At 49.0% G+C, this 144179-nt stretch overlaps 1 protein-coding gene across 1 annotated transcript; it reads left to right on the top strand.

Annotated features, from left to right (window-relative positions):
* Positions 1–22733: 22733 nt before the first annotated feature.
* Positions 22734–126007, top strand: WDR48 (WD repeat domain 48). The gene is made up of 19 exons (XM_075316734.1): positions 22734–22829; positions 29495–29635; positions 29931–30009; positions 64927–65009; positions 65238–65367; positions 66857–66945; positions 67228–67329; positions 69450–69674; positions 86870–86944; positions 87023–87125; positions 98803–98900; positions 106923–107030; positions 107540–107636; positions 107729–107824; positions 107924–108032; positions 109299–109386; positions 111625–111701; positions 122585–122777; positions 124122–126007. The coding sequence occupies exons 1-19, from the start codon at positions 22782–22784 to the stop codon at positions 124215–124217; spliced, it is 2037 nt and encodes a 678-aa protein (XP_075172849.1). The 5' UTR covers positions 22734–22781; the 3' UTR covers positions 124218–126007.
* The last annotated feature ends 18172 nt before the right edge of the window (positions 126008–144179 follow it).

The following is a 144179-nucleotide window of genomic DNA, read 5'->3' as shown; positions in this document are numbered from 1 at the left end:
CGGTATTGTTAAAAAATATACTCTTAAATATATTTTTCTTCAAATACGTAAAGCCGCATGAAAGAAAAGACCTCAAAAATGTAAAAAATAAATGTATTTTATCTATTTAAAAATGGTTGCCAAGGTTCAGTTACAGAAAGGAAAAAAATAATATACTTTGATAGCTTATGTAAAAAGAGTTCATTTAGTCCATATTGAACAATGGGAAGTCTTTACCCATCTCTCTTTGGCTCCTGAACGGCAATGCTGGGGATGTCATCTCTTAGCCTGGACAACGTGTCATATCTTGCAGCACTGGAGTCTTCTCACCGCAGGCAGTGTGGAGAGCGCGCCCAGTAGCCCCCTCCATCGTGTATTATATACCAGCTGTTCAAACCATATAGGGCATTCTAGTGTAACACAGTTGAATATAGTTCCATATTACGTAAGCTTCTAGAAGCTTCGAGAAGCTTCGGGAAGGATTTAAATATATCCCTCCATGCTCAGCACTCAAGTATTCTATATGGGCATATTTACCCTTATAAACTTTATTAATAACCTATGCCCTACAACATAAACAGAACTATGAACGTATATGTCTTACTATGAAATATTTGATAACTAGATGTATTAATTTTAATCATTTTACAATTCCCCCTTGAAGTGGGTGGAGCAACCCCGAAAATTAATTAATACATCATTAAAACAACAAATCTTCTTTCCTTATTTGGCGATAATGGATTAATATCAATAATAATGATGAAGAATAATTAATTTGTAAATTCAATAATATAATAATGTGGATTTATGTTATGACAGGCTGTGACTGATCAATCATATAAAAATGTATATAACTATACTTCGCTAGACCTAAAAAGAAATGCAAAAACCAAATCCGGTCACCATATGATGTCCTCTGAGTTGATGTCTTCTTATCTCCGTTGTAATCCGGCATAAACACAGTCTCTTAGAAATAAATCCTTTGATAAAAATGAATGGTTACCGATTTAGTACAGTCCCGTATTGCGTTTATCATTGTTAGATCAAAGTCCATAAACTTTATTCTTTATTACAAAGTCCATAGCCAATGTTGATAAACCACAGTTCATGAGTGTAGAAGAAGAATAGCAAAAGTCTTTGATGTCTGTGCAGTGCAATTTACATTAGTCACCTTTTATCCTCCATGCTGCCTGTTGTCGAATAACAGATGTTAAGACGTTCTTGGTCAGCACGACAGGGGTTAACTTTAACACGTCATTGCTCTTCTTAGTAACTTTAGGGAGGTCTTAATGCACAGACCATGTGTCATTGTCCATCCTGAAATCATAGGACTATTGTGTTTCTGAGATGCAAGCACAGTAAGTGTATTTTGTATGTTACACAGTCTTATTTGAGACGTTACCTTTTGGACCTTTTTGCAAAATCCCTTTTAACTTTAGGAAAAATATAAAGTCTTTTTATCTTCTCTAATCTTGATTGAAGACTGATTCATTCCCTAATCTAGATACCAAATATGGCAATAACTATCACTAATAAATGTCACAGCGTACCATAACTCTAATACTATAATACCATGTCATTATTATTATTATCGTAAAAGTATTAATATAATTGATACTCAGAATGATAAAATATTGCATAATGGTATAGACAATAGTATTTTCTTGTAATGACCTTTTTTGTCATTGGTGCATTACCCTTCCAAACCCATAGGTGGCAATGTGTTGAATGTAACCAAAATATAATATAAAGTATGAAACAATATAATGTGTACCTATAACATGTATCATATTATAAATATGAAAGCAACAATGTGGCTTTTAGTTAGATCATTTGTAAATTATAAATCAAGCAAATAACCTTTTAGAAAAGACTGGATGATACCATCAAAACACAATAATACCTATTATAAATTATTATTGATTAAAAATATAATATATATTATTTGTAAATATAGGAAGGTAAACCTAGATGTACCTTAATCTTCCATCTTTATTACTCTAATTTAATTTATTTAATTTGTCTATTATTTATTAAATAACCTACTATAAGAAAATGTGTAACTATAAGTAATATTTCACCCTTAATGTGTTAACATACTAATATAAAAATAATGTATTACCAGAAAGTAAACAATTGTATGTATTGATGAAGGAAGTATCTTTTCTTCCAAAAAAAAAAATGGAACTTTTCCCCTTTTCATACGATTCATATTTAATAAAGTAATATTCTTATATTAGATATTACTGAACTAAATATTGAAGTGTTTTCTCAATTGAGATATTTAAAATCTGAAGAAAAAAATAAAATTGTAGAATTAAGATTTTAATTTAAAAATGTGAATATTAAAATAATTAATATAAAAAATAGGAATAAAAAGAAAAATGAAAATCGGAATAAAAATAAAACTTGAAATAAAAATAAGGCTTTCTATGTATATAACACCTATGTCTTTAATAATACATAACCTTAATGTTACCAGTATCTTATAAAATTACCAAGCCTATCAATAACCAATAAAAATAATAAAGTCATGTAACCTTGCAAATAATACACTTCTCTTAGTATATAAATGCATTATGATATACTTCAAATATATATATTTTTTTTTCCAATTCTTCCTTTGTACTTGAAATATTAATTATTAAAGTATCCTGTAAACACATATATTTATCAAATATAAATGTGTGTGATTGAGACCAAACCTCCCCCTTTCAATATCATGAAATATGATATTATAAAAATTAATATGTTTAGATTAAATTAAATTAAAATTTGTGTGGTATATCTTCAAGACCATATTATCAATATCACTTCCATATTTGAAAAGAAAAAATGATTACCAATCTGTGTATCAGTAAAAGAAGTGACTAACACAAAAAGATATAAAAAAATCAAAACGTTATAACCTTATTCTAGAATGTAACTATTCAGAATAAACCCTTAATAAAAAATCCTAATATCTCTATACTAAAGAACTATGTCTAAGAATTAAAATATATATCTTGTATAAATTCCTTATGTACTATAACTTATTTATTCTATATAGTATACATACATATCTTATAACTTCTAAGTTAAAACAAAAATTCTCTTTTTTTTTTTTCTCTCTGGATCCAAATACTTTGACTTTAGCAGCTGCTCAAACAATCAATCATTCATTGACACATCTATGCACACAAGACTGTAACATACTTTCACATAAAAACATTGACGGACTCAAATCCCTGTATTCCCAATTATTCTATGCGCATTTCAAAGATTATGTTACTAATTTGAAGTACTTCTCGAAAAAAACAAATTCCAATGTATTACACACTGTACATATGACCATGGAACAAACATTTATTTTTAGCTTTTAGTATCAAGTCATGCTCTGGTCACGTGCAAGGAACACCATTCCAAGACAGCAAGCAGTTTTACTACATTCCAAAGCTCAGATTACATTTCTAATAACTCTAAAGGAGATATATATATTCATAAAAAAAAACGTTCAAGTATACTTCTCTGACCATTGGTACCTGAGAAAATAATAATTATTATTCAATCATGCTTTCGCGAATTAACCTTACACAAGAAAATATATGTTACCTGATTGAAGACAAGAACATATGTAAAAATAAAAAGTTAATACTTCATCAATCTGTTTTACTGATAAATTCTGAGGGAAATAAAAGAATAAAATTATTATCATATTTATGATAAAAATGAAACACTTAAAATCCGTTACTTTCTCTTATTATTTTATTTTAAATATTATTATTCATATACAGAGATCAAATTATTAAATTTATAACATTAAACTATCATTTGACTAAATGAAAATATGACCTTGATTTACTATCACTACTTCTAATATATAAATATATTCACTGTATATGAAAAATTATGATTATCAAATAGCAAAATTAATTTATCCAGAAATCCCCTTTTATCCAGCTAAAAACCAAACCTCAATTTTTGCAAGATTCGATTTATTACAGTAATTTCCAGAAAATTGGAATTGAAGTTATTTTGTAACTCAATTTTTTTCCTTAAATGAGGAAAAATATCTTTCTCTGGAAAACCACCCAGCTGTCGCTGCCTATCAAATTCTCTGGACGACTTTTTTTCTTTCGCTAGTGACCAGGGGAGAGAATCCGCACAAGACACCTGTTTCTGTCTTTCAGGGCTTTTAAAAATCGCTTGTCTGAGATAATCGGTATCAGATTTTGTGACAATTTTCTCTTTCATTGAAGGTGACAAGGAAAGAGGGGGGGTGTATGACTTATAATTCACATGAAATTTCCTGCGAATTTCATAAATTTTGTCACAAAAATATTTGGATCTGGGAGACACTGTTGGTTTTTCACAAAAACTCACCCTTTTTTGTGTTGGTTTTTCAGAATTAATTAATTTCTGTTTTGATTGACTTTGGCGATTTCTAACAAAATCGATAAATGTCGTACATTCGAATAGGGACTTTTTATTTAATGCCACCGCACAGGCTGCATTGTCAAGGAAATTAAATTTCTTGATGAATAAACGTATCATTCCATCCAATCTGACATTTGGAATAACCGCCCTATATAAACGTTCAAAAACGGACATAAATGAGAACGTACTCTCATTCTGTTCAATTTGTAATTCCTTCAACATCTCATAGTTTGGATCAGATTCATTCCTTGTACAGAATATGAGATTTTTCAGCCTTATGATGTCGTTATCATTTGAACAATCAAATGTCTCATTGTCAGAAGACTTTTTTAATGCCAATTGTCTAAAAAAATGCTGAGGTAACCACATACAGAATAACTGATTCGTCTCACTATTGGTTAAATTTAACTTCTCGATGGAACCTTCAAAAACCTCTGAATTTCTGCAAACATGTATTTTAGGATTATATGCGGGAATTAATTTGCATATGTCCAATAAATTTTTTCTAAGTGTAATCCCTAACTTAGCCTGTTCTATTTTTAGAAACTGATCGTCGCCATTTTCTCTCTCCACGTGTCTTTTCTGCACGTGTCCCATTCTGGCTCCTCCCCCTTCTGGCTTCACTACGTCATTTCCTGCTTCTTTCTCAGTATCTTGAAAGGCACCTTGATTACGTAGCACATGTCTGCCGCCATTATCAAAATTCTGATTTACAAAATTACAGCCAACATTACAGTCAGAATTCACCATATCACTGACTGACATTCCAGGTTCTAAGCAGTCTTTGGATTTCTCTGTCACTGACTCTCCTGACAATTCAGGTTGTCTATTTCCACCATTTTTACACTTTTCTACGATTAACTTGTGAAAATCATAGACTAAATGACAGACATTTCTGATTTTCTGTTTCTCTCTATTAAAAGACCTTGCACATTCTATACGTGAATTCTCAAGTTCACACTCCTCATAAAAGCGTAACCAAATCTCTTCTACATTAGAAATATCTGGATAAGTGAACTGAAGTTTACTTTGCTTCACATATGAAGAGATAAAATCCATTTTCTTACCTGAAATGATCAGATGATCTGATGGATGATCCTGTAAGACTTGATCCACCTTATTCAACACGTCCAATACTTCTTATGGACTGACTTTATCTTTCTTGCTCAAAAATACGTCGAAAGTTAACTCCTGTAACTTTGTAAAGACTTTAAAGTTCATTTAAAAAAAAAAAAAAACATTCATGCAACTTGACTTATACGTATTTCCTAGGTTCTACGTGATTTTTATAAATTGTTGATTCCTGATCCTTTGCAGGAGATACTTAAAATACTTATGACTTTGATAACTTCGACCCCCCTTATGCAAAGTGAAGGAACAACAAAAAAATATATATATAAAAAATCACGAATAGCTGACTCGCCAAATGTTAAAAAATATACTCTTAAATATATTTTTCTTCAAATACGTAAAGCCGCATGAAAGAAAAGACCTCAAAAATGTAAAAAATAAATGTATTTTATCTATTTAAAAATGGTTGCCAAGGTTCAGTTACAGAAAGGAAAAAAATAATATACTTTGATAGCTTATGTAAAAAGAGTTCATTTAGTCCATATTGAACAATGGGAAGTCTTTACCCATCTCTCTTTGGCTCCTGAACGGCAATGCTGGGGATGTCATCTCTTAGCCTGGACAACGTGTCATATCTTGCAGCACTGGAGTCTTCTCACCGCAGGCAGTGTGGAGAGCGCGCCCAGTAGCCCCCTCCATCGTGTATTATATACCAGCTGTTCAAACCATATAGGGCATTCTAGTGTAACACAGTTGAATATAGTTCCATATTACGTAAGCTTCTAGAAGCTTCGAGAAGCTTCGGGAAGGATTTAAATATATCCCTCCATGCTCAGCACTCAAGTATTCTATATGGGCATATTTACCCTTATAAACTTTATTAATAACCTATGCCCTACAACATAAACAGAACTATGAACGTATATGTCTTACTATGAAATATTTGATAACTAGATGTATTAATTTTAATCATTTTACAGGTATATATACTTCCATGTATTGTATCATATTGAACATACCTGTTATTTATTTGTGCCATGTTTATTAACCAGCAATGGTGCTGTCCGGCATTGTATTCACTCACTATTATGTGTGTAAATAATAAATCCACTTTGTTTATTTGCAACCTATTTCCCACAACTTCTCCTTCGCACACAAGACGTTACAGTACAGTTACGGATAGTGACTTACAGCTGACGTTCTTTCTCATGGAGCTGGTCACTTTTCCCATCATTCCATCTAGCCCAGACCAACATGACAACTTCTTCCAACCACAACTTGTCATCAGAGTTTACAAAAAAAGACATATTTGACATCTCACATTTCTTGCACCGTCCCCATCTAATACCAATCTGTAAAACTCCTCATCCTTCTGATACTCCAATACTGAGCTGTTCCTGCCGTGTGTCCATATTACTGCCCTGTTGTATGGCACAAAAAACGTGCTTCTCTTACTGACCCACATAGTAATGCCACCACTGTGCCCCTTACATGCCTCCTTTGTGCCCTCTAGATGGTAAAAATATTAATGGTAGAAAATATTAATGCACTATATAAGTGCCCTAGAAAAGGCTCCATATTTTGATCCTAGAAAGTATTAATGCCCCGTGTGTGCTCTATTACAATAATAGTTAAGTGCCTTGTTAACATCTAGTAATGTCTCCTAAGTCCCCCATGTCCCACCAAGTATTAAGTCTTGTTTGCCAGAGGGATCAAATACTTATTTCTCTCTGCAAAATGCAAATTACTTTATATAATTTATACAATGTGATTTTATTTTGGATATTCTATCTCTCACTGTTAAAATTACCCTACAATAAAAATTATAGACTGTTCATGTCTTTGTCAGTGGGCAAACATACAAAATCAGCAAGGGATCAAATAATTATTTCCTCCACTGTATATGATCCCCAGCATGGGCCCCATCCTGATATATATATATATATATATATATATATATATATATATATTTCACAGCCTGGTCCACCTCGTGGTATGCTGTATATGTCCCCCATCCTGGTATATGTCCCCCATGCTGGTATATGTCCGCCACACTGCATTAAGAAAGAAAAAAAAAATTGGTCATCAAACATACAAGACATCACAGTCCCAGCTCTTTGCGATGATGTCACCATGCAGGGACTCTAATGTCTTGCGCATGCACTGTCATCAGCAGCAGTACCGGGAGATTGGGTCTCCCAGCACTACCACAGAGGTTAACTATATCGGCACACTACGCACGTCGATATAGTTAACAGTATCGTAGCCCCTGCTAGGCCCCTGATCAGCACCAGGCCCAAGGAGACCACACTCTCTGCCCCCCCCCCCCAGTAGCTTCACTACTACTCACAGATCAAAATTACCTATACAAGGTTCATGAAAATCACCGACAACATATGGATGACTTCAGCAGGTGTGGAGTAAACTCAAACATGTCCAAAAATTAGAGTGTGATTAAGTTTATTACATTGTATGACGTAGGGCTCATTCATACATTGGCTGTCTATTGTATCATTAGAATATAATTACAAATTGCTTATTGTTAATGCCCATACAGTTTTGCAGAAAACACATGGCCATTAACAATAAGTAATCCATTTGTAATGAATTTTTAATTTTACAGTAGAAAGAGACTCCCCTGCATTTAAAATTTTTCAACATCAAAGAACAGCGTGGGAACCGCTGCACTATGTTGGAGCTGGGACCTTTGCTTTCCAATAAATTGGTGAACGAGGGACAGACTCTTGCTTTAATTGATCTATTTTTATGTCTTTCAGGTTTCTATTTGTGGACTACGTTGGAATTCCTGGACTACGGCAGAGCGGCATGGGTTTTTTTTTTAAATTGGTGAATCAGTGAAAGTGTGGGGGAGTGTTTTTTTTAAATAAAGTATTTTTTGTGTTTTCTTCTTTTTACTTACTGGGTCAGTAATGGGGGTGTTGGACAGACACCTCTCCATTACTAACACCATGGCTTGATACCAGCTGACACTACACAGCTGACATCCATCCCAACTACTATTACCCCAATTGCCACTCTACCAGGGCAATCGGGAAGAGCCGAGGCGAAGTGCCAGAATTGAAGCATCCTATGTAATGTGCCACTTCTGGGGAAGCTGAGGGCTGGCATTTTTAGGCTGGGAAGAGCCCAATAACAATGGACCTTCCCAGGCTGGTAATTTCAGCTCACAGATGTCTGCATTATCTCTGCTGGTTATCAAAAATAAGGGGTCTCAGCATAGTTTTTTTTTTTAATTTATTTAATTTATCTGTTAGATTACACCAGGCTAAACACTCTTTAGTGCCAAATGAAAGACACTAAAGGGTGCAAGTGTATAATACGGAAGGGGTAGTTGTGATATTATATATGTGCAGAATATCGCTCTATCTATTGAAACCAGAAGTTTACATACACTAAAGGCCGCTTTACACACAATGATATCGCTAGCGATCTCGTTAGCGATGTGACACGCCCAGATCGTTGCTACGATTTGCCGAGATCGCTCATAGGTCGTTTTGTAGTGGTCACATGTACCCATCTCACAAACGACGCAACATCATTCAGCGATATATTGTTTGACCAAGGCGGTCGTGTGGACAGCGTCACACAGCATTCCTCCCAACGATTCCGGCAACGACAGAGGCGTATAATTGTCCATAGCATACACCCTGGTGTGACACCAATCAGAGCGGAGGAGGCGTGGAGCATTGCTCGTAACAACACGCCCGCGTCGCTGATGACGGAAGCACTAACGATGTTCGTCGTTGGCAGAGTGTCAAACATAGCAATATGTCTGCTGCGTTCGAAACGACGAACAATATTTTGAAAATGAACGACGTGTCAACGTTCTTCGCTATTTTTACGATCGTTAGGAGTCGATTGTAGGTGTCACACGCAACGACGACGCTTTCGACGACGGAAGTGCGTCACAAAAAAACGTGACCCCGACGACATATCGTCAGATAAATCGTAGTGTGTAACGGGGTCTTTACTAAAAAGACACATCTGCAGGCTTTTCTCACTATCTGACAAGAAATCAAAATAAACCTTACTTGTTTTATGTCATTTAGGAACCAAAATTATTTATATCTGTCAAATGCCAGAGTAATGAGAGAGAGAATGTCTTAAGATATTTTTATTACATTTTATTTATTTTAAAACAGAATATACAAATATACAGTGTGTATATATATATATATATATATATATATATATATATATATATATATATATATATATATACATAATAGATAGATAGATAGATAGATAGATAGATAGATAGATAGATAGATAGATAGATAGATAGATAGATACATAGACAGATATATGTATTTATTTTTAAGAAAAAGCCCTTTTAAAAAAGGATCTTTAGTTTCCATTTTCCATTTGTTTTTGCTCACTTTGGAAAGGATCTGTCTTTTTAAATACTGGATCTATTACAAACAGATGAAGAGTGGTCATATCAACAGAGCCTAAGCATATAGAGTGTCCTGGGTTCAAATCCCACCAAGGACACCATCTTCAAGGAGTTTGTATGTTCTGCGTGGGTTTCCTCCGGGTTCTCCAGTTTCTTCCCACACTCCAAAGACATACTGATAGGGACTTTAGATTGTGAGCCCCAATGGGGACAGTGTTCCTGATGTACAGTATGTAAAGCACTGCGGAATATGTTAGCACTATATAAAAATAAAGATTTGATTTTTTTTTTTTTATTTCTACCTGTCGATCGACCTTTCATATATGGCTGACAGCTAAAAGAAGTGTTTAAGAACCCAATGACTGGGGAATCTGAAATCTAACTGCTTTATACTACTTTCCACTGTCATCTGCTGTTGGGGGAGAGACAGGAGACCCCCATACAAATACAACCCACTAGTGTCTATTTCACTGAAAGTTTGTTGAGCCATAGGCATGTTTTAGTAGTGTGGAAGTTACCATGTGTACCAATACTGGATCCTGTGCCATACATAGAGCAATAAGGCCCTCTGCTGGTAGCTTTGTGGTATAACATCCTATCATGCTAGAATGGAGCCCGCTGTCCCTCTATCTCCACTCCATCCATTGTTTGGAATTACAATCGACTCCACATACTGTATTTTCTTTTTTTATTATTTCTGCAATTGTTGAGATCAGGCCACAGGAATACTGTTCAGGTATGTGCACACAATGATTCATTTCTTGAAGCTTTTTTGTTCTTTATATTTTGGCTTGTTTCTGCAGCAGCTGCACATCTCGAGTATTTTATCTCTAAGGGTGGCTTTACATGATGCGATATCCAGCCCGATATCGCTAGCATGCGACCCACCCCCATCGTTTGTGCGAAACGGGCATATCGCTGCCCGTCGCGCACAAAATCTGGCACCCCCGTCACACATACTTACCTGCATAGAGACGTCGCTGTGACTGGCGTACCGCCTCCTTTCTAAGGGGGCGGTCCGTTCGGCGTCACAGCGACGTCACTAAGCGGCCGCCCAATGAAAGCGGAGGGGCGGAGATGAGCGGGACGTAATATCCCGCCCACCTCCTTCCTTCCACATTGTGGCCGGAGGCAGGTAAGGAGATGTTCCTCGTTCCTGCGGCGTCACATGTAGCGATGTGCACTGCCGCAGGAACGAGGAACAACTTGCGACAGCAGCGATAACTGGCAGCGGACCCCCATGTCAACGAAGAGCGATTTTGGACGTTTTTGCAACGATCCAAAATCGCTCCTAGGAGTCACACGCTACGACATCGCTACAGCGGCCGGATGTGCGTCACAAAATCCGTGACCCCAACGAGATCGCTGTAGCGAAATCATAGCGTGTAAAGCCTGCTTAAGGCTACGCTCACATGAGTGTATGACTCACACAAGTGCAAGGCAAGAAAATCTTGCATTGCACTCGGCTCCATTTAAGACAATGCTGCAGCTCACATCTGCAAGTTTTTCCTCAATCCAATTAGGGCTAAGTAAAAAATTGCAGCATGCTGTGATTGTCTGCGAATCTCGCATCAGTCACACTCATACAAGTCTATGGGTGCAAGTGAAACATCAGACTGCACTCAGATGTCATCCGAGTGCAGAGTGATATACGCACAGGCTGACAATCACACTCTCCCTCTCCTCTGCAGCTGTGATCCGATCGCAATTTTTATTTTAAAATTGATTTTAATAAATAGACCTTGGAATAATAATAATTTCCACAATTGGATGAGTTTAAAAAACTGTTCCTGTGCTGAGATAATCTTATATATGTGTCCCTGCTCTGTACTGTGTAATGCCCGTGTCTGACCGTACAGGGACATGGTCTGATCATACCACATCTCCTGGTCTGGGAAAAAAATAAAAAAGTATGCAGGCAACTTGGGATCACAAATTCTGCTTTCTATGAGGTAAAATGATTTTAAAAAACAGGCAGGGAGATGCTTTACCTCAAAAAAAGAATACCATTCCGATTATCTCAGCACAGGAACATTTTTTAAACACATCCAATGGTAGAAATTATTACTATTCCAAGATCTATTGATTAAAATCAACTTTGAAATTAACTTTGTTAGTGGGAAAACACCTTTAACTTACCTAGTACTTTTTGTCCTTCCACAAAGAAATATTGAAGTCCCTTAGTTTCCCCACACACTGTGATACCTCTTTCATAGCCCCCAAACAGTATGATGACTCCACTAGTCTCCTCCACACAGTATTATGCTCCCACAGTAAACTCCCACACATTACAATGCTCCTACAGTGATCCACCACATAGTATGATTCCATCACTGAGCCCCCACATTCTCATTAGGCCCAAAGTGAGTGTAATACCTCACAGTATAATACCCCCTCAGTACCCACCACACACTGTATGATTACTTCATAGTGCCCCCACATAGTATGATGCTCCCACAATGCCCTGTCACACAGTATGGTGCCTTCTTATTGCACCCCATACATACAGTATGCTGCTCCCTCAGAGAATGATGTCCCTACAGCACTCTTCCATCCTAAACAAGAAGTGCACTAGTTATATTTATAATTTTAAAAAATGTTCATATCTCTATCCCCACAATGAGGTGCTTCAGTTTGTGTTTTATGTAACTTTCCTTAGGTGGAGTAATCTAGTGCCCTCCCTGCCTGCTATGCTGAGGCTCAGATGACTCGGGAACTGATTGCTCCCTGCACCATCATTGTATTCGACTCCATCATCGTTCTCAAAACACAAATACCGAAGTAGCCCACGTTATCAGGAATCACACTGCACCATCTAGATAACTTGACATAGATACTTATCACTCTTAAAGGAGTTTTATATATAAAACAAATAACTTACTGATTAATGGAGCTAATACCAATGGGACCTGCACCATTAAGCAGAAACTTTTACCCCATTTCACAATGGATGCCCTAAAGACACTCCATTCATTCCCTATTCGACTGCTGGAAAAGCTGAGCACAGCGTTCAACAGCCCCATAGGGTATCTTTACAGCAGCGGTGGAGAATGCACACTGTCACTACATGCCAAGGGGAAGAAAAGTTCTGCCAATTGGTGCAAGTAATTAGCAGTCTGAACACCACTGATTAATAAGTTATCACTTATTCCATGGATAGGTGATAACTTGCTTTCACTGGACAGACCATTTAAGATTAAGATAACTTAACATTGCAGAAGTCATTGACCAATGTCAGGTTGGGTATGAAATTGTACATTGTATTGCCCTATGCTGTGTTATCTGAGGAAAGGTAACCTTTGCTAGATCTACGATATAGTTGAAACTGGGACATGCTGAAAACCTTGCAGTACAAAAAGACAGCTGGCACACGGTGTTTTACGCTAAACTTGCCGCGTGTCTTGGCAGCATCAGACGCTCAAGAAGCTGTGAAGAAGCTTACAGCAACATTTAGGCCCTGTGCGCACTGGAAAAAGGAATTTTCTTAAGAAAATTCCGCAGGCACTGAAAGATTACTGCACCCGCGGAAAAAAAACGCAAAAAAACGCATCGAAATCCGCATGCGTTTTATTGCATTTTGGTGCGAATTCTGGGCGGTTTCGGTGCGGTTTCTCCGCGGGTTGGTACATGTGTTTTAATGCAATAAAGCATTTTGAAAAAAAAGAAAAAAAAAAAAGGTAATTTCCTTCTGATATAGAGAAATAGATAGATAATGGATAGATAGATAGATAGATAGATAGATAGATAGATAGATAGATAGAGGGATAGATAGATAGATAGTTAGATAGATTGATCTGTCCTCTATCAATCAATCAATAGAGTCCCTGTGAGGACACTGCAGTTCTCATGGTCAGTAGTGTGTTCACATTACCGACCTGTGGTTACCTCCTGCAATCTCGTTCCAAGGCTGCATTCTGTACAGTGTGTCAGTTGCGGCTGGATGCAAGCGTCGTGGGACCTGCGTGGATTACGCCGGAGCTGTGTGTTGGGGGGTGTGATAAAGGGGTGAAAGAGGGGGCATTTTTGTCTTTTATTTAAAATAAAGGATTTTTCGATGTGTGTGTTTATTCACTTTACTTACGGGTTAATCATGTAAGCTGTCTCATAGACGCTGCCATGATTAAGCCTGGACTTAAATGGCAGCGATCCGCCACCATTTAACTCGTTATTACCTGGATTGCCACTGTATCACGGCAATCTGGAAGAGCCAGGGACACTCCGGTACTGTCGCATAATGGATGCGACAGTCCCGGGGCAGCTGTGGGCTGATATTCTCGGCTGCGGGGGTGGGGGGGCAAACAAATGTGGGAAAACATGTAATGATCTGCCATGATCAAAGTTTAACTTTTTGGCCATAATTCTAAAAGGTATGTTTGGTGCAAAGTCAAAAATGCACATCACCTAAAGATCACCATCCCCACTGTAAGGCATAGTGGAGGCAGCATTATATTTGGGTGCTGTTTTTCAGCAGCAGAAGCTGGGGCTATAGTCAAGGTGGACTGAATTATAAACAGTTCCAAATATCAGTCAATTTTGCAACAAAACGTTCAGGTCTCTGCTAAAAAGCAAAAGATAAATAGGAGTTTCACTTTTAAGCAAGTCAATGACCCTAAGCAACCTCCAATGCAACTGGCAACAAGAGTAGGTACACTAGTGAAAATGGCCGAACTATGTCCAATTAGGCACTTTTACACCCTGGTGTCATGTGACTCACTAGTGTTAGAAGGTCTCAGGTGTGAACAGGGAGAAGGTATATTAGTATATTATATTTGGTGTTATCACTCATACACTCTCTCATACTGGTCACTGGAAGTTCAACATGGCTTCTCATGGCAAAGAATTATCTGAGGATCTGAAAAAAATTATTGCTGCTGTACAGAAAAATGGCCGAGGCTATAAGATTGCCAACACCATGACACTGAGCTGCAGCACTGTGGCCAAGACCATACAGCAGTTTAGCAAGGGAGGTTCCACATAGACAAGGCATTTCCATGGCCGAACAAAGGAGTTGAGTGCACAAGCTCAGCGTCATATCCAGAGGTCATCTTTTCAAAATAGACCTAAGAGTGCAGCCAGCAATTGCTGGACAGGTTACCAGGATGGGGGGTCTGCCTGCAAGTGGCCAAACCATACACTGCACACTGCATCACATTGGTCTGCACGGCTGTTGTCCCAGAAGGAAGCCTCTTCTACTAATGATGTACAAGAAAGCTGTAAACAGTTTGCTGTAGACAAGTATATTAAGGACATGGATTATTGGAGCCATGTCCTGTGGTCTGATGAGACCAAGAAAAACTTATCTGGTTCAGATGGTGTCAAGCACGTGTAGCAGCAACCAGTAGAGATGTACAAAGCCAAGTGTATCCGTGTGTCCTGCCTACAAACAGGAAGGTTGGTTTGGGGCTGCATAAGTGCTGCCACCTGTGGGGGGCTACAGGTCACTGACGGAAAAATGAATGCCAACATGGTCCCCTCCCTTCAGAAACTGGGCTGCAGGGCAGTATTCCAACATGGTAATGACCCCCAAAACACCTCCAAAATGACCTCTGCCTTGCTATAGAAACTGAGGATAAAGGTGCTGGACTGGCCAAGTGTCTCTAGACCTAAACCCTATGGAGCATGTCTGGGGTCTCCTCAAATGGAAATTGGAGGAGCACAAGGTCTATAACATCCACCAGCTCCATGATGTCGTCATGACCTGCTGGGTCCCCCATGCTCTTCCACCAACCAGCATTTATACAGTACAGACCAAAGGTTTGGACACACCTTCTCATCTCTAGAACAACAATTAAGAGGAGACTTTGTGCAGCAGGCCTTCATGGTAAAATAGCTGCTAGGAAACCACTGCTAAGGACAGGAAACAAGCAGAAGAGACTTGTTTGGGCTAAAGAACACAAGGAATGGACATTAGACAAGTGGAAATCTGTGCTTTGGTCTGATGAGTCAAAATTTGAGATCTTTGGATCCAACCACTGTGTCCTTGTAGAAAAGGTGCACGGATGGACTCTACATGCCTGGTTCCCACCATGAAGCATGGAGGAGGAGGTGTGATGGTGTAGGGGTGCTTTGCTGGTGACACTGTTGGGGATTTATTCAAAATTGAAGGCATACAGAACCATCATGGCTACCACAGCATCTTGCAGCGGTGTGCTATTCCATCCGGTTTGCATTTAGTTGGACCATCATTTATTTTTCAACAGGACAATCACCCCGAACACACCTCCAGGCTGTGTAAGGGCTATTTGACTAAGAAGGAGAGTGATGGGATGCTACGCCAGATGACCTGGTCTCCACAGTCACCAGACCTGAACCCAGTCGAGATGGTTTGGGGTGAGCTGGACCGCAGAGTGAAGGCAAAAGGGCCAACAAGTGCTAAGCATCTCTGGGAACTCCTTCAAGACTGTTGGAAGACCATTGCCGGTGACTACCTCTTGAAGCTCATCAAGAGAATGCCAAGAGTGTGCAAAGTAGTAATCAAAGCAAAAGGTGGCTACTTTGAAGAACCTAGAATATAAGACATATTGTCAGTTGTTTCACACTTTTTTAAGTTTTTCATTCCACATGTTTTAATTCATAGTTTTGATGCCTTCAATGTGAATCTACAATTTTTAGAGTCATGAAAATAAAGAAAACTCTTTATTGCTGAGTGTGGCTAAGTACTGGCCATTTGGCCCTATTTATTATTCACTAGATATATCTGAATATGTTTGCTTGCATACTAATGAGGACTATGCTGTTCTGACCCTATAAAGTGACTATTATGTCAATACAGTGCTTACTCTGGATCTAACCATATTTTGGAAGATTGATATATAAAAAAACATCTTAAAAAATATCATCCTTTGAATAATATCCAGGAAGGATGTCTCTGGGAATCCATCTGTGTTTTTGATACTTTCACTTTGTATTTTTAAGGCCTTCATATAGAGTAGCAGCACTGAGAAGCATTCAGTGTAGGGTCAGAAGGGCCAGTCCTCGTTGAGCGTGGGCGCCACTACGTTATTTGAATTAGGGTGCCAACCTTCCGCGGCCAGGAAGTGAGACAATAGGGAATTTGCCCAGGGCCCTTCCTGTGACCTACTATATGCATCGAGCAACCTGGTTTTAATTTGCACTTTGTATTGGTTTATTAATAAAGTTTATTATTTTATGGGGGTTTTTCCCTTTGGTGTAATAACATGATTTGCAGATAGCCAGCGTCATCACCAGCGCCCTGCAAATTTGGCGCATGCGCGCAACTTTCTTTACAAACATCATAGTGTCTCTGAAGCCGGTTGTACGCTCCTGGGTTCAGACAGGCACTGCACATGTCCAGAAGTGTCTTTAATGCTGGTGGGTGGGAGGGTATGGGGGACACAACAAAGTTCCCTTTAATATTTCCAGTACTTCTCTGCTGTGTAATATCTCTTCCATACATATTTAGGCTTCACACTCCAGGTTGTGATAAAAGACTTGGATACACACCATTATAATGCCAATTAAAAACTATAACTCAATATACAAAAAAAAGCAAGCCCCCATACAGGTCAATAGATGGAAAAATAAAAAAAAGTTATGTGTCTTTGAAAACAGTGACACACAAATCTTTTTTAAAAAAAATTAAAAAAAATGTAATAAACAAACTAAACATTTCCTTTTCTATTTATCGCCATAATCATAATGATCAGGAGTCATATTATCATATCACAATAAACACTGAAAAAAACAGAACCCAAAAAACTCTGGCGGGATTGCAGATTTTTTTCTTTTACACCTCACTTGGAAATTGTTTCCCTGTTTTTTTAATCCATCATATGGTAAAATGAACAATGGTGCAAAAATTACTTGTCCAGTGGAAAAATAAAGCTTTACATGGGTATGTCAGAGGAACAATACAAAGTTCTGACTCTTGGAACGAGAGGAGGAAAAATACAAAGTGCAAAAATGAAAATTGTCCGCGACGAGAAAAGGTTAAATGTGTAATTTATCTTCACATAGAGTCATTTTGATAACATTATGTGTTTCAGAGTATAAGGGATACTTTGCACGCTACGACATCGCTAGCCGATGATAGCGTTGCCGAGCGCGATAGTACCCGCCCCCGTCGCACATGCGATATCTTGTGATAGCTGCCGTAGCGAACATTATCTATACGGCAGCTTCACACGCAAATACCAGCCCTGCGACGTCACCCGGCAGGCGGCCAATAGAAGCGGAGGGGCGGAGATGAGCGGGACGTAAACATGTCGCCCACCTTCTCCCTTCCACATAGCTGGTGGAGGCAGGTAGGAGATGTTACTCGCTCCTGCGGCTTCACATACAGCGATGTGTGCTGCCACAGGAACGAGGAACAACATCGTATCTCCTATTGGTGCGACATTATGGAAATGTCCGACACTACACAGATCACCGATTTACGACACTTTGGCGATCGTTTATCGGCGCATCTAGGCTTTACATATTGCAACGTCGTTACCGGCGCCGAATGTGCGTCACTTTCGATTTGACCCCGACGATATCGCAGTAGCGATGTCGCAACATGCAAAGTACCCCTAAGAGAAAAGCTTTACACCTTATCCAGTCACTGAAACTTACCTGTAGTTGTTTGTGCAGTCAAAGTCCTGTTTGTTGTGTGTGGGCTTTAGATAGTTACTGTACATTCAATAACACCGACCACACCAACGCCCATGTTATTAGTCTAGAGAAAAATGAACACAGATCAGTCCAATTCGTTCCCTCCTACAACATAATCCATACATCCAGCACACATACAGCTCACCTTTAGCTGGCAGATATTCATGTAGGCCTTTATCAGACGGTTCTTGTAGTACATCTTCATGCCATAGTGCTCCTTAGGGTACGGTTCCACTTGTGTATAACTCGTGCGAGTCTCGCATCGGTATCACCCAGCATGGCCTGACGCTCTCCGGACAGGAGCGCCTCAGCTGCATAGAAATATTTGCAGCCGACCCGCTCCTGTCGGAGAGTGTGCGGCTGTGCCGGGTGATACCGATGCGACTCTCACACGAGTCATATGCAAGTGGAACCGTACCCTTATTCAGACAATTATATAAAAGTTTTTTTAACAGGTTTACGCTGAGAAAATTAAGGAAAATGTTATTTTAAAGGGAATCTTTCACCAGGCTTTTGCTATGTACTCTCAGAGTCTGGGTTGATACTGAGTCTGGGTCATGATCGCCCCATGACTCAGTATCAACATGGGTTTATGATGGATCGGTCCTGTCAAACTAATCTGATCAGCTTCTATGAGGAGGTAAATTCCAGACTGGACCAGGGAAATGCAGTGGATGTTGTTTATATGGACATTTCAAAGGCGTTTGTACATAAAATGAGAATAATGGGAATAGGAAAAAAAATTGTGTAACTACGTTAAGAATTTGTTCAGTGATAGGAAACAAAGGCTTGTTATTAATGGAACACACTCAGACTAGATTAGAGTTAACAGCAAAGCACCAAAGGGGTCAGTATTGGGTTCTTTTCTTTTTAACATGTATTAATTACCTTGTAGAGGGCATACAGAGTAGAATTTCAATATTTGCAGATACTAAACTCTAACTGCAATATATTTTTTCTTTATTCTGCAGATACTGTAATATTACTACAGAAACTCAGTAAAAGCAAAGAACTGGAATAGACTCCAATTAAGAATGAGGAAGAAACTGAGCTGAATGAGGAAAACTATGGACAGTATTTAAGTCTCTCAGGTATCTGTTTTGTTGGTTTTTTTGCTTTAGGGCAGCATCCAGCTATCAATGTCCTTGAAGAAGGTTAACAAAATTATTTGTATGACCCTGGTCTGGTGGGATTCTGTGGCAGACGGACTTGAACTGTGCGAACCTCCTCAGCCATCACTCAAATGCTATGATCCTAGGAGTCTTGTGTGATTTCTAGCAATCACATTGTTGTGGTAGTTTATCTATTGCAACATCATGGCCTTGGGAGGTGCCCAGGTTACGTCGGCCGAACTGTGAACTTTTTTGCTCCTCTCTATACTTTGCTGTTCTTCTTTTGTGCAACTGTATGCAGTAGTATCTCCCCTCTGTGCCTCCTTGTCACATCAGAGCTAGTTTGGGCCCATAAATATACAGCAGGTGACATAAGTATTGAACACGTCACCAATTTCCTAAGTAAATATATTTGTAAAGTTGCTATGGACATGAATTTCTCACGAAATGTCTGTAACAACCCATCCAATCCACACAGGCAAATAAATCAAATCATAGATGTCTATAAATTAAGTGATGTGTAACAATGAGAAATTACACAGGGAAAGTATAGAACACACTTACTGAAATGTATTTAATACTTTGTACAAAAGCCTTTGTTTTTCATGAAGCTTCAGGATGTATGGAGAAACATGTCACCTGCATTGCTCAGTTGTGATTTTGGCCTATTCTTCCACAGAAACACTCTTCACATCCTGCAGGCCCCGGTTCCATCTATGAACTCTAAGCTTTAGTTCCTTCCATACATTTTCTATTGGATTCAGGTCTGGTGATCAGCTGGGCCATTCTAGCAGCTTTATTTTCTTTTCTGAAACCAAATGAGGGTTTCCTTGGCTATGTGTTAGGGATTATTGTCTTGCTGAAATGTCCATTATCCTGGTAGATGACAACAGATAATTTATCAAGAATGTCTTGGTACATTTGCCCATTCATCTGTCCTTCATTTATATGAAGTTTGATAGTTCTAAATTCTGAAAAACAGAAAGAAGCAGCCCCACACCATGATGTTCTCACCTCCCTATTTCACTGTTGTTGGTCTTTTTGGAGTGATGTGCAGTGCTGCCTTTAGGCCTCTAAACATGGTGTGTATTATGGCATCTAAAGAGTTCCGTTTTGGTCTTATCTGATCAGACTATATTCTCCCAGTATTTCACAGGCTTATCTAAGTGTTGCTGAGCAAACTTTAAACTGCTTGAACCTTCTATTTTTGCAGCAATGGAGTCTTGTATGGTGAGCGTGCAAACAGGTCATGGAGTACATTACTTATTGTTTCTGTGAAGCAATTGTACCTGCTGATTCCAGATCTTTCTGTAGCTTTCCACAGGTGGTCCATGGCTCTTGGACAAATCTTGTGTGGAGCACCTGGTTGTGGCTGGTTTGTGGTGAAATTATGTTCTTACCACTTCCGAATTATGACCCCAACAGTGCTCTCGGGAATGTTCAGTAGTTTAGAAATTATTCTGTAAGCAATGCCACCAGTATGTTTTGCAACAAGGTTGCAAATGTCTGAAGAAAGCTTACTGGTTTTACCCATCATAAGATGTTTCTTGTGTGGCACCTTGGTAATGAGACACCTTGAGCCATCAGTTGATATTATTTTTCAATAAGTGGCAGAATTGATTTCCAATTACTGATAGATTTCGGCCCGTGTCATGACTTTCCATGGCTTTTTGCACCTCTATTTCTTCATGTGTGCAATAGTTGTTCTTGGTCTGATTTGTATTTTAATCTCTGTTGATGACCATGGTTTTGCCTTTGTCTGGAGGGAAAACCGTGATTTAAGTGGTGGTTGACAGATTCAGTAAACTGGCTCATTTTATTCCTTTACTGAATACTGAAATACTTCCCACATTGTTTAGCAATCATGGTGAGATTGCATGGAATCCCTTTGAACATTGAATCTGATAGAGGGTGCAATTTGTCTTCAAATTCTGGAGAGAATTTTGTTAGAAATATGATTTGTAATTTTCCTCTGCCTATGACCCGGAAACCAATGGTCAGACTGAAAGGACAAACGAATTGTTGCAACAAATTTTAAGGTGTTTCATTGCAGCTCAGCAGGAGGTCAATTGGTTGGTCGGGGCATTCCATCTTAGGGTTCCTGGAAAGCCTGGGGTCCGGTTGCCCACATAGAAGAAGAGGTACTATCACGATTCCGCCATTCAGTGTTCAATTAATGCTGAGAAAGACAACTCTGCCGCCCTATGGGATCGAGGGCTTGCAGAGCTGTCAGGAGTGTGAGTGACAGATCTATTGTCCAAACTGAGGCAGAGGTATGAGTATTATGAATGACAGTTCTGTTGTCCCATCGAGCTGGGTCTGTGGGATCTCTTCCAATTGTTATTTGTTCTGGGTGATTACATGGCTAATTAGCACCCTGACAATGGTTAGGCTCTAACTTAACCCCTGCTCTGCTGCCCTCATCCTGCCCCTGCTCTGCTGACCCTGCTCTGCTGCTCCCCCATACTGCCCCTGCTTTGCTGCCCTCCATCCTGCCCCTGCTCCACTGGCCCCTCCACCCTGCCCCTGTTCTGCTGCACCCCCATACTGCCCATGCTTTGCTGCCCTCCATCCTGACCCTGCCCTGCTGCCCCCCATTCTGCTTCTGTTCTGCTGCCCTCCCATACTGCCCCTGCTTTGCCCCCCCAATCCTGCCCCTGCTCTGCTGCCCCCCCCCATCCTGCCCCTGCTGTACTGCCTTCCCCATCCTGCTCTTGCCCCCCCCACTGCCCCTGCTCCCCCCCATTTTGCCCCTGCTCTGCTACTCCCCCCCATCCTGCCCCTGCTCTGCTGCCCCTGCTGTACTGCCTCCCCCATCCTGCTCTTGCCCCCCGCCACTGCCCCTGCTCCCCCCCATTTTGCCCCTGCTCTGCTACTCCCCCCCCCCCCCCCCATCCTGCCCCTGCTCTGCTGATCCATCATTCTGCCCCTGTTCTGCTGCCTCAATTCCAATCTGGACCGTTCACCTCCAGAATATTGACATGTCCGGCACTGTAACAGTTAATCATCCGCGCGCACAGATGACGTCTGACAAGTATTGGCGGAAGTGGCCATTCTGACCTCAGTTTGGGCGGAAGTTGTAGTGTCCTATGATTAGGGCGGAGGTACATGTCCTTCGGTTAAGGGCGGAAGTGGTAGATTTCGGAAGTGACGACAAAGTGTCAACATGCAAGATGGCAGCTCATCACAGGCAGAACACTGCGGGGCGGAGGAAAGTTCAGGTATGTCAGGTAACCGGGACGTGACCCCGGTGCTGGTGGCGGGTGACGCGGATGCGCTCTCATTGGGGAGACTACTTGCTGTGCGGCGGATGCTCAGTGTCCGGGGAGGAGGGGCGGGGCTGTGAGCACCCCCCGGAGAGCACGGGACGCGCTGCCGGTCCCAGTGCGGGGGGTTCTGCTCGTCACTGAGCGGCCGCGGCGCCTCCAGCACAGGACCGTGTACGTGATGTGCGCCCAGTGCCACCTGTAACTCTCCCACAGTGAGGCACACACCCCCATGTTACCCAATGGGTCCTCCTCCCCCAGGCTTACCTTATGGGATTTTGTCGTGTAAGACTGTTACATTGATGGGATCCGGGGGTGCTGTCACCAGTGTCCGCCCTGTCAGGCACATGAGTGGGGTCTGTACAGGACATGGACCCCGCTCTTTAGGATGGTGTCTCTGCAATCTGCCCTCCAACCCCCAGATACAGACCCCACTGCCTTATGTGCTGTAAAGTAGAGGTTCTGCTCTTATGATGCTTTTTGGAAATAATGAGGTAAGAAATAGATATCCCCTATTATGGCTGATGACCCTCCGGAGCCAGGAAATGGCTTGGTGTCTGACATTTTCCACTGTCTTCTGCTAAATTACGCCTCAAGCTGCATAAGCCATCACTAATCAGTAGTGATGAGCGGGCACTACCATGCTCGGGGGCTCTGTACTTGTAACTAATGATGAGCGGGCACTACCATGCTCGGGGGCTCTGTACTTGTAACTAGTGATAAGCGGGCACTACCATGCTCGGGGTCTTGTAACTAGTGATGAGCGGGCACTACCATGCTCGGGGGCTTGTAACTAGTGATGAGCGGGCACTACCATGCTCGGGGGCTTGTAACTAGTGATGAGCGAGCACTACCATGCTCCGGGGCTTGTAACTAGTGATGAGCGAGCACTACCGTGCTTGGGGGCTTGTAACTAGTGATGAGCGGGCACTACCATGCTCCGGGGCTTGTAACTAGTGATGAGTGGGCACTACCATGCTCGGGGGCTTGTAACTAGTGATGAGCGGGCACTACCATGCTCGGGGGCTTGTAACTAGTGATGAGCGGGCACTACCATGCTCGGGGGCTTGTAACTAGTGATGAGCGGGCACTACCATGCTCGGGGGCTCGTAACTAGTGATGAGCGGGCACTACCATGCTCGGGGGCTTGTAACTAGTGATGAGCGGGCACTACCATGCTCAGGGGCTCGTAACTAGTGATGAGCGGGCACTACCATGCTCGGGGGTTTGTAACTAGTGATGAGCGGGCACTACCATGCTCGGGGGTTTGTAACTAGTGATGAGCGGGCACTACCATGCTCGGGGGCTTGTAACTAGTGATGAGCGGGCACTACCATGCTCGGGGGCTTGTAACTAGTGATGAGCGAGCACTACCATGCTCCGGGGCTTGTAACTAGTGATGAGCGAGCACTACCATGCTCGGGGGCTTGTAACTAGTGATGAGCGGGCACTACCATGCTCCGGGGCTTGTAACTAGTGATGAGCGGGCACTACCATGCTCGGGGGCTCGTAACTAGTGATGAGCGGGCACTACCATGCTCGGGGGCTTGTAACTAGTGATGAGCGGGCACTACCATGCTCGGGGGCTTGTAACTAGTGATGAGCGGGCACTACCATGCTCGGGGGCTCGTAACTAGTGATGAGCGGGCACTACCATGCTCGGGGGTTTGTAACTAGTGATGAGCGGGCACTACCATGCTCGGGGGCTCGTAACTAGTGATGAGCGGGCACTACCATGCTCGGGGGCTTGTAACTAGTGATGAGCGGGCACTACCATGCTCCAGGGCTCGGTACTCGTATTGAGCAAGTCGGATGCTCGGATGGGTGCGACTTGTGTACTGGGTATAATGGAAGTCAGTGGGGTAAATCTGGAAAAATGCTCAACTTCCCCATTGATTTGTATTATACTTGGTACTCGAGTCGTGCCCATCCGAGCGTCCTCTGACTGTACGTTACGTTACGAGTACTGAGCACCCGACCAATTGTCTGACATGGCTGAAAATAATTCCAGGGGATGTCTTGTGGTATAACAGCCTTGATCCTGCTCCGTTGAGAGAGGCCTATAGCCAAATGTGGAGTAATAAAGTGCGGCTTGTTATTCGTAGTCCGCAGGAGCCGCTATGGGCTCACATCACAGCTCCGACTTCTGTTGCAGTGTGGAAACAATGATCGTGGTGGAGCTGTCAAATGACAACCACAGTGACCGATGGGCACCATAACAGTCACAGGGGACTATCACGTCTGTCATTTTACTGGGAAAGAATATCACTTATACATTTAGGCAACTCCTTTAGTGAAGTGATCACTTTTGTCCCATTCACATTATTTTGGGACAAAATCTCCTGTGCTGATACTAAATGGATCCTGTCACTTCTCCTTTCGCCGGATCAGTACACGGCTCATAGATGCGCTCAGATCTCATGTCCAAATTGCTTGTTTTATAGGGGGCATAAAAGACACTCTGGTATTATAAGTATCCGATCACTGCCACTACGGATCCTACAACTAAAGAGGTTTTACAGGACAGGAAAATATTCAGTGTGGACGGCGTCTGATGGGTACAAATCTCAGCCATGTGTAATATTCCCACTGTCAGGATTCTGCTCTGTTACTTGGAGCTGTCATCACGTGATTGTTCATAAGACGTTTGCTTTTTTTTACCCAGTTGTCGTCCTGCTTCTCTCGGTATTAATTCCCTCTGGGTTTTGTATTATGGGCCCATATTTTCGTTGTGTAGATCAGAGTGACAGTGGGTTAAATTGCTTGAGTTTCACAAAGTGGTCAGCACACAAGCACTGCACAGAGGGACCGCTTACTGCCAAGCAGGTAATACATTTCTGATAATACTAAAAGGAAATAAAAGTTTATGAAGGATAATAGGTAAAAAGTGCTTGTTGTTTTTGGTCCATTATAATAAATCTGGGTTTTGATATAAAGCTGCATGAACCAATCATCAGCCGGTATCTAAGTGCAATTACCACATGCTATTGTGTGCATGGAGGATGTGGAGGCCGAAGAATAGGAGGAAGCAGATCTGATTGACATTTAGAAAAAGGAACTGAGGAGTGTGAGGGTAGGCTGCTTTCACACTACGTTTTTTTTTAACATTCGTTATTAACGTTTTTTTGCTCTAAAAGTGGATCCTGTTTTTACAAAGAAAAACGCATGCAAACGCAAGTGTTATTTTGCAGGATCCTATCACTTGAAGTCTATGGGCAGGCATTGAAGTCATGTGATCAGGAGTGAGGGGAACTGAACGTGATAGACTGGGAGCCGGCATCTGACAGCTGCGGATGCTGGTAACCAAGGTAAACATTGGGTAACTAAGCGATATTTACCTTGGTTACGAGCGTCCGCAGCTGCTAGAAGTCGGGCTGCCTGCTCCCTGCACACGTAACCAAGGTAAACATCGGGTAACTAGGCGAAGCGCTTTGCTTGGTTACCCGATATTTACCTTGGTTATGAGCGGGGGGAGAGGGAGGGGGAGAGAGGGAGGGAGGGGAGAGACTGATCACGCCAGGCTGGTTTCTGGGCATGCTCAGTAGAGAAAGCAGGATCCTGTCTATCAGCAAGCCAGCGTTCACATGCGTTTGCGTGCTGTTTAGTCAGGATCCAGCAATTTGCAGTATTTGGACGCAGCTCAAAAACGCTACAAGTAGCGTTTTTGAAAAAAGTTAAAAAACTGCAAGTCGCTGGATCCTCACTATATCGCACGCAAACGCATGTGAACGCATGTTGACGCGAGTCCATTGCAAATGCATTGAAATGAAAACGCATTTGCACTGGATCCGTTTTTGCGTTAAAAAAAGTTCATGACGCATGTTAAAAAAAAACGTGTGAAAGCAGCCTTAGGCTACTTTCACATATCAGTTTTTTTCCATCAGGTACAATCCGGAAAAAAACGGGTAAAACGGATCCGGTACCGCATCAGTTTTATCCCCATAGATTTGCATTGTTACAGGATTGTACCTGATGGCTTTGCGTTGCATCCATTTTTTTCCGGATGCGGCAAAATTAATTAATTAGCGCCGGCCGGAGGCAACGTGTCTTGCAACGTTTTTTTGTCCGACAAAAAAACGCATTGCGCCGGATCCGGCGCAATACGACGTGTTTTACAATGAAAGCCTATGGACGCCGGATCCGGCGCAATGCGGTAAAAAATGGATGCGGCTGCCGGATCTGTTTTTGTAAACTGTGCATGCACCAAATTAATTAAAAAAACTGATCCATCAAAAAACTGACAAAACGGATGCAAAAACAGATGCAAAACGGATCCACCGGATCCGGTTTTTTACGCATCCGGCATAACGGATCCGTTAAAAACCGGATCCAGTGGATCCGTTTTTCAGTAATTTTTCAGGATCCGTTGGAGACAGAAAAAAAAGGACTGTGCCTGAATACAGAAAACTGATGTGTGAAAGTTGCCTTAGTGAGATGAGGTGATGGCATGTCTAAAGAGATGTGTTTTTAAAGCGCGCTTAAAAACGTGGGGGCCAGGTATTTGATCTTCTAGGGTTGTGCATACCAAAAAACTGGTGTAGCACGAGAGAAGTCTGGGATATGGAGTTGCGATGTTTGGATTTTAAAGGGTGTTTGTCTTAGATCACTTGCAAAAACGGAGGGTATAGGGTGAGAGATAGAGATAAGGGAGTAAATATATGATCAGTGCAGAACCGTCAAGGCTTTGTGGGTGAGAGTGATACGCTTCTGTTGTACAGTGTCGTGAATGAGTAACAAGTGCAATGACTGGCAGAAGGTGGAGGCATCAGTGCAGCTGCTGGACAGACATAAGACACTGGCTGCCACACAGGACGTATTGGTGAGGAGAAAGTTTGGTTAGAGGGAGACCGATTAGTAGAGAGTTGCAGTAGTCCAGGCAAGAATGAAAAAGGGCCACAGTAAGAGTTTGTGTTTTCAAAGGTGAGAAAACATCAGGGTCTGGAGATATTATTGAGATACAGGTGAGAAGAGCGAGTGGTAGGATATAGGGAATAAAGGAAAGCTTTGTGTCAAATAAGACCCAAGACAATGGGCATGCCACTTGGAGTTATGGTTCCACCACCCAAGGAAAATGCAATATTGGGTATAGGTACATTAGTGTGGGGGGGGGGGGGGGGGCACAAGAAGTTCAGCTTTGGCGAGATTCATGTAGAGGGAGGACAGATTAGAGACAGCAGACAGACAAGGCCCGGTATTTTGTGCTGAGGTGTAGGTGATGTCAGGAGGAGAGGTGTGCTATTGGGGGTCATAAGCATAGATAGTGTTGACTTTAATGGCATTTATCTTGTGTATCCTCAGTGACATAGGCCAGGAATACTCCTGTAATGTGCCATAAAGATACCAGCGATTTATATTTTAAATGGCCAAATCAAAGATCAAAAATAATGGTGTGGAGACAGGCGGCACTTATATTTGTGTCTAAATTGTTGTTGTGCAACCACAGCTGCCGTGTGTCCGTAGCTGGCATCTTCAGACCACGCGGTGAGAGGTGCATCACACAAAATGCCCACGTTGTTGCAGCAGCTTTTGATGTGGCCATGTAGACAGGGCAGGACATTCTACTCTTTTGTTGTAACTGACCGGTCTGATCTCCAGTAGACTCGGTGACTCTGATAAAGCATTGTGCACAAGCTGCCCTAATGATGCAGAGCTCACTCACACGTCCATCTTTTCTGTGTGAGAGACAGACTGACTCTTTTTCTGGGATCAATTTTTCTAGTATATATGAATGGCTCCATGGACGAGCACGGGTACATATATTATCTGTGAACACCATGGATGGCTTTTGTATGAGAATATCAGATGTCTGAATGAGGCCTGAGTCTTTAAAGGGAACCTGTCACCAGATTTGGCGACTGTAAACTGGCCACCACCAGTGGGCATATACAACATTCAGGAATACGGTATATAAGAGCCCAGGCCGATTTGTATAACATAAAAAAAGCCTTTTATTATACTCACCTGCGGTCTGGTCTGATGGGTGTCGCTACTCTCCAGTCCAGCGCCTCCTCTGGTGCGATCTCCGTCCTCCTTCCTAGCCTAGTGTGGATGATGCGTCTACATAATCCACTCTGGCCGGCATTGCGGTCCTGCGCAGGCGCAATGTGATGTACAATACTGAGGGTAGATCAAAATATTGTAGTGCACATGCGTGGGCGGTTTTAAACCTTTCCTTGCACCTGCGCATTACAGTACTTTGATCTGCCTTCAGCAGGGCAGATTATAGTGCGCCTGCACAGGACCACAATGCCGACTTGTGTGGATGATGTAGGCGTGTTATCCACACTGGTGTGGGTAGAAGGACACAGATCGTAGCAGAGAGGAAGTGCCGTACCAGAGAGCAGCGACACCTATCGGACCGGATCACCCCCTAGGTGAGAATAATAAAGATGTTTTTTATGTTATACAGATCGGCCTGGGCTCTTATATACAGTATTCTGGAATGCTGTATATAAGATCTCACTGATGGTGGCCGCAGCTTATAAGAGACAAATCTGGTGACCGGTTCCCTTTTAATGCAGCTCATAGTGATTTTTCTGTACTAAGTTATACAAAGTCATTGCTGTGGGTTAATTTGCTAAAGTAACGAAACTATGCCCCCCCACCCTCTCGTTTCACAGGTCTCTTATGTAATTAGGGATGAAGTAGAGAAATACAATCGCAATGGGGTGAACGCCCTGCAGCTCGATCCTGCACTAAACAGACTCTTCACAGCCGGCCGAGACTCCATTATCAGAATATGGAGCGTCAATCAGCACAAGGTAATTCAGAAATCTGGAAACCCAAACCAGCACAGTGCCCGCTGTATTAGAGGTAGGCTGTTACATTACAGCTGATTGCTGACAGCCCTGGCACTAAGATATTGGGCACATCTCTCCATCCAGACTGTGGCCAAATGGGCACATTAGCCCGGCAGTATCTGACACGTGTCCTGAGCCTACAAAACATGAATTGTCCAATTGGGACAACTTCCGATACTGATGTACTTATCCCCACAGCAGGTATGATTCCAGAGTCATCAGATCAATAATCTTATTGTTTCTTTGATTATTCCAGCAAGACCCCTACATAGCATCCATGGAGCACCACACAGACTGGGTGAACGACATTGTACTGTGCTGTAATGGAAAGACATGTAAGTATGTCATGGTGGCGAGCATTGTGTGAAAGCAGGTTACATAGTAATGGTTTTAGGAAAAAATAAAAATGCTCTTCCCCCCCCCCCCCTCTATAAAATAGAAATATCCATGTGTATAGCATCGGCCTGCCCCGGACATAGCCATGTGTATAGCATCGGCCTGCCCCGGACATAGCCATGTGTATAGCATCGGCCTGCCCCGGACATAGCCATGTGTATAGCATCGGCCTGCCCCGGACATAGCCATGTGTATAGCATCGGCCTGCCCCGGACATAGCCATGTGTATAGCATCGGCCTGCCCCGGACATAGCCATGTGTATAGCATCGGCCTGCCCCGGACATAGCCATGTGTATAGCATCGGCCTGCCCCGGACATAGCCATGTGTATAGCATCGGCCTGCCCCGGACATAGCCATGTTTCATAGTTTCATAGTTTTTAAGGTTGAAGGGAGACTCTCAGTCCATCTAGTTCAACCCGTAGCCTAACATGTTGATCCAGAGGAAGGCAAAAAAAAAACCCCAATGTGTCAAATAAGCTCCAATGGGGAAAAAAATTCCTTCTGACTCCACATACGGCAATCAGACTAGTTCCCTGGATCAACACCCTGTCATAAAATCTAATATACATAACTGGTAATATTAAATTTTTCAAGAAAGGCATCCAGGCTCTGCTTAAATGTGAATCACTCATTACAACACCATGCGGCAGAGAGTTCCATAGTCTCACTGCTCGTACAGTAAAGAATCCTCGTCTGTGGTTATGATTAAACCTTCTTTCTTTGTCGCTCCATTGGGAGACCCAGACAATTGGGTGTATAGCTTCTGCCTCCGGAGGCCACACAAAGTATTACACTGAAAAGCGTAACCCCTCCCCTCTGCCTATACACCCTCCCGTGGATCACGGGCTCCTCAGTTTTATGCTTTGTGTTGAAGGAGGCACACATTCACTCGAGCTCCATTTTAGTCAGCAGCAGCTGCTGATTGTATCGGATGGAAGAAAAGAGGGCCCCCACAGGGCCCCCGGCATGCTCCCTTCTCACCCCACTAAGTCGGCGCTGCTGTTAAGGTTGAGGTACCCATTGCGGGTACAAAGGCTGGAGCCACATGCCGTTTTCCTTCCCCATCCCTTAGAGGCTCTGGGAGAAGTGGGATCGTAACCGGTCATCCATTCACTGGGACCGGGCTCCCTCCGCAGCCCCTGAGGGAATCTGACGGACAGGAGACTTGGTATCATCAGGGACAGGGCCCTGCATCTAAAGGTACTCTGTGTCCCCTTGGGGACGGTGCATGGAGCGCTTGGTCTCAGACGCTGCAGCGGCTGCTGTATTTTTATGACGACCGGGACTACCGCGCCGACCGCGCCTGTTTGCCGGCCGCGGTATTAAATTTAGTCCCCGGCTTCATGCGGCCTAGTGCCATAACTCCCGCCCCCGGGCCTGCCAGTCAGGGGTCAGGGTGGGACGGTCGGCCTGACGTCGACAGTGAGGGCTGGAGCACACTTTAGGTGTCCTCCTCCCCCCTAACTAATCACTGTGGGGCACCAGATTCCCGCACTTTATTAGTCGCCGCCCACGGCTCCCTCCTCTCCTGAGAACGCCGGCAGCCATGTTTTAAACACATTCTGCCGGTGGAGGACTTCTGGCTGCAGCTCTGGGAGACCCAAGGCAGGGAATCTGGTGGACACACACCGCTTTGGGCGGTCGGTAAGCCACACCGGTCACCCGGTGCTGGTCCCCCTAGGGTGCCGAAGTGTATGTATATATATATATATATATATATATATATATATAATATATAAATAATATAATATATAAATAATATAATATATAATTATATATATTATATATATTATTATTATTATATTATATATATATATATATATATATTATTATATATATATATATTATTATATATATATAAATTTGTATACATTTTCTCTGTTCGGCCGCATTGTTTTGCTTTTGGCTATATACCCTCAGTGATCACTCTCCTAGGAGACAACAGCATGTCGTTCACAAGGAGCAAGGGTGCCAAGACACAGGGTTATTTTGCAACCTGTACCTCTTGTGCGGCTATGTTACCTGCAGGTTCCACCTACCCTCACTGTGAGCAATGCTCGGGCCCTGTGGCACTCGCTCAGCCGGAGCCTCGGGCACTGGTGGGCCCCTCGGCTCAGGTAGAACCGCCGGCTTCCCCTGTCCAGGTGGCAGGGACAGAGTTTGCAGTTTTAGCTGAGAAACTCTCTGAGTCACTTTCACAATCCATGGCTCAGTCTATAGACAAATGGTCTGCTAAGATACTAGAAGCCTTGCAGTCCAGACCGGCCCTTACACAGGCCCCGGGCACTGCGGGATCATCGCCCCCAGGCCCCTCTCGGTCTGCGCCGCAGCGTGCTCCCGGGGTGGCCCCTAGTTATCACGTGGAGGACTCCGGCACGGACCGCAGTCCCAGACCGGCTAAGCGGGCTCGCTGGGAATCTTCCCCGACTTCATCACGCTGTTCGGGGTCTCAGCTTGAGGACTCTCTGGAGGATGAAGCGGAGGTCACAGCCCAGGGCTCTGACCCTGACGTTGCTCTCAATTTTCATACACCTGAAGGGGACGCCATAGTAAATGACCTTATAGCGTCCATCAACCAGGTGCTAGATCTTTCTCCCCCAACTCCACTTATAGAGGAGTCGGATTCGCAGCAGGAAAAGCACCAGTTTAGGTTTCCCAAACGTACACGGAGTGCTTTTTCTTTATCGTTCCTATGGGAGACCCAGACCATGGGTGTATAGCTACTGCCCCCGGAGGACACACAAAGTTACTACACTCAAAACGTGTAGCTCCTCCCTCCTAGCATATACACCCCCTGCTAGCCAGTTCTAGCCAGTTTCTTGCTTTGTGTCAGGAGGATCCACACACACACATGCATCCCTTTTTGATTTTTCATTTTTTAAAAGATTTGGAAGAAAAGCGGGTCCACTGGACCCCCGGCATGTCCCTTCACACTCCCCTGGCGGCAGTGCTGTTAAGGTTGACTTCAGGGCAGGAGCCCTTCATGCCGCGCTCCTTCAACATCCCTTAGGGGCTCTGATTTGAAGTGGGAGCCAACACGGTTCTCACTGCCTTGCAGGAGACCGGCCTCCATCCGCAGCCCTTGTGCAGGACCCTGCTGGACGGAGCACTGACCCCCACCCCACAGGGACTGGACCCTGCGTCTCAAAGCTAAGTATAGAGACGTTTATTCAGAGGGTCTTTCTGCATGTGGGGCACTTTTATTGGGGGGGACAGTGATTGCTGAATAATGCTGCTTTGTTTACTGTGTTTCCGGCCGGTTCCACAGTTTTTACTGAGAACCGCGCCGATGAGGCCTGATTTTCGGCCGCATGCATAACTTTAGGCCCCGGCTTCAGCCGCGGCCTAGTTTCGTTTCGTTCCCCTGCATGTCAGGCATGCAGGGGGACGCTGCAGAGCCGCCCGCCGGCCGCTCTGCACAGGGGAGGACGCTCCGTTTTGAGGTGATGATTCCCTCCCCTGTACATCTCCTTCGCCCTCCGATTCCCGCTCCTGGGTTAACCCCCGCCTCCCCCCCTCACTCTGGCGCCATTTTCCAGCGTCTTAGTACACTGGTCGGCGCTGGCTGCCCTGCAGCACAGGGAGGGAATACTGGCTGAGGGTCCAGGCTTGGAATCCAGAGGGCACTCATAATATGGCCTGATAAGTCACAACCCCTGGTTGTGCACTTTTTATACACTCTCAGGCATTCTGAAGGAGTTAATTCTTTATCATAGAATCTCCCCCTCAGCAGCATGTCTCACTCTAGCAGCTAAGCTACAAGGTTCTACATGTGCTGCATGTAACCTCATATTGCCTGCACCGGGAACCCCTGTCTTGGGTATTCTACCCATGCTGGACAGAGCCCCCACCTCTGCAGCATGTCTCACAGAGCGAGGCTGCAGGCTGTTTCTTTATTATCCACTGCAGGTAGTCTCGTACGGCTATACCGAGCTCCTAACCACTGTGGCCCCTCAGCATGGGGGCTCATTAATGGTCCCTCCAGCTGCTCCGGTTTTGGTGGCTGACCCCCATAGGATTCCTATTTCCAGGGGTCGGCTGTCCCGGCATCTGCTGAGCATGCAGTTCCCCTCTCAGGGCGTTTTCTGCTCGCTCGGCCAAGCTCACAAGGGACTCTCCTTCTGGGCTCAGACCCCGTTCTCCTGACAGGGAGACGCAGGGTCCCCTGTCCTCCCCGTCCCGCAGCTCCGATTACGAGCTGATTCACCGGACGAGGAAGATGTCTCTACCGCGGACACGGACGCTACTTTATGTACATTGATCCGTCCGTAGGTGACGCAGATGCGAATGATTGGCTTGCGTCCATTATTCTTGTGTCCGCCTGATCAGGGGAGTATTCCCCGCTGGCAGAAAGGCACAGTTTACCTTTAGCAGGTCAAGGAGTGTGTTACTTAACCACTCCAGTTTTCAGGCCGCTGCGTCCAAGCCCACAGCCTATCCTGCAGACCCCACAGCGGGGTTCTGCTGCCTGTCTCCCCCTCCCTTCAGAGAGGGTAGCCACTCCGGTCTAGACTGCCCGGTTAGTTGTATCAGTGGCTGACGGCACCTCTATAGGATTCTACCGTACATTAATTTTGTACTGGACCTCACTCCGCTCTGAGATGAAGCGTGTTTCTGAGGACTGTGTTTCCCCTGTCCACCCATGGTGGTCAAGAAGTGGGCTCATTCACTTCAGGTGGCTCAGCCCGGACCGTTATGTCAGTGGCTGATGGCTCCTCACTTAAGGTTCTGCGGTCCGCCCGGTTGTCCTTTGGGCCAAGTCGGTATGGGAACGGCAGGAGCTTGTTCTCCTCAGCTTACAGCAGTGCGGTTTTTTGTAACTTCTCTGCTTCTCTGGAGGAGATGCATTCTCTCACAGGGACTCTATGCCCAAAACGGTTGCCTGAACTCCAGACTTCAGTCTTTTCATCCTCTGCCAGGTCTGCCATGCTAGACGCCGCACGGCGGTGGTCTGGGCTACCTTCCTCGCTATCCGCAGGCTCCTGTGGCTTCGAAATTGGAAGGCAGATGCCTCTATGGAGGTTCCTGACTGGGCTCCCCCTTGGTGGGCCCAGTTTCCCCGGAACCAAGCTGGGTGAAATTAAGGAAGCTCTTGGCGGGGAGTGTGCTTCCTCGCCACAATCCTAAACCAGGGAACCTGTCCAGGGCAGGAATCAGTTGAGGTTTCGGTGGTTTCCGTTCCTCCATCTGATCGTCCTCTAGCTCGGCCTAGGTTCATAGAACCAAATGGCTCGAAGCTGCGCCTTCAGAAGACCGCAGGAGATGCTGCCACTGAGCCAGCTTCCTCCGAGCTATCTAGCCACGCCAACAACCTCCTTGGTCGGTGGCAGGCTCTCTCCACTTGGCGACGTATGGTTCTAACACGTCTCCGTTCAGTGGGGGCGGGATTATATCTCCCATGGCTACAGGATGGAATTCTGTCCACCCGCCAAACAGATTTTTTCTGTCAACTCCTCCCGGCTCCAAGGCCGCCGCCTTCTCACAGGCCGTGGCATTTCTTGCAGACCAATGGAGTAATTGTACCGGTTCCCGACTGGGAACGGTTCTGAGATTTTTGCTTAAATCTATTCCTAGTCCCCGAAGAGGGCGGTGCCTTCCGACCTGGATCTTTAGCTTTTCAAGCATAGTCAGGTGTGGCGTTTTCACATGGAGTCTCGGTCTTGTTCCGTGTGTTTTTCACCGGATCAATCAAGAACCCAAGGAGATTCCCTAGCAGCCATCGGCATCAGAGATGCCTATCTGCAGGGGTCAATCGCAGTTTCACACCAGCGTTGACTACGTTTTGACAATCGGAGTGGTCCAATTCGTGGCTCTTCCCTTGGGGTTAGCCACGGCCCCTCGAGTATTCTCATTGGGGCAGCTGTGATAGGGTCCTGCACCCCTAGGGATGGCAGTGATCTTTTGCCCTGGACGGCCTTCTTGTCGGGGCTTCATCCAGTGCTGACTCTTAGCAGAGTGCTTCGCTCACTCTCGCCACTCTAACCTATTCGGGTGGCTTGTCTTTCTGCCCAAGTCCACTCTGACTTCGAACCAGAGGTTCTCAGGGACGCAATTCGAGTCTCTATCGGCACTTGTGAAGCTGCTCTTAGTCGATCAGTAGTCCCTCCGCTGGCGGTCGGCGTCGTTCTATCAGACACCATATACAGGTGCTGGTCAGACGGTGGCATCAATGGAAGCGATTCCTTGCCCAGTTTCTCCTGCGTCCTCTGAGATTGGATGTTTTCCGCTGTACAAGCGAACTCCCTCCTCCCACGGGGTGGTGGCTTCGCCACTGACCAGAGGCTCGTTTCAGTGGTGGCTTCGGCCACTCTGTCTCAGGAGCGCTCCTTTCTGGCCCCGTCCCGGGTGAGCCTCACCAGGATGCTAGTCTATCCGCCTTGGGAGCAGTATATCTCCACCGTGGAGCGCAGGGCGCTTGGACTCTGTCCGAATCAGCCCTCTGGATCAATGTGCTGGAAATCAGAGCTGTATTCTAGCTCTCTAAGCCTTCACCATCTGTTGGCGGCTAGGCACATTCGAGTCCAGTCGGACAACGTGACAGCGTTTTTCCTACATCAGCTTCCAGGGCGGGACGCTCAGCCGCCTGGCAATCTTGGCGGCTCAACATTCTTCAGTGGACAAGGGACTCCTAGTCCACCGTATCCGCAGCCCACATCCTAGATGTGAAAACTGCGAGGCAGACTATTTCAGCTGTCCAACCGTGGTCCACAATCCTCAGGTTTTGCGGTAGACACACTGGTTCATGTTTGACCCCAGCTTCGTCTCTTTACGTATTTTACCCTCTACCTCTTGTCCAGAGTCCTGCGCAAGATCAGTAAAGAGGGCCGTCGGGTCTTTCTCATACTCCAGACTGACCCAGGCAGGCTTGGTACTCTGACCTGCTCCTTCTGTCCGTTGGGTTGCCATGGCATCTTCCGGACCGTCCAGACCTTTTCTCAAAAGGTCCGTTTTTTTCCGTCAGAATTCTTGATTCTCAGATTGACGGCGTAGCTCTTGAGTCCCGGATCTTGGCGACTTCTGGTATCCTTCCTGAAGTCATCTCCGCTATGACTCGAGCTCCAAAGTGTCCTTTGACCTTTTTGGCCTTGCCGACCCTCCTGTCCCTTCCACAGTCCGGTCTACAGCTAGGACTATCCCTCATTAAGGGACAGGTCTCGGCTCTGTCAGTATGTGCCAGCGGCGTATCGTCCGGCTGGCTCCGGTGCGCTCCTTTAAGGGTGCATCTCACATCATTCTGCCTTTCCGGCGGCCTATGGAGCCCTGGGACCTTAATCCGGTCCTCCCGGTTCCCGGAAACCTCCCTTTGCGCCTCTTGGGGAGGTTTCTTTGTTTCATCTTTCACAGAAAGTAGTCTTTCTAGTGGCTATATTTTCCCGCCAGAGAGTTCTGGCTGCACTCTCTCGGAGTCACCCCCTTTTTTTTTGGTCTTTGCATCAAGACAAGGTGGTCTCCGTCCGACTCCGGACTTTTTTCCCTAAGGTGGTTACTGCTTCCACCTTATCCGGGGCAATTTTCCTGCCTTCCTTTTGTCCGGCTCCTGTTCATCGCTCCGGATCTATGTGTCTCGCACCGCCGTTATTAGGCGATGCACCTCTCTCTGGTGCTGACTGCTAGTCAGCGTAGCGGTCTCTCGGCATCTAAGCCGACCCTGGTTCGTTGGCTTAGGTCGGCCATTTCGGAGACCTACAAGTGTACTCAAGTGCCTTCCCCGCCGGGGATCAGAGCACATTTGATCAGACCTGTCGGCGCCTTTTTGGGCTTTCAGGCACCAGGTTACGGCTCAGTAGGTCTGTCAGACTGCAGCTCGAATTAGTCTGCATACTTTTTCGAACCACTACCCAAGGCATGCTCATGCTTTGGCAGACGCGGGCTTGGGCAGACGCATCTTTCCGGCGTCTGTCGCCCATTTGTGAAGTTAGGTTTGCCTGCTTCTCAGTTGTCTGTTTATTCCCACCCATGGACTGCTTTTGAACGTCCCATGGTCTGGGTCTCCCATAGGAACGATAAAGAAAAAGAGAATTTTGTTTACTTACCGTAAATTCTTTTTCTTATAGTTCCGTCATGGGAGACCCAGCACCCTCCCTATTGCCTGTTGGCAGGTTTCTTGTTCCGTGTGTCTTCACCGGCTGTTATTGTTGTAGACAGAGGTTCCGGCTCTTCCGGATTTTACTCTCTCTTCTTGTGGGTGGATGTCCTCCTTCAGCTTTTGCACTAAACTGGCTAGAACTGGCTAGCAGGGGGTGTATATGCTAGGAGGGAGGAGCTACACGTTTTGAGTGTAGTAACTTTGTGTGTCCTCCGGGGGCAGTAGCTATACACCCATGGTCTGGGTCTCCCATGACGGAACTATAAGAAAAAGAATTTACGGTAAGTAAACAAAATTCTCTTTTTTCGATCACTCTAACTTCAGAGATGCTGTCCAGAAGCACAGAGCTTTTCCGGACAAGCGCTTTACTAAGCGCCTTAATGACACACGTTACCCCTTCCCCTCTGACGTAGTTAAGGGTTGGGCTCAATGTCCCAAGGTGGATCCTCCAGTCTCTAGACTGGCGGCTAGATCCGTAGTATCAGTGGCTGACGGTTCATCGCTCAAGGATGCCACTGACAGGCAGATAGAGCTCCTAATGAAATCCATCTATGAAGCCACAGGCGCTTCTTTTGCCCCGGCCTTTGCAGCCGTGTGGGCACTCCAAGCTATCTCAGCTTGTCTGTCTGAGATTAATGCGGTCACACGTACCTCTGCTCCGCAAGTAGCGTCTTTGACTTCTCAGGCGTCGGTATTTCCATCCTACGCCATGAATGCCGTCCTGGACTCTGCTAGCCGTACAGCGGTAGCATCCGCCAATTCGGTGGCAGTCCGCAGGGCCATGTGGCTACGCGAATGGAAGGCAGACTCTGCTTCCAAGAAGTTCTTAACCGGTTTGCCATTTTCTGGCGACCGTTTGTTTGGTGAGCGATTGGATGAAATTATTAAGCAATCCAAGGGAAAGGACTCGTCCTTACCCCAGTCCAAACCAAACAGACCTCAGCAACGGAAAATTCAAGCGAGGTTTCGGTCCTTTCGGCCCTCAGCCAGATCCCAATCCTCCTCGTCCAACAGGCCACAGAAGAGCCAGAGGAACTCTTCTGCATGGCGGTCTAAGTCACGTCCTCCAAAGACCGCCGGAGGCACCGTGTCCAAGGCGGCCTCCTCATGACTTTCGGCCTCCCCAAACCGCATCCTCGGTCGGTGGCAGGCTCTCCCGCTTTGGCGACGCCTGGTGGCCACATGTCCAAGACCGATGGGTGAGAGACATTCTGTCTCACGGTTACAGGATAGAGCTCAGCTCTCGTCCTCCGACTCGTTTCTTCAGAACATCTCCGCCCCCCGAGCGAACCGATGCACTTCTTCAGGCGGTGAACACTCTGAAGACAGAAGGAGTTGTGATCCCCGTTCCCCTTCAGGAACGTGGTCGCGTTTTTTACTCCAACTTGTTCGTGGTGCCAAAAAAGGACGGATCATTCCGTCCCGTTTTGGACCTCAAACTGCTCAACAGACATGTGAGAACCAGACGGTTTCGCATGGAATCTCTCCGCTCTGTCATCGCTTCGATGTCCCAAGGAGACTTCCTAGCATCAATCGACATCAGGGATGCTTATCTCCATGTGCCGATCGCACCAGAGCATCAACGCTTCCTGCGTTTCGCCATCGGGGACGAACACCTTCAGTTTGTGGCACTGCCTTTCGGCCTGGCGACAGCCCCACGGGTCTTCACCAAGGTCATGGCATCCGTTGTGGCAGTCCTACACTCTCAGGGCCACTCGGTGATCCCTTACTTAGACGATCTCCTAGTCAAGATACCCTCCCGGGTGGCGTGTCAACACAGCCTGACCGTCGCTCTGGAGACTCTCCAGAGGTTCGGGTGGATCATCAATTTCCCAAAGTCAAAATTGACTCCAACCCAATCACTGACTTACCTCGGGATGGAGTTTCATACTCTCTCGGCGATAGTCAAGCTACCGCTGGACAAACAGCGTTCGCTGCAGACAGGGGTGCACTCTCTTCTTCGGGCCCAGTCACACCCTTTAAGACGCCTTATGCACTTCCTGGGGAAGATGGTGGCAGCAATGGAGGCAGTTCCCTTTGCACAGTTTCATCTGCGTCCACTCCAATGGGACATTCTCCGCAAATGGGACAGGAGGTCGACGTCCCTAGACAGGAACGTCTCTCTTTCTCTGGCAGCCAAAACCTCTCTTCAGTGGTGGCTTCTTCCCACTTCTCTGTCAAAGGGAAAATCCTTCCTGCCCCCATCCTGGGCTGTGGTCACGACGGACGCGAGTCTGTCAGGGTGGGGAGCGGTTTTTCTCCACCACAGGGCTCAGGGAACCTGGACTCCGCCAGAGTCCTCCCTTCAGATCAATGTTCTGGAGATAAGGGCAGTGTATCTAGCCCTAAAGGCGTTCCATCGGTGGCTGGAGGGCAGGCAGATCCGCATACAGTCGGACAACGCCACGGCGGTTGCGTACATCAACCACCAGGGCGGCACGCGCAGCCGTCAAGCCTTCCAAGAAGTTCGACGGATTCTGCTGTGGGCGGAGACCACAGCCTCCACCATCTCCGCAGTTCACATCCCGGGCGTAGAAAACTGGGAAGCAGACTCTCAGTCGCCAGGGCATGGACGCAGGGGAATGGTCTCTTCACCCGGACGTGTTTCAAGAGATCTGTTGCCGCTGGGGAACGCCGGACGTCGATCTCATGGCGTCTCGGCACAACAACAAAGTCCCGGCATTCATGGCACGGTCTCAGGATCACAGAGCTCTGGCGGCGGACGCATTAGTTCAGGATTGGTCGCAGTTTCGACTGCCTTATGTATTTCCTCCTCTGGCAATGCTGCCCAGAGTGTTACGCAAGATCAGGTCCGACTGCCGCAGCGCCATCCTCGTCGCTCCAGACTGGCCGAGGAGGTCGTGGTACCCGGATCTGTGGCACCTCACGGTGGGTCAACCGTGGGCACTCCCAGACCGACCAGACTTGCTGTCTCAAGGGCCATTTTTCCATCTGAATTCTGCGGCCCTCAACCTGACTGTGTGGCCATTGAGTCCTGGCTCCTAGCGTCCTCAGGGTTATCTCAAGATGTCATTGCCACTATGAGACAGGCCAGGAAACCAACGTCCGCCAAGATCTATCACAGGGCTTGGAGGATCTTCTTATCCTGGTGCTCTGATAAGGGTTTTACCCCCTGGCCGTTTGCCTTACCCACTTTTCTTTCCTTCCTTCAACCCGGAATGGACAAGGGTTTGTCTCTCGGCTCTCTCAAGGGACAAGTATCGGCGCTTTCCGTGTTTTTTTTCAAAAGCGTCTGGCCAGGCTTCCGCAGGTCCGCACGTTCCTGCAGGGAGTTTGCCACATAGTCCCACCTTACAAGCGGCCGCTGGAACCCTGGGATCTCAACAGGGTTCTAAGGGCTCTTCAGAAACCACCTTTCGAGCCGCTGCGGGATGTCTCTCTATCACGTCTTTCGCAGAAGGTGGCTTTTCTAGTGGCAGTTACATCGCTCCGTAGAGTGTCGGAGCTTGCAGCGCTGTCATGCAAAGCCCCCTTCCTGGTTTTTCACCAGGATAAGGTGGTTCTGCGTCCGGTCCCGGAATTCCTCCCTAAGGTGGTATCCCCTTTTCATCTCAATCAGGATATCTCCTTACCTTCATTTTGCCCTCATCCAGTTCACCAATGTGAAAAGGATTTGCACTTGCTAGATCTAGTGAGAGCACTCCGGATCTACGTGTCTCGCACGGCGCCACTGCGCCGTTCTGATGCGCTCTTTGTCCTTGTCGCTGGCCAGCGTAAGGGGTCGCAGGCTTCCAGGTCAACCTTGGCTCGGTGGATCAAGGAACCGATTTTTGAAGCCTACCGTTCTTCTGGGCGTCCGATTCCTTCAGGGCTGAAAGCCCATTCTACCAGAGCCGTGGGTGCGTCCTGGGCATTGCGGCACCGGGCTACGGCTCAGCAGGTGTGTCAGGCGGCTACCTGGTCTAGTCTGCACACTTTCACGAAACACTATCAGGTGCATACCTATGCTTCGGCAGATGCCAGTCTAGGTAGGCGAGTCCTTCAGGCGGCGGTTGCCCACCTGTAAGAGGGGGCCGTTTTCGGCTCTTTTTATCGGGGTATTCTTTTACCCACCCAGGGACTGCTTTTGGACGTCCCAATTGTCTGGGTCTCCCAATGGAGCGACAAAGAAGAAGGGAATTTTGTTTACTTACCGTAAATTCCTTTTCTTCTAGCTCCTATTGGGAGACCCAGCACCCGCCCCTGTTCCCTTCGGGCTGTTTGTTCTTTTGTGTACACATGTTGTTCATGTTGAATTGTTCCTTTGGTTCATGGTTTCAGTTCTCCGAACATCCTTCGGATTGAATTTACCTTAGACCATTTATAAGTTTCCTCCTTCCTGCTTTTGCACCAAAACTGAGGAGCCCGTGAGGCATGGGAGGGTGTATAGGCAGAGGGGAGGGGTTACACTTTTAAAGTGTAATACTTTGTGTGGCCTCCGGAGGCAGAAGCTATACACCCAATTTTCTGGGTCTCCCAATAGGAGCTAGAAGAAAAGGAATTTACGGTAAGTAAACAAAATTCCCTTCTTTCTCAAGACGTAGCGGATGCTCCCGTGTTCCAGTCGCAGGCCTAGGTGTAAAGAGATCTTTGGAAAGGTCTCTGTACTGTCCCCTCATATGTTTATACATTGTGATTAGATCCCCCCTAAGCCTTTGTTTTTCCAAACTAAATAACCCCAAGTTTAATAACCTGTCTTGGTGTTGCAGCCCGCCCATTCCTCTAATAATCTTGGTCGCTCTTCTATCTACCTGTAAGATTATGCTATTTATAACCTTCTATACTTTTGCTATCAAGAAAAGCATCCATTCCTCTCTTAAATTCATTCAGTGAGTTGGCCATCACTACTTCCCCAGGAAGAGAGTTCCAGAGCCTCACTGCTCTTACCGTGAAGAGCCCTCTTCTATGCTGATGTAGGAATTTTCTTTCCTCCAATCGAAGAGAATGCCCCCTTGTTCTTGTCATAGTCCTTGGTACAAACAGAGAGATCTCTATATGGCCCTCTGATATATTTGTACATATTTATTAGGTCTCCCCTAAGTCTTCTCTTTCTTTGTCGCTCCATTGGGAGACCCAGACAATTGGGTGTATAGCTTCTGCCTCCGGAGGCCACACAAAGTATTACACTTAAAAAGTGTAACCCCTCCCCTCTGCCTATACACCCTCCCGTGGATCACGGGCTCCTCAGTTTTATGCTTTGTGTGGAAGGAGGCACACATCCACTCATGCATTATCATACTTAGTTATGTCGGTTGGAAGAAAAGGGGGCCCCCACGGGGCCCCCGGCATGTTCCCTTCTCACCCCACTACGTCGGCGGTGTTGTTAAGGTTGAAGTACCCATTGCGGGTACAGAGGCTGGAGCCACATGCCGTCTCCTTCACCATCCCTTATGCGGCTCTGGGAGAAGTGGGATCCTGAGCGGTCATCCATTTACTGGGACCGTGCTCCATCCGCAGCCCCTGTGGGAACCTGCCGGACCGGAGCCTCTTCAACCTCAGGGACCGGGCCCTGCAACTCAAAGGTACTCTGTGTCCCCATAGGAGCAGGGAACGCACCTTCTTCCCGGAAACCGCAGCAGCTGCTGAATTGAGGAGGCCGGTGGACTTCCGCGCCGACCGTGCCTGCTTGTCGGGCGCGGTCTCAAATTTAGTCCCCGGCTTCATCGCGGCCTAGTCGCAAAAATCCCGCCCCCGGGCCTGCCTGTCAGGGGTAAGGGCGGGATTACCGACCTGACGTCTGATGTGAGGGCTGGAGCATCCTGCATGTTTTCCTCCCCCCTCACTGATCACTGTGGGGACCCCAGATTCCCGCACTTTACTGGCGCCGCCCACGGCTCCACTCCTCCCCTGAGAGCTCCGGCAGCCATTTTTTGGCATTCTGCCGGTGGAGGATTTTCAGTGAACTGCTCAGCAGCTCCGGGGGATCCAAGGCAGGGAATCTGGAGGACACACTCCGCTCGTTAGCGGTCGGTAAGCCACACCGGTCATCCGGTGCTGGTCCCCCTAGGGTGCCGGAGTAGATACGTATAAATATATATATCTGTTCGGTCGGGCTGTGAACCCCTTGCCCATATACCCTCAGTGATCTCTCTCCTAGGAGACAACAGCATGTCGTCCACAAGGAGCAAAGCTGTTAAGGCACAGGGTTTTTTTGCGGCCTGTACCTCTTGTGGGGCTATGTTACCTGCGGGTTCCACCTACCCTCACTGTGAGCACTGCTCGACCCCTGTTTCGCTTGCTCAGCCGGAGCCTCGGACACTGGTGGGCCCCTCGGCTCATGTAGACCCCCCTGCTCCCCCTGACCAGGCTGCAGGGACAGAGTTCGCCTCTTTTGCTGAGAAACTCTCTGACTCACTTTCTCAATCCATTGCACAGTCTATGGACAAATGGTCTTCTAAGCTGCTAGAGGCTTTGCAGTCCAGACCGGACCTTTCACAGGCCCCGGCCCGTTAGCTCGTCGCCTCCAGGCCCCTCTCGGTCCGCGCCGCAGCGCGCTCCCAGGTTGGCCCCTCGGTCTCAGGCGGAGGACTCCTGCCCGGACCGCAGTCCTAGACCGGCTAAGCGGGCTCGCTGGGACTCTTCCCCGACTTCCTCTCGCTGCTCGGGATCCCAGCTTGAGGACTCTCTGGAGGACGAGGCGGACATCGCAGCTCAGGGCTCTGACCCTGACGTCGCCCTTAACCTTGATACACCTGAGGGGGACGCCTTAGTAAATGATCTTATCTCGTCCTTCAACCAGGTGTTGGATCTCTCTCCCCCGCCCCCTCCTGTAGAGGAGTCGGCGTCTCAGCAGGAGAAACACCAGTTTCGGTTCCCCAAACGTACACGCAATACGTTTTTTGATCACTCTAACTTCAGGGATGCTGTCCAGAAGCCCAGAGTGGTCCCGGACAAGCGCTTTGCTAAACGCCTCACTGACACTCGTTACCTCTTCCCATCTGAAGTCGTTAAGGGTTGGGCTCACTGTCCCAAGGTGGATCCTCCAGTCTCCAGATTGGCGGCTAGATCCGTGGTGTCGGTTGCAGATGGCTCATCCCTAAAGGATGCCACTGACACAGACAGAGCTCCTGGTGAAGTCCATCTATGAGGCCACGGGCGCGTCTTTTGCCCCGGCCTTTGCAGCCGTGTGGGCACTCCAAGCTATCTCGGCTTGTCTGACTGAGATTAATGCTGTCACACGTAATTCTGCTCAGCAAGTTGCGTCTTTGACCTCTCAGGCATCAGCCTTTTCGTCCTACGCCATGAACGCCGTCCTGGACTCGGCTAGCCGTACGGCTGTAGCATCCGCTAACTCTGTGGCAGTCCGCAGGGCCCTGTGGCTGCGCGAATGGAAGGCAGACTCGGCTTCCAAGAGGTTCTTAACCGGTTTGCCGTTTTCTGGCGACCGTTTGTTTGGCGAACGATTGGATGAGATTATTAAGGAATCCAAAGGAAAGGATTCCTCCTTACCCCAGGCCAAACCTAAGAGACCTCAACAGAGAAAAATTCAACCTAGATTTCGGTCCTTTCGTCCCTCCGCCAAGTCCCAATCCTCTTTGTCCAACAGGCTGGAGAAAGGCCAGAGGAACTCCTATGCGTGGCGATCCAAGTCTCGCCCACAAAAGGCCGCAGGAGGCACTGCCTCCAAGACGGCTTCCTCATGACTCTCGGCCTCCCCTGGCCGCATCCTCGGTCGGTGGCAGGCTCTCCCGCTTTGGCGGCGCCTGGTGGCCACATGTTCAAGACCGATGGGTGAGAGACATTCTGTCTCATGGTTACAGGATAGAGTTCAGCTCTCGTCCTGCGGCTCGTTTCTTCAGAACCTCTCCGCCCCCCGCTCAGGCCGACGCACTTTTTCAGGCAGTGGCCGCTCAAAAGATGGAAGGAGTTGTGATCCCCGTTCCCCTTCAGGAACGTGGTCGCGGTTTTTACTCCAACTTGTTCGTGGTGCCAAAAAAGGACGGGTCATTCCGTCCTGTTCTGGACCTCAAGCTACTCAACAGACATGTGAGAATCAGACGGTTCCGGATGGAATCTCTCCGCTCGGTCATCGCCTCGATGTCACAAGGAGACTTCCTAGCATCGATCGACATCAAGAATGCTTATCTCCATGTACCGATCGCGCCCGAGCATCAACGTTTCCTCCGTTTCGCCATCGGGAACGAACACCTCCAGTTCGTCACATTGCCCTTCGGCCTGGCGACAGCCCCACGGGTTTTCACCAAAGTCATGGCATCCGTCGTGGCGGTCCTGCATTCTCAGGGCCACTCGGTGATTCCCTACTTGGACGATCTCCTAGTCAGGGCCCCGTCTCGGGTGGCGTGTCAACAAAGCCTATCTGTCGCTCTGGCGACTCTCCAGCGGTTCGGGTGGATCATCAACTTCCCAAAATCCAAGTTGACACCGACCCAATCACTGACGTACCTTGGGATGGAGTTTCATACCCAGCAAGCGTTAGTCAAGCTTCCGAGCGACACACAGCTTTCTCTGCAGGCAGGGGTGCAATCCCTTCTTCGGAGTCCGTCACACCCCTTAAGGCGCCTCATGCACTTCCTGGGGAAGATGGTGGCAGCTATAGAGGCAGTCCCGTTCGCGCAATTCCATCTTCGGCCACTCCAATGGGACATTCTCCGCAAATGGGACAGGAGTACGGCTTCCCTCGACAGGAAAGTCTCTCTTTCCCTTCAACCAAGTCGTCACTTCAGTGGTGGCTCCTTCCCAATTCTCTGGCGCAGGGAAAATCCTTCCTACCCCCAACCTGGGCTGTGGTCACCACGGACGCGAGCCTGTCAGGTTGGGGAGCGGTTTTTCTCCACCACAGGGCTCAGGGAACCTGGACTCCGATAGAGTCATCCCTCCAGATCAATATTCTGGAGATAAGAGCAGTGTATCTAGCCCTATTGGCTTTTCATCGGTGGCTGGAGGGCAGGCAGATCCGTATCCAGTCGGACAACGCCACTGCCGTCGCATACATCAACCACCAAGGCGGCACTCGCAGTCGTCAAGCCTTCCAGGAAGTCCGACGGATTCTGCAGTGGGTGGAGGCCACAGCCTCCACCATCTCCGCAGTTCACATCCCGGGTGTAGAAAACTGGGAAGCAGATTTTCTCAGTCGTCAGGGCATGGACGCGGGGGGCACCCAGACGTGTTTCGAGAGATCTGTCGCCGCTGGGGAACGCCGGACGTCGATCTCATGGCGTCACGGCACAACAACAAAGTCCCGGCATTCATGGCACGGTCTCAGGATCACAGAGCTCTGGCGGCGGACGCGTTAGTTCAGGATTGGTCGCAGTTTTGACTGCCTTATGTGTTTCCTCCTCTGGCGATGCTGCCCAGAGTGCTGCGCAAGATCAGGTCAGACTGCCGTCGCGCCATTCTCGTCGCTCCAGACTGGCCGAGGCGGTCGTGGTACCCGGATCTGTGGCATCTCACAGTGGGTCAACCGTGGGCGCTTCCAGACCGCCCAGACTTGCGGTCACAAGGCCCGTTTTTCCATCTGAATTCTGTGGCCCTCAACCTGACTGTGTGGCCATTGAGTCCTGGCTCCTAGCGTCTTCAGGGTTATCTCAGGATGTCATTGCCACCATGAGACAGGCCAGGAAGCCTACGTCCGCCAAGATCTATTATAGGTCTTGGCAAATCTTCCTATCCTGGTGCGCTAATAACGGTTTTCCCCCATGGCCGTTTGCCTTACCCACTTTTCTTTCATTCCTTCAATCCGGAATGGACAAGGGTTTGTCACTCGGCTCTCTCAAGGGCCAAGTATCGGCGCTCTCCGTGTTTTTTCAAAAGCGTCTAGCCAGGCTTCCGCAGGTCCGCACGTTCCTGCAGGGAGTTTGCCACATAGTCCCACCTTACAAGCGTACGCTGGAACCCTGGGATCTTAACAGGGTGCTAACGGCTCTTCAGAAACCACCTTTCGAGCCGCTGAGGGATGTCTCTCTATCACGTCTTTCGCAGAAGGTGGCCTTCCTAGTGGCAGTCACATCACTTCGGAGAGTGTCTGAGCTAGCAGCGCTGTCATGCAAAGCCCCCTTCCTGGTGTTTCACCAGGATAAGGTGGTTCTGCGTCCGGTCCCGGAATTTCTCCCTAAGGTGGTATCCCCTTTTCATCTCAATCAGGATATCTCCTTGCCTTCTTTTTGCCCTAATCCAATTCACCAGTGTGAAAAGGATTTGCACTTTTTGGATCTTGTGAGAGCACTCCGGCTCTACGTGTCTCGCACGGCGCCCCTGCGTCGTTCAGATGCGCTCTTTGTCCTTGTCGCTGGCCAGCGTAAGGGCTCGCAGGCTTCCAAGTCAACCTTGGCTCGGTGGATCAAGGAACCGATTCTCGAAGCCTACCGTTCTTCTGGGCTTCCGCTTCCTTCAGGGCTGAAAGCCCATTCTACCAGAGCCGTGGGTGCGTCCTGGGCATTGCGGCAACGGGCTACGGCTCAGCAGGTGTGTCGGGCAGCTACGTGGTCGAGTCTGCACACTTTCACGAAACACTATCAAGTGCATACCTATGCTTCGGCAGACGCCAGTCTAGGTAGGCGAGTCCTTCAGGCGGTGGTTGCCCACCTGTAAGAGGGGGCCGTTTTTCGGCTCTTTTTTTTTTTTTATTGAGGTATTCTTTTACCCACCCAGGGACTGCTCTTGGACGTCCCAATTGTCTGGGTCTCCCAATGGAGCGACAAAGAAGAAGGGAATTTTGTTTACTTACCGTAAATTCCTTTTCTTCTAGCTCCTATTGGGAGACCCAGCACCCGCCCCTGTACCCTTCGGGCTGGTTGTTCTTTTGTGTACACATGTTGTTCATGTTGAATTGTTCTTTGGTTCATGGTTTTCAGTTCTCCGAACATCCTTCGGATTGAATTTACCTTAGACCAATTTATAAGTTTCCTCCTTCCTGCTTTTGCACCAAAACTGAGGAGCCCGTGATCCACGGGAGGGTGTATAGGCAGAGGGGAGGGGTTACACTTTTTAAGTGTAATACTTTGTGTGGCCTCCGGAGGCAGAAGCTATACACCCAATTGTCTGGGTCTCCCAATAGGAGCTAGAAGAAAAGGAATTTACGGTAAGTAAACAAAATTCCCTTCTTTCTAGAGTAAATAGACCTAATTTTGATAACCTTTCCATGTATTGTAACGTGTATAGCATCGGCCTGCCCCGGACATAGCCATGTGTATAGCATCGGCCTGCCCCGGACATAGCCATGTGTATAGCATCGGCCTGCCCCGGACATAGCCATGTGTATAGCATCGGCCTGCCCCGGACATAGCCATGTTTATAGCATAGGCCTGCCCCGGACATAGCCATGTGTATAGCATCGGCCTGCCCCGGACATAGCCATGTGTATAGCATAGGCCTGCCCCGGACATAGCCATGTGTATAGCATAGGCCTGCCCCGGACATAGCCATGTGTATAGCATAGGCCTGCCCCGGACATAGCCATGTGTATAGCATAGGCCTGCCCCGGACATAGCCATGTGTATAGCATAGGCCTGCCCCGGACATAGCCATGTGTATAGCATAGGCCTGCCCCGGACATAGCCATGTGTATAGCATAGGCCTGCCCCGGACATAGCCATGTGTATAGCATAGGCCTGCCCCGGACATAGCCATGTGTATAGCATCGGCCTGCCCCGGACATAGCCATGTGTATAGCATCGGCCTGCCCCGGACATAGCCATGTGTATAGCATCGGCCTGCCCCGGACATGGCCATGTGTATAGCATAGGCCTGCCCCGGACATGGCCATGTGTATAGCATAGGCCTGCCCCGGACATGGCCATGTGTATAGCATAGGCCTGCCCCGGACATGGCCATGTGTATAGCATAGGCCTGCCCCGGACATGGCCATGTGTATAGCATAGGCCTGCCCCGGACATGGCCATGTGTATAGCATAGGCCTGCCCCGGACATGGCCATGTGTATAGCATAGGCCTGCCCCGGACATGGCCATGTGTATAGCATAGGCCTGCCCCGGACATGGCCATGTGTATAGCATAGGCCTGCCCCGGACATGGCCATGTGTATAGCATAGGCCTGCCCCGGACATGGCCATGTGTATAGCATAGGCCTGCCCCGGACATGGCCATGTGTATAGCATAGGCCTGCCCCGGACATGGCCATGTGTATAGCATCGGCCTGCCCCGGACATGGCCATGTGTATAGCATCGGCCTGCCCCGGACATGGCCATGTGTATAGCATCGGCCTGCCCCGGACATGGCCATGTGTATAGCATCGGCCTGCCCCGGACATGGCCATGTGTATAGCATCGGCCTGCCCCGGACATGGCCATGTGTATAGCATCGGCCTGCCCCGGACATGGCCATGTGTATAGCATCGGCCTGCCCCGGACATGGCCATGTGTATAGCATCGGCCTGCCCCGGACATGGCCATGTGTATAGCATCGGCCTGCCCCGGACATGGCCATGTGTATAGCATCGGCCTGCCCCGGACATGGCCATGTGTATAGCATCGGCCTGCCCCGGACATGGCCATGTGTATAGCATCGGCCTGCCCCGGACATGGCCATGTGTATAGCATCGGCCTGCCCCGGACATGGCCATGTGTATAGCATCGGCCTGCCCCGGACATGGCCATGTGTATAGCATCGGCCTGCCCCGGACATGGCCATGTGTATAGCATCGGCCTGCCCCGGACATGGCCATGTGTATAGCATCGGCCTGCCCCGGACATGGCCATGTGTATAGCATCGGCCTGCCCCGGACATGGCCATGTGTATAGCATCGGCCTGCCCCGGACATGGCCATGTGTATAGCATCGGCCTGCCCCGGACATGGCCATGTGTATAGCATCGGCCTGCCCCGGACATGGCCATGTGTATAGCATCGGCCTGCCCCGGACATGGCCATGTGTATAGCATAGGCCTGCCCCGGACATGGCCATGTGTATAGCATAGGCCTGCCCCGGACATGGCCATGAGCTAGGGGACCAAGCACCCTGGAATCCACTGTTTATTATTGCTGTCTTTATAAAGTGAAGTACACTTCATGATTGGTGGTGGTCCCACCTCTGAGACCCCTGATGATCCTGAGAATTAGGGTTTATTCCACTATTATAGTTCTGTGTCCCCCTCTCTTACTGGTTTTCTCTGCACACTGCTGCCACAGTTAACCACTGTGCAGGTTCTTGGTGACTTGGCCACATTCACCATTTGCAGTTTTCTACACATCTTGTTGTTCAGGAGACATCTATAGCTTCTAAAGGAAAGTAATGTCAAATCCGCTCCGTGACCCTTCATTCCCAGGATTGGGTGGGGATCCCAGAGATCAGATGGTGACCCATTAAAAGTGATGACATATCCTGGAAGTATAACGCATTTCTGTCCCATCATTCCATAAACCAGAACTTACTGCTGCAGGATTGTAGCATACAGTCTCTATACGGAGGACATTGCCCTCCTATTCACCCTGATTTGTCTTAAAACAGCTTGTAATTTACACTTCTATCTATATGTATGTTTTGTCACAGCCAAAGAAAAAGTGCAAAACCTTAGAGAATGCTTACCTTTTTTTTTTTTTTTTTTGTTTTTTTTTTTTGTTTTTTTTTAACGTACCCATACATCATGGTTGGGATGAGTTCCCGAACTGTGACATATGGGTACGATATGCTGATCATGCTGCTTCTGTGACTGAAGGCAGGTTGATCCTATAAAGGTGCTGGCTGTGTCTGATAGCAGGCGCTGGGACTCGCCACCAAGAGAGTTCAATTCTAAGCAGCCAATCACAGTGATTTCAATGTCTTGGAAACTTTAAATTGCGTATTTCTTCATTGCACATTGCTCTGATAAGACTATGTTTTGAAGAGGGGGACGTGGGATTTATTTTTGTTGGTTTATTTACATTGAAATTTAATAAAAAAAAAAAAAATAATAATAATTAAAGGGGGAAAAAAAGTTAGTACATTTCTTGATTGGAATAAGATTTGTGGAACAAGATCCAACACACTTGTGATATGTGGAAGAAAGCGGGTCATTTTCCAATCACACAATCTCATTAAAGGTTTCGTAAATGCAGAGTGGCGTATGTTGTACTGCGCTGATACCTTCATATCTCTATTAAGTGAAACCTGCACACCAAATTCAGAGAAATATGAACAAGCATAACTGCTTTATAATATATAAGGAATGAAAAATACAATTAGCCATATGAAAAAATTGAAATGTAACATTGCATAACTGCTGAGGATTACTTGAAAAAAAGAGATATTTAGCTAATGTATTGATCAATTCATTACTGCCCGATAACCACCTTCATGGTAATATCTTATTTATGGGGTCCCTAACCAAATGTTACCTCTATATGCGGTTAAAACCTGTTGGCTAGTACCCTGTTCACATTTACAATAGTGTTCCAGCAGTCTTTTTTGATTGCTATGCAGTTTTTTTTGTGTCTGAGAACCCAGTCCCGCCCTTTAGCCATGGTTATTCAATTTCCTTTATAGCCAGGTTCCTTGCTTCCCATACACAAGCAGCTTTCAACTGCACATAGAGGTAACATTTAGTTAGGGGCCCTTACACACAAGCAGGTTTTAACCGCATATAGAGGTAGCATTTGGTTAGGGACCCCATAAATAAGAGATTACCGTGAAGTGGTTATGGGGCAGTAATGAATTGACCAATACATTAGCTAAATATCTTTTCTTTATCGTTCCTTTGGGAGACCCAGACCTTGGGTGTTTAGCTTCTGCCTCCGGAGGACACACAAAGTACTACACTTAAAAGTGTAGCTCCTACCTCTGAGCTTATACACCCCCTGGTGAGCCAGTCCCAGTTTATCGCTTTGTGTTCAGGAGGCATACATCCACACATGCATTCTCTTATGATTTTTTTGCTTTTTGGAAAGAGATTGAAGAAATGCGGGTCCACGTCTGGACTCCTGGCATGTCCCTTCTCACCCCACTGTGTCGGCGGTGTTGTAAGGTTTATTTCCAAGGCTGGAGCCTTACATGCCGTGCTCCTTCACCATCCCTCCTGGGCTCTGGATTGAAGTGGGAGCCAGCGCGGTCTTCTTGCCTGGCAGGAGACCGGTCTCCGTCCACAGCCCCTTCAGGACTCTGCTGGACCGGAGCACTCATCCCCAGGGACCTGGCCCTGCGTCTCAGCAGCTAAGTACCTGAGACGTTCATATGTTGGGGGTCTCTGTCCTTTATTGTATGGGGAGAGTGTGTTTGCTGTACTTGTTTTTGGCATTTCTGGCGGGTTCTCTGGCTTTCGCCCGAGAACCGCGCCGATGGTGCCTGCGCGTCGGCCTCGCTGCTCGAATTTAGGCCCCGGCTTCGCCGGAGGCCTAGTTTCTGTAACCTGCCCTCGCATGTCACTCATGCAGAGGGACAGGCACCGCTCCTCCCGGCGGCCGTCCTGCACAGGGGAGGGACACTCCCCACTGCTTGTGAGTGACTCCTCCCCTGCAGGTCTCTATGGCCCTTCAGATCTCGCCTTCCTACAGGGACGCCCCTGTCCCGCCCCCTCTCTTCGCTCCGGCGGCCATTTTCTTGGACAGCGTTCACTCTGCGCTGGGCCATCCTGCACTCTGCATCCCTGCTGAGGTGCTGTGCATTGGGGGTCCGGGCTTTAGGATCTGGAGGGCACACAACACCGCTTCCAGCGGTCTGGTAAGCCACAGCCGGTCTCTGGCTGTGGACCTCTGTATATACTCCCTGGGGTTCATTCTCTTGTAGAAGTTGTCCCCACTCCAGTAGCATGTCTCACACGAGGAGCAAGGCTCCAAAGCTTTATACTGTATGCGCTGCATGTAAGCTCCTGCTGCCTGAACCGAGCACCTATCCACATTGTGATGTCTGCTCTAACTTGGAGGTGCCACAGCCTGGAGTCTCACCCCCAGTGGTCTCTCAGGCTGCTTCTGCACCTGTGGCTGAACCCCCGGGCTGGGTAGAGTCCTTTTCTAGGTCCATATCCCAGTCATTTGCTGAGTCCATGGGACTTCTGTCCAGGACTTTGATGAATATGCATCAGCCTGCTTCACAGGGTGCCTCTAATGCTCTTGCTAAGGGTCCTTTAGGATCCCTATCATCTGACATCCGTCCACCGGAGCTCACATAGGATTCATCATCAGGGCACAGGCCCCGTCCTCCTAAGAGGCGCCGCAGGGTTTCCCCTCCCTCCTCATCCCGTGGTTCTGATTCAAGAGCTGACTCGCAGGATGAGGAGGATGCCTTTACAGGGGGCTCGGAGGCTAACTCCATGTGCCCCATTGATCTTTCCGAGGGTGACTCAGAACTTAGTGACTTGATTGCTTCCATTAATTCTGTACTGGATCTCAATCCGCCAGTATCAGAGGAGCAACCCTCTCTGGCAGAAAAGCACCAGTTTACCTCGCCTAAGAGGACAAAGAGTGTGTTCTTTAACCACTCCAGTTTTCAGACCGCTGTGACCAAACCCAGGGCCTGTCCTGACAAACGCTTCCCAAAGCGTGGTTCTGATGACCGTTTTCCCTTTCCACCTGAGGTGGTCAAGGAGTGGGCTCACTCCCCAAAGGTTAACCCTCCGGTGTCTAGGCTCTCAGCCCGGACCGTTGTGTCGGTGGCTGATGGCACTTCCCTTAGGAATGCCACTGACCGTCAGATTGACCTTCTGGCCAAATCCGTGTATGAAGCAGCGGGGGCCGCGTTTTCCCCAACTTTTGCAGCAGTGTGGGCTCTCAAAGCTATCTCTGCTTCTCTAGAGGAGATGTGTTCCCTCACCAGGGAATCTATGCCCGAGATGGTTGCCTTAACTTCTCAGGCTTCAGCTTTTTCATCTTATGCTCATGTCTGCCATGCTAGAAGCTGCTCACCGCACTGCGGTGGCTTCGGCTAATTCCCTCGTTATCCGCAGGATCTTGTGGCTTCGAGAGTGGAAGGCAGATGCTTCTTCCAAGAAGTACCTTGCTGGGCTCCCCTTTGCTGGTTCCCGGCTGTTCGGTGAACAGCTGGATGAAATTATTAAAGAAACTACTGGCGGGAAGAGTACTTCCATGCCACAAACCAAGACCAGGAAGCCTGCCCTGGGTAGGAATCAGTCGAGGTTTCGCTCCTTTCGTTCCTCCAACTGGTCGTCCTCTAAGCCCTCCGCCTCGTCCGCTAACTCAGCTAAGGACCAGAAATCCAACTGGCGCTCAAGAGCGCGTCCACAGAAGACCGCAGGAGGTCCTGCCACTAAGGCAGCCTCCTCGTGACTCTCTGCCCGCTCCAGCAACGTCCTTAGTCGGTGGCAGGCTCTCCCACTTTGGCGACGCTTGGTTTCAACAAGTCTCCGATCAGTGGGTGAGGGAGATCATATCTCACGGCTACAGGATAGAATTCTCTTCCAGCCCGCCAAACAGATTTTTTCTCTCAACTCCTCCCTGCTCCAAGGCCGCCGCCTTCTCACAGGCCGTGGCAGCCTTGCAGGCCAACGGAGTAATTGTACCAGTTCCCGCCCGGGAACGGATCAGAGGTTTTTACTCAAACCTCTTCCTAGTTCCCAAAAAGGACGGTACCTTCCGGCCCATCCTGGATCTCAAGCTTCTCAACAAGCATGTTCGGGTGCGGCATTTTCGCATGGAGTCTCTGCAATCAGTCATTGCCTCAATGACCCAAGGGGATTTCCTAGCGTCCATCGACATCAGAGATGCCTATCTACATGTGCCAATTGCAGTTTCACACCAGCGTTGGCTACGCTTTGCAATAGGAGAAGATCATTTCCAATTCGTGGCTCTCCCCTTCGGGTTAGCCACGGCCCCTCGGGTATTCACCAAGGTCATGGCAGCAGTGATTGTGGTTCTGTACCTCCCAGGGGTTGGCAGTGCTTCCTTACCTGGATGACCTTCTAGTCAAGGCTCCATCCAGCGCAGACTGTCAGCGGAGTGTCTCGCTCACTCTCGCCACTCTAGCCCAATTCGGGTGGCTTGTCAATCTTCCCAAATCCACTCTGACTCCGACCCAGAGTCTCACGTACCTAGGGATGCAGTTCGAGACTTTGCCGGCACTTGTGAAATTGCCCTTAAACAAACAGCTGTCACTCCAGTTGGCGGTGCGCTCTCTCCTGAGGCCCCGCCATTATACCCTCAGGCGTCTGATGCAGGTGCTGGGTCAAATGTTGGTGTCCATGGAGGCTGTTCCCTTTGCCCAGTTCCATCTGCGCGCCCTGCAGCTGGACATTCTCCGCTGTTGGGACAAGCGGCCTTCCTCCTTACACAAGTTAGTGGCTCTGTCGCCACGGACCAGGAGTTCTCTTCAGTGGTGGCTTCGGCCCCTCTCCCTGTCCCAAGAGCGCTCCTTTCTGGCCCCGTCCTGGGTGATTCTCACCACGAATGCCAGTCTCTCCGGCTGGGGAGCGGTATGTCTCCACCACATAGCACAGGGCACTTGGACTCCATCCGAGTCAGCCCTTTCAATCAATGTGCTGGAAACCAGAGCTGTGCTTCTAGCTCTCCTAGCATTTCACCACCTGCTCGCGGGCAGGCACATTCGAGTCCAGTCAGACAACGCGACAGCGGTTGCCTACATCAATCATCAAGGCGGGACACGCCTGGCAATGATGGAGGTACAACGCATCCTTCAATGGGCGGAAGACTCCAGGTCCACCATATCCGCAGTCCACATCCCAGGCGTGGACAACTGGGAGGCAGATTACCTCAGCCGTCAAAGCGTGGACGGTGGCGAGTGGTCCCTGCACCCGGCAGTATTTCAGTCGATCTGCCGCAAATGGGGCACTCCGGACGTGGACCTAATGGCATCCGGTCACAACAACAAGGTTCCGATTTACGTGGCTCGCTCCCACGATCCTCAGGCCTTCGCCGCGGACGCTCTGGTTCAGGACTGGTCCTAGTTTCGTCTGTCCTACGTGTTTCCCCCTCTAGCTCCCTTGCCCAGAGTCCTGCGCAAGATCAGAATGGAGGGTCGTCGAGTCATCCTCATTGCATCGGACTGGCCCAGGCGAGCTTGGTATCCGGACCTGCTCCAACTGTCCGTAGAGATGCCGTGGCATCTCCCAGACCGTCCAGACCTACTCTCGCAAGGTCCGTTTTTCCGCCCGAATTCTGCGGCCCTCAAATTGACGGCGTGGCTCTTGAGTCCTGGATTTTGACGGCTTCTGGTATTCCCCCTGAAGTCATCTCCAGTATGACTCGGGCTCGCAAGTCTTCCTCCGCTAAGATCTATCACAGGACTTGGAAAATTTTCCTGTCCTGGTGTCGGTCTACCGGCCATCCTCCTTGGCCATTCTCCTTGCCGACTCTTCTGTCTTTTCTACAGTCCGGTCTGCAGCTAGGACTGTCCCTCAACTCCCTCAAGGGACAAGTTTCGGCTCTGTCAGTTCTGTTCCAGCGGCGTCTCGCTCGGCTGGCTCAGGTCCGCACCTTCATGCAGGGCGCGTCTCACATCATTCCGCCTTACCGGCGGCCCTTGGATCCCTGGGACCTTAATCTGGTCCTCACGGCTTTGCAGAAACCCCCCTTTGAGCCTCTTAGGGAGGTTTCTTTGTATCGTCTTTCACAGAAAGTGGCCTTTCTGGTTGCCATAACCTCTCTCAGGAGAGTCTCTGATTTGGCTGCGCTCTCCTCGGAGTCTCCTTTTTTAGTCTTTCATCAAGACAAGGTGGTTCTTCGTCCGACTCCGGACTTTCTTCCTAAGGTGGTCTCTCCCTTCCACCTTAACCAGGACATTACTTTACCTTCCTTCTGTCCGGCCCCTGTTCATCGCTTTGAAAAAGCTCTACATACTCTAGATCTGGTGCATGCGCTCCGGATCTGTGTGTCTCGCACCGCTGCGCTTAGGCGGTGCACCTCTCTTTTTGTGCTAACCACAGGTCGGCGCAAGGGCCTCCCTGCTTCTAAGCCGACCTTAGCCCGATGGATTAGGTCGACCATTTCGGACGCCTACCAGAGTACGCAGGCGTCTCCCCCGCCGGGGATCAAAGCACACTCGACCAGAGCTGTCTGTGCCTCTTGGGCTTTTAGGCACCAGGCTACGGCTCAACAAGTCTGTCAGGCTGCCACTTGGGCTAGCCTGCATACCTTCTCGAAGCACTACCAAGTGCATTCTCATGCTTCGGCAGATGCGAGCTTGGGCAGACTCATCCTTCAGGCGGCGGTCGCCCATTTGTGAAGTTAGGTTTTGCCTACTTCTTAGTTTTTCTGTTTTTCTTCGGCGCTCCATTGGGAGACCCAGACGATTGGGTGTATAGCTACTGCCTCCGGAGGCCACACAAAGCATTACACTAAAAAGTGTAAGGCCCCTCCCCTTCTGGCTATACACCCCCCGTGGGATCACGGGCTGCTCAGTTTTCAAGCTTTGTGTGCGAAGGAGGTCATACATCCACGCATAGCTCCACTGTTTAGTCAGCAGTAGCTGCTGACTATCTCGGATGGAAGAAAAGAGAGCCCATATAGGGCCCCCAGCATGCTCCCTTCTCACCCCACTTGCGGTTTGTAAGGTTGAGGTACCCATTGCGGGTACGGAGGCTGGAGCCCACATGCTGTTTTCCTTCCCCATCCCCCTGAGGGGCTCTGAGGAAGTGGGATCTTACCGGCCTCCAAGCCCTGAGGCCGGGCTCCGTCCACAGACCCATTGAACCTGCTGGATAAGGAGCTGGGTACCGTTCAGGGACAAGGCCCTGCAACATTCAGGTACTCTGTGTCTCCGTACACATCGCGCACACACACACCAGCATTGCTGGGAGTGTTAGTGCGCCGGGGACAACAGCGCGGAGCGCTCGTGCTATTATTCACTGCAGCTTTGCTGAGTGAATTTATGTATTGGGAACTGCCGCGCCGGCCGCTGCTGGGTGTTTTTTACACTGTAGGCGCGGCTGGGACTTGTGGTGCGCCGGGGACTTCCGCGCTGGCCGTGCACATAGGACGGCCGCGCTTATTACTCGAGTCCCCGGCTTTGCGGCCTAGTTTTCACTTCGTTCCCGCCCCCAGCCCTGCCAGTCAGGGGAGAGGCGGGACGCTGTATAGAACATCAGCGCCGAGGGCTGGAGTCTGCTTTGCATTCTCCAGCCCCCTTCACTGGACACTGTGGGACGCCGGTTTCCCGCTCTTGCCTGGGGCACGCCCACGGCCCGCCCCTCTGCACACGAGCTGGAGAAGACGCCGGCAGCCATTCCTGCAGTCCGAGCTAGAACGGAGACAGGCTCTGGGCAAACCAGTCACTGGACTATGGCGACCACACACCCGCTTATAGGCGGGCGGTAAGCAGCACCTGAAGTGCTGACCCCACTAAATACCGCAGTGTCCATTTGTATTTTATGCTTACACTGCATATGTCGCTATGTTTGGCTATATGCCCTCTTAGATGGCGAGACATCAGCAGCAAAAAGCAAGGGTGCTAAGGCACAGGCTTTCTATGCTGCTTGTATTGCATGTGCTGAAGTGTTCATTTGTACTTATGCTTGTATGCTATACATTGCACTGTACGGTCGCTAATCTTGGCTATATTCTCCTGGAATGGCTAGACTACAGCAGCAAAAAAGCAAGGGTGCCAAGGCACAGGTTTTCTATGCTGCTTGTATTGCATGGGCTGCAGTGTTCATTTGTACTTATGCTTGTATGCTATACATTGCACTGTACGGTCGCTATTCATGGCTATATTCTCCTAGATGACTAGGCTACAGCAGCAAAAAAGCAGGGGTGCCAAGGCACAGGCTTTCTATGCTCCTTGTATTGCATGTGCTGAAGTGTTCATTTGTACTTTATGCTTGTATGCTATACATTGCACTGTACGGTCGCTATTCTTGGCTATATACTCCTAGATGGCTAGACTGCAGCAGCAAAAAAGCAACATAGGCTTTCTATGCTGCCTTTACTGCATGTGATTCTGTTCCAACGGCACTGACCCCCATTGTGTGCAATGCTCCCCTGTAGCATTTGGTCAGCCGGAGTCTCTACTAGAGGTGGCCAAAGGAACCACCTGTGAATCCTGTCCAGGGACAGGGACGGAGTTGCAGTTTCGGCTGATAGATTGTCATAGGAGAGAGACTTTGCAGTCCAGACAGGCCATGGGCAATCTTGATCAATGCTCCCTGGCCACCCTCATTTGGAACATAATCAGTGCTCCGGGGGGGTCCCAGGAGGACTCTCTGTATGATGAGGCAGACGTAGCTGATCAGGACTTTGATCCTGACACCGCTCTCAATCCGGATACACCGGATGGTGACGCCATAGTGAATGATCTTATAGCGTCCATCAATGGAATGTTGGATATTTCTCCCTCAGCTCCTCCAATGGAGGAGTCAGCTTCACAGCAGGAGAAATCCCATTTCAGTATCTCAAGCGTATATTAAGTATTTTTCTGGCCACGCTGTCTTCAGAGAAGCAGTCCAGAAACACCACGCTTACCAGATAAGCGTTTCTCCAAACGTATTAAGGATACACGTTCTCCCTTTCCCCCTGACGTGGTCAAGCGCTGGACCCAGGGTCCAAAGGTGGATCCCCCAATCTCCAGGCTTGCGGCTAGAGCCATAGTTGCAGTGGAGATGGGACTTCACTTAAAGATGCCATTGACAGACAGATGGACCTCGGGTTGAAATCTGTCTATGAAGCTATCGGCGTGTCGGTTGCTCCGGCATTCGCAGCCGTATGGGCACTCTAAGTTATTTCAGCTGGTCTTGCGCAGCTGGTCTTGAGCACCTGTACATCTGTGCCGCAGGTGGCGTCCTTAACCTCGCAATGTCTGCATTGCGACTTACCCTATTAATGCTGTCCTAGAGGGACAGTCGAGGTTTCGGTCCTTCCCAGGCTCGGGCAGGTCCCAATTGTCCTTGTCCAAAAGGGCTCAAAAGGGAGGAACCGCTACCAAGGCGGTCTCCTCATGACTTTCAGATCTCTCTCTCCGCATCCGCGGTTGATGGCAGACTGTCCCGCATTGGCGACATTTAGCTGCCACAGGTCACAGACCGGTGGGTGAGAGACATTGTGTCTCATGTACACAGGATAGAGTTCTGTTCTCGTCCTCCGACTCGATTCTTCAGAACTTCCCCACCTCCCCACCGAGCCGGTGCTCTTCGGCGGGCAGAAGGAGTGGTAATCCCGGTTCCTCTTCAGGAACAAGACACGGTTTTTCCTCCAATCTGATTGGGGTGCCAGAAAAGGATGGCTCTTTCCGTTCCGTTCTGGACCTAAATCTGCTCAACAAGCACGTGAAAGCCAGGCGGTTCCGGATGAAACCCCCCGCTCCGTCATTGCCTCAATGTCTCAAGGAGATTTCCTAGCATCAATAAGACATCAGGATGCTTATCTTCACGTGCCGATTGCTCCAGAGCACCAGCGTTTGCTACGGTTCATTATGAAGACGAGCATCTTCAGTTCGTAGCCCTGCCCTTCGGTCTGGCGACAGCCCTACGGGTTTTCACCAAGTTCAGGGCAGCAGTGGGAGCAGTCCTGCACTCTCAGGGTCACTCTGTGATCCCTTACTTGGACGATCTACTTGTCAAGGCACCCTCTCAAGAGGCATGCCAACACAGCCCGAACGTGGCGCTGGAGACTCTCCAGAGTTTCGGGTGGATCATCAAAATTTCAAGGTTAAATCTGACACCGACCCAATCGCTGACATATCTGGGCATGGAGTTTCACGCTCCCTCAGCGATAGTGCAGCTTCCGCTGGACAAGCGGCGTTCACTACAGACGGGGGTGCAGTCTCTCCTTCCAGGCCAGTCACACCCCTTAAGACGCCTCATGCAGAGGCAGTCACTGTCGCGCAGTTTCATCTGCGTCCACTTCAATAGGAAGTCGACGTCCCGAGACAGGAACGTCTCCCTTCTCAGACGGTCAAGGACTCTCCTCAGAGGAGTCCATCCTTCAGATCAATCTTCTGGAAATCTGGGCAGTGTATCTGGCCCTGCAAGCCTTCCAGCACTGGCTGGAAGGAAAACAGATCCGAATTCAGTCGGACAATTCCACAGCGGTGGCATTCATCACCCACCAAGGCGGAACACGCATCGCCAAGCCTACCAGGCAGTCCGGCGGATTCTGATGCGGGTGGAAGACAGAGCATCCATCATATCCGCAGTTCACATCCCGGGCGTAGAAAACTGGGAAGCAGACTTCCTCAGTCGCCAGGGCGTGGACGCAGGGGAATGGCCTCTGCACCCGGAAGGGTGTCAGGAAATCTGTAGCCGCTAGGGACTGCCGGATGTCGACCTAATGGCGTCTCGGCACAACAACAAGGTCCCGACCTTCATAGCGCGGTCTCGCGATCAAAGAGCGCTGGCGGCAGACGCCTTAGTGCAAGATTGGTCGCAGTTCCAGCTCCCCGATATGTTTCCCCCTCTGGCACTCTTGCCCAGAGTGCTACGCAAGATCCGGTCCGATTGCCGCCGCGTCATACTCGTCGCCCCAGACTGGCCGAGGAGGTCGTGGTACCCGGATCTGTGGCATCTCACGGTCGGTGGGCGCTGCCAGACCGGCCAGACTTACTGTCACAAGGGCCGTTTTTTCCATCAGAATTCTGCGGCCCTGAACCTGACTGGGTGGCCATTGAGTCCTGGATCCTAGCGTCTTCAGGATTATCTCAAGGGGTCGTTGCCACCATGAGACAGGCTACAAAGCCCACGTCTGCTAAGATCTACCACAGAACGTGGAAGATTTTCTTATCCTGGTGCTCTGCACAGGGAGTGTCACCCTGGCCATTTGCATTGCCTACTTTTCTTTCCTTCCTGCAATCTGGGTTTGAAAAGGGCTTATCGCTCGGCTCCCTTAAAGGGCACGTCTCAGCTCAATCGCTGTTTTTTTCAGAAGCGTCTAGCACGCCTTCCTCAGGTACGCACGTTCCTGAAGGGGGTTGTCATATCGTCCCTCCGTACAAGCGGCTGTTAGATCCATGGGATCTAAACAGGGTACTGGTTGCTCTCCAGAAGCCGTCCTTTGAGCCTCTGAGGGATGTTTCACTTTCTCGCCTCTCACAGAAAGTGGCCTTTTCTAGTAGCGGTCACGTCTCTTCGGACGGTGTCCGAACGGGCAGCGCTGTCATCCAAAGCTCCCTTCCTGGTGTTTCACCAGGACAAGGTAGTACTGCGCCCGATTCAGGAGTTTCTCCCTAAGGTGGTATCCTCTTTTCATCTCAATCAGGATATCTCCTTACCTTCCTTTTGTCCTCATCCAATTCATCGGTATGAAAAGGACTTGCATTTGTTAGATCTGGTGAGAGCACTCAGAATCTACATTTCCCGCACGGCGCCACTGCGCCGCTCAGACGCACTCTTTGTCCTGGTCGCTGGTAAGCGCACAGGGTCGCAGGCTTCCAAGTCCACCCTGGCTCGATGGATCAAAGAACCAATTTTTGAAGCCTACCGTTCTGCTGGGCTTCCGGTTCCATCAGGGCTGAAGGCCCATTCTACCAGAGCCGTGGGTGCGTCCTGGGCATTACGACACCAGGCTACGGCTCAACAGGTGTGCCAGGCAGCTACCTGGTCGAGTCTGCACACTTTCACCAAACATTTCATGTGCATACCTATGCTTCGGCGGACGCCAGCCTAGGTAGAAGAGTCCTGCAGGCGGCAGTTGCCTCCCCGTAGGGGAGGGCTGTCTTTGCAGCTCTAACATGAGGTATTTCTTTACCCACCCAGGGACTGCTTTTGGACGTCCCAATCGTCTGGGTCTCCCAATGGAGCGCCGAAGAAGAAGGGAATTTTGTTACTTACCGTAAATTCCTTTTCTTCTAGCTCCTATTGGGAGACCCAGCACCCGCCCTGTTTCCTTCGGGATTTTTGGTTTGTTCGGGTACACATGTTGTTCATGTTGAACGGTTTTCGGTTCTCCGATGTTACTTCGGAGTGAATTTGTTTAAACCAGTTATTGGCTTTCCTCCTTCTTGCTTTAGCACTAAAACTGAGCAGCCCGTGATCCCACGGGGGGTGTATAGCCAGAAGGGGAGGGGCCTTACACTTTTTAGTGTAATGCTTTGTGTGGCCTCCGGAGGCAGTAGCTATACACCCAATCGTCTGGGTCTCCCAATAGGAGCTAGAAGAAAAGGAATTTACGGTAAGTAACAAAATTCCCTTCATTTCCCACCCAGGGACTGCTTTGGAACGTCCCAAGGTCTGGGTCTCCCAAAGGAACGATAAAGAAAAAGAGAATTTTGTTTACTTACAGTAAATTCTTTTTCTTATAGTTCCGTATTGGGAGACCCAGCACCCTCCCTGTTGCCTGTTGGCAATTTCCTTGTTCCGCGTGTTTTCACCGGCTGTTGTCGTGGACAGCGTTTCCGGTTGTTCCGGCTCTTGCTCTGTTCTACTTGTGGGTGGCTATTCTCCTTCAGCTTTTGCACTAAACTGGCTGGGACTGGCTCATCAGGGGGTGTATAAGCTCAGAGGGAGGAGCTACACTTTTAAGTGTAGTACTTTGTGTGTCCTCCGGAGGCAGAAGCTAAACACCCAAGGTCTGGGTCTCCCAAGACGGAACTATAAAAAAAATAATTTACTGTAAGTAAACAAAATTCTTTTTTTTTTTTTTTTTTTTCTCAAGTAATCCTCAGCAGTTATGCAATGTCACATTTCATTTTTTTCAATTGTTTATATGGCTATTTGTATTTTTCATTCCTTATGTGTCATAAAGCAGTTATGCTTGTTCATATTTCTCTGAATTTGGTGTGCAGCTTTCACTTCATATAGATTGTGTATATTTTGGCTAGCACCCTGTTGACATTTACACTGGTGTTCCAGCAGTTTTTTTGATTGACCTTCATATCTCTGGCAGTCGGTGCCGGCAGAATGTGTCCGTCATATACATGTCTCTTCTGCACAGAATACATAGCTCATGGTTTATCGTCTCGTAATCTTGACTCTTGTGTTTTCGGCAGTGATATCGGCGTCCTCTGATACCACAGTTAAAGTATGGAATGCGCACAAGGGGTTTTGTATGTCGACCCTGAGAACACACAAGGTAAGCGGAAAAAAAATATCAAACTTCACTGATCAGAACTGAGCATGTGCCTTTATCCATATAGCTAGTCTTCCATTAGCGCGTGTTGTACGGCCAGTTCCTGGGTTATAGGGCCGTCCTGCACATAAATCTTTGTTTCAAATAGATGTCAACATAAAGTTTAAAGTGATGGTCCCAGCTTTTCTGTGTTATGTGCTTATCTTTACCTGTGTGTCCTTCTACCCCCAGGACTATGTGAAAGCCTTAGCATATGCAAAAGACAAAGAATTAGTGGCATCCGCAGGACTGGACCGACAAATATTCCTCTGGGATGTAAATACTCTCACTGCACTAACGGCATCCAACAACACCGTCACTAGTGAGTACAGTCACTGCCAGTAACCTGCACCTGTATAGGGGTTGTCCCACAAAAATAAAATATGAATGACAAAAACCTCACGTATATGATTGGAATAGCTAACCCAATGCTCCTATGTGTCTATACGGCTGTCATGGCGTCCCCTGATGTTTAGTGGGTTTCATTTGAATACCTGAAAATGGTTTTCTTGCCTGCCCGTCCCCCATCACTTCATGGAGACATAGGTAAACCTTAGGACTCCCTTTCACCCGCTTTCTGGCCTTTTCTTTCTTTAGTGAGGTAGACAAATGTGGAAATCCAGTGACCGGCATGCCGGATACTTGTTCCCACTGGAGGTTTTCTTCTGACCTCACTGATAAATGCTCGGCCAGCATGACGTGTTTGTGGAGTCAGGGCGAATAGCTGTTCCAGGTCTAATCTGTATGGACGCACATTTATACAGTGGAACCTCACTTAACGAGTAACTTGGTGTGCGAGTATTTCACTTAATGAGCAAAGCTTGCTGTAAATTTGTAACTCAGTTAACGAGCAAGCATTGTTGAACGAGCAAAATACCGCGCACACTTCCGGTTCCGTACATCCACCGCGCTCTGATCCGCTCTTGCAGTCCTCACAAACACTCACGCACACACACACATTATGCTCACCTTACGTTCCGTTCCATTGCTGGCCTCATGGATCTTGCAGTTCGCCACTACATGATGTGTATTGGCAGCCATCGCGACAGGGGAGGAACTTCCGCTGTCAGCCGCTACTCAAAGGCAGCGTGCTGGCCAATCAGAGGCAAACTGCTCCTGCCCTTGACTTCAGCGCTCTGGCAGCGGAAGTTCCTCCCTCGTTGCGATGGTTACCCGATACACGTCCTGTACCGGCGAACTGCAAGATCCAGGAGGCCGGCGATGGATCAATAGGTAAGGTGAGCATAATACTGTATGTGTGTGTTTGTGCATGTGTGGAATGACAGCATAGGGGACCAGGATTGGACATTTAACACATTGTGGAACGAATTGTCTGCATTGCAATGATCTTGGTTAACAAGCACAGTCCCATAACGGATTGTTAACCAAGGTTCCACTGTATATCCATTTTATTTTTCTGATGACACCATGCCTCTCTCATGGTTTACTATTTTATAAAGTTAATGTCATTATCCCGGGAGAAGAATATCCAAGAATATCCAAGAATTACATACCGTATTTATCCACTCCTATACTGTACACGTCCACATTCGCCTCCATAACCAGTATCTCCCGTTTCAAATTAGTATGACAAAGGACAGAGTGAGCAGTAACATGTATGAAGGGGGATGGCTGGCTGCCTATTTCAGTAGCCAGACTCCTTTTCTGTTTTTTTTATGTGTTTTGTTTTTTGTTTTTTTTTTTTTTTTTGTTTTAATCGATTTGGACAGAAGGGGCTTGGATACTGATATGAGCCATGTGTCGAAGTCCTAAATGGGTTTTCTTAACCAGTGACTTTTCCTTTTCTTCAGCTTCATCCTTAAGTGGAAACAAAGACTCCATATACAGTCTGGCCATGAACCAGATGGGAACTGTCATCGTTTCTGGCTCCACTGAGAAGGTAACGCTGGGCTGTATTGTCATCCATTATTTATTCCTTATTCTCTACCTGTCCGCACTCACTGTATTCCTACATTGCACCATGTCAAGCCATTATTACAGTGTATATAGGTCCAAAAACAGAACCAGTCGTGATCAGCAGGGGCTGCTTGATGTCCTACATCGATGGAATATCATCCCTCTATTAAGAGTCTTATTACCATTTTAAGCCCAAACTACATACTTCTATTATTCCAGACTTCTTTTCACTTCCTGAACATTATATATTAACGCTGTGTTACAGGTGCTGCGGGTCTGGGATCCCAGAACATGTGCAAAACTCATGAAATTAAAAGGACATACTGACAATGTAAAAGCTCTATTACTGAACAGAGACGGCACTCAGGTAATTATACTTCACCTGGCATATATCCTATGCATCAATTCAGAATATCAAAGAAGTTGGGGTTTGGTTTTTTTTTTCATTTTTATAATCTAGTGTTAGATGGCTGCCGACACTTGCACAGACCCTATGTGCTGCCCTGCACTTTCTAATAGGAGGGGTCCATGGGGACTCACCTCCATGATTGATGCTATACTTATGATGTATGATCTCTTTTATAGCATTTTCTTTGTGGAACGGCGGCAGCCGTGGAGGCTTTCAGCAAGGCCCCCGATTGCATTGGTGACACATCAGCACCCCGTGGGGTCAGGGTTAATGAGTCCCGGAATGGCATGCCTCCCAGTCATCCTGCTTTAATTGCTGCTGTCAGAGATTAACAGTGGCATTTAAGGGGGTAACAGCAGTGATCACTGGTGCCATTCGCAGGTACGGGCAGTGTTCTTGCAGAAATTATTTAAAGGAACACTAGAAATGAAAAGTAAAGGTGACATATAGTGCTCCCCACATACTTTAAGGTCCGTTGAGCCAACAACTATTCCTCTTTACCTCCCACACCTATATGTATAGGGAGGGTAAGCTCAGCAGCTGCCAGATGCCTCAATTGTCCGGTCTCCTTGAGAATGATGGATTGAGCATGTTGGAATCCAACAGAGCAATCTTCTTATCAGATTTTGCAACACCGTACTGTAATGATTGGCGGGTGTGGCCGATGTTCTCTGATATGGATGGCCACCCTTGTCTCCTCTGAGAGATGCCTCCATATTATACATTGAAGGTGATCATCCATTGCTACTTTCTTGTTACTGCCAGGTATAGGATTGTAGTAGTGGTTGATCTCCTCCAGGTCAAAGGGGCACTTTGCACACTACGACATCGCAGGTGCGATGTCGGAGGGGTCATGTCGAAAGTGACGCACTTCCGGCGTCGCACTCGACATCGTTGTGTGTAAATCCTAGATGATACGATTAACGAGCGCAAAATCGTCGTAATCGTATCATCGGTGTAGTGTCTGGGAATTCCATAATTACGTAACTGCGATAGGTACGATGTTGTTCCTCGTTCCTGCGGCAGCACACATCGCTGTGTATGAAGCCGCAGGAGCGAGGAACATCTCCTACCTGCGTCCTGCAGCTCACGCCGGCTATGCGGAAGGACAGAGGTGGGCGGGATTTTTACGTCCCGCTCATCTCCGCTCCTCCGCTTCTATTGGCCGCCTGCCGTGTGACGTCGCTATGACGCCGCACGACCCGCCCCCTTAATAAGGAGGCGGGTCGCAAGGCAGGTAAGTCCATGTGTAGCTGCCGTAGCGATAATGTTCGCTACGGCAGCTATCACAAGATATCGCTGCTGCGACGGGGGCGGGGACTATCGTGCTCTGCATCGCAAGCATAGGCTTGCGATGTCGTTGTGTTCAAAGTGCCCCTTAGACAATCAATGTATAACCTAGTTCTCAGTTTTGATTAAAGCCCCACTCCAGCAGTGTTTTGTTTCTTTGTCTTGTTTTTATTTTATTTTACTGCTGAAGTGGAGCTTCTAATGTACGTCCCGGACCAAGTCTTATATTTTCCTGCCACCATCTTCACCACCTATCCATGGCGCTCCCGTCGGCCTCCAGCAGTTTGTGACCTGCCGGCTAACCCAGTGTTTTGTGGAGCATGCTTGAAGTCACAACTGAATAAAAGTCTATGCGAGCCTTGTTCTGGTTCTCATAGACTTGTATTGAGCACTTGTGACGTAATTACTGACTTAATTACAGTCACAAGATGGCACCGCAGGACTGGAGCGATGTCTTTGGAGGGTGAGTATATTACTAGGGGCAGGGACCTTTCGTTAAAAGCCCCACTCCAGCAGTGAAATAAAAAAAATGCTAGAGTGGCGCTTTAACAAATGAGATAAAATAAGATCAGAGGCAATTTTGTACCATGAGAACGATCTGGGCTTTGGTTTTTGTACATAATGTGTTTCGTGTTTCTTCTAGTTGGTGCAACAGGGGTAACATAAACCCTGTATTCTGCCCGTAGCTTTCTATGAAGGGCACCCTCATGTTATATCTCTGTATGCAGCATGTGGGGTAAGCGTAGCCTAAATCCCAATATATTCCTCTAATATCCTCCCTTCCTTAGTGTCTTTCGGGCAGTTCGGATGGAACCATCCGCTTGTGGTCCCTCGGCCAGCAGCGGTGTATAGCCACATACAGGGTCCATGATGAAGGGGTCTGGGCGCTGCAGGTGAATGAAGGCTTCACTCACGTGTACTCCGGAGGGAGAGACCGGAAGATCTACTGTACTGACCTGAGGAATCCGGACATGAGGCTGCTCATCTGTGAAGAAAAGGCTCCCGTACTAAAGGTGAAGATTACATCTAAGTGTTTTATTTCAGTGAGGGCTGGTTTGCTTTTATTACCTTTTTTAAAGGGATTGTGCATTTTTTTCTAAATAGGTTACATTTTTTTTTGTACCAAAATTCCTTACGGTTTAATTATAGCATACTAACTAAAGAATATATGTCTGGAACACTAATGGTGTGAACATGGTGCAAGACTCAAAAACATAACTATACAATAGGATAAAGAGTTGCACAAAAGTCACAATTGTATATGGGAATGATGAAAAGCAAAACTGCTATGGGAATACTAGACTGAACTATCTGAAAAATGGAATATGCATAACTGCTATGAATAATAGGAATATGAGATGTTTAGCCATTGTATTGATCAATGCAAAAGAGCCCCAAAACCAACGCCAAGGTAATCTCTATTCAGTCTAGAATTCCCACAGCAGTTTTGCTTTTCATCATTCCCATATACATTGTGACTTGTGAGCAACTCTTTATCTTATTGTTTCATTATAGCAGTCAGAGCACCTTTTTATTTCTTATTTTTCTTTGCCAGATGATTCCCCATCTTTGCTGATTGCCCAGCATAAAATAAAAAAAATATACACTTGCCTCACTGACCATCGACAGTTTCAACATTGGCCTCGTGTTTCCCGGCTGTCACATGACATTAAGTCACGTGATCGCTGCAGCCAAGCAGTGGCCACTGATCAACCGCAGTCTTTATTATTTTGTCAGAGTGGTCAGGTTGGCCTGTAGTTGACGAACCCCTTAAAGGGAACTTGTCGCCAGATATGGGCTTTTTAAACTAAATCTAGCACCTTAAGCAGCGCCTGTGCTGCATTCTAGAACTGTGCACGTTACCCCCTCCCTCCCCCCCGTAGCGCTCAAAAATGCCTTTTATACAATTTGCATGTAAATTATCCGGTCCAATGGGCGTCCTATTCTGTGCCTCCTGTCCCTCCTTTCGCCGTCCTCCTGAACTGATTGACATGGATGACGCCTCGGATGCTATCCACATAGGCGGGCAGAATCTCTCGCCTGAGCAAACATATTCCCAGCTCGCGAACCGTCGAGTTCTCTGCGCAGGTGCGAGATTTTGCCCGGTGATGTGCATGACGTCACCCGCTTCATCCACATAGGCGAGCAGAATATCTCTTCTGCGCATACATAATCCCAGCTTGCGCAGGCGCACTTTGCTCTTCCCTATTGCGGGCAGAGCCGAAAACATAGGTGCTCCTGTGCGAACCGGCGAGTTCTCTGCGCAGGTGCGAGATTTTGCCCGGCGATGTGAATGACGTCACCCGCTTCATCCACATCAACGGGCAAAATATCGCGCCTGCGCAGAGAACTCGCCAGTTCACGCAGGCGCACCTATGTTTTTGGCTCTGCCACAAGCCTGTGCAAACTGGGAATATGGTCAATTTGCCCGCCTATGTGAATGGCATCCGAGGCGTCATCCACGTCAATCAGCTCAGTAGGAGGGCCAGGAGGCACAGAATACGAGGCTCTAATCTGACCAGACAATTTACATAGCAGACAAGAGATTTTATAAAGGTATTTTTGGGGGCTAGAGGGGGGTCAAGGGGTAACATGCTTCTTCATGGAATGCAGCACAGGCACTGATTAAGGTGCTAGTTTTAGTTTAGAAAGCCAAAATCTGGTGACCGTTCCCTTTAACCCTTTCAGCCCCAAACCTATTTTGACCCTAAAGACCAGGCCATTTCTTTGTCGCTCCATTGGGAGACCCAGACAATTGGGTGTATAGCTTCTGCCTCCGGAGGCCACACAAAGTATTACACTGAAAAGCGTAACCCCTCCCCTCTGCCTATACACCCTCCCGTGGATCACGGGCTCCTCAGTTTTATGCTTTGTGTGGAAGGAGGCACACATCCACTCATGCATTCCCATTTTAGTCAGCAGCAGCTGCTGATTTTATCGGTTGGAAGAAAAGAGGGCCCCCACGGGGCCCCCGGCATGATCCCTTCTCACCCCACTACGTCGGCGGTGCTGTTAAGGTTGAGGTACCCATTGCGGGTACAGAGGCTGGAGCCACATGCCGTTGTCCTTCACCATCCCTTAGAGGCTCTGGGAGAAGTGGGATCCTGACCGGTCATCCATTTACTAAGACCGGGCTCCCTCCGCAGCCCCTGTGGGAATCTGCCGGACGGAGTCTATGTATCCTCAGGGACAGGGCCCTGCATCTAAAGGTACTCTGTGTCCCCATGGGGACTGTGCATGGAGCGCTTGTTTCACAGACGCTGCAGCAGCTGCTGGTTTGTGAAGACCGGGACTTCCGCGCCGACCGAGCCTGTTTGTCGGCCGCGGTATTAAATCTAGTCCCCGGCTTCATTGCGGCCTAGTACCATAACTCCCGCCCCCGGGCCTGCCAGTCAGGGGTAAGGGCGGGACGGTCGACCTGACGTCGGCAGTGAGGGCTGGAGCATACTTTATGTTTCCTCCCCCCCCCTCACTGATCACTGTGGGGCCCCAGATTCCCGCACTTTTTTAGTCGCCGCCCATGGCTCCCTCCTCCCCTGAGAGCTCCGGCAGCCATTTTTTACACATTCTGCCGGTGGAGGATTTCAGGAACGAGCTCTGCAGCTCTGGGAGACCTAAGGCAGGGAATCTGGTGGACACACACTCCGCTTTGGGCGGTCGGTAAGCCACACCGGTCACCCTAGGGTGCCGGAGAGTATATATATATATATATATATATATATATATATATATATATATATATATATATATATGTATATATGTATGTATATGTATGTATATATATATGTATATATGTATGTATATGTATATATGTATGTATATATATGTATATATATGTATATATTTTCTCTGTTCGGCCGGGTTGTTTACTTTTGGCTATATACCCTCAGTGATCACTCTCCTAGGAGACAACAGCATGTCGTCCACAGAGAGCAAGGGCGCTAAGGCAAAGGGTTTTTTTTGCAACCTGTACCTCTTGTGGGGCTATGTTACCTGCGGGTTCCACCTACCCTCACTGTGAGCAATGCTCGACCCCTGTTGCACTTGCTCAGCCGGAGCCTCGGTCACTAGTGGGCCCCTCGGCTCAGGCAGACCCTCCTGCTTCCACTGTCCTGGTGGCAGGGACAGAGTTTGCAGTTTTTGCTGAGAAACTCTCTGAGTCACTTTCACAATCCATGGCTCAGTCTATGGACAAATGGTCTGCCAAGATACTAGAAGCCTTGCAGTCCAGACCGCTCCTTACACAGGCCCCGGGCACTGTGGGATCATCGCCTCCAGGCCCCTCTCGGTCTGCGCCGCAGCGTGCTCCCGGGGTGGCTCTTAGGTCTCACGTGGAGGACTCCTGCACGGACCACAGTCCCAGACCGGCTAAGCGGGCTCGCTGGGAATCTTCCCCGACCTCCTCACGCTGCTTGGGGTCTCAGCTTGAGGACTCTCTAGAGGACGAGGCGGACGTCGCAGCTCAGGGCTCTGACCCTGACGTTGCCCTCAATCTTGATACACCTGAGGGGGACGCCTTAGTGAATGATCTTATATCGTCCATCAACCAGGTGCTAGATCTTTCTCCCCCACCTCCAGCTATAGAGGAGTCGGCTTAGCAGCAGGAGAAACACCAGTTTAGGTTTCCCAAACGTACACGAAGTGCGTTTTTCGATCACTCTAACTTCAGAGATGCTGTCCAGAAGCACAGAGCATTTCCGGACAAGCGCTTTACTAAGCGCCTTAATGACACACGTTACCCCTTCCCCTCTGACGTAGTTAAGGGTTGGGCTCAATGTCCCAAGGTGGATCCTCCAGTCTCTAGACTGGCGGCTAGATCTGTAGTAGCAGTTGCAGATGGCTCATCGCTCAAGGATGCCACTGACAGGCAGATAGAGCTCCTGGTGAAATCCATCTATGAAGCCACAGGCGCGTCTTTTGCCCCGGCCTTTGCAGCCGTGTGGGCACTCCAAGCTATCTCAGCTTGTCTGTCTGAGATTAATGCGGTCACACGTACCTCTGCTCCGCAAGTTGCGTCTTTGACTTCTCAGGCGTCGGCTTTTTCGTCGTACGCCATGAACGCCGTCCTGGACTCTGCTAGCCGTACAACGGTGGCATCCGCTAATTCGGTGGCAGTCCGCAGGGCCATGTGGCTACGCGAATGGAAGGCAGACTCTGCTTCCAAGAAGTTCTTAACCGGGTTGCCGTTTTCTGGCGACCGATTGTTTGGCGAACGATTGGATGAAATTATTAAGGAATCCAAGGGAAAGGACTCGTCCTTACCCCAGTCCAAGCCGAAGAGACCTCAGCAACGGAAAATACAACCGAGGTTTCGGTCCTTTCGGCCCTCAGCCAAGTCCCAATCCTCTTCGTCCAACAGGCCAGAGAAAGGCCAGAGGAATTCCTATGCGTGGCGGTCTAAGTCACGCCCCCAAAAAACCGCCGGAGGCACTGCCTCCAAGGCGGCTTCCTCATGACTTTCGGCCTCCCCGAACCGCATCATCGGTCGGTGGCAGGCTCTCCCGCTTTTGCGACGCCTGGTGGCCACATGTCCAAGACCGATGGGTGAGAGACATTCTGTCTCACGGTTACAGGATAGAGTTCAGCTCTCGTCCTCCGACTCGTTTCTTCAGAACCTCTCCGCCTCCCTCTCGGGCCGGCGCACTTTTTCAGGCGGTGGGCGTTCTGAAGACAGAAGGAGTAGTGATTCCTGTTCCCCCTCAGGAACATGGTCACGGCTTCTACTCCAACTTGTTCGTGGTGCCAAAGAAGGACGGATCATTCCGTCCCGTTCTGGACCTCAAACTGCTCAACAGGCATGTGAGCACCAGAAGGTTTCGGATGGAATCTCTCCGCTCGGTCATCGCTTCGATGTCACAAGGAGACTTCCTAGCATCAATCGACATCAGGGATGCTTACCTCCATGTGCCGATCGCACCCGAACATCAACGCTTCCTGCGTTTCGCCATCGGGGACGAACACCTTCAGTTCGTGGCACTGCCTTTCGGCCTGGCGACAGCCCCACGGGTCTTCACCAAGGTCATGGCATCCGTTGTGGCGGTCCTACATTCTCAGGGCCACTCGGTGATCCCTTACTTAGACGATCTCCTAGTCAGGGCACCCTCCCGGGTGGCGTGTCAACACAGCCTGACCGTCGCTCTGGCGACTCTCCAGCAGTTCGGGTGGCTCATCAACTTCCCAAAGTCCAAGTTGACACCGACCCAATCACTGACTTACCTCGGGATGGAGTTTCATACTCAGCCAGCGGTAGTCAAGCTACCGCTGGACAAACAGCTTTCGCTGCAGACAGGGGTGCAATCTCTTCTTCGGGGTCAGTCACACCCCTTGAGGCGCCTCATGCACTTCCTGGGGAAGATGGTGGCAGCAATGGAGGCAGTGCCCTTCGCGCAGTTCCATCTGCGCCCACTCCAATGGGACATTCTCCGCAAATGGGACAGGAGGTCGACGTCCCTCGACAGGAACGTATCTCTTTCCCTTGCAGCCAAAACCTCTCTTCAGTGGTGGCTTCTTCCCACTTCTCTATCGCAGGGAAAATCCTTCCTGCCCCCATCCTGGGCTGTGGTCACGACGGACGCGAGCCTGTCAGGGTGGGGAGCGGTTTTTCTCCACCACAGGGCTCAGGGAACCTGGACTCCGATAGTCTTCCCTTCAGATCAATGTTCTGGAGATAAGGGCAGTGTATCTAGCCCTAAAGGCGTTCCATCGGTGGCTGGAGGGCAGGCAGATCCGCATACAGTCGGACAACGCCACGGCGGTCGCATACATCAACCACCAGGGCGGCACGCGCAGCCGTCAAGCCTTCCAGGAAGTCCGGCGGATTCTGCTGTGGGCGGAAGCCACAGCCTCCACCATCTCCGCAGTTCACATCCCGGGCGTAGAAAACTGGGAAGCAGATTTTCTCAGTCGTCAGGGCATGGATGCGGGGGTATGGTCTCTTCACCCAGACGTGTTTCGAGAGATCTGTCGCCGCTGGGGAACGCCGGACGTCGATCTCATGGCGTCACGGCACAACAACAAGGTCCCGGCCTTCATGGCACGGTCTCAAGATCACAGAGCTTTGGCGGCGGACGCGTTAGTTCAGGATTGGTCGCAGTTTCGACTCCCTTATGTGTTTCCTGGCGATGTTGCCCAGAGTGTTACGCAACATCAGATCCGACTGTCGTCTCGCCATTCTCGTCGCTCCAGATTGGCCGAGGCGGTCGTGGTACCGGGATCTGTGGCATCTCACGGTGGGTCAGCCGTGGGCGCTTCCAGACCGCACAGACCTCCTGTCCCAAGGGCCGTTTTTCCATCTGAATTCTGCGGCCCTCAACCTGACACTGTGGCCATTGAGTCCTGGCTCCTAGCGTCGTCGGGGTTATCTCAAGATGTCATTGCCACTATGAGACAGGCCAGGAAACCAACGTCCGCCAAGATCTATTACAGGTCGTGGCGGATCTTCTTGTCCTGGTGCTCTGATAAGGGTTTTACTCCCTGGCCTTTTGCCTTACCTATTTTTCTTTCATTCCTTCAATCCGGAATGGACAATGGTTTGTCACTCGGCTCTCTCAAGGGACAAGTATCGGCGCTCTCAGTATTTTTTCAAAAGCGCCTGGCAAGGCTTCCGCAGGTCCGCACGTTCCTGCAGGGAGTTTGCCACATAGTTCCACCCTACAAGCGTCCGCTGGAACCCTGGGACCTTAACAGGGTGCTAATGGCTCTTCAAAAACCACCTTTCGAGCCGCTGAGGGATGTCTCTTTATCACGTCTTTCGCAGAAGGTGGCATTTCTTGTGGCAATTACCTCACTTCGAAGAGTGTCGGAGCTTGCAGCGCTGTCATGCAAATCCCCTTTCCTGGTTTTTCACCAGGATAAGGTGGTTCTGCGTCCTGTCCCGGAATTTCTCCCTAAGGTGGTATCTCCTTTTCATCTCAATCAGGATATCTCCTTACCGTCATTTTGCCCTCATCCAGTTCACCAGTGTGAAAAGGATTTGCATTTATTAGATCTAGTGAGAGCACTCCGGCTCTACGTGTCTCGCACGGCGCCCCTGCGCCGTTCGGATGCGCTCATTGTCCTTGTCGCTGGCCAGCGTAAGGGTTCGCAGGCTTCCAAGTCAACCTTGGCTCGGTGGATCAAGGAACCGATTCTTGAAGCCTACCGTTCTTCGGGGCTTCCGCTTCCTTCGGGGCTGAAAGCCCATTCTACCAGAGCCGTGGGTGCGTCCTGGGCATTGCGGCACCGGGCTACGGCTCAGCAGGTGTGTCAGGCAGCTACCTGGTCTAGTCTGCACACTTTCACAAAACACTATCAAGTGCATACCTATGCTTCGGCAGATGCCAGTCTAGGTAGGCGAGTCCTTCAGGCGGCGATTGCCCACCTGTAGGAAGGGGCCGTTTTCGGCTCTCTTTTATTGAGGTATTCTTTTACCCACCCAGGGACTGCTTTTGGACGTCCCAATTGTCTGGGTCTCCCAATGGAGCGACAAAGAAGAAGGGAATTTTGTTTACTTACCGTAAATTCCTTTTCTTCTAGCTCCTATTGGGAGACCCAGCACCCGCCCCTGTCCCCTTCGGGCTGGTTGTTCTTTTGTGTGCACATGTTGTTCATGTTGAATTGTTCTTTTGGTTATGGTTTCAGTTCTCCGAACATCCTTCGGATTGAAGTTACCCCAGACCAATTTATAAGTTTCCTCCTTCCTGCTTTTGCACCAAAACTGAGGAGCCCGTGATCCACGGGAGGGTGTATAGGCAGAGGGGAGGGGTTACACTTTTCAGTGTAATACTTTGTGTGGCCTCCGGAGGCAGAAGCTATACACCCAATTGTCTGGGTCTCCCAATAGGAGCTAGAAGAAAAGGAATTTACGGTAAGTAAACAAAATTCCCTTCTTTTTGCAATTTTGACCAGTGTCACTTTATGAGGTTATAACTCTGGAACGCTTCAACGGATCCCCGTGATTCTGAGATTGTTTGTTTTTTCGTGACATATTGGGCTTCATGTTAGTGGTAAATTTAGGCCGATATTTTTTGCGTTTCTTTGTGAAAAAAACGGAAATTTCGCGAAAATTTTGTAATTTTCAAACTTTGCATTTTTATGCTCTAAAACCAACAAGACATATGCCACAAAATAATTAATAAATAACATTTCCCACATGTCTACTTTACCTCAGAAAAATTTGGGGGGGGGGAATTAAGGAAGTTATAGAGGTTCAAAGTTTATGAGCAATTTCTCATTTTTACAACAATATTTACAAAGCCACTTTTCTTTATCGTTCCTTATGGGAGACCCAAACCATGGGTGTATAGCTACTGCCTCCGGAGGACACACAAAGTACTACACTAAAAGTGTAGCTCCTCCCTCCGAGCATATACACTCCCCGGATGACAAATCCAACCAGTTTCATGCTTTGTGTTCAGGAGGTCACACACACACATGCATCCTCTTTTGATTTTTCTTTTTTTCTAAAGATTTGGAAGAAAAGCGGGTCCACTGGACTCCCGGCATGTCCCTTCTCACCTCCCTGTGCGGCGGTGCTGTTAAGGTTGACTTCAGGGCAGGAGCCCTTCATGCCGCGCTCCTTCACCATCCCTTAGGGGCTCTGGCTTGAAGTTAGAGCCAACACGGTTCTCACTGCCTTGCAGGAGACCGGCCTCCATCCGCAGCCCTTTTGCAGGACCCTGCTGGACGGAGCACTGAACCCCCACCCCACCCAGGGACTGGGCCCTGCGTCTCAAAGCTAAGTATAGAGACGTTATTCAGAGGGTCTTTCTGCAATGTGGGGCACTTTTATTGGGGGGGACAGTGATTTACTTTAATAATGCTGCTTTTTACTGTGTTTCCGGCCGGTTCCACGGTTTTTACTGAGAACCGCGCCGATGATGCCTGATTGTCGGCCGCATGCATAACTCTAGGCCCCGGCTTCAGCCGCGGCCTAGTTTCGTTTCGTTCCCCTGCATGTCAGTCATGCAGGGGGACACTGCAGCGCCGTCCGCTCTGCACAGGGGAGGACACTCCTCTTTGAGGAGATGATTCCCTCCCCTGTACATCTCCTTAGCCCTCCGATTCCCGCTCCTGGCTTAACCCCCGCCCCCCCCCCCTCACTCTGGCGCCATTTTCTCAGCGTTCTTAGTACACTGGTCGGCGCTGGCTGCACTGCAGAAGGAGTGAATATCTGGCTGGGGGTCCAGGCTTGGAATCCGGAGGGCACACATAATAGCGGTATGGTAAGTCACAACCTCTGGTTGTGCACTTTTATACACTCTCAGGGCATTCTGAAGGAGTTAATTCTTTATTATAGAACCTCCTCCTCAGCAGCATGTCTCACACTAGGAGCAAGGCTCCAAGGCTGTACGCTATATGCACTGCATGCAAGCTCATATTGCCTGAACCGAGCACAGACCCACACTGTAATGCCTGTTCTAATGTGGTGGTGCCTCAGCCTGGAGTCTCCCCAGGCTGAACCCCCGGCTTGGGTAGCATCTTTTTCCAATGCTATTTCCCAGTCCTTTGCAGACTCCTTTGGACAGTTGTCTCGGACGCTGCTAAGCATGCATCAGCCCCCTTCTCAGGGTGCCTCTGCTGCTCCAGCTCGCTCTGCAGAGCTCACAGAGTCTGTTTCATCTAATCCCAGACCCCGTCCTCCTAAACGGAGACGCAGGGACTCCTCTCCTTCCTCGTCCCACGGCTCTGCCTCACGGGCCGAGTCACAAGGCGAGGAGGATGCCCTTACTGTGGGCTCAGACGCTTCGTCTATGTACCCCATTGATACCGATGGTGATGCAGATGTTAGCGATTTGATAGCGTCCATTAACTCCGTTCTGGACCTTAACCCTCCAGTGTCAGAAGAACAGGCCTCTTTGGTAGAAAAACACCAGTTTATCTCACCTAAGAGAGCAAGGAGTACGTTTTTTTTTTTTTAACCACTCCAGCTTTCAGGCCACTGTGACTAACCCCAGGGCCTGTCCTGACAAACGCTTTCTTAAGCGTACTTCTGACTTACTGGGGGCTCGGACGCTCTCCATGTACCCTAATGATCTGTCCGAAAGTGACGCAGATGCTAATGATTTGATTGCGTCCATTATATTTGTACTGGACCTCAATCCGCCTGTATCAGGGGAGCACCCCTCTTTGGCAGAAAAGCATCAGTATACCTTGCCTAAGAGAACAAGGAGTGTGTTCCTTATCCACTCCAGCATTCAGGTCACTGTGACCAAGCCCAGAGCCTGTCCTGACAGACGCTTCCCAGAGCGTGGTTCTGATGACTGTTTCCCCCTTCCACCAATGGTGGTCAAGGAGTGGGCTCACTCACCATGGGTGGACCCTCCGGGGTCTAGACTTTCAGCCCGGACAGTTGTATCAGTGGCTGACGGCACCTCTCTGAGGATCCCACTGTCCGCCAGGTTGTCCTTCTGGCCAAATCTATATATGAGGCGGCAGGGGCCTCGTTCTCCCCATCTTTTGCAGCAGTGCGGGCTCTCAAAGCCATCTCTGCTTCTCGGTAGGAGATGCATTCCCTCACCAGGGCCTTTATGCCCGAATTGGTTGCCTTAACTTCCAGGCTTCAGTCTTTTCATCCTATAGCTGGAGACTGTCACCGCACTGCGGTGGCCTCGGCTACTTCCCTCGCTATCCGCAGGTTCCTGTGGCTTCGAGAGTGGAAGGCAGATGCTTCTTAAGAAGTTCCTTGCTGGACTCCCTTTTGCTGGGACCAGTCTATTCGGTGAACAACTGGATGAAATTATTAAGGAAGCTTTTGGCAGGAAGAGTACTTCCATGCCACAACCCAGGAAACCTTCCAGGGCAGGAACCAGTCGAGGTTTCGTTCCTTTCGTTTCCTCTAACTGGTCGTCCTCTAAGCCCTCGGCCTCGTCCACTAACTCAGCCAAGGTCCGTAAACCAACTGGCGCATGAAGCCGTGTCCTAAGTCGGCAGGAGCTGCTGCCACCAGGGCAGCCTCCTCTTGATTCTCTGGCCGCGCCAGTAACGTCCTTGGTCGGTGGCAGGCTCTCCCTCTTGGGCGACGTGTGGTTGCAACACGTCTTCGATCAGTGGGTGTGGGTTACCCTCTCCCACGGCTACAGAACAGAATTCTATCCAGCCGCCAAACAGATTTTTTTTCTGACAACTCCCCCTTGCTCCAAGGCCGCCGCCTTCTCACAGGCCGTGGCATTCTTGCAGGCCAATGGAGTAATTGTACCAGTTCCCGACTGGGAACGGTTCTGAGATTTCTACTCAAATCTCTTCCTAGTCCCCGAAAAGGACGGTGCTTTCCGACCTGGATCTCAAGCTTCTCAATAAGCATGTTCAGGTGCGGCAATTTTGCATGAAATCTCTGCGATCAGTCAATGACCCAAGGAGATTTCTTAGCATCCATCGACATCAGAGATGTCTCTCTGCATGTGCCATTCGCAGTTTCACACCAGCGTTGGCTACGTTTTGTAATCGGAGAGGAACATTTCCAATCGTGGCTCTCCCCTTGGGTTAGCCACGGCCCCTCGTGTATTCACCAGTTGCGGTTCTGCTCCTCCAGGGGTTGGTAGTGATTCCTTACCTGGACGCCCTTCTAGTCAGGGCTTCATCCAGTGCAGACTGTCAGCGGAGTGTCTCGCTCACTCTCGCCACGCTTGCAAGTCCACTCTGACCCCGACCCAGGAACTTACGTACCTAGGGATGCAATTCGGGACTCTGCTGGCACTTGTGAAGCTGCCCTTAGTCAAACAGCAGTCTCTTCATCTGGCGGTTCGCTCTCTGCTGAGGCTCCGCCGTCATTCCATCAGGCACCTCATGCAGGTGCTGGGTCAGATGGTGGCGTCAATAGAAGCGGTTCCCCTTGCCAGTTCCATCTGCGTCCCCTGTAGCTGGACATTTTCCGCTGTTGGGACAAGGGACTTCTTCCTTGCACGGGCTGGTGGCTCTGTCGCCACAGACCAGGAGCTCTCTTTAAGTGGTGGCTTCGGCCCCTCTCTCTGTACCAGGGACGCTCCTTTCTGGCCCAGTCATGGGTGATTCTCACCACGGATGCCGGTCTATCCGGCTGGGGAGCAGTGTTTCTCCACCACCGAGCACAGGGCACTTGGACTCCGTCCGAATCAGCCCTCTCGATCAATGTGCTAGAAATCAGGGCTGTAGTCCTTGGACTCGCAGCCGCCTAGCAATGTTGGAAGTTCAACATATCCTTCAGTGGACGGAGGACTCCGAGTCCACCATATCCGCAGTCCACATCCCAGGCGCAGAAAACTGGGAGGCAGATTATCTCAGCCGTCAAACCATGGATAGTGGCGGGTGAGCCCTGCATCCGGCAGTGTTCCGGTCAATTTAGCAGGCGGGGCACTCCGGAAGTGGATCTAATGGCATCCCGGCACAACAACAAGGTCCCGGTTTACGTGGCTCGCTCCCACGATCCTCAGGCCTTGGCAGCGGACGCGCTGGTTCCAGATTGGTCCCAGTTCCGTCTGGCCTACGTGTTTCCCCCTCTAGCTCTCTTGCCCAGAGTCCTGCGCAAGATCAAAATGGAGGGCCGTCGGGTCGTACTAATCGCCCCAGGCCCAGGCGAGCTTGGTTCCCAAACCTGCTCCGTCTGTTCGTAGAGGTGCTGTGGCATCTCCCGGACCGGCCAGACGTTCTCTCAGAGGGTCAGTTTTCCACAACAATTCTGCGGCTCTCAGATTGACGGCGTGGCTCTTGAGCCCTGAATCTTTACGGCTTCAGGCATTCCTTCCGAGGTCATCTTCACTATGACTCAGGCTCGGAAGTCTTCCTCGGCCAGAATTTACCTCAGGACTTGGAGAATTTTCCTGTCCTGGTGTCGTTCTTCCGGCCATGCTCCTTGGCCGTTTTTTCCTTGCCGACCATCCTGTCCTTTCTACAGTCCGGCCTGCAGCTAGGTCTGTCCCTCATTCCCTCAAGGGACAGGTCTCGGCTCTGTCAGCGTTGTTCCAGCGGCATATCGCCCGACTGGCCCAGATGCGCACCTTCATGCAGGGCGCATCTCACATCATTCCGCCTTACCGGCGGTCTCTGGATCCCTGAGACCTTACTCTGGTCCTCATGGCCTTACAGAAACCCCCCTTTGAGCCTCTTAGGGAGGTTTCGTTGTTTAGTCTTTCACAGAAAGTGGTCTTTCTGGTGGCCATAATTTCTTTCAGGAGAGTCTCTTATTTGACTGTGCTCTCTTCGGAGTCACCCTTTTTGGTTTTTTTCACCAAGACAAGGTGGTTCTCCGTCCAACTCCGGGCCTTCTCCCTAAGGTGGTGTCTCCTTTCCACCTTAACCAGGACATTTCATTGTCTTCCCTTTGTTCGGCCCCTGTGCATCGCTTTGAGAAAGCGTTGCATGCTTTAGATTTGGTGCGGACGCTCCGGATCTATGTGTCACGCACCGCTGTTTCTTAGGCAGTGCACCTCTCTTTGTGTGCTGACCACACGTCAGCGCAAGGGTCTCTCGGCTTCTAAACCGACCCTAGCTCATTGGATAGGTCGGCCATATCCGATGCCTACCAATGTTCTCAGATGCCTCCCCTGCCGGGGATTAAGGCGCACTCGACCAGAGCTGTCGGTGCCTCTTGGGCTACGGCTCAGCAGGTCTGTCAGGCTGCCACTTGGTCTAGTCTGCACACTCTTTCGAAGCACTACCAAGTGCATGCTCATGCTTCGGCAGATGCGAGCTTGGGCAGACGCATCCTTCGGACGGCTGTCGCCCATTTGTGAAGTTAGGTTTCGCCTACTTCTCAGTTTCTGTTTATTTCCCACCCATGGACTGCTTTGAGATGTCCCATGGTTTGGGTCTCCCATAGGAACGATAAAGAAAAAGAGAATTTTGTTTACTTACCGTAAATTCTTTTTCTTATAGTTCCGACATGGGAGACCCAGCACCCTCCCTGTTGCCTGTTGGCAGCTTTCTTGTTCCGTGTGTTTTCACCGGCTGTTGTTGTAGACAGAAGTTCCGGTTATTCCGGGTTTTACTCTATCTCTACTTATGGGTTGATGTCCTCCTTCAGCTTTGGCACTAAACTGGTTGGATTTGTCATCCGGGGAGTGTATATGCTCGGAGGGAGGAGCTACACTTTTAGTGTAGTACTTTGTGTGTCCTCCGGAGGCAGTAGCTATACACCCATGGTTTGGGTCTCCCATGTCGGAACTATAAGAAAAAGAATTTACGGTAAGTAAACAAAATTCTCTTTTTATTAGGGATCACATCACATTTGAAGCGATTTTGAAAGGTCTACATGACACAAAACACCCAAAAGTGACACCATTCCAATAACGGCACCCCTCAGGCTACTCAAAACCACATTCAAGAAGGTTATTAACCCTTCTGGTGCTTCACAGTAACTAAAGCAATGTGGAAGGAAAAAATGAACATTTTACTTTTTGCAACAAAAATGTTAATTTAGCCTCAAATATTGCATTTCACAAGGGTAGCAGGATTAAATGAACCCCCAAAATTTGTTGGGCAATTTCTTCTGAGCACGCAGATAGCTCATATGTGGCGAAAAACCACTCTTTGGGCGCATGGCAGGACTCGGAAGGGAAGGAGCGTCATTTGACTTTTTGAACAGAAAATTAGCTGGAATCGTTAGCCGCACCATGTTGCGTTTGGAGAGCCCCTGAGGTGCCGAAACAGTGGAGCTCCCCCCACATGTGACCCCATTTTGGAAACTAGACCCCTCATGGAATTTATCTAGATGTTTATTGAGCACTTTGATCCTCTGGGGGCTTCACAAAAGTTAAGAGTTGAGCTGTGAAAATATTTTTTTACCACAAAATTGTTACTTCAACCAGGTAGCTTTTTTTTCACAAGGGTATCAGGAAAAATTGCACCATAAAAATGTATGAGTACACAGACACCTCATATGTGGTGGAAATCAAATGTTTGGGCGCACAGCAGGGCTCAGAATGCAAGGAGCGTCATTTGACTTTTCAAACGCAAAATTGTCTGGGATAATTAGCGTATTCCATGTTGTGTTTGGAGACCCCCTGAGGTGCCGAAACAGTGGAGCTCCCCCACATGTGACCCCATTTTGGAAACTAGACCCACCCATGGCATAGAAAAAAAAACAGGGCGCACGCACGAATGTTCTGCAAAAAAAAGGGGGGGGGGGGACTAGGTGGGATGGAAAAAAGAAGTCCTGTCCAAAGTCGAGTACGACTGCAGGACGATTGCTGATCAGGTACCTAATTGTTCGGGGGTTTTTTGTTTGTTTTTTTTTTTTTATTTGGGGTGCACAAAAAAAAGCAAAAACTAGAGCAACAATTACGTACCTGATAAGCCAATCACGTAGCTGATCAGCACTTGGCGGCAAGTAGGTGGGGGAGGAGGGGGGGAGAGGGAGATGCGATTGGGGATAGTTAGAAAAGAGCCACGAACAATACTTACAGGATGGATCAGAACAGCGGCAGATGGGGGGGGGGCAGCGGCATATAAAGGGAGCATCTGTGATTGTGAGACGAAGGCGGCTGGGATAGGGTGGGGGTGGATGGGAGAGGGTGCAGTGGATGCAGGAGCGGCAGAGGATGGGGTGAAGGGGGGATGGGGAATGGCAGGTGAGATTGGGGATAGTTGCCTTACAGGATGGATCTAGGCAGCAGGATCACAGGAGATGAAGGAGGCAGCAGATCGGGGAGGGTGGGAGAGGGAGATCAGCGCAGATCACGGGGGAGACAGGTGAGCAGAGCACAGATCACGGGGGTGAGAGGTGAGGGAGCACAGATCACGGGGGTGACAGGGGAGGGGGCGGGTAGCCGATCACGGGGGCGAGAGGTGGGGGGGCGTGCAGCGCATAACGGAGGAGAGGGGGCGCGCAGCGCATAACGGAGGAGAGGGGGCGCGCAGCGCATGACGGAGGGGAGGGGGCGCGCAGCTGATCACGAGGGAGAGGGGCAGGGCAGCAGATCGGGGAGAGCGGTGACACTGTGGCAGACGGAGGAGGGCAGCGGCGGATCAGGAGGGGTGGGGGTGCGGGTAGCAGATCACGAGGGGTGGGGGTGCGGGCAGCAGATCGGGGAGACAGGTGGCAGATCGCGGAGGGCAGCGGCGGATCGGGAGGTGTGGGGGTGGGGGTGCGGGCAGGAGATCACGAGGGGTGGCGGTGCGGGCAGCAGATTGGGGAGACAGGTGGCAGATCGCGGAGGGCAGCGGCGGATTGGGAGGTGTGAGGGTGCGGGCAGCAGATCACGAGGGGTGGGGGTGCGGGCAGCAGATTGGGGAGACAGGTGGCAGATCGCGGAGGGCGGCGGCGGATCGGGAGGCTTTTCGCCGGTTTCATACAGTGCAATGGCAGCGCGGCAACTTCCGGGTCCCATGCTCGGGTCACGTAACAGCATGGGACCGGAGCTTGTCGCCCTGCCATTGCACTGTATACACTCACTGTGCTGGCGTGCTGCAGGGGACGACAAGTGACTGTGGCGGGGGTGGTCACCGGCAACAGGTCCATGGTGATTGGAGAGATCGGTCATAAGGCCGATCTCTCCAATCAGAGCTGCTGGAACTGGGGGAGGGTGATCCAGTGAGGTCATCCAGCTCCAGCCAATGGCCAGTGCTATAGCTGCACTGGTCAGGGCTGGATTTCAATGTTTGTCATTTTAAATGGCTGGAACATTACAGTGGCTGTGATTGGCTGACGAACGCCGCTCAAGTAATCACAGCCTCCGTAGGTCCGGGGAGGAGGCACTACCCCTCCTGAGGTCAGGTACAGGTCCCCCTCCTCCCCGAATCTGCGGTTTATGTTAACCGATTGCAGTCACCGGAGGCTCCGGTGCCACGATTACGCCATGACGGAAAGATCCGTCCTTGGTCGTGAAGGGGTTAAAAGATACAATGCAGCTGCCTGCAGTGTCTTCTAGAGGGCGCTTCCTGCACAGTTATGTTTGCAGCCAGCTCCCTCTAGTGGCGGCTGCAGGCAGCTGTGTGTTGTCTTTTAATCGTGCAGATTTGGAGCTCTGTATAAGAGAAACTATTGAGAATTTAATTGTCACATATTTTGGACCTTTTTATAAATTGGGAGATTAGCTTTATAGGGATTGTCTATTTTTAGATTTAATTTTTAGAGTATATTTAGCAAATGCTTTCTCTATTTAGAAAGTGCCTTTATTAACGAAGACTGCAAGGTAGGCACTGAAGGATGGCAGGAACAGTCAATGACAATAGAATTACAATCTTTGTTGGAGGTCGCAGTGCAGGATTGGTAGCTCCGGTTTGGGTAATGCCACTTCTCTATTGACTGTCTTTCCAGATGGAGCTTGATAGATCGGTGGATCCGCCTGTTGCACTTTGGGTTTCAACTACCAAATCATCAGTAAATAAGTGGGTAAGGGACAGTTTATAGCTTGATATCCCGACGCCGCCATCCCAGACAAGTCAATCCTGACATTTTCCTTTCTTTTAGCCTATAAAGGGTATAATGAATTTCCGATCCTCAGGAGATTATGAGAACGACTGTAATACGCCAATGAGTCCATTCTGCTCACAGCCGGACCAAGTGATTAAAGGTAACAATGACTGTATTTAGCATGATTTAGGGTTAATCTACAGGTTAATAGCGTTCCAAAGCTGTGTGGACACTGTATTCAAAGCCTGGCTACTAAGAGAAATGAACTAGTCATAGGGGTGCGGCCGGCACAGGCTCAATCACCACTCAGTGTATAGTGACCGTCGGCTGTAACCGCACCCCTGGCACTGACTGACAGCCGCTCAACAGGGCTTCTGTACAGAGGCGGCTGTCAGTCAGTGTCGGGGAATGGTTACAGACGCCAATCACTACGTACTGAGCAGTGACTGAAACTACCCCAGCCGCACCTCCATGACTGAAAGCCAGAGACTGCCGGAGGAATAAAGATAATTATTTTTGTCCCTGCAGCTGCGCTTTCAATGTGGTGGTTACGCAAGTTAAGGATACTATTAATCTTATTAACTATTAACCCCTCATCTGCTGATAGATATCTATCTATATAAGAATATATATATATATATATATATATATATATATATATATATATATATATATATATATATATATTGCCTTATTCTGTCTGTCTGTCTGTCATGCTCCAAAATTGTGTCCTTACGGTGACACAAAGCTGATTGGCCGCTGGGTTCGCCATGGCCCCGCCCCCCACACACGGATTGGCCTCTCGCCCCGGCTCTCTGCAAGCCCCGCCCCCCTCACGCAATGCACGCTCGCTTTGGCCCCGCCCCCCGCACGCATTCCCCCAACTGACACGGAGCCCCAGGTGAGTACACACACACACATCAGATCACACTCACTCTCACACACACCTCACACACACATCACATCCACACACTCACAACATCCTGGGATATCGCTTGCTTCTCGGCCGCGATACTATGCTGTGAGCTTTCAGGACCTGCCGGAGGATCACATGGCCAGAAGCATGTGGTATCTCCGGATGTTGTGAGTATGAGCGCGTATGTGTAATATCGTCAATGTGTGTGTGCGTCAGTGTATGCGATCGGGTGGGTGTGAGTGTATGCAATCGGGTGGGTGTGAGTGTATGCGATCGGGTGGGTGTGTCTGTGTGTGAGTGTATACGATCGGATCTGTGAGTGTCGGCAGAGGAGCACGGCGTGCTGGAGGAGGCTGGGAGGAGAGAGGCTGATCCTGGGGAAGGCTGGGAGGGTGGAGGCTGAGAGAAGAGAGGCTGATGTTGGGGGAGGCTGAGGCTGGGGTAGGCTGGGAGGAGAGAGGCTGATGCTGGGGACAGAAAAGGCTGATGCTGCGGGCAGAGAGGCTGATGCTGCGGGCAGAGAGGCTGATGCTGCGGGCACAGAGGCTGGTTCTGCGGGCACAGAGGCTGATGGAGCACGTTTGGGAGTGCGCAGCATGGGGGATGGAGCACGTTTGGGAGTGTGCAGCATGGCGGATGGAGCACGTTTGGGAGTGCGCAGCATGGCGGATGGAGCACGTTTGGGAGTGCGCAGCATGGCGGATGGAGCACGTTTGGGAGTGCGCAGCATGGCGGATGGAGCACGTTTGGGAGTGCGCAGCATGGCGGATGGAGCACGATGGGGAGTGCGCAGCATGGCGGATGGAGCACGATGGGGAGTGCGCAGCATGGGGGATGGAGCACGATGGGGGGTGCGCAGCATGGGGGATGGAGCACGATGGGGGGTGCGCAGCTTAGGGGGATGGAGCACGATGGGGGGTGCGCAGCTTAGGGGGATGGAGCACGATGGGGGGTGCGCAGCTTAGGGGGATGGAGCACGATGGGGGGTGCGCAGCATGGGAGATATAGCACGATGGGGGGTGCGCAGCATGGGGGATGGAGCACGATGGGGGGTGCGCAGCTTAGGGGGATGGAGCACGATGGGGGGTGCGCAGCTTAGGGGGATGGAGCACGATGGGGGGTGCGCAGCTTAGGGGGATGGAGCACGATGGGGGGTGCGCAGCATGGGAGATATAGCACGATGGGGGGTGCGCAGCATGGGGGATGGAGCACGATGGGGGGTGCGCAGCTTAGGGGGATGGAGCACGATGGAGGGTGCGCAGCTTAGGGGGATGGAGCACGATGGGGGGTGCGCAGCATGGGGGATGGAGCACGATGGGGGGTGCACAGCTTATGGGGATGGAGCACGATGGGGGGTGCGCAGCTTAGGGGGATGGAGCACGATGGGGGGTGCGCAGCATGGGGGATGGAGCACGATGGGATGTGCACACCTCCCCCCAACACACACACACACACACACACACGCACACGCGCGCACTGCACAACACACACACACTGGGAAACACAAACACCGCCCTACACAGACACCCACACACACAGACAACGCTGCACACACACAACACCCAACACACAAACACCGCGGCATACATAAATATACGCACATACCGCGCAACACACACACTGCACAAAACATACCTCCCCCAAAACACACACAAACCGCGCAACACACACACAATGCTACAGACACACAGCGCTCCACAAACAACACAACACACAAACAACACCGCTCTCACCCCCCGCCACACCCAGACAATACCCAGAACATGTACAGCGCCCTACACAAACACTTGGTAACTACACACAACAGCATCTATATATATATATATATATATATATATATATATATATATATATAAACAAAAATCATACATGAACTACACAATACGTAAATTCTAGAATACCTGATGCGTAGAATCGGGCCACCTTCTAGTGTATATATGTGTATATATATATATATATATATATATATATATATATATATATATATATATATATATATATATATATATATATATATATATATATATATATATATATATATATATATATATATATATATATATATATATATATATATATATATATATATATAAAAAAAATTTTGTTTTTCTACATGACTGATTCCCTTTTAAAGGGAATTTGTAAATTACTACATTAATGCGGACTCAGTACATGGCCCGATGTAAACTTGGCAGCAACCACCAGTGCATGATCAAACATCTGTTTGTCAGTAGGTTGAATCTATTGTGATCTTTTTCAGCATTACATGTCCCCATGTAAACAGCACGTGCTGCTGACAATACAGGGACTGCATGATCATATTAAGGAGCTTACCTCTATAAGGAGCATTTTATCAGACTAGGAACATATTAATCATGCCGTTATTACACCAAAGTGCATTGTGTATAAAACAGAAGTGTAAGGCTAGGTTCACACACTGCGTTTTTTTGACGCTGCGTTTTTGTGCGTTTTTTGCTGCAAAAAACGCACCCGCGGCAAAAAAACGCGGCAAAAACGCGCACGATTTGGTGCGTTTTTGCTGCGTTTTGCTGCGTTTTTGCTCACTGCGTCTTTATGCGTTTTTTATCAGTGAACAAAAAAAAAAGGTCTGATGTCATTTCCTTCTTCAATATGTTCTTCATTCTCCACTAGTGTATGCAGGAGAGCAGACAGCAGCTGTCGAACTACAAGGCTCAGCATCCTCCTTCCAGGACTGTATGCAGGATTTCTTTGCCCCCGAAACAAAAAAAATGACGTGGGCTTCGCCATATTTTTATATGCTAGCCGGGTACAGCAGGCAGGTACGGGCTGCCCCCAACCCACAGCTGCCTATTTGTACCTGGCTGGGAACCAAAAATTTAGAGAAGCCCTTTTTTTTTTTTTTTTAATTATTTCATGAATTTCATGAAATAATTAAAAAAACAAATGACGTGAGCTTCGCCTAATTTTTGTGTCCAGCCGGGTACAACTAGGCAGCTGGGGATTGGAATCCACAGTGCAGGGTGGCCATGCTTTCTGGGCACCCCCGCTGCGAATTGCAGTCCGCAGCCACCCCAGAAAATGGCGCTTTCATAGAAGCGCCATCTTCTGGCGCTGTATCCAACTCTTCCAGCTGCCCTGATGCCGGGTGGCTCACTGGGTAATAATGGGGTTAGGGCTAGCTGTATATTATCAGCTGGCCCTAAGCCTGAAATTCATGGTGTCACGCTAATATTAGACATGGCCACCATGAATTTCTAGTAAAGATAAAAAAAAACCAACACACAGAAAAATATTTTTTTCTTTATCGTTCCTATGGGAGACCCAGACATTGGGTGTATAGCTTCTGCCTCCGGAGGACACACAAAGTACTACAATCAAAAGTGTAGCTCCTCCCTCTGAGCTTATACACCCCCTGGAGAAACCAGATCTAGCCAGTTTATCGCTTTGTGTTCAGGAGGCATACATCCACACATGCATTCTCATCTGATTTTTTCATTTTTTTGGAAAGAGTTTGAAGAAAAGCGGGTCCAAGTCTGGACCCCCGGCATGTCCCTTCTCACCTCACTGTGTCGGCGGTGCTGTTAAGGTTGATTCCCAGGCTGGAGCCTTACATGCCGCGCTCCTTCACCATCCCTCGGGCTCTGGCTTGAAGTGGGAGCCAGCACGGTTCTCCATGCTTTGCAGGAGACCGGTCTCCATCCGCAGCCCTTCAGGATCCTGCTGGACGGAGCACTCATCCCCAGGATCTTGGAACCCTGCGTCTCAGCAAGCTAAGTACCTGAGACGTTAATATTCTGGGGGTCCCTGTACTTTATTATGGTGGGAGAGTGTGCTGAGTGAATTTTCTGACATTTCCGGTCGGTTCTCTGGCTGTCGCCTGAGAACCGCGCCGATGGTGCCTGCGCTCCGGCCGCACTGCTCAAATTTAGGCCCCGGCTTCGCCGGAGGCCTACTTTCGATTTCACTGCCCTCGCATGTCATTCATGCAGAGGGACAGTGCGGCTCCGTCCAGCGGCTGTTTTGCACAGGGGAGAGACACTCCTCACTGAGTACATGTCTCCTCCCCTGTAAGTCTATTTGGCCCTCCAGTTCCCGCTCTCAGAGTTGGTCCCGCCCCCTCTCCTCTCTCCGGCGCCATTTTATCAGCGTTTGCTCTGCGATCATCAGCAGCATCCCTGCTGAGGTGCTTGGGGGTCCGGGCTTTGGGATCTGGAGGGCACACAACACCGCTCCAGCGGTCTGATAAGCCACAACCTCTGGTTGTGGGCCTCTGTATATACTCTCTGGGGGTCACTCTAGCAGAACCCCCACTCCAGCAGCATGTCACACTCGAGGAGCAAGGCTCAAAAGCTGTATTCAGTATGTACTGCATGTAAGCTCATACTGCCTGAACCGAGCACCTATCCACATTGTGATGCCTGCTCTAACCTGACAGTGCCTCAGCCTGGAATCGCACCCACAGTGGTCTCTCAGGCTGCTCCTGCTCCTGTGGCTGAACCCCCGGCTTGGGTAGAATCCTTTTCTAGGTCTATCTCCCAGTCTTTTGCTGACTCCATGGGACAGCTGTCCCGGACTTTGCTGAACATGCATCAGCCCCTTTCACAGGGTGCCTCTGCTGCTAGGGCTCTCTCAGCGGAGCTCAGAGGATTCATCATCTGGTCCCAGACCCCGTCCTCCAAAGAAGAGACGCAGGGCTCCCTCCCCTTCCTCGTCCCGCGGCTCTGATTCAGGAGCTGACTCGCAGGACGAGGAGGATGCCTTTACAGGGGTCTCGGAGGCTACCTCCATGTGCCCCATGGATCTGTCCGAAAGTGACTCAATGTTAGTGACTTGATTGCGTCCATTAATTCTGTACTGGACCTCAATCCGCCAGTATCAGAGGAGCAACCCTCTCTGGCAGACAAGCACCAGTTTACCTTGCCTAAGAGGACAAAGAGTGTGTTCTTTAATCACTCCAGTTTTCAGGCCGCTGTGACCAAGCCTAGGGCCTGTCCTGACAAGCGCTTCCCAAAGCGTGGTTCTGATGACCGTTTTCCCTTTCCACCGGAGGTGGTCAAGGAGTGGGCTCATTCACCAAAGGTAGACCCCCCCGGTGTCTAGAATCTCAGCCTGGACCGTGGTATCAGTGGCTGATGGCACCTCTCTTAAGGATTCCACTGACCGCCAGGTTGACCTTCTGGCCAAATCTGTATATGAGGCGGCAGGGGCCTCGTTCTCCACATCTTGTGGCTTTGAGAGTGGAAGGCAGATGCTTCTTCCAAGAAGTACCTTGCGGGGCTCCCTTTTGCTGGGTCCCGGCTGTTCGGAGAACAGCTGGATGAAATTATTAAGGAAGCTACTGGCGGGAAGAGTACTTCCATGCCACAAACCAAAACCAGGAAACCTGTCCAGGGTAGGAACCAGTCGAGGTTTCGTTCCTTTCGTTCCTCCAACTGGTCGTCCTCTAAGCCCTCGGCCTCGTTCTCTAACTCAGCCAAGGACCAAAAATCCAACTGGCGTACAAAGGCGCGTCCACAGAAGACCGCAGGAGCTGCTGCCACCAAGGCAGCCTCCTCTTGACTATCTGTCCGCGCCAGCAACGTCCTTAGTCGGTGGCAGGCTCTCCCACTTTAGCGACGCGTGGTTTCAACACGTCTCCGATCAGTGGGTGCGGGATGTCATCTCCCACGGCTACAGGATAGAATTCTCTTCCAGCCCGCCAAACAGATTTTTTCTGTCAACTCCCCCCTGTTCCAAGGCCGCCGCCTTCTCACAGGCTGTGGCATCCTTGCAGGCCAACGGAGTAATTGTTCCGGTTCCCGCCCGGGAACGGTTCAGAGGTTTCTACTCAAATCTCTTCCTAGTCCCCAAAAAGGACGGTTCCTTCCGGCCCATCCTGGATCTCAAGCTTCTCAACAAGCATGTTCAGGTGCGGCATTTTCGCATGGAATCCTTGCGGTCAGTCATTGCCTCAATGACTCAAGGGGATTTCCTGGCATCCATCGACATCAGAGATGCCTATCTGCATGTGCCAATTGCAGTTTCTCACCAGCGTTGGCTACGTTTTGCAATCGGAGAGGAACATTTCGAATTCGTGGCTCTCCCCTTCGGGTTAGCCACGGCCCCTCGGGTATTCACCAAAGTCATGGCAGCAGTGATTGCAGTTCTGCACCTCCAGGGGTTGGCAGTGATCCCTTACCTGGACGACCTTCTAGTCAAGGCTTCATCCAGCGCAGACTGTCAGCGGAGTGTCTCGCTCACTCTCACCACACTAGCCCAATTCGGGTGGCTGGTCAATCTGCCCAAATCCACTCTGACTCCGACCCAGAGTCTCACGTACCTAGGGATGCAGTTCGACACTCTTCCGGCACTTGTGAAGTTGCCCTTGATCAAACAGCAATCCCTCCAACTGGCGGTGCGCTCTCTGCTGAGGCCCCGCCGTCATTCCATCAGGCACCTGATGCAGGTGCTGGGTCAGATGGTGGCGTCAATGGAGGCTGTTCCCTTTGCCCAGTTCCATCTGCGTCCTCTGCAGCTGGACATTCTCCGCTATTGGGACAAGCGGCCTTCCTCCTTGCACAGGTTAGTGGCCCTGTCGCCACAGACCAGGAGCTCTCTTCAGTGGTGGCTTCGGCCCCTCTCTCTGTCTCAGGGACACTCCTTCCTGTCTCCGTCATGGGTGGTCCTCACCACGGATGCTAGTCTATCCGGCTGGGGAGCGGTATGTCTCCACCACCGAGCACAGGGCACTTGGACTCCGTCCGAGTCAGCCCTCTTGATCAATGTGCTGGAAACCAGAGCCGTGCTCCTGGCTCTCCAAGCTTTTGACCACCTATTGGCGGGCAAGCACATCCGAGTCCAGTCAGACAACGCGACAGCGGTTGCCTACATCAATCACCAAGGCGGGACACGCAGCCGCCTGACAATGTTGGAGGTACAACGTATCCTTCAATGGACGGAGGACTCCAAGTCCACCATATCCGCAGTCCACATCCCAGGCGTGGAAAACTGGGAGGCAGGTTATCTCAGCCGTCAAACCGTGGACAGCGGCGAGTGGTCCCTGCATCCGGCAGTGTTTCAGTCAATCTGCCGCAAGTGGGGCACTCCGGACGTGGACCTAATGGCATCCCGTCACAACAACAAGGTTCCCGTTTACGTGGCTCGCTCCCACGATCCTCAGGCCTTCGCAGCGGACGCTCTGGTTCAAGACTGGTCCCAGTTTCGCCTGTCCTACGTGTTTCCCCCTCTAGCTCTCTTGCCCAGAGTCCTGCGCAAGATCAGAATGGAGGGCCGTCGAGTCATCCTCATTGCACCGGACTGGCCCAGGCGAGCTTGGTACCCAGACCTGCTCCATCTGTCCGTAGAGGTGCCGTGGCATCTCCCGGACCGTCCAGACCTTCTCTCACAAGGTCCGTTTTTCCGCCAGAATTCTGCGGCTCTCAGATTGACGGCGTGGCTCTTGAGTCCTGGATCTTGACGGCTTCTGGTATTCCTCCTGAAGTCATTTCCACTATGACTCGGGCTCGGAAGTCTTCCTCGGCCAAGATCTATCACAGGACTTGGAAGATTTTCCTGTCCTGGTGTCGTTCTTCCGGCCATTCTCCTTGGCCTTTTTCCTTGACGACCCTTCTGTCCTTTTTACAGTCCGGTCTGCAGCTAGGACTGTCCCTCAATTCTCTCAAGGGACAAGTCTCTGCTCTGTCAGTGCTGTTCCAGCGGCGTATCGCCCGGCTGGCTCAGGTCCGCACCTTCATGCAAGGTGCGTCTCACATCATTCCGCCTTACCGGCGCCCCTTGGATCCCTGGGACCTCAATTTGGTCCTCACGGCCTTGCAGAAACCCCCCTTTGAGCCTCTTAGGGAGGTTCCCTTGTTTCGTCTGTCACAGAAAGTGGTCTTTCTAGTAGCCATAACTTCCCTCAGGAGAGTCTCTGATTTGGCTGCGCTCTCTTCGGAGTCACCTTTTTTGGTTTTCCATCAAGACAAGGTGGTTCTCCGTCCGACCCCGGACTTTCTCCTTAAGGTGGTTTCTCTTTTCCACCTTAACCAGGACATTACCCTGCCTTCCTTTTTGTCCGGCTCCTGTTCATCGCTTTGAAAAAGCGTTGCATACTCTGGATCTGGTGCGGGCGCTCCGGATCTATGTGTCTCGCACCGCTGCTCTTAGGCGGTGCACCTCTCTTTTTGTGCTAATCACAAGTTGGCGTAAGGGCCTCTCTGCTTCTAAGCCGACCTTAGCCCGTTGGATTAGGTCGTCCATTTCAGATGCCTACCAGTGTTCTCAGGTGCCTCCCCCGCCGGGGATCAAGGCACACTCGACCAGAGCTGTCGGTGCCTCTTGGGCTTTCAGGCACCAGGCTACGGCTCAGCAAGTCTGTCAGGCTGCCACTTGGACTAGCCTGCATACCTTTTCAAAGCACTACCAAGTGCATGCTCATGCTTCGGCAGATGCGAGCTTGGGCAGACGCATCCTTCAGGCGGCTGTTGCCCATTTGTGAAGTAAGGCTCTGCCTACTTCTCAGTTTTTTCTGTTTATTCCCACCCATGGACTGCTTTGAGACGTCCCAATGTCTGGGTCTCCCATAGGAACGATAAAGAAAAAGAGAATTTTGTTTACTTACCGTAAATTCTTTTTCTTATAGTTCCGTATTGGGAGACCCAGCTCCCTCCCTGTTGCCTGTTGGCAGTTTCTTGTTCCGCGTGTTATCACCGGCTGTTGTCGTAGACAGAGGCTCCGGTTGTTCCGGTTCTTGCTCTGTTTTTACTTGTGGGTGGCTATTCTCCTTCAGCTTTTGCACTAAACTGGCTAGATCTGGTTTCTCCAGGGGGTGTATAAGCTCAGAGGGAGGAGCTACACTTTTTAGTGTAGTACTTTGTGTGTCCTCCGGAGGCAGAAGCTATACACCCAATGTCTGGGTCTCCCAATACGGAACTATAAGAAAAAGAATTTACAGTAAGTAAACAAAATTATCTTTATTAGAAATAAAACACAACACAATTAGTGACTCCATCTTTATTGAAATAAAGCACCCCTCTCCGCAGTAATCCTGGGTCAAGGGTCCCGCGCCGTCCAATCCGGATCCAATATCATCTGATCGGTTTGCTGGAAGGCAAAGCTAACAGATGATGTGTCAGGATCAAGTGCCTGAATCACATCACACATCAGCTGATTGTATAACAGCCGTTTATACAATCAGCAGATGCATCGGTGCAAAAAAAAAAATAAAAATACTCACTTATGTGCTGATTACCGGCAGCTCCTGCAGTGGAGTCTGATCCCGTCCGATCGCTGCAGGAGCTGCCGGTAATCAGGGATGAATTCTCCTGACAGCATCCGCTGATAGGTTAAACCGGCCGGCCGCTAGCGTCAGCCCGAGACTTACGATCAGCTGACGCGTCAGGTGACTGCATCAGGTGATCCATCGCCAGGTCCTGCATCCTGCAGGCATACGCACCCGGGGAGACTGCACACACCCGGAGCGGCGGGACCGGGAGGAGATGGGAGCGGGCATGGCACCGGGAGTCTGCAGACAGGTGAGTATAGCCCTTTTTTTTTTTTTTTTTTTTTTAACTGTTCACTTTTGATTTTGCAGCCGCTTCCACCTCCCGCCCAGACATGGCGCCGCACGGCAGCATACATGCACAGGACTGGAGGTGGAAGCGGCGGTGACGGTACCGGGAGGATTCATGCTTCTGTGTTTACTGACAGAAGGAATCCTCTTCCTGTACATGTCACTTTACTACCTACCTCCTGCGTTTATAGCTGCGTTTTTGGTCTTAGAAACGCACCAAAACGCACCTATTTGCGTTTCTCATTGCGTCTTTCAAACATCCCATTGCACTCAATGGATGAAAAGCGCAGTGAAAAACGCGGGAATAATTGACATGCTGCGTTTTTGTGGCACCACAAAAACGCAGCTGAAAAAAAACGCTGTGTGCAGACAGCAAAAATGAAAACCCATAGACTTTGCTGGGGAAGCAAAGTCATGCAGTTTTCTGAGCAAAAGCGCACCCGAAAACTGCGCAAAAACGCACTGTGTGAACTTACCCTAATCCTGGTGCTTGTGTACCCGGATTAGTCCTGGAGCACTCTCTGATCCCCACAGTTCGCTTGCATCACCCCACATTGGTGTGATTTGACAAGCCAGTATGAGCAGAGAGGAGACGCACTTCTCTTCCTTCCTGCTCTTGCTCTTGTTGGATTTGTCAGTCTCACCGCAGAGGGCATGATACATGTGAGGGATGAGTGATGGCTGTGACATCCATGATGTAATGATGGATGCACAGCTGCCTTCATCTCCATTATGTGGAATAATGTAATGTTTAGCTTGGCTATGGACATAGCAGGTTGACCTATAAGTAGCTGGGCTCTCTGCGACTTACAAGAAAGAGGGTCTTCAAGTTCCCCTGTGTGAGTGTAGTGGTAGCTCGCTTACGTGACCTCCATTTCATTCATATGCACGACAAGCACTCCTATAGAAGTGCGTGGAGCATTGGTCGTGCGTGCACAATAGTGCTCAATTCACACAGGGCCTTGATGGTCTTGCCCCAGACGTCGGTTGGGACTGACCCCTAGCACCCCAACTGATCAGTTGTTATTGGATCAATCATTGACCTACTATAACCATTCATCAAAGCTGAACACTGCAGATCTGATCAATGAGTAGTGGATCCTGCGGAGTATTGCACGTCAGATCCTAATCAAAATATCACTTCACATCGATGGTTACACAGTGAATAGATCAGTGGTGTACAGCTCAGTTCAGGGTTTACATCCCACCTCTACATAGTAAATAATAGCTGACCGGTGGGGGTGTTTGATCCCCACTTACCTGATACTGATGAGCTATCCTGAGAATAGGTCATTGGTTTTATATGACTGGACAACCCCTTTAAGTATAGAGCACTGGTGATCTATTATGGCTAACCATATATAAATATGAATTTTCTTGTCTTTCTAGGTGGTGCAAGTATTATTCAGTGTAACATACTGAATGACAAGAGGCACATACTGACCAAAGACACCAATAACAATGTGGCATATTGGGATGTGCTGAAGGTAAGGTTCAGTCTGCTTTCTCTGTGGCAGTAAATGAACTTTTCGGACCATATACAGGTCCTCCTATGGCAGATATCAGGGTTGCGTTGGCACCGTAGAAGGTGTAGGCATGTTCTCTTCTATCGATTTAAATTGGGTATAGTGTTTGGCTGACAGATATATAAAGCCTTTGGCAGCTTAACATGTACCTACCTAGTAATAAAATTGAACATAAGTAACTCTCATGTGTAAGAAAGGCTTCTTCTATCTTGCAAATTTCGAGCTTGAACTTCCATGTTTTGTAATCACAATATACATAGTGGGAACAGACATCCCTCCATGGCCGCTCTCGCAGCAGAAGACTGAGCGCTTTCTCATTGCTCTATCCGAGCTTTGCTGCGTACTCTGCTAAGCTTGGTAACCACTTATGTGATGCCACCATTCGGTTATAGCTTAGTAGAATACAGGCCCAACCTTTGCTATTTTGTGGACATTAGGATTACTAAATGATAGAGAAATCACAAATGTGAATCTACACACTCTTATATAATCAGGGGAACACCTTGATTATGTACTCTTTAAGACTTACTGACTTTCTATGACCATGAAATTGTAGTTAATTGTGATGGATTATATTGTTGGCAATGTTAAATTTGCATTGATAAAAATACATTTGTCACCATAAAAGGGGAATAACTGCAATCAATCTGGTCTGTGAAGAGAACTATAGACTAGAAGGGAATATCGAGGAACAATATGTTCAGCTCACCTATGAGGGTTATTACAGACAGAAGTGTTCATCACCTATGCACTCCATAGGTGATAAATGCTTGCTCGGGGAAGGCTCCCAGCGCTGAGAACACAGGGCTTGCTGTAGACTTTGAGCAGCAGAACACATGGAGGACAGGGATCCTCCATTCTGGTGATTGTTGGGGTCTGCAGTCAGACCACCATTGTCCGGGGAGTTGGATGGATGATAAAGGTTTGTGTCTGGAATACTCATATGTATATGCATCTCTCCAGACATGCAGTTACATCTTAGGGTATCTGTTCTTCACCTTCTCTAATGTGTTTAAAAGGAACCTACCAGGTTTTCCCAATATAAAGTACAGACAGCACCTGTATGCCCTTATACTGTATGAAGCATTCTAGAATGCTTCATATATGTCTATGTCCCCAATCTACTCTACAAGTCAAAAAAGTGGCTTTTGTTATACTCTCCTACGGGGGCAGTCCAGTATGATGGCCGTCTCTGGTCTTTATTCAGAGGCCCCCCCCCCCCCTTCCAGTGATCGCCATCCACCTTCCCTGCTTCGTCATCCACATTGTTCTCCATCGTGCTCCTGTGCAAGCGCGCTTCTCTCTACCCTACCAAGGGCATACTATAATGCGTATGCGTGGGGAAAGGCCAGGGAGCGCATGCGCACTACAATACTTTGCTATGCCCTTGGCAGGGCAGAGAGGAGCGCGCCTGTGCAGGAGCATGATGGAGAACAATATGGATGACGTAGGATGCGTCATCCACACGAATCGGGGAAGGTGAATGGCGATCATTGGAAGAGGAGACACCCAGCGGACCGGAAGGCCCCCTAGGTGAGTATTATAAAGATCTTTCTCTGACTCCTCATTGGGGGACACAGGACCATGGACCATGGGTGTTATGCTGCCTATCCATAGGAGGACACTAAGTAGATGCAAAAGCATAGCTCCTCCTCTGCAGTATACACCCCCTGGCCGGGCCAGGCAACCTCAGTTTTAGCTTAGTGTCTGTAGGAGGCACTTCCTTTCAAGGTTTGTTATTTTTTGAAGGCGACTGTTTCCTTTTGGGACCGATCTCCCACTACCATCAACGGGCGGGAACGTGGAGTGTCGCCTCCACGTACCCCCTCCTGCGACGCTGGATCCTGGGCTGGACGACTGGTTCCACAGACACCGATTTTCCAAAGCCCAGGGTAGAGGCCTGTGCCCCTATAGCCCAATTCCTCAACCCCTCTTTGCAGGCTCTGAGTTGAATATGGCACCAATTCCTCAGCCCCTCTTTGCAGGCTCTGAGTTGAATATGGCACCGGTGTGACCGGACACAGCAAGCTGATTCTGCTATTTTCACTGCCTGGACTGAAGCAGTGTTTAACATGAGATCCTCCCTGACTGGTTTCCCAGACAAAGGGAGAAAAGACGGTGCATGGAAGGCTCCAAGGACATTTACAGTATGTATTATGAGAAAGTCCCTTGCTGATTGCAAGGAGAGCCCCAAGGATCCTGAACACACAGTGTTAACTTTTCTCTAGCTTGCTGGGCGGAGGAGGGGGGAAGTCACTTGCTATTTGCAGAAAGTCCTGCACAGATAATTTCCTGGTGGCAGGGGGAGGGCACAGAGCTCAGGAACTCTTTTATTTGCTCTAGCAGAAAAGCCGGCTGATAACCAGGAGTGACAAGCTGTGTGTGCTGACTAGAGGGAGGAAAACTATCAGAAGCTCCCTTCCCGCCGTTTTTTACTACCCACAGCAGGGGGGGCACACTGACTACTTCTTCGCGCTCTTTTAGCGCTAAGCCCCGCCCCCCCAGGAAAGCGTGCGAAGATCTCCATAGAGCTTACTCCTTCCTGAGGACAGGGCCGTCGGCTGATTTTCGGTGAGGTGCTTGCTTCACTTGTAGCTCTGCTGAGCATTGCTCCCCCTCTTGGCATACTCCTATTAGGAACATGCAGAATTCTAAGGGCACTAAGAGTGCTAAGGCCCACATAGTCTATTATTCAGCCTGCACTGCCTGCCACGCTGAGCTACCACGTAAACACACCTCTTCTCTCTGTGAGTCCTGTGCCCCTACAGCCCCCCAAGACCCCCCTGCCACCACCGCCGCAACAGTCAGCCCAAAGCCTAGGGCTCCCAGCCCACCGGAATGGGCACAGTTTCTGTCCCAATCCACGGAAAAACTGTCACAGAACCTGGTGCTGGCTATACAATGTCGTCCTCCACACCCTTCTGGGTCCCTGGACGGAACTAAGCCTGAGGATACCCCTATGGAGGATCCTTCTGAGGTAATCCGGGCACATGCTTCACCGGTTGCAGGGATCAGGAAAAGAGCACACGGCCGGGTGTCTCCAGCGGGCTCTCCCTTGGGAGCACACAGGGCAGGCTCTCCCACACGCTCCACGGCTTCTGAAGAGCTGGAGGAGGGAGAATGCTGTTTATACCAAGAGGATTCCTTGGTTTCAGCCTCCCCAGATGATCAAACTGCAATAGACTCCCTTATAGCAGCAATCAACCAAACTCTGCATGTGGAGGATCCCCCATCCACTACCACTGACCAATGCGGTCTCCTTTAAGAGGGCAAGGAAACCCCAAAAGGTTTTCGCTGATCACCCAGAGTTTCAGGATATCCTCACAAAGCAAAGGGAGAAGCCTGACAGGCGCTTCGGTAACCGTAAACTCATGGAGTCCCGGTACCCTTTTGCCTCACCTGCCCCTAAGGGCTGGGCTGATCCGCCCTCAGTCGACTCCCCCCGGTCTCCCGCCTTACCACAAAGACGCTCCTGTCTTTACCCGATGGTTCCTCCATCAAGGACCCGACAGACACAGGTGGAGCACCTCGCCCACTCTGCTTTTGAGGCTGCGGGTTCCTCCCTCTCGCCCTCCTTTGCCTCTGTGTGGGTCGCAAAGGCGATCTCTGTCTCGGCAGAATCCCTTAACACTTCACTTGAGGAATCCCAGTTCACTCATACCTTCAGAGGTAACAGCTCAAATTGCCGCTGCGGCGGAGTACCTCATGCAGGCCTCATTGGACACTGCTACCTGCGCAGCGTTTGCCACCTCAAATAACATAGCCATCCGTAGAGCTCTCTGGCTCCGACAATGGCGAGCGGACTCTGCCTCCAAGAAGTCTCTCACGGGCCTTCCCTTTTTTCCAGACCGATTTGTTTGGCGAACGTCTGGACAAGCTAATTTCTGACACCACGGGAGGAAAGAGTACCTCCCTCCCCCAGCTGAAGTCCAGGACGTCCTTCACCAGACGTCCACAGTCCTCGTTCCGCTCCTTTTGGAACTCATTTGATTGGTCGACATCCCGTGCTTTCCCCGCCACCAGCTGCGGACTACGCAGGGACCCGACCTTCTCAGCTCTTCCCGAAACCCACTTCGTCATGGCAGCCTAGACCGAAACAGTCCAGGACTAGGGAGACTCGGCCATGACGTTTTCCCCCCTCATGACTCCTTCGGCGCCCCGGAAGACACACTCATTGTAGGAGGTCGACTGCGGCTCTTTCAACACATCTGGGCTGCCACCTCAGACGACAAATGGGTGCAAGACCTTGTGTCTTCCGGTTACCACATAGAATTTCGGACCCGAGTCGGTTCTTTCTCTCAAACCCCCCAAAGACTCGAAAACGACGCAAAGCTTTTTTCTCAGCAATCCACCCGCTCCAAACAGCAGGAGTGATAATACCTGTCCCAGACGACGAGAAGTTCGGGGGGTTTTATTCCAACCTGTTTTTGTGGTCCCCAAAAAGGATGGGTCAGTTCGACCCATCCTGGACCTCAAACACCTAAACAAACATGTGCACGTACGGAGATTCAGAATGGAGTCCCTAAGGTCCATTATTGCATCCATGGTCGAAGGGGAATTCCTCGCCTCCATAGCCATCAAGGACGCGTACCTGCACATACCCATCGCCCCAGATCGCCAAAAGTTCCTCCGCTTCGCAATTCAGGACTCCCACTTTCAATTCGTAGCTCTACCCTTCGGCCTTGCCACCGCACCAAGGGTCTTCACCAAAGTCATGGCGGCCGCCATGAGCGTCCTTCACGCCAGGGAAGTAGTCGTTCTCCCTTACTTGGACGACCTCCTCATCAAGGCCCCCTCCTCCCGCGACTGCTCAACCAGCGTACAGATCACGGTGGACACCCTATCCCGCTTAGGGTGGCTAGTGAATCTGGACAAATCATCCCCGATCCCATCACGATCCATCACCTTCCTGGGCATGTCCCTAGACACCCGTCGGGGCTTGATCTATCTCCCCCTGGACAAGGCGATCGCTCTTCAACGAGCAGTACGCTGCCTTCTACGTCCTCCGTCTCGCTCCATTCGATTCAGCATGAAAGTGCTCGGCAGGATGGTGGCGGCTATGGAAGCAGTACCCTTTGCTCAACTGCACCTCCGCCCACTGCAGCTAGCCCTTCTAGCGGCCTGGGACAAGAACCCCTTCTCCCTGGACAGACATCTTCACCTGACGCCTTCAGTCAGGTACGCACTCCGCTGGTGGCTTCGGTCCTCATCCCTATCGAAGTGGAGATCTTTTCTCCTAGTGAACTGGCTGGTCCTGACCACGGACGCCAGCCTCCTAGGCTGGGGAGCAGTGTACCGGCACCACACTGCTCAAGGACGTTGGACGCCCCAGGAGTCTTTCCTACCCATAAACATCCTGGAACTCAACGCGATCTTCCTCGCGCTCAGAGCGTTCTGCCCTCTGCTAGCGGGTCGTCAGATTCGAATCCAATCGGACAATGCGACAGCTGTAGCCTATATCAATCGGCAGGGGGGCACCCGCAGCAAAGCGGCTTATCTCGAGGCCCACAAGATCCTCAGCTGGGCCGAATCGACGGGATCAGTGATATCAGCGGTACACATACCGGAGGTAGAGAACTGGGCAGCAGACTTTCTAAGTCGCCAAGGCCTGGCCGCCGGAGAATGGTCTATCCACCCAGATGTGTTTCTACACATCTGCACTCGCTGGGGCACACCAGACGTGGACCTAATGGCCTCAAGGTTGAATGCAAAGGTACCCGCGTTCATAGCCAGGTCATGCAACCCGCAGTCCATTGGCGCGGATGCTCTAGTCTGCTCCTGGCACCACTTTCGCCTGCCTTACATATTTCCACCTCTACCCCTGCTGCCGCGGGTAATCAGGAAGATCAAGGCAGAGGGAGTCCCGGTGATACTGATGGCACCGGACTGGCCCAGGCGCCCCTGGTACTCCGAATTAGTACAAATGCTCAGACGCACCGTGGCGCCTTCCAGACATCCCAGACTTGCTGACCCAAGGGCCCATTCCCATCAGAACTCCAGAGCCCTGGAGCTGACGGCATGGCCATTGAGACCTGGGTATTAACAAGAGTGGGATTCTCCCCCGCGGTTATTTCCACCATGATCAGCGCCCGAAAGCCTGCTTCATCCCGCATTTACCACCGTACGTGGAAAATCTTCCTTTCATGGTGCAGGGAAACTAACGTCCAGCCTATGCCTCTGGCCATCCCCAGAATTCTCGACTTTCTTCAGTCTGGCTTGCAAGCGAGGTTGGCTCTCAGTTCCCTTAAAGGGCAGGTCTTAGCGCTCTCAATCTTCTACCAATGCCGCCTGGCTCAAAAACCGCAAGTCAAGACCTTCCTCCAGGGCGTTTTCCATCTAGTTCCCCCGTACAAACGGCCGCTGGAACCATGGGACCTCAACCTCGTTCTGGACGGTCTCCAGAGGTCTCCCTTTGAACCCCTCAAGGAATCCTCCCTTGCTCTTCTGTCCTGGAAGGTAACATTCCTGATGGCAATTACGTCCATCAGACTGGTTTCGGAGCTAGCAGCACTCTCTTGCCGCGAGCTTTTTCTGATCTTTCACCAGGGCAAGGTGGTTCTGTGCCCCCTTCCGGATTTCCTTCCAAAGGTTCTTACCCCGATTCATTTGAATGAGGACATTGTTCTGCCTTCCTTTTGTCCACACCCGGTTCATAGGGTGGAAAGGTCTCTGCATTCGTTAGACCTCGTCAGAGCTCTCAGATATTACATATCCAGGACAGCCCCCTTTAGGAAAACTGACTCTTTGTTAGTCATTCCTGAGGGACCTAAGAAGGGACAGGCAGCTTCAAAGGCGACTCTGGCTCGCTGGATTCGCTCTGCGATCCAGGACGTCTACCGCTTGCAACTCAAGCCCATTCCTAGTGGGCTGCGGGCTCATTCCACGCGAGCAGTTGGCGCTTTGTGGGCCATTCGGCATCAGGCTTCAGTGGAACAGGTGTGTAAGGCTGCGACCTGGTCTAGCCTACATAAGTTTTCAAAGCATTACAGAGTCCATACCCAGGTTTCAACTGAGGCAAATCTGGGCAGGAAAATTCTGCAAACTGCAGTAGAGCACCTCTCTCAGTAGGCGCTCCAGGCTGTCTGGGACTGGTTCCTAGTCCTTGGGTTGTGTTGTCTTCTTTTATGTTTCCCACCCATGGACTGCTTTAGGACGTCCCATGGTCCTGTGTCCCCCAATGAGGCAGAGAAAAACGGATTTTTGTGTACTCACCGTAAAATCGTTTTCTCTTAGCCATCATTGGGGGACACAGCACCCACCCTGTTGCCCTGTTGGGCCTTGGTTCTCTCAGTACCTTATTTGGTTATGACTCTTTTTCTCATGTGCCTCTGTTGAGACGTTTTGTACTGTTGTTTTTTTGTTTTTTTTTTCCCCTCCTACTGCTTGTGTACTAAAACCGAGGCTGCCTGGCCCGGCTAGGGGGTGTATACTGCAGAGGATGAGCTATGCTTTTGCATCTACTTAGTGTCCTCCTATGGATAGGCAGCATGACACCCATAGTCCATGGTCCTGTGTCCCCCAATGATGGCTAAGAGAAAACGATTTTACGGTGAGTACACAATAATCCGTTTTTTTTCTGCCTTGCAGAACGGATTGGGGATATACATAGGGCATACCAGAATGCTGTAACAGATTGCTTACAGGTGATGGCTGTACTTTTATATGGAGAAAACCTTGTGACAGGTTAAGCAAAAAGGCAACTGGGTATAATGGACATTTCAGTGGAGCACCTAAAAGTGAAGTACAGTAGTCTGATTTCAGCATTGCACAGGTTTATTAATACCATACATATTGTATTTTAAAAAGCTGTTTTTTAATCTGAATGAGACCGGGCAGCCGTACTAGTCACAATCCATAGAGACACGCTGGCAGTGATGCTGATTCACACAACAAGCTCCATTTCCTACTTTCATACAACCCCTTTAATTGAGCATCGTTCTCCTGCCATTGATTTGTGTGCACTCACATCTGTATAATTTACAGGCTTGTAAAGTTGAAGATTTGGGAAAAGTGGATTTTGAAGAAGAAATTAAAAAGAGGTTTAAGATGGTTTATGTCCCAAACTGGTTCTCTGTTGATCTGAAAACCGGGGTAGGTATTATATATTGTTTGCCCCTCCATTATTCCTACCCATCAGTCATTGCTTTCTCAGTGGACCCAGTGCTACACAGAGTTCTTTAGTCATATTCCAAAAAGAAAAAAACAAACAAACAATAAATCGATTGTCCACTAGACCTTTTTTATGTTGTCTATTTTTATTGGTCAAAATGGCCTTAAGACATAATGCCGTCCCTTCAAAATGGCCTTAAGACATAATGCCGTCCCTTCCTGCCCCTCTGGTTCCTGTGCTCCCTGCTGGTCTCTACACAAAGGTGGCAGCAATCAGCAGGTTATTCAGTGATTGGCTGCAGCTATTCAGAAGTCCATCTTTTGGGACAAGGTCATTGCTGCAGCAGGAGAGACGTTGAGACCATCACCTGACTTTTATGTATGCAATAAGATATGGATTTTAGTAGCACTTATGTAAAGCAGCTTCTTTTGCGAACACCTTTGTAGTTTTATTTGCAACCGTCACGTTGGACCCTGCGTCTTTTTGACAGATGCTGACCATCACTTTGGATGAGAGCGATTGCTTTGCAGCGTGGGTGTCTGCCAAAGATGCCGGATTCAGCAGTCCAGATGGCTCCGATCCCAAATGTAAGAGTGTAGCTGAAACAAGGCTCATGCCTGGTTACTTGTGATATTTTTGTTAGAGGGACTTTCATTTGGTGACATGTTGGGTTTTGCAGTGAACCTTGGGGGACTTTTGTTACAAGCATTGCTAGAGTTTTGGCCAAGAACTCATATAAACCCCATGGAGGAAGAGGAGAATGAAGTAAATCACGGTGAGGAACCTCTGGTCTGTCTTTATAATGGATTTAGATATTCCGCATACTCATGGAGGACATTGACATTCAATGATCTGTTGTGTATTTCATGTGCAGTGGCAAACGGCGAGCAGGAGACTAGGATACAGAAAGGCAATGGCTACTTCCAAGTGCCGCCTCATACTCCAGTAATCTTTGGGGAAGCTGGGGGGCGCACTCTTTTTAGGTATGTCATCTATATTTGATATTATATATGAGAAAAGTGTATATATGTGGATTTTTATTTTTATAATTTTAAAGATCTACCATACGACAACTCCATCTACACCTTCGGCCTGGGACAGCTCATAGAATCCCATGGCTTTCAGCATCCTCTCTATGCTATATATACTCAGATCTACCTCTCTGGACCTGACATTACCACCTTACTAACCAAAATCCCACAATGTCTGCCATTTCATCCTTTTTCTCTGCACAATTACTAAAGCTTAACATGGACAAAACAGAATTAATTGTCTTTCCTCCTCCTCATTCATCTCCTCCAACAAGCCTATCCATCAAAGTTGATGGCTGCTCACTCATCCCAGTCTCACAAGCTCATTGCCTTGGAGTAACCCTCGACTCTGCTCTATCCTTCAAGCTGCACATTCAAGCCCACTTCACCTCATGCCGACTACAACTCAAAAATATCTCCTGGATCCTTGACTTCCTTATCCAAGAATCAGCAAAAACATTAGTGCATGCCCTCATCATCTCCCGCCTCGACTACTGCAACCTTCTGCTCTCTGGCCTCCCTTCCAACACTCTTGCACCCCTCCAATCTATACTGATTTCTGCAGCCCGCTTAATCCACCTCTCCCCTCGCTATTCCCCAGCCTCGCCACTCTGCCAATCCCCTCACTGGCTTCCCATCACCCAACGACTCCAGTTCAAAGCATTAACCATGACCTACAAAGCCATCCACAACCTGTCTCCTCCTTACATCTGTGACCTAGTCTCCCGGTACCTACCTGCACGCAACCTCAGATCTTCACAAGATCTCCTTCTCTACTCCTCTCTTATCGCCTCTTCCCACAATCGCGTACTAGATTTCTCCCGTGCATCCCCCATACTCTGGAACGCTCTACCCCAGCATATCAGACTCTCTCCTTACTGTGGAAAGCTTCAGGAGGAACCTGAAGACCCACCTCTTCCGACAAGCCTACAACCTACAATAGCCCTCAGTCCAGTACACCACTGCGCAACCAGTTCTGTCTTTACCTATTGTACCATCACCCATCCCTTGTAGACTGTGAGCCCTCGTGGGCAGGATCCTCTCTCCTCCTATACCTGTCTGTTTTGTACCGTTAATGATTGTTGTACTAGGTTTTATGTGTACCCTTTTTCACTTGTAAAGCGCCATGGAATTTATGGTGCTATAATAATAAATAATCATAAATACTACAATAAGGTAAATGGAAGCCATGTAATGTGATCCGCTTGTCTCTTGTAGGTTACTTTGTAGAGATTCTGGTGGAGAGACTGAATCCATGCTTCTTAATGAAACTGTTCCACAGTGGGTAGTTGATATTACTGTTGATGTAAGTACCACTCTCATCACAAACCAATGTACTGGAATAGTTAGCGTAATTAAACTTCTCTTATTCATGCTCCATTTAGAAGTTGCTTGTAATTGCTGCTCAGCGAAATTTCCTAAACTCAGTTTAAACAGGATGTCTGCAACTGTCTGCCTTCTACCCCCTCACTTATACTGGATAGTCCCATCCACAGATTGTTGACTATAGAATTGGGATCGAGCAGAACAGCAGTTGAAAGGAGTTTGTAAAGGAGCATGAACTGGACATGTAAAATTCTGCAGCATAGTCCAACTTTATAGACTTTGCACATCAGGCTTGTTGCTGTTTTTCTCTTCACTGACCGCACATGTACTGCAGCCTCCTTTACTCCTAACCAGCTCTGCCCCATTTTTAAGATCTCTGATTTCTCTCAGGGAATGGAGACATTATTTTCTGTCTTCTCAGTCCTAAGATGGAGAGCTAAGAGTTTGTAACAATGTATCCATCTAGGCTATTCTGCTTTAGCCGAGCTCCACCACAGTGCAAGTCTCTCTGATCTCTGGACTTTGGCTCAGGCATTGTGGCCGGCTGTGAGCAGGACTAGGTGAGGAACAGAATTGAGCTTGATGGGTGATGAGTGGAAAAGAGGATTATCACCTAGGCGTGGTGTGAGGTGGCAACAAAACCACCAGCAGGAAATTTTTTTAACCAAATCATGCAAAAATGTAAACTCACAAAAGGGATGTCCCAAATAGTAGCAGACTGAAAAGTGACAATACAGAGAAGACTATGTATACCACTATAGATAATCAGTATAGCGAGCAATAGAGTGCATGGGATTGCAGAGGATGAACTATATGGAGTTATAACTTCTAAATGAAGTGTACCAGTGCAGAAACATCCAAAATATATCCAACATTGTGGTAGCAAATTAGTTAGATACCTTAGTGCAGTGTTTCCCAACTCCAGTCCCCCAGAGCCACCAACTGTGCATGTTTTCAGGATTTCCTTAGTATTGCGCAGGTGATAAATTAATCACTTACACAGTAGAGGATTCCAGCACCTGTGCAATACTAAGGAAATCCTGTAAACATGCACTGTTGGTGGTTTTTGAGGACTGGAGTTGGGGAACACTGCCTTAGTGGATGGTTCGATGAAGCTGCCTGCCACTAAACCCCAACGCGCATTTCATCTGCTAGAAACTTCCTCACCAGGACCCTGATGAAGGTTCTAGCGGACGAAACGCGCGTTGGGGTTAACTGCAGGCAGCTACATCTGACCATCCACTAAGGTATCTATGTAACTAATTTGCTACCACAATGTTGGATATATTTTGGATGCTTCTGCACTGGCACCCTTATTTTAGGAGTTACTACTCCATATAGTACATCCTCTGCCATCCCATGCACTACTGCATGCACTCTATTGCTAGCTATACTGATTAGTGGTATACATGGTCTTATCTGTATCGGCACTTTTCATTCTGCTGCTATTGGACATCACCGTTGTGATTTTTATATTTTTACATGAATTTTGTTTTAACATAAAATATATAAAATATTTATTATAATTTATCTATATATCTTGTCTCTGTCACTATTTTCCTTCTGGTGGTTTTGTTTTCACCCCCTAAGGAATTCTTGATTTGCAAGCTCATGTATGGTGATTATTGACGGAGTTTTTTGACTAGTGGTGTGAGGTGGGCAGGAAAGTAGTGACCTGATTCAACAAAGCTTTACGCCAGTATATTGACCTAAAAATTGCATAATTTTGGTACAACTAGCTGTTTAAAATTCTGCAACTTTCCACATTCTCACAACATTTTCGCCCGACTCTGCCAAAGTACGCGTAGGTGACATTGGGACAGGATGGTGGGGTGGTGAACGATGCTCGTCAAATTCATGATGTGTGGCAGCGTTCACTGTGCCACAAACCTTCATCAGGATCTGAGTAGGATTTGTGACGAGGCGCACAAGGGGCCTTCTATTCATCTGGTGCTCCTGATTCATGTGCCTCTTTATGAATTGGAGTGTGTGAATCCAGCCCATCAAGATAAGCGTCCTCATCAAGACAAGCGTGCACAATTCTGATCTTGATGAATCTGGCCTATTAAGTCTGTCTGCTCTATTCTTTGATTTTTTTTGTTTTCCTTTTTACCACTGTTTTTGCTAATTGCAGAACAGATCAGTCCCTGTAACCTGCTGTTCTGTAAATCACTTGTATGTACTATGGTAAAGGTGTTCTGTATATTTTATTTTGTAGAAAAATATGCCGAAATTCAATAAAATTCCATTCTACCTCCAACCACATTCATCGTCGGGAGCCAAAACTCTGAAGAAGTGAGTATAAGCTGCAGATATCCTTAATGTTGGGTTATAGAGATTGTGCCATATTAATGTGTACAGCACTAACCGTACAGCTCCGCCAGCGCTGAAGAGGAAGTGTTTTTTGCCGGTATTGGGGGTTCTGTCATGGAGACGCCCCCGTTTCTAATGGACATTAGCGATGAATGATTGTGGATGTAATTTATGGAGGGTGCAGATGCCCGAGCTGAGTCTTGGAGCACGGCAGGAGATTTACTCCCTCGTTTCCCCTACCCAATGTCATGTTCGGGGATTGTCTGTGGAATGGATGACCAACGGAAGTGGATGAAGTGTTGATCATGGGGACAGACCTAGTTATGGACGGCGCCTATATAATCCTGCTAATATAAGAAAGTTCATCAGTGTGTGTCTTATACAGTACAATATAATTGTATCGTTCTGAATAGGTTTCTGAGGAGCAGTGTAGAGATATTGACGTGAATGTTAGAGATGATCTCAGCTTGTCATGCGCAGATTAATGCAGTCACACGTACATCTGCTCCGCAAGTGGTGTCCTTAACCTCTCAGGCGTCGGCGTTTGCGTCCTACGCCATTAATGCGGTCCTAGACTCTACGAGCCGTACAGCGGTAGCATCCGCCAATTCGGTGGCAGTCCGCAGGGCCATGTGGTTACGTGAATGGAAGGCAGACTCCGCTTCCAAAAAGTTCTTAACCGGTTTGCCATTTTCTGGCGACCGCCTGTTTGGTGAACGATTGGATGAAATCATTAAACAATCCAAGGGAAAGGACTCTTCCTTACCCCAGTCCAAACCAAACAGACCTCAACCACGGAAGGTACAATCGAGGTTTCGGTCCTTTCGGCCCACGGGAAGGTCTCAGTTTTCCTCGTCCAAAAGGCCTCAAAAGGATCAGAGGAACTCCGATGCATGGCGGTCTAAGTCACGTCCTAAAAAGACCGCTGGAGGAACCGCTCCCAAGGCGGCCTCCTCATGACTTTCGGCCTCCTCACACCGCATCCTCGGTCGGTGGCAGGCTTTCCCGCTTTTGCGACGCCTGGCTGCCACAGGTAAAAGACCGATGGGTGAGAGACATTCTATCCCACGGTTACAGGATAGAGCTCAGCTCTCGTCCTCCGACTCGTTTTTTCAGAACATCTCCGCCCCCCGAGAGAGCCGATGCTCTTCTTCAGGCGGTGTGCACTCTGAAGGCGGAAGGGGTGGTGATCCCTGTGCCTCTTCAGCAACAGGGTCACGGTTTTTACTCCAACTTGTTTGTGGTACCAAAAAAGGACGGATCCTTCCGTCCTGTTCTGGACCTAAAACTGCTCAACAAACACGTAAAAACCAGGCGGTTCCGGATGGAATCGCTCCGCTCCGTCATCGCCTCAATGTCCAAAGGAGATTTCCTAGCATCAATCGACATCAAAGATGCTTATCTCCACGTACCAATTGCACCAGAGCATCAGCGCTTCCTGCGTTTCGCCATAGGAGACGAACATCTTCAGTTCGTGGCACTACCTTTCGGCCTGGCGACAGCCCCACGGGTCTTCACCAAGGTCATGGCAGCAGTGGTAGCAGTCCTACACTCTCAGGGACACTCGGTGATCCCTTACTTAGACGATCTGCTTGTCAAGGCACCCACTAAAGTGGCATGCCAACACAGCCTGAACATTGCTCTGGAGACTCTCCAGAGTTTCAGGTGGATCATCAATTTTCCAAAGTCAAATCTGACACCGGCCCAGTCTCTGACATATCTTGGCATGGAGTTTCATACTCTTCCAGCGATAGTGAAGCTTCCGCTGGACAAACAGCGTTCACTACAGACAGGGGTGCGATCTCTCCTTCAAGGCCAGTCACACCCTCTGAGGCGCCTCATGCACTTCCTAGGGAAGATGGTAGCAGCAATGGAGGCAGTTCCTTTTGCGCAGTTTCATCTGCGTCCTCTTCAATGGGACATTCTCCGAAAATGGGACAGGAAGTCGACGTCCCTCGACAGGAAAGTCTCCCTTTCACGGGCAGCCAAGGCTTCCCTTCAGTGGTGGCTTCTCCCCACTTCTCTGTCGGGGGGGAAATCCTTCCTTCCCCCATCATGGGCTGTGGTCACGACGGACGCGAGCCTGTCAGGGTGGGGAGCGGTTTTTCTCCACCACAGGGCTCAGGGAACCTGGACTCCGACAGAGTCCTCCCTTCAGATCAATGTTCTGGAGATAAGGGCAGTGTATCTTGCCCTAAAGGCGTTCCAGCCGTGGCTTGAAGGCCAGCAAATCCGAATTCAGTCGGACAACTCCACAGCGGTGGCATACATCAACCACCAAGGGGGAACACGCAGTCGGCAAGCCTTCCAGGAAGTCCGGCGGATTCTTATGTGGGTGGAAGCCACGGCCTCCACCATATCCGCAGTTCACATCCCGGGCGTAGAAAACTGGGAAGCAGACTTTCTCAGTCGCCAGGGCATGGACGCAGGGGAATGGTCCCTTCACCCGGACGTATTTCAGGAGATCTGTTGCCGCTGGGGGATGCCGGACGTCGACCTAATGGCGTCACGGCACAACAACAAGGTCCCAACATTCATGGCACGGTCTCAAGATCACAGAGCTCTGGCGGCAGACGCCTTAGTTCAGGATTGGTCGCAGTTTCAGTTCCCTTATGTGTTTCCTCCTCTGGCACTGTTGCCCAGAGTGTTACGCAAGATCAGGTCCGACTGTCGCCGCGCCATCCTCGTCGCGCCAGACTGGCCGAGGAGGTCGTGGTACCCAGATCTGTGGCATCTCACGGTGGGTCAACCGTGGCCACTACCAGACCGACCAGACTTGCTGTCTCAAGGGCCGTTTTTCCATCTGAATTCTGCGGCCCTCAACCTGACTGTGTGGCCATTGAGTCCTGGATCCTAGCCTCTTCAGGGTTATCTCAAAAGGTCATTGCCACTATGAGACAGGCTAGGAAACCAACGTCCGCCAAGATCTACCACAGGACGTGGAGGATATTCCTATCTTGGTGCTCTGATCAGGGTTTTTCTCCCTGGCCATTTGCCTTGCCCACTTTTCTTTCCTTCCTTCAATCAGGATTGGAAAAAGGGTTGTCGCTCGGCTCTCTTAAGGGACAAGTCTCAGCGCTCTCTGTGTTTTTTCATAAGCGCCTGGCCAGACTTCCACAGGTACGCACGTTCCTGCAGGGGGTTTGTCACATAGTCCCTCCTTACAAGCGGCCGTTAGAACCCTGGGATCTGAACAGGATACTGATGGCTCTTCAGAAACCACCTTTCGAGCCAATGAAGGATATTTCTCTTTCACGCCTTTCACAGAAAGTGGTTTTCCTAGTAGCAGTCACATCACTTCGGAGAGTGTCTGAGCTAGCAGCGCTGTCATGCAAAGCCCCTTTCCTGGTGTTTCACCAGGACAAGGTGGTTCTGCGTCCGGTTCCGGAATTTCTACCTAAGGTGGTATCCCCCTTTCATCTCAATCAGGATATCTCCTTACCCTCTTTTTGTCCTCATCCAGTTCACCAGTGTGAAAAGGATCTGCACTTGTTAGATCTGGTGAGAGCACTCAGACTCTACATTTCTCGTACGGCGCCCCTACGCCGTTCGGATGCACTCTTTGTCCTTGTCGCTGGCCAGCGTAAAGGGTCACAGGCTTCGAAATCAACCCTGGCTCGGTGGATCAAGGAACCAATTCTCGAAGCTTATCGATCTTCTGGGCTTCCGGCTCCCTCTGGGCTGAAAGCCCATTCTACCAGAGCCGTGGGTGCGTCCTGGGCTTTGCGGCACCAGGCTACGGCTCAGCAGGTGTGTCAGGCGGCTACCTGGTCGAGCCTGCACACTTTCACGAAACACTATCAGGTGCATACCTATGCTTCGGCGGATGCCAGCCTAGGTAGGCAAGTCCTTCAGGCGGCGGTTGCCCACCTGTAGGAAAGGGCCGTGGTACGGCTCTATAACGAGGTATTATTTTACCCACCCAGGGACTGCTTTTGGACGTCCCAATTGTCTGGGTCTCCCAATGCAGCGACAAAGAAGAAGGGAATTTTGTTTACTTACCGTAAATTCCTTTTCTTCTAGCTCCAATTGGGAGACCCAGCACCCGCCCCTGTTCCCTTCGGGCTGTTGTTCTTTGTGTACACATGTTGTTCATGTTGAATGGTTTTAGTTCTCCGAAATTCCTTCGGATTGAATTTACTTTAAACCAATTTATAACTTTTACTCCTTCTTGCTTTTGCACCAAAACTGAGGAGCCCGTGATGCACGGGGGGTGTATAGGCAGAAGGGGAGGGGCTTTACACTTTTAAGTGTAATACTTTGTGTGGCCTCCGGAGGCAGAAGCTATACACCCAATTGTCTGGGTCTCCCAATTGGAGCTAGAAGAAAAGGAATTTATGGTAAGTAAACAAAATTCCCTTCTTTTTAACCACTCCAGTTTTCAGGCCACTGTGACCAAGCCCAGGGCCTGTCCTGACAAACGCTTTCCAAAGCGTAGTTCTGATGACCGTTTTCCTTTTCCACCAGAGGTGGTCAAGGAGTGGGCTCAGTCACCAAAGGTAGATCCTCCGGTGTCTAGAATCTGAGCCCGGACAGTCGTATCTGTGGCCGATGGCACCTCTCTTAAGGATCCCACTGACCGCCAGGTTGACCTTCTGGCCAAATCTGTATATGAGGCGGCAGGAGCCTCGATCTCCCCGTCCTTTGCAGCAGTGTGGGCTCTTAAGGCAGTCTCTGCTTCTCTGGCGGAGATGCATTCCCTCGCCAGGGACTCTATACCCGAGATGGTTGCCTTAACTTCCCAGGCTTCGGCTTTTTCATCCTATGCCATGTCTGCCATTCTGGAGGCTTCTCACCGCACGGCGGTGGCTTCCGCTAATTCCCTTGCGATCCGCAGGATCCTGTGGCTTCGAGAGTGGAAAGCAGACGCTTCTTCCAAGAAGTATCTTGCTGGGCTCCCCTTTGCTGGGTCCCGGCTGTTCGGTGAACAACTGGATGAAATTATTAAGGAAGCTACTGGCGGGAAGAGTACTTCCTTGCCACAAACTAAAACCAGGAAACCTGTCCAGGGCAGGAACCAGTCGAGGTTTCGTTCCTTTCGTTCCTCTAACTGGTCATCCTCTAAGCCCTCAGCTTCGTCCACCAACTCAGCCAAGGATCGAAAACCCAGCTGGCGCGCGAAGCCGCGTCCTCAGAAGAACGGAGGAGCCGCTGCCACTAAGGCAGCCTCCTCTTGACTATCTGGCTGCGCCAGCAACGTCCTTGGTCGGTGGCAGGCTCTCCCACTTTGGCGACGTGTGGTTTCAACACGTCTCCGATCAGTGGGTGCGGGATATCATCTCCCACGGCTACAGGATAGAATTTTCTTCCAGCCCGCCAAACAGATTTTTTATGTCCACTCCCCCCTGCTCCAAAGCCGCCGCCTTCTCACAGGCCGTGGCATCCTTGCAGGCCAACGGAGTAATTGTTCCGGTTCCCGCCCGGGAACGGTTCAGAGGTTTCTACTCAAATTTCTTCCTAGTCCCCAAGAAGGACGGTTCCTTCCGGCCCATCCTGGATCTCAAGCTTCTCAACAAGTATGTTCAGGTGCGGCACTTCCGCATGGAATCTCTGCGATCGGTCATTGCCTCAATGACCCAAGGAGATTTTCTAGCATCCATCGACATCAGAGATGCCTATTTGCATGTGCCAATTGCAGTTTCACACCAGCGTTGGCTACGTTTTGCAATCGGAGAGGAACATTTCCAATTCGTGGCTCTCCCCTTCGGGTTAGCCACGGCCCCTCGTGTTTTCACCAAGGTCATGGCAGCAGTGGTTGCGGTTCTGCATCTCCAGGGGTTGGCAGTAATCCCTTACCTGGACGACCTTCTAGTCAAGGCCTCATCCAGTGCAGACTGTCAGCGGAGTGTCTCGCTCACTCTCGCCACGCTTGTTCATTTCGGGTGGCTTGTCAATCTTCCCAAGTCCACTCTGACCCCGACCCAGAAACTTACGTACCTAGGGATGCAATTCGAGACTCTGCCGGCACTTGTGAAGCTGCCCTTAGTCAAACAGCAGTCCCTTCATCTGGCGGTGCGTTCTCTGTTGAAGCCCTGCCGTCATTCCATCAGGCACCTCATGCAGGTGCTGGGTCAGATGGTGCCGTCAATGGAAGCGGTTCCCTTTGCCCAGTTCCATCTGCGTCCTCTGCAGCTGGACATTCTCCGCTTTTGGGACAAGCGGACCTCTTCCTTGCACAGGCTAGTGGCTCTGTCGCCACAAGCCAGGAGCTCTCTCCAGTGGTGGCTTCGGCCCCTCTCTGTCTCAGGGACGCTCCTTCCTGACTCCGTCCTGGGTGATCCTCACCACGGACGCCAGTCTCTCCGGCTGGGGAGCAGTATTTCTCCACCACCGAGCACAGGGCACTTGGACTCCGTCCGAATCAGCCCTCTCGATCAATGTGCTGGAAATCAGGGCTGTACTTCTAGCTCTCGTAGCCTTTCACCATCTGTTGGCGGGCAAGCACATTCGAGTCCAGTCGGACAACGCGACAGCAGTTGCCTACATCAATCACCAGGGCGGGACTCGCAGCCGCCTGGCGATGTTGGAAGTTCAACGCATCCTTCAGTGGACGGAGGACTCCAAGTCCACCATATCCGCAGTCCACATCCCAGGCGTAGAAAACTGGGAGGCAGATTATCTCAGCCGTCAAACCGTGGACAGCGGCGAGTGGGCCCTGCATCCGGCAGTGTTCCGGTCAATCTGCCGCAAGTGGGGCACTCCGGAAGTGGATCTAATGGCATCCCGGCACAACAACAAGGTCCCGGTTTACGTGGCTCGCTCCCACGATCCTCAGGCCTTGGCAGCGGACGCGCTGGTTCAAGATTGGTCCCAGTTCCGTCTGGCCTACGTGTTTCCCCCTCTAGCTCTCTTGCCCAGAGTCCTGCGCAAGATTAGAATGGAGGGCCGTCGGGTTATAATCATTGCTCCAGACTAGCCCAGGCGAGCTTGGTACCCAGACCTGCTCCGTCTGTCCCTAGAAATGCCGTGGCATCTCCCGGACCACCCAGACCTTCTCTCTCAAGGTCCGTTTTTCCGCCGGAATTCTGCGGCTCTCAGATTGACGGCGTGGCTCTTGAGTCCTGGATCCTGACTGCTTCAGGCATTCCTTCCGAGGTCATCTCCACTATGACTCAGGCTCGAAAGTCTTCCTCGGCCAGGATTTACCACAGGACTTGGAGGATTTTCCTGTCCTGGTGTCGCTCTTCCGGCCATGCTCCTTGGCCGTTTTCTTTGCCGACCATCCTGTCCTTTCTACAGTCCGGCCTGCAGCTAGGACTATCCCTCAATTCCCTCAAGGGACAGGTCTCGGCTCTGTCAGTGTTGTTCCAGCGGCGTATCGCCCGACTGGCCCAGGTGCGCACCTTCATGCAGGGCGCATCTCACATCATTCCTCCTTACCGGCGGCCTTTGGATCCCTGGGACCTTAATCTGGTCCTCACGGCCTTACAGAAACCCCCCTTTGAGCCTCTTAGGGAGGTTCCTTTGTTCCGACTTTCACAGAAAGTTGTCTTTCTGGTAGCCATAACTTCTCTCAGGAGAGTCTCTGATTTGGCTGCGCTCTCTTCGGAGTCACCCTTTTTGGTTTTTCACCAAGACCAGGTGGTTCTCCGTCCGACTCCGGACTTTCTCCCTAAGGTGGTGTCTCCTTTGCACCTTAACCAGGACATTTCATTGCCTTCCCTTTGTCCGGCCCCTGTGCATCGCTTTGAGAAAGCGTTGCATACTTTGGATTTGGTGCGGGCGCTCCGGATCTATGTGTCACGCACCGCTGCTCTTAGGCGGTGCACCTCTCTTTTTGTACGAACCACGGGTCAGCGCAAGGGTCTCTCGGCTTCTAAACCGACCCTAGCTCGTTGGATTAGGTCGGCCATATCCGATGCCTACCAATGTTCTCAGGTGCCCCCACCGCCAGGGATTAAGGCGCACTCGACCAGAGCTGTCGGTGCCTCCTGGGCTTTCAGGCACCAGGCTACGGCTCAGCAGGTTTGTCAGGCTGCCACTTGGTCTAGTCTGCACACCTTTTCGAAGCACTACCAAGTGCATGCTCATGCTTCGGCAGATGCGAGCTTGGGCAGACGCATCCTTCAGGCGGCTGTCGCCCATTTGTGAAGTTAGGTTTTACCTACTTCTCAGTTTTGTTTATTTCCCACCCATGGACTGCTTTGAGACGTCCCATGGTCTGGGTCTCCCATAAGGAACGATGAAGAAAAAGAGAATTTTGTTACCGTAAATTCTTTTTCTTATAGTTCCGACATGGGAGACCCAGCACCCTCCCTGTTGCCTGTTGGCAGTTCTTGTTCCGTGTGTTTTCACCGGCTGTTGTTGTAGACAGAGGTTCCGGTTATTCCGGGTTTTACTCTATCTCTACTTATGGGTGGATGTCCTCCTTCAGCTTTTGCACTAAACTGGTTAGATTTGTCATCCAGGGGGTGTATATGCTCGGAGGGAGGAGCTACACTTTTAGTGTAGTACTTTGTGTGTCCTCCGGAGGCAGAAGCTATACACCCATGGTCTGGGTCTCCCATGTCGGAACTATAAGAAAAAGAATTTACGGTAAGTAACAAAATTCTCTTTTTTATAACCTACGTGTTCCCTATGTAAATAAGCAGAGGGTCTAGCCCCCTGGGTGTCGCATCGCCCCATGGGCGTTTGCATGCTTTCCGTGGTATCGCGCCCCTGTGGACGTGATACCATGGATTTACATGAGCGACGTCACTGTCAGCTCCTTGAGATCCTGCGCGTGCGCACTTACCATTCCCGCAGCCTTGTTATCCAGGTGTTTGCTTGTCGGCTTCAGACGTGCACTGCGCAAGGTCAGAACCGCAGGAGTCTTCTGGGCGGTCAGATCAGTGACTGACAGCTTTCTGTATATAACTGTGCATACAGAGATCGCTCAATCACTGATGGGCCCACCCCCTCGAATGAAAACCACAGAAAGAGCAGAGGTTTAAATAATAGAAACACAGGTTATAGTGGATCTTTTCACATAAAATTCTGCATATTGCCACTTCAGACAGGCAGAGGACTTGAACTCTAATGCCATCTATTGGATGTAGCAATCCTAACAGTAAATATCGAGCCTTCCTTGCTACATGGCTTGAAATAAAGGTCAAACCAGAATCTCAAATTGCAGACAAGGTGTTTTGGTTGTTGCCCCTCCTCAGTGCAAAGTATGAGATCTTAATTATCTCATACAATCAAATCAGAAATAACGTTTGGAACACCATTCTGAGTCTGAACTGGGTGCAAAAACCTAAAAAATCTACACTATATGGAGATAAGGTATGCACACCAGTGACTATGTAAGGGGAATACATGTAATAGCAGAAACTGCTGTCTGAATACTGTCATGAAAAATCCAATAGCTATATGTAAGAATGAAATGGGAAAAATGGAATCTGCATTACTGCCATGAACATATGAATCAAGAGAAATTTAGCTATTGAATTGATCAATGCAACAGAGCCCCAACACTACGCCAAAGTATTTCTCTACGTTGGGGTCCCTAGCAGTTTCTGCTTTTCATATATTCCCCTTACATAGTCACTGGTGTGCATACCTTCTCTCCATATAGTGTAAATTTTTTTAGGTTTTTGCACCCAGTTCAGACTCAGAATTGGTGTTCCAGATGTTATTTCTTTATTGATTTGTAGTCTTTCGTTTGTGAACCCGGCCCCACCCACACCTATTGCCAGTCCACATTATACGCATAAATAGCCTGGGTCTCAGCTTCCCATACACTATAAGTTTTTTAACTGCATGAGAGGACACACACAAGCTAGGGACCCCAACGTAGAGAAATACTTTGGCGTAGTGTTGGAGCTCTATTGCATTGATCAATTCAATAGCTAAATTTCTCTTGATTAATATGTTCATGGCAGTAATGCAGATTCCATTTTCATATTTTCATTCTTACATATAGCTATTGGATTTTTCATGTCAGTATTCACACAGCAGTTTCTGCTTTTCATATATTCCCCTTACATAGTCACTGGTGTGCATACCTTCTCTCCATATAGTGTTGATTGTATGAGAGGCCTCTGACCAGGATCCAAGGGGTAACCGTTCTCCTTGTGAAGAGTGACATACCTAGCATGCCTGGCTTAGTGCATGTCTCATAAGCCTCCTCACCCAGGCATGCTAGGCATGTCACTCTCTACAAGACGAAAATGTTCCCCCTTAGATCACACAAAACTATATAAATCCACTCACCCTCCTCTGCTCTATAATATACTGCCTGCAGTGAACCAGTCACATGAAAAAATTGCTATTAGCCTGCAAATATGGGGTCAATCTGCAGGTTAATAGCGTTCCAAACCTGCCTTGCTGCTGTACCAGGAGAAAAAGAACTTTTCATCGCTGCGATGTTTGGTTTTCAGTCATCAGGTTGGCTCCGGTGCAGGTTCAGTCACTTCTCTGTGTATAGAGAGCGGCAGCTGTAACTGCATCTCCCGCACTGATTGACTGCTTCCTCTAATGCTGTGCTGGCTGTCAGTCTGTGTGGAGGCGCGGTTACAGCCGCCGCTCTCCATACACAGAGTGGTGACTGAAGCGACACCTGCGCCAACTTGATGACTAAAACATGAATGCTGCCGGGAGGATTGAAGTTCTTTTCCTCCTGGTAGCCAGGCTTTCATTACAGCGGCCAGGCAGTTTCAGAATGCTATTAACCTACAGATTAACCCCACATCTGCAGGGCAATAGCCTTTTTTTGACTTGACAGATTCCCTTTAAGTCGATACAATATCTGTTGTATGTGCTGGGTACCCATGTCTAAAATCTGATGTATGTAACAACTGTATACAATGTTTATTGATGACGATCCCATACACAGAAACTGTTACCTGGTCTTCACTCATGAATTGTATGCCCTCCATCTGCAGAGACAGATTGTCCGCCAGCGACATGCTGCAGGTCCGGAAGGTGATGGAACATGTCTACGAGAAAATTATTAACGTGGATACGGAGTCTCAGACGACCAGTTCTTCAAATAATGAAAAACCAGGAGAACAAGAGAAGGAGGAGGACATTGCTGTGCTTGCGGAAGAGAAGATTGAGCTCTTATGCCAAGACCAGGTATCTAGCATATTGTTATTGGTTACTTCAAAAAACCTATATTATCCACGTGATGTCACCAGCCTATAAGGCACATACATGTTCTAGTACATTATCCCCCTTGTACCTAAGTCGGCCATAGTTCTAGACATGAGTAAGGATTGCCTTTGATCCAAAATGCATCAGTGATCTTCAATTTTTTCAGGACCTGCATTTTGTTGGTGGTAAGTTTCATTAAACATGGATTTTTGATGACTACCCTCTTATTGGATGCTGGAGTGGGATCCGTATTAGAAAGTGGCTCCTGCTATTAAAGGGAACTTGTCACCAGGTTTTTCCCTTCTGAGCTGCAGCCACCACCAGTAAGAGCTTGTATACAATATTCTAGAATACGGTGTAGAAGAGCCCAGGCCGATCTGTATAACGTAAAAAAGACCTTTATAATACTCCACCTAGGGGGCCATCCAGTCCAATGGGTGTCGCTGGTCTCAGTCCGGCGCCTCCTCCATCTTGTGCGATTTGCCGTCCTCCTTCCCAGCTTCGTGTGCAAGACGCGGTGTATGTCATTCACACTGAGGCCTGCATTGTGCTCTTGTGAATGCGCACTTTGATCTGCCCAGCTGAGGACAGATAAAGTATTACATTGCGCATGCGCGGGCGGTCTTTGACCTTTCCTTGCACCTTTGCATTATAGTACTTTACTCTGCCCTCAGTCGGGCAGATCAAAGTGCGTCTGCGCAGGGACGTGATGGAGGCCTGTCCGTGAATGATGCAGGATGAGTCATGCACACAGGGCTTGGAAGGAAGACTGCACAAGATGGAGAAGGCGCTGGACCGAGACCAGCAACACCCATTGGACCGGACAGCCCCCTCGTTGAGTATTATAAAGGCGTTTTTTACGTTCTACAGAGGGTGTAGACACTTATATGCAACATTCTAGAATACTGTACATAAGAGCTCAGTGGTGGTGGCCACAACTCACAAGGGAAAACCTTGTTGACAGGCTCCCTTTAAAGGTTTAGCACAGCCTTGTATTACATGGTGAAGACCACAGAACCCGGCCTGACAATCAGCTCATTTCAAGCGTGTCTGACATAAGAACTGTTCAGTAGTCGTCGGTTATAACTGGGTTTTATTTTTCCTGGCCATACACTCTTATAATACATGGACACAGCGGGTATTCCAGAATGAAGCTGTTTTTCTGTTAGTGACTTTTAGGCGGTGCCTGACACGTGCTTATGTAAAGAGATCGTCACCTTTTTAATTTAGTTGCGTTTAATACATAGCGCTTCCCCACCACCATATGTAACATGCATAACCCAGGGGGGTCATTTCATCACTGATCCCTGCATTTACTTTCCATAGATTCTGGATCCTAACATGGACCTGCGGACTGTGAAACATTTCATTTGGAAGAGCGGCGGCGACTTAACTCTCCACTACCGCCAGAAGTCGACGTGAAAGGATTCCGAGGAGCAGCGACACTGACGTTACCGTTGTGGACTAATAACTAGTACTGTATGGAAGCCCTACTGAACTCTTATACATAGGTGTCAGCCGAGCCAGTACGGACATTCACGTATACCCTTAGTCAACCTAACTGTAACGGATGACCCCGCCACTTTAGTTCCTTGGGTTTCGACATAAAATGACCACAGATAGGCAAACCATTGTTATTCGTGTGTTTTAATGTACAGAGTCATTGATAAAGATTTCTAATACTTCTTTCTCTGATCTGTTCCAAGATAATTTGGATCCACTTGGAATTTAGCGCATTGTTCCCCATATGTGGGTGCACATTCCAGGTCACAAGTAGGGGGAAGAGGGTTTAGGAAGACCTAATTTGTTATTACTGGGGTTTTATTTGCCACCTTCATTCAGTAAACCTTTTGTAGGTTTACCTCTCAATGCACTAGGAGATGCTGCCTTGTTGGGGAGTGAAGGACAAAATGTTAAAGGGGTGTCCAAGACAATGCATACGTCTTGCCCCAGCCGTACCCACCACTGCTTTTCTTTAACGATGACTGCAGACGTCACTCCACATGCCCGACATGACGTCTGCAGTCAATCAAAGCCGGACAACGCTGAGGCCAGTGATGGGCTGCAGACATCACGTTGACGTCTGTGGCCAATGTACAGAAGCATTGACGCTGGGAGCAAGAAAAGAGCGTATGTATAGTTCATCATTGCCGGTCTGCAGCATCTTCATTATCTTGGACAACCCCTTTAAGGAATTTATAGCTTATGTTGGCAAAACAGCATTTTCTACATCTGTGAGCAATGGTTCTTGTGGAACAATTTCTGCGTACGGGGAAGACTATATGCCACGTTTCCAGACACGGTGTGTCTCCTGATGCTGTGCATCATAAGAAACTGAGCGGAGTACCACACATTGAGCCACATTCTGACTTACAGCAAAATTGGAACTGTTGCATTTGCAATATATTTTGTAGCATTCAGAGATGTGGGGAGGATTTTCTGAACATCTATGATGTAAGAGCCGGCAGAACATTTCATATTTAGGAGACCGGTTTTGGATATGTAAATAAGGTGAGAGCTTTTGCCAATAGAATAATGTACAGGTTCATTGGTCCCGGTGGGGCGTGCCGTTTTAATGACTGCCTGGACAGGTTCTTTCATTAAAATGTTATTAGACAATGTTCGAAAATATAGTAAATTTCCACCTTTATTATCGTGTCATTTTTGGATCCAAAAATATTTACTTAACATAGCTTTTTAGTTGTGGAACCTTTTGATCTCCATTCAGAATCCTTTGATTTCGCATAAGCTAAAAGAGTGTTGTCTGCGGCCACCACTAGAGGGAGCCAATTTACGCACGGTCTCATCATTTGAGGTCAATGTATAAATAGCAGTGTATGCAGTCAGCTCACAAGCTCCCTCTAGTGGCAGCTGCGCAGTCTTTTATTATGATAATATTTTAACTATTTCTATGCAGAGGATTTACAACTTGCTATCAGAAAAACTGACCTATAAATAAGGATATGTTAAAAATGAAAGTTGCACATTTTAAACCTGTTTAGAATTTTTTTTATATATATATAAGCATGATATCCAAGGGGGCACTACATTTTTTAAATATCTATAGGGATGATAATAAAAGATAAAAAAATTAATATCTTCTCATATTTTTCTCTCCAGGTATCACACAAGAATTATTTTGCCCAACTAATAGTATATAAAATGACTCTCCAACAGGATAAAAAATACTGTCCCAGACCTTTTTTTAATGTATGCAGTAGTTTGAGGGTTCTTGTCCCTTTTTAGGGTTGATCGGCTGGACTGATCCATGTATATGCAGCAGCCTTAGGCTGCTTTCACACATCACTTTTTTGGCATCAGGCACGATCCGGCGAAAAAACTGATGCAACGGATCCGGCGAAAAAACAGATCAGTTGCATCAGTTTTTCTTTGTCGCTCCATTGGGAGACCCAGACAATTGGGTGTATAGCTTCTGCCTCCGGAGGCCACACAAAGTATTACACTTTAAAAAGTGTAACCCCTCCCCTCTGCCTATACACCCTCCCGTGCATCACGGGCTCCTCAGTTTTATGCTTTGTGTGGAAGGAGGCACACATCCACTCATGCTCCCATTTTAGTCAGCAGCAGCTGCTGATTTTATCGGTTGGAAGAAAAGAGGGCCCCCACAGGGCCCCCGGCATGCTCCCTTCTCACTCCACTAAGTCGGCGGTGCTGTTAAGGTTGAGGTACCCATTGCGGGTACAGAGGCTGGAGCCACATGCCATTTTCCTTCACCATCCCTTAGAGGCTCTGGGTGAAGTGGGATCCTAACCGGTCATCCATTCACTGGGACCGGGCTCCCTCCGCAGCCCCTGTGGGAATCTGCCGGACAGGAGTCTTTGTATCCTCAGGGACCGGGCCCTGCATCTAAAGGTACTCTGTGTCCCCATGGGGACGGTGCATGGAGCGCTTGTTTCACAGACGCTGCAGCAGCTGCTGGTTTTGTGACGACCGGGACTTCCGCGCCGACCGGGCCTGTTTGTCGACCGCGGTATTAAATTTAGTCCCCGGCTTCATTGCGGCCTAGTACCATAACTCCCGCCCCCGGGCCTGCCAGTCAGGGGTAAGGGCGGGACGGTCGACCTAACGTCGGCACTGAGGGCTGGAGCATACTTTAGGTTTCCTCCCCCCCCCCTCACTGATCACTGTGGGGCACCAGATTCCCGCACTTTACTAGTCGCCGCCCACGGCTCCCTCCTCCCCTGAGAGCTCCGGCAGCCATTTTTACACATTCTGCCGGTGGAGAATTTCAGGAACGAGCTCTGCAGCTCTGGGAGACCTAAGGCAGGGAATCTGGTGGACACACACCGCTTTGGGCGGTCGGTAAGCCACACCGGTCACCCGGTGCTGGTCCCCCATAGGGTGCCGGAGTGTGTATATATATATATGTGTGTGTGTGTGTGTGTGTGTGTGTGTGTGTGTGTGTATATATGTATATATATATATATATATATATTATATATATATATATATATATATATTATATATATATATATATATATAATATATATATATATATATATATATATATATATATATATATATATATATATATATATATATATATATATGCTATATGCTATATAACCTCAGTGATCACTCTCCTAGGAGACAACAGCATGTCGTCTACAAGGAGCAAGGGCGCTAAGGCAAAGGGTTTTTTTGCAACCTGTACCTCTTGTGGGGGCTATGTTACCTGCAGGTTCCACCTACCCTCACTGTGAGCAATGCTCGACCCCTGTTGCACTTGCTCAGCCGGAGCCTCGGTCACTAGTGGGCCCCTCGGCTCAGGCAGACCCTCCTGCTTCCCCTGTCCAGGCGGCAGGGACAGAGTTTGCAGTTTTTGCTGAGAAACTCTGAGTCGCTTTCACAATCCATGGCTCAGTCTATGGACAAATGGTCTGCCAAGCTACTAGAAGCCTTGCAGTCCAGACCGGTCCTTACACAGGCCCCGGGCACTGTTGGATCATCGCCTCCAGGCCCCTCTTGGTCTGCGCCGCAGCGTGCTCCCGGGGTGGCCCCTAGGTCTCACGTGGAGGACTCCGGCACGGACCACAGTCCCAGACCGGCTAAGCGGGCTCGCTGGGAATCTTCCCCGACTTCCTCACGCTGCTCGGGGTCTCAGCTTGAGGACTCTCTGGAGGATGAGGCGGACGTCGCAGCTCAGGGCTCTGACCCTGACGTTGCTCTCAATCTTGATACACCTGAAGGGGACGCCATAGTAAATGACCTTATAGCGTCCATCAACCAGGTGCTAGATCTTTCTCCCCCAACTCCACCTATAGAGGAGCCGGCTTCGCAGCAGGAGAAACACCAGTTTAGGTTTCCCAAACGTACACGGAGTGCGTTTTTCGATCACTCCAACTTCAGAGATGCTGTCCAGAAGCACAGAGCATTTCCGGACAAGCGCTTTACTAAGCGCCTTAATGACACACGTTACCCCTTCCCCTCTGACGTAGTTAAGGGTTGGGCTCAATGTCCCAAGGTGGATCCTCCAGTCTCTAGACTGGCGGCTAGATCTGTAGTATCAGTTGCAGATGGCTCATCGCTCAAGGATGCCACTGACAGGCAGATAGAGCTCCTGGTGAAATCCATCTATGAAGCCACAGGCGCGTCTTTTGCCCCGGCCTTTGCAGCCGTGTGGGCACTCCAAGCTATCTCAGCTTGTCTGTCTGAGATTAATGCGGTCACACGTAGGACTCTGCTAGCCGTACGGCGGTAGCATCCGCTAATTCGGTGGCCGTCCGCAGGGCCATGTGGCTACGCGAATGGAAGGCAGACTCTGCTTCCAAGAAGTTCTTAACCGGTTTGCCGTTTTCTGGCGACCGATTGTTTGGCGAACGATTGGATGAAATTATTAAGGAATCCAAGGGAAAGGACTCGTCCAAACCGAAGAGACCTCAGCAACGGAAAATACAACCGAGGTTTCGGTCCTTTCGGCCCTCAGCCAAGTCCCAATCCTCCTCGTCCAACAGGCCAGAGAAGGGCCAGAGGAACTCTTATGCGTGGCGGTCTAAGTCACGCCCCCAAAAGACCGCCGGAGGCACTGCCTCCAAGGCGGCCTCCTCATGACTTTCGGCCTCCCCGAACCGCATCCTCGGTCGGTGGCAGGCTCTCCCACTTTTGCGACGCCTGGTGGCCACATGTCCAAGACCGATGGGTGAGAGACATTCTGTCTCACGGTTACAGGATAGAGTTCAGCTCTCGTCCTCCGACTCGTTTCTTCAGAACATCTCCGCCCCCATCTCGGGCCGGCGCACTTTTTCAGGCTGTGGGCGTTCTGAAGTCAGAAGGAGTGGTGATTCCCGTTCCCCCTCAGGAACATGGTCACGGCTTCTACTCCAACTTGTTCGTGGTGCCAAAGAAGGACGGATCATTCCGTCCCGTTCTGGACCTCAAACTGCTCAACAGGCATGTGAGCACCAGAAGGTTTCGGATGGAATCTCTCCGCTCGGTCATCGCTTCGATGTCACAAGGAGACTTCCTAGCATCAATCGACATCAAGGATGCTTATCTCCATGTGCCGATCGCACCCGAGCATCAACGCTTCCTGCGTTTCGCCATCGGGGACGAACACCTTCAGTTCGTGGCACTGCCTTTCGGCCTGGCGACAGCCCCACGGGTCTTCACCAAGGTCATGGCATCCGTTGTGGCGGTCCTACACTCTCAGGGCCACTCGGTGATCCCTTACTTAGACGATCTCCTAGTCAGGGCACCCTCCCGGGTGGCGTGTCAACACAGCCTGACCGTCGCTCTGGAGACTCTCCAGCGGTTCGGGTGGATCATCAACTTCCCAAAGTCCAAGTTGACACCGACCCAATCACTGACTTACCTCGGGATGGAGTTTCATACTCACTCAGCGGTAGTCAAGCTACCGCTGGACAAACAGCTTTCGCTGCAGACAGGGGTGCAATCTCTTCTTCGGGGTCAGTCACACCCCTTGAGGCGCCTCATGCACTTCCTGGGGAAGATGGTGGCAGCAATGGAGGCAGTGCCCTTCGCGCAGTTCCATCTGCGCCCACTCCAATGGGACATTCTCCGCAAATGGGACAGGAGGTCGACGTCCCTCGACAGGAACGTCTCTTTCCCTTGCAGCCAAAACCTCTCTTCAGTGGTGGCTTCTTCCCACTTCTCTATCGCAGGGAAAATCCTTCCTGCCCCCATCCTGGGCTGTAGTCACGAATGGTCTCTTCACCCAGACGTGTTTCGAGAGATCTGTCGCCGCTGGGGAACGCCGGACGTCGATCTCATGGCGTCACGGCACAACAACAAGGTCCCGGCCTTCTGGCACGGTCTCAAGATCACAGAGCTCTGGCGGCGGACGCGTTAGTTCAGGATTGGTCGCAGTTTCGACTCCCTTATGGGTTTCCTCCTCTGGCGATGTTGCCCAGAGTGTTACGCAAGATCAGATCCGACTGTCGTCGCGCCATTCTCGTCGCTCCAGATTGGCCGAGGCGGTCGTGGTACCCGGATCTGTGGCACCTCACGGTGGGTCAGCCGTGGGCGCTTCCAGACCGCACAGACCTGCTGTCACAAGGGCCGTTTTTCCATCTGAATTCTGCGGCCCTCAACCTGACTGTGTGGCCATTGAGTCCTGGCTCCTAGCGTCGTCGGGTTTATCGCAGGATGTCATTGCCACTATGAGACAGGCCAGGAAACCAACGTCCGCCAAGATCTATTACAGGTCGTGGCGGATCGTCTTGTCCTGGTGCTCTGATAAGGGTTTTACTCCCTGGCCTTTTGCCTTACCCATTTTTCTTTCATTCCTTCAATCCGGAATGGACAAGGGTTTGTCACTCGGCTCTCTCAAGGGACAAGTATCGGCGCTCTCAGTATTTTTTCAAAAGCGCCTGGCAAGGCTTCCGCAGGTCCGCACGTTCCTGCAGGGAGTTTGCCACATAGTTCCACCCTACAAGTGTCAGCTGGAACCCTGGGACCTTAACAGGGTGTTAATGGCTCTTCAAAAACCACCTTTCGAGCCGCTGAGGGATGTCTCTTTATCACGTCTTTCGCAGAAGGTGGCTTTTCTTGTGGCAATTACCTCACTCTGAAGAGTGTCGGAGCTTGCAGCGCTGTCATGCAAATCCCCTTTCCTGGTTTTTCACCAGGATAAGGTGGTTCTGCGTCCTATCCCGGAGTTTCTCCCTAAGGTGGTATCTCCTTTTCATCTCAATCAGGGTATCTCCTTACCTTCATTTTGCCCTCATCCAGTTCACCAATGTGAAAAGGATTTGCACTCGTTAGATCTGGTGAGAGCACTCCGGCTCTACGTGTCTCGCACGGCGCCCCTGCGCCGTTCAGATGCGCTCTTTGTCCTTGTCGCTGGCCAGCGTAAGGGTTCGCAGGCTTCCAAGTCAACTTTGGCTCGGTGGATCAAGGAACCGATTCTTGAAGCCTACCGTTCTTCGGGGCTTCCTCTTCCTTCGGGGCTGAAAGCCCATTCTACCAGAGCCGTGGGTGCGTCCTGGGCATTGCGACACCGGGCTACGGCTCAGCAGGTGTGTCAGGCAGCTACCTGGTCTAGTCTGCACACCTTCACAAAACACTATCAAGTGCATACCTATGCTTCGGCAGATGCCAGTCTAGGTAGGCGAGTCCTTCAGGCGGCGGTTGCCCACCTGTAGGAAGGGGTCGTTTTTCGGCTCTCTGTTATTGAGGTATTCTTTTACCCACCCAGGGACTGCTTTTGGACGTCCCAATTGTCTGGGTCTCCCAATGGAGCGACAAAGAAGAAGGGAATTTTGTTTACTTACCGTAAATTCCTTTTCTTCTAGCTCCTATTGGGAGACCCAGCACCCGCCCCTGTTCCCTTCGGGCTGTTTGTTCTTTTGTGTACACATGTTGTTCATGTTGAATTGTTCCTTTGGTTCATGGTTTTCAGTTCTCCGAACATCCTTCGGATTGCATTTACCCTAGACCAATTTATAAGTTTCCTCCTTCCTGCTTTTGCACCAAAACTGAGGAGCCCGTGATGCACGGGAGGGTGTATAGGCAGAGGGGAGGGGTTACACTTTTTAAAGTGTAATACTTTGTGTGGCCTCCGGAGGCAGAAGCTATACACCCAATTGTCTGGGTCTCCCAATAGGAGCTAGAAGAAAAGGAATTTACGGTAAGTAAACAAAATTCCCTTCTTTCCATCAGCTTCTTCAGTTTTTTGACAGATCCGGTGTGATTTTGAGCATGCTTAGTTCAAAAAAACAGATCCGGTGGCCGGATCCGTTTTTTGCCGCATTACGCCAGATCCGGCGTCCATAGGCTTCCATTATAAAACGCCGGATCCGGCGCGATCCGTTTTTTTTTGCTGGACACAAAAACGTTCACTTCAACGTTTCATCCGGCCGCCGGACAAGCAAATTTTGCCGGATCCAGCAAAAAACGGATAAAATACAAGGCCATCCGGCACAATCCAGCGCTAATGAAAGTCTATGGGGGAAAAACAGATCTGGCGGCAACAGACGTCGGATCCGTTTTTTCATGTTTTTGCCGGATTGTGCCTGATGGCAAAAAACTTATGTGTGAAAGCAGCCTTAGCTGCTGCTGTATATACATGGGTTGCTCTTCCTTCTTATTCGCTGCTTTGACTGGTATAAGATGGCTTTATTACTGCTGGAGAAGAGCTAATTTACTTTTTTTTTTTTTTTTTTTTTTTTTTTTTTTATATATCCCATGTAGGGAGCTGGCCTGTAAATATTTCTCTTGTCTTTTTTTTCCCCCATATTAATGTAATTAAAAAGTCAAAGCCAAAGTAAGGCAGACACGTTCTCCAGTGTGCGCACAGTGTTCTTATATTTCCTGCAACATAGGGGCATCTCTATTGTAAGATTACAATTTACACCATACAGGTTCTGCAGTCACTCATTAAGGTGGTTTAGTACTTATAAAGAAGGTCCTTTAATAAAATCATGAGCACATAGGTTCCAATTAAAAAATCTGGCATTTAGCTCTTTGAAAAGTTGGCCAATTTTTACTTGACATGAGATTTGTATAAAAATGTTGCCAATTTTGGCATTTTTACGCCAGTTTTGGCTAACTGGGATAGTGTGTGTAACTCCCGCTCATCTAATTGATTATGAGCTGTGGCGTATCTTACACTAGTCTGCGACTGGAGAAAGATTTATGTTGAGGCGCTCTTAAAGGGAACCTGACTTCAGATTTGGTGACTATAAGCTGCGGCCAACACCAGTGAGCTGTTATATAAAACAGTCCAGAATGCTCTATATAAGAGCCCAGGCCTGTATAACATAAAAAACACTTATAATCTATGGGGGCAGTCTGGTCCGATGGGTGTTGCTGCTTTCCGGTCTGGCACCTCCTCATCCTCCTTCTTCCCAGCTCAGTGTGGATGACTCGACTCGTCTACATCATCCACACTGGCCGGCATTGAGGTCCTGCGCAGGCGCACTTTGATCGGTCCTGCTTAGGGCAGATCAAAGTACTGTAATGCGCAGGAGCAAGGAAAGGTTAAAGACCGCCCACGCATGCGCACTACAATACTTTGATCTGCCCTCAGTAGGGCAAATCAAAGTGCGCCTGCACAGGACCTCAGTGCCGGCCAGTGTGCATGACGTAGGACGCGTCATGCACATGGGCCTCAGAAGGAAGACGCGATCGCGGCGGATCGGAAAGCAGCAACACCCATTGGACTGGACCGCCCCTTAGGGGAGTATTATATAAGTGTTTTTTACGTTATACAGAGAGGCCTGGCTCTTATATACAGTATTCTAAATACTGTATATAAGAGCTCAGGGGTGGCCGCAGCTTATAGGGGCCAAATCTGGTGAGAGGTTCCCTTTCAGACACAACTGATTTAGTCCGAGACTTGTGTTTGTTAATGAATTAGGTGCCTCTGACACCTACACCGCCCTAATCAAGATTGGTGTGGATGGAAATCCTCTGTCACTGTTTTTGCACAAGGTGGTGAATTGTCATCCGTAAGTGGACAGTCATGTCTTAGTTTGTACCATCACTGGTTAAATATTTCAGCAGGGTACAGAACAGCAGTCAACCATTGCTATAATTTACATAAAATGTTAAATTGATGGTCTGCCAAATTGGTCACATTTTCATCTTCTAGATCTAGCCAGCTCAACAAGGGTGAAACACTTAAGGGCACTTTACACGCTGCGATATCGGTACCGATATCACTAGCGAGCATACCTGCCCCCATCGGTTGTGCATCACGGGCAAATCGCAGCCTGTGGCGCACAACATCGCTAACACCTGTCACACGGACTTACCTTCCCTGCGACATCGCTCTGGCTGGCAAACCGCCTCCTTTCTAAGGGGGCGGTTCGTGCAGCGTCACAGCGACGTCACACTGCAGCCGTCCAATAGCAGAGGAGGGGCGGAGATGAGAGGCCGGACCATGCCGCCCACCTCCTTCCTTCCTCATTGCCAGTGGAGGCAGGTAATGAGATGTTCGTCGTTCCTGCGGTGTTACACATAGCGATGTATGCTGCCGTAGGAACAACGAACAACATCATACCTGCAGCAGCAACGATATTTTGAAAAGGAGCGACGTGTCAACGAGCAACGATTTTTCAACATTTTTGCACTTGTTGATCGTCGCTCCTAGCGGTCACACGCTGCGATCACCCCGACGGTATATCGTTAGCGATGTTGCAGCGTGTAAAGCACCCTTTAGTCAAGGTGCATTATAGACCAATGCATGGAGTCTTTCTAAGCGATAAAGGGAAGGTTTTTTATTTTTTTAGTATAAAACCATTTTTTATTAAGTGGTTGGTGCTAGGTTTGTAAAACCCTTATCGCGTGAACCACAATTTTCTTCAAATTTGCCAGTGAAATCATTTTTGATCAGTGAGGGAAGTACCGTATTTTTCACTTTATAAGACGCACTTTTGTTCCCCCAAATTTTGGAGGAAAGTAGGGGGTGCGTCTTATAATCTGAATATACGGATTATATACTGCAGGGTCCAGGGGAGGTGGGGGCAGCTCTGGAGCGGTGCTGAGGAAGGCTGGTAGAGGCTGGTGAGCTGGTTAACGCTGCAACGGGAGATCTCCTGCTCCCTCTCATATAATATGCACTGCCGCTGTCCATCACCGTGGTGCTGAAACCGCACCGCGGTGACGGGCTGGGGGAGCAGCCCGGTGTCTCCCTCCTGCCGCTGTGATCATGCACGCAGAGATGTCAGTCTGCTGTGCCGATCACATGACCGGCACCGAGAACCAGGAAGTGCAGGAGATCAGCATCACGGAGGGAGACACGAGGGAGGACAGCACTGGAGAAGGTAAGGAAAGAGTTTATTTTACTATAAGCAGCTGCATGGGGGCCATATCAAACACAGGGTGATATGTGCCAGCCACAGGGGGCCATGGGCAGCAATAGGGGCCGTGTGCCAGCCACAGGGGGCCATGGGCAGCAATGGGGGCCATGGGCAGCAATAGGGGCCGTGTGCCAGCCACAGGGGGCCATGGGCAGCAATAGGGGCCGTGTGCCAGCCACAGGGGGCCATTTGCCAGCACATGAGGGCTATATTCAATATAAGGGGGCCATATCCAGATTAAGGGGGCTATATTCAATATAAGGGGGCCATATCCAGATTAAGGGGGCTAATTTTAGGATGGGGGGGCTATGAGGGACATATACCCTATATGATTTGTTAGACGGACACTGGAAATATAAGACGGACCCCATTTATTAAAAAAAAAAATCTCTTTTCCTTCACCAAATTTGGGGGTGCGCCTTATAGAGCGAAAAATACGGTAATTAATAGTGAGTCATATAATTCCCTTTTAAAAACCATTATTTACTACTATTATTATTATTTATTCAAAGCCACACCGCAAAATCCTATGATAAAGCGCATGTAGCGGTGTAAAACACAGCGGATTTGTAAATCCAATTGATATACTTGTCAGGCACCCACAGTAGACCTGTATGTCCCTTGTACTGACATCCGAGTGAGTGGTACTGCCTAGCCGCGGAGGTTGGCACGCTAGATGTAGATGTGAAGGGAGAGCCACATTTCAACTCTATAATATTCCCAATCATGTTTGCCAGATAAATTAGAGCAAAAATGGGGGTAGGGGTGTAGAGAGAGACCAAAAATAGGTAATTTGAGATTTACATAGGTAGAAAGTACTTGGCGTATGAATTTTATGCCCTATGACAGTGTTCTCCAACTTCAGTCCTCAAGGCCCACCGACAGTGCATGCTTTCAGCGTTTCCTTAGTAATGCACAGGGGTTAGTTAGTTTAATCACTTGCACAGATGATCAATCTATCATTCGTGCAGTGCACCGCTAAGGAAATCCTGAAAACATGCACTGTCGGTGGGCCCTGCTTGAGTGGAGTTTAGGAACACTGCCCTAGGATAAAAGGGCATCTTTAGTTTCTGCCTTGACTTGGTAGCATACAGTTTTGCACGAACTTTGCCGACTATCATGGCGACATTGGACACTGTTCAGATTGGAGATTTTGATACTACGCCCGATGGTTCTCTGGTGTGTGAGATTGACACAGGCATCAACCTGCTGAGTGCTGATTCAAAGGCAGGCTAGCAAGAGTTAATCTCTGCTAGTCTACTTGCTCCTTTAATAACATGTTAGGGGGAGACATATCACATCTGCTCCCCTCCTATTTATACTCTTAGAATCCTTCTATCAGTGCCAGCTATAGTTTATTCTGTTATGGCCTGTGAGGTGTGGTGTCCCAGACTCTCTCTAGGGAAAGTTGTGTTTACTGTTGCTTTTTGCTTGGTGCATTTGTGAAGTGTATCCCTGTTGTTTTGTACGTCCTTCCTGCTCTTGTTTTCCTCTTTAATCTCTTATTGTCTTGGCGTGCACACACTTCTGTGGTTTCCACACACTCCTGTCCATTCCTCCCTGGGGAAGATGGAGGAGGAATTGGATCAGGACTGGTTAGGAGCGCAGGGCCAGGAAGGAGACTAGCATCCCTGAGAATAGATATACCATAGGGTCCCCTAACTTGAGGGACAGCATAGGAGCCCCAGTTCCAGGCTATCCCAAAGTCGTCATAACAAACGTGTTTCTTCATGTTTTTTGGTTCATCAGGAGGCTAGTTGGTAGATGCAAGCAGGTTACAGGTCCATCATGGTGTGACCTTTTGACCTATTTGCATATGTCAACTAACCTCTCGATGAACCAGAAAACATGGAAACGCATAATTTTTGCTCTTATTTATTTGGCAGACAAGATTAGGGATATTATAGGGTCATTAAGGGAGGGCCAACCTTGAGGGGGGACGCCACATCTCATCTGCATCTAGGGTAACAACCTCCGCGGCTAGACAGTACCAGCCACTAAGATATCTGTTCAAGGGACATACAGGTCCACTGTGGGTGCCTGGCAAAATATATCAATTGGATTCCAAATCCGCTGTGTTTTTTTTTTTTGTTTGTTTGTTTTTTTACAACTACGTGCACTTTATCACAGGATTTTGCAGGTTTTAATGAACATGAATATATTGTTTTTAAAGGAAATTATACAGTTCACGAACATTGCCAGTGACCACCGTTTCTCCTCTTCCAGCTGCTTATTGCATATCTCCTCTATTCCAGCGTCATCTATGATTGATGGTTCTAGACTCCTGATGTGTTGTAAACACATTTACATTTTGTTAAATCATTACCTACTGAATGCAAGATGAGAAATTTAGTCCACGTGTGCTGTGCAATAAGGGATTTGTGATAAAATGCTATGCCCAGCATTGCAAACTTTTTTCTTTATAATTCTGAAGCCAGTGTAACATGTCTGACATTCACACTTTTTGCAAATTTAACATATCCAAAATAAAAAAAGAAGCAATTTTGGTAACAAATTTTAATTTTCTTTTTTATTTTCTTTTGGTCACGGCTCACTTGCAGACTTGTGTGTCCGTGATTGCAAACTACAAGCTCGGCCTCTGTAGCCTGCGGTCATACACTGTTCTCTGTACCCTACTTCTCTGTTGGCCAACTTGCACCAGGTAACAAATCCAGGTGACTGATGGATGGGTGTGTAATAGGAGGATCAGACTACACAGGTATTGTTCGTGGTCTGTTACCGTAGAAACACAAGATAAACAGGAACTATAGAAACATAACATTTTTACCTTTGGGTTACACAGCTATAAGAAGATAACTTCATTAGGATAAAACGAGTAAATTTTTTATTTTATTTTATTAAAGGGAACTAAACCCTTTCTTTGTGAGTGTTATAGACCTTAATTAGTAATGTTAATCAAAGACAAGCTGTGTGATTCGCCCCTGTGATGCAGGGTCCATACACAGATTTGCTTGAGGTTATGCTAAATGCTCCTGTCCCTTTTGAGGTCTTAACACTAGAACTACTGAGGTCATTTTGACTACTTTGCACCATGTATTTCTATATAGGTGTCACGAGTCCAGTAGTTCTAGTGTTAAGACCTAAAAAAAAAGCTTAAAGGGACGAACTACCAGGATTTTGATATATGAAGTAAAGGCAGCACCATACTGGCATTAGGATGCTAATTGTGTATATTCTCCTTCTGCATCCTCTTTGGCTTGCCCCCTTTTCTTTATTTAAATATTGTGCCGCACTGACAACAGCAGCAATGACGGCGCTTTTCCACAATAATTGTCTTAATTAAAATGGTACGGGAGTTTGAGCATGTGTGTACTTTGATCTTCTGCGCCATTTTATTAAAGACACTGCAGGGAAGACTATGCGTGGCAATTTCTTTTTTTTATAAACACATCTGTGCACGCTCTGATGCCACTCATGGTCTTCTGAATCTAACGTCACTGGCCCCCGGAGAGAGCAGTGGGAATGCTTCATTACTCAGTTATCATTAAAGAACCTGTTAGAACATTCATTCTGTGCCATCTGAGTACAGGCGCTGGTTGCATCATGGTGTGGCCAGTCATTTAAATACACTTTCACACCTGCTTGTTATACCATCTATCTCCATCCTCCTCTGGTTGTATCAAGCCAGAACTGTCAATCAAAGGATGAGAAGGAAGAACCAAGCAGGTGGGAGGGTGCACTTAATTGTTTTGCTTCTTTGTCAGCACAAGGTGCCTGTTCAAACGGAGTCCCTTTTTAAATCATACTTAAAATTTCAGAAAACTAGAATATCTAAATGTATTAAATTTGCTGGTCACTGGGACACAAGAAGGCTACATCTGGAATAATATAATATGAGTATTATTCATCATGTATGATCTATAAAGGATTCTTCTATTATTTTGTGATATTGTTCATCTTAAAATTCTACTGCCACAAGAAAGACAATTCATAGAAAAAAAATTGACGCTCCTGTTATACGTTTAATAGAATTTACAGTGACCTGGATAATTGTTTCATACGCAGGGTTATGCCAATTTTATATAGAGTTCACCCATTGGATAGTAACATCCGATTCTGCAAATTGTGACCATCTTTTCTATCCAAGGATCAGTGATTTGTCTATTGTTATAAAGTTGCTCATTTCTTCCAGTTACAGTAACTTTTATGTTGAATTGTAATCAAAGCCCATTTTACAATTGTACATTTCCACTATGGCCCTTATGAGACAGTTATTGTTTCGGGTAACATACAGATTAGTTTAATGAAGTGTACTTTATGGATGTATATAATAAAAGATTTTGAGTAAAAATGTTTTTGTGTAGATTATAGGTGAAACAATGTGTTATCAAAAACTTCATGTAACACTATATTAGTAGGGACAAGATAGAAGTGATACACATAGACAAACGTATATAAATGTGGTCCTCCGACAGACGTCCCCAAACTGGAGGTTACTAATTGCTCAAAATAAAGAGCCAAAGGCGTATGCAAAGAATAAAATATATTATAGAGTTAGTAAAAACTCTGGAACGTTTCAACATATCTTAGTGATTCATAATTTTTTTTTTTTTTTTTTGTGAAAACTAGTAAATTTTGATCAATGTGATTTGTGTTTATGAAAATAATGAAAATTTGACAGCGTTGCAATTTTTATGTCCTAAACCCAGATAGTATTGCACAAAATCATTAATAAATAACATTGGCCACATACTGTATCTACTTTACATAAGCACAATCTTTGAAACAAAATTTTTGTTTGTTACGTTTTAACAGCAATTTCTCATTATTCCAACAAAATTTACAAAACGATTTTGTTGGGGGAATATCATATATGAAGTGACTTTGTGGGTCCTATGTGACAGAAAAATACCCATTCTAAAAATTGCACCCCTGAAAGTACTCAAAACCACATTTAAGAAGTTTATTAACCTTCGACGTTGCTTTAGTTCCTGTAAAGCACTTAAAGGGTTATCAGGAGAAAATGGACTGCACAATTGCTCCCGAGTGTACAGATACCCAGGGCTGCCATCAGGGCATTACTGGTGTATAGAACCCGGGGTAATTAGCTTTATTAAGCCCCAGGGCCTCCGTTATATATGCAGCTACTTCCATGTATGGCCGCAGAAGAGGGGGCTGGCCACATCTGACATCAGACGCCGGCCCGCCATCTGTTCCTCTGTTCATTATTGTGAAGTTTGTACTGCACGTCCACTAAGTAGGCTGCCTTGCGCAGTATAAACAAGAACTTACTGGAAGATTGATGTTGCCACGACTAGAAAAGATCCTCCAATCACCGCTGAGAGCACCAGGACTCCATTTGAACCTTCTGTCTTCAGCGATTGAGCCCTCTCTCCCCCCTCTCTTGTGCGCCAGGAAGCGCGGCTCTGCTCTGTGTGGCTCGCTCTGCATTGTGCAGCACATCGGGGCCCAGCTCTGTGCGGATCGCTCTGTTCTGCAGCACGGCTCTGCGCTGTACGGCGCAGCTCTGCTCTGTGCGGGGGTCCTCTGCTCATGTCATGATGGTGGCCGTTACCCGGTTCCGTGCCCTGGGCCCTTTTTGTAATGGGGATATTTAAAGGGGATTGGTGAATAAAGTTTATTCGTGACACCACTTGCGGTGTTGCGGCCAAGTATAGTGAGCCGCCGCTGCAGAATGTCTCCACTGGGGCTAGTGGTATTGGCAGCTAGTATGGTAGTCCCTCCGCAAGTAGGGTTTTGCCCCAGCGGGTGTATGGTGCTGTGGGTGTCGGAAGAAGGTAGTCCACACAGGTATTCAGTGCAACTGGTTTACTCACTTTCTGAAGATGTTGACTGGTGGCCCGAGGCCGGCTGGTTTCGCCTCCAGGTCCCCTTCATCCCAGTGCCAGTTTGGTTCTCTGGTACCTTCTTACCCTGCACCTGTCTCTGGTAAGTGGTCCCCGTGGTATAGAAGACTGGGGGTCCCCGTTCTGTGGTTTGTCCACTTCTGTCCGCCTGACGGTAATGTGAACCCTGTGGGGTTGGAGTCTCTGGTCCTGTCCTGGGTTCTCCCGTTGCTACTGAGTCTTCAGATTCTTTAGGGTCAGCAAGGTCCTTGATGGTCCTCTTTGCTGTGCAGGTGTTAACAGGTCGGCTTGAAGCTCTTTCCTGTACTAGGGTTCTGTACCCCGTCGGTGCGTAGTTCCGGGAGTACTCCATTGTACTCCATCGGCAACCACTTCTCCTGGGTACCAGGTCACCGTTAATCCGAGTCAGGGTGTCACTTCACTTCCAACTTCACACTCCTGCTGTCTGACACTTTCTACAGTCCCTGCAGTTCTGCCCCTCCCACCTGGTCAACTAGTGAACTGGAGTGGCTCCACCTCTAGGCAGCCATCCATTGGTCCCACCCTAGCTGGGTACCATTTTATGGGGGGGTTGTTGGGGAAAACTGGGATTACCTGGGTTTTTGTTGGTACCGGCACTGGGGTTCTGGGTCCCTCAGGGAGTAGGCCCGGCATCCTGGTGAGGATGCAGAACCTTATAGCACCCTTATGGTGTCAGGGGTGCTACATTCCCCCTTGGTTAATTCCAGCATGTGCTCGGGCTTCAAGGCAAAACTGGTTACACTTTTGTTTTATTTTTTTTCATGTAAACATTAACAGGTCTTCCCACACAGGGGAGGTTCATCACTTCAAACGTTTCAAACTTGGGGTACCCCTCCCTGCACTCCCCAAAAATCCTGGTCCCAGAACCCTTCTAAGGAGGCAGGTCACTGGTTCCATTAGTGGCCAGGTCCGTACCATCTCTGTCCCGCACCTTTCCTGCAACCGACCTCTCCTGGTGGCGGTGCTCACAGCAATGTCCGCTGGATGGGTGTACCTTGGTGTGGCACAACTGATGCAACTATTTGTAATGACACAAGTTTGTGTTGGCTGCTGCCAGTCCTGCAGCCTGGGGTCCATTTTTATCAACACATTAACCTGGTAACTTGGTCAATCTGGAACAGTCCAATATTCAAACAACAAACAATAAACAATTTAATGGGTAGCATATCAGGTCATGGCTACTAGGGTGCTGGGTAGGGGCCATCAGGTTCACTTGGCCTGCTGTGATCAGCACTCCAGGAACAAACACAACACATCCTGGGAGTCCGGTCTACAACCGGGAATGGAAGCGGTGTGGCCAGCGGTGGTATGGCCTCAGGAAGCCGGGCTGGCTGGTGCTCCACAACCAGATTGGAGATGGGTCCCACCATCGGACGGGTCAGTAAAGTTAAGAGGGTCTGCGCTCCTACCTCCGGACGCTGCTCTGCGTGCATGACTCGGTTCTCGTAGGCCCACACTGCTGCCACCATTCTCCGCACCTCTTCTTTCTAGTCCACAACCTGTTGAAGGGACTGTACCCGCACCCGGATACAAAACTGGGCTAATTCTTCCAGCCAGGCAGCGGTTCCTGGTACCGGACGGCTGGACTCCCGATCCTCTGTGTCCAGAAACTTTGTTGCAGAGTTCTGGCGTCCCTGCACCAGCGTCCGCTCTCACATCCTGGATGCTCCACTTGGTGTTCCTCACCACTCTCTCGCGGGACTCAAGCACCTCTGGGAACTTCCGGGTCAGGTTATGGCCTTCTTCCGCCCGCGCTTACAGGAGTTGTGGGCGAGGTTTCTTTTCGCGCCTTTTGGTATGCTGTGGCGCAGTTATTTTTCACAGCAAAATGGCGGCATTTTTTCAAACAAGTTCAGTCCATATAACACAGTTTTTAAGGCACACGTCACCCGGTTTGACCGGGTCCAGTTCAATTCTGTTCGTGACGCCAGGAAAAAGGGTTGTCGCTCCCAGGGATATGAGGTACTCAGTTCCGGGCAGTGTCTCTCTGGGGAATGTCACGGTGGTGGCCATTATCTGGTTCCGTGCCCTGGGCCCTTTTTGTAATGGGGATATTTACAGAGGATTGTTGAATAAAGTTTATATGTGACGCCACTTGCGGTGTTGCGGTTAAGTGTACGGAGCTGCCGCTGCATAATGTCTCCACTGGGGCTGGTGGTATTGGCAGCTAGTATGGTAGGCCCTCCGCAAGTAGGGCCCTGCCCCAGCAGATGTATGGTGCAGTGGGCGTCAGAAGAAGGGAGTCCACACAGGTATTCAGTGCAACTGGTTTACTCACTTTGTTGAGATGTTAACTGGTTGACCAAGGCTGGCTAGTTTCGCCTCCAGGTCCCCTTCATCCCAGTGCCAGTCTGATTCTCTGGTACCTTCTTCCCCTGCACCTGTCTCTGGTAAGTGGGTCCCCGTTCTGTGGTTTGTACACTTCTGTCCACGTGACGGTAGTGTCAACCCTTAGGGATTGGAGTCTCTGGTCTTGTCCCCGTTTCTCCCTTTGCTACTGAGTCTTCAGATTCTTTAGGGTCAGCAAGGTCCTTGATGGTCCCCTTTGCTGTGCAGGTGTTAACAGGTTGACTTGAAGTTCTTTCCATGCCTTGGGTCCTGTACCCCGCCGGTGCATAGTTCTGGGAGTACTCCACCGGCAACCACTTCTGGGTACCAGGTCACCGTTAACCCGAGTCAGGACGTCACTACTTCACTTTCACCTCCTCGCCTGTCAACTCTAGACTGACTGACTGACTACTCTTCACAGTCTGCCCCTCCCACCTGGTCAACTAGTGGACTGGAGTGGCTCCACCTCTAGGCGGCCATCCATTGGTCCTTCCCTAGCTAAGTACCATTGTATGGGGGATTGTTGGGGAAAAACTGCGATTACCTGGGTTTTTGGTGTTACCGGCACTGGTCTCCCGGGGCCCTAGGGGGTAGGCCCTGCATCCTTGTGGGGATGCAGAATCTTGTAGCACCCTGATAGCTTCAGGGCTGCTACACCAGCAATGTAATTGTGATGCCCTGGCAAAGCCAGGTTGTCACAGAAAGAGTTAATCCTCCTTGGTAATCTGATCTCACAGGTGCAGCAGGACAAACCACAGCCCCCAGGGTAAGAGAAAAGCAGAGCAGAGGGGAGGGGCTAGAGCAGAGTGTTTGGAGAGACAGAGGGAAGAGGAGTCTGGAGTTGTAGCTCCCAGGCTGAGAGTGAAGCGTGCTCCGAAAGGGCCGGGACAGGCTGTAGTGAGGAGGGGGCCAGAGGTAACCGG

Source organism: Anomaloglossus baeobatrachus, chromosome 6, assembly GCF_048569485.1.
Source record: "Anomaloglossus baeobatrachus isolate aAnoBae1 chromosome 6, aAnoBae1.hap1, whole genome shotgun sequence".
Lineage (NCBI taxonomy): Eukaryota > Metazoa > Chordata > Amphibia > Anura > Aromobatidae > Anomaloglossus > Anomaloglossus baeobatrachus.
The sequence above is the reverse complement of the archived record's forward strand: the minus strand, read 5'-3'. Positions and strand labels throughout refer to the sequence as shown.

Excerpts from the sequence above, each read along its gene's own strand:
- WDR48 (XM_075316734.1), top strand. The coding sequence starts at position 22,782 with ATGGCAGCTCATCACAGGCAGAACACTGCGGGGCGGAGGAAAGTTCAG. Across the intron at positions 22,830-29,494 it reads CGGGGCGGAGGAAAGTTCAG|GTCTCTTATGTAATTAGGGA; the intron begins GTATGTCAGGTA and ends CTCGTTTCACAG. Across the intron at positions 30,010-64,926 it reads GTGCTGTAATGGAAAGACAT|TGATATCGGCGTCCTCTGAT; the intron begins GTAAGTATGTCA and ends TGTTTTCGGCAG.